General features: G+C 53.6%; 8 protein-coding genes and 1 long non-coding RNA gene across 19 annotated transcripts; 4 read left to right on the top strand and 5 right to left on the bottom strand.

Moving 5' to 3' along the window:
• Nucleotides 1-7,722: 7,722 nt before the first annotated feature.
• LOC119249524 (netrin-5) lies at nucleotides 7,723-53,534 on the bottom strand. 6 transcript variants are annotated; one of them, XM_037516919.2, is made up of 15 exons: nucleotides 53,461-53,534; nucleotides 52,818-52,901; nucleotides 51,622-51,660; nucleotides 51,006-51,181; nucleotides 50,644-50,828; nucleotides 50,201-50,303; nucleotides 49,813-50,007; nucleotides 49,341-49,526; nucleotides 49,189-49,237; nucleotides 12,789-13,442; nucleotides 10,755-10,943; nucleotides 10,389-10,538; nucleotides 9,901-9,954; nucleotides 9,612-9,692; nucleotides 7,723-8,346 (listed from the first exon to the last, which is right to left on the bottom strand). In XM_037516919.2, exons 2-15 carry the CDS (start codon nucleotides 52,873-52,875, stop codon nucleotides 7,934-7,936), a joined length of 2,532 nt encoding a protein of 843 aa, XP_037372816.1. In that variant the 5' UTR covers nucleotides 52,876-52,901; nucleotides 53,461-53,534; the 3' UTR covers nucleotides 7,723-7,933. The 6 variants fall into 6 exon arrangements, with proteins under 6 accessions (XP_037372816.1, XP_037372815.1, XP_054553256.1 ...); XM_037516918.2 differs by lacking the exon at nucleotides 53,461-53,534 and having other exon boundaries at nucleotides 51,622-52,860; XM_037516921.2 differs by lacking the exons at nucleotides 7,723-8,346; nucleotides 9,612-9,692; nucleotides 9,901-9,954; ... (2 more) ...; nucleotides 12,789-13,442; nucleotides 53,461-53,534 and adding an exon at nucleotides 45,343-49,011 and having other exon boundaries at nucleotides 52,818-53,454.
• Nucleotides 7,858-24,128, top strand: LOC119249527 (galactoside 2-alpha-L-fucosyltransferase SEC1-like). The gene is made up of 5 exons (XM_037516923.2): nucleotides 7,858-7,918; nucleotides 9,372-9,447; nucleotides 12,189-12,283; nucleotides 15,663-15,774; nucleotides 21,132-24,128. Exons 2-5 carry the CDS (start codon nucleotides 9,423-9,425, stop codon nucleotides 22,199-22,201), a joined length of 1,302 nt encoding a protein of 433 aa, XP_037372820.1. The 5' UTR covers nucleotides 7,858-7,918; nucleotides 9,372-9,422; the 3' UTR covers nucleotides 22,202-24,128.
• Nucleotides 35,479-41,495, top strand: LOC119249528 (galactoside alpha-(1,2)-fucosyltransferase 2-like). Its single transcript, XM_037516924.2, has 2 exons — nucleotides 35,479-35,613; nucleotides 40,100-41,495. Exon 2 carries the CDS (start codon nucleotides 40,102-40,104, stop codon nucleotides 41,149-41,151), a length of 1,050 nt encoding a protein of 349 aa, XP_037372821.1. The 5' UTR covers nucleotides 35,479-35,613; nucleotides 40,100-40,101; the 3' UTR covers nucleotides 41,152-41,495.
• A 259-nt stretch (nucleotides 53,535-53,793) lies between the features above and the next one.
• LOC119249531 (uncharacterized) lies at nucleotides 53,794-65,036 on the top strand. 2 transcript variants are annotated; one of them, XR_008552560.1, is made up of 3 exons: nucleotides 53,794-55,086; nucleotides 61,489-61,584; nucleotides 63,413-65,036. It is a non-coding gene; the product is annotated as an uncharacterized LOC119249531 (long non-coding RNA). The 2 variants fall into 2 exon arrangements; XR_005126151.2 differs by having other exon boundaries at nucleotides 53,799-55,008.
• Nucleotides 54,375-66,973, bottom strand: RASIP1 (Ras interacting protein 1). The gene is made up of 12 exons (XM_037516929.2): nucleotides 66,727-66,973; nucleotides 66,345-66,485; nucleotides 65,152-65,816; nucleotides 63,312-63,667; nucleotides 59,771-60,424; nucleotides 59,103-59,140; nucleotides 58,729-58,880; nucleotides 58,515-58,630; nucleotides 57,090-57,333; nucleotides 56,765-56,937; nucleotides 55,320-55,467; nucleotides 54,375-54,827 (listed from the first exon to the last, which is right to left on the bottom strand). Exons 2-12 carry the CDS (start codon nucleotides 66,479-66,481, stop codon nucleotides 54,628-54,630), a joined length of 2,883 nt encoding a protein of 960 aa, XP_037372826.1. The 5' UTR covers nucleotides 66,482-66,485; nucleotides 66,727-66,973; the 3' UTR covers nucleotides 54,375-54,627.
• An 82-nt stretch (nucleotides 66,974-67,055) lies between these two features.
• On the bottom strand, nucleotides 67,056-71,054 carry IZUMO1 (izumo sperm-oocyte fusion 1). Of its 3 annotated transcripts, none has more exons than XM_037516927.2 (10): nucleotides 70,751-71,054; nucleotides 70,373-70,465; nucleotides 69,951-70,025; nucleotides 69,508-69,594; nucleotides 69,227-69,247; nucleotides 68,822-68,902; nucleotides 68,485-68,585; nucleotides 68,061-68,214; nucleotides 67,513-67,738; nucleotides 67,061-67,256 (listed from the first exon to the last, which is right to left on the bottom strand). In XM_037516927.2, the coding sequence occupies exons 2-10, from the start codon at nucleotides 70,446-70,448 to the stop codon at nucleotides 67,130-67,132; spliced, it is 948 nt and encodes a 315-aa protein (XP_037372824.1). In that variant the 5' UTR covers nucleotides 70,449-70,465; nucleotides 70,751-71,054; the 3' UTR covers nucleotides 67,061-67,129. The 3 variants fall into 3 exon arrangements, with proteins under 3 accessions (XP_037372822.1, XP_037372824.1, XP_037372825.1); XM_037516928.2 differs by having other exon boundaries at nucleotides 70,373-70,524; nucleotides 70,751-70,850; XM_037516925.2 differs by having other exon boundaries at nucleotides 67,056-67,256; nucleotides 70,373-71,054.
• A 1,474-nt stretch (nucleotides 71,055-72,528) lies between these two features.
• On the bottom strand, nucleotides 72,529-75,043 carry FUT1 (fucosyltransferase 1 (H blood group)). Its single transcript, XM_037516930.2, has 2 exons — nucleotides 75,014-75,043; nucleotides 72,529-74,175 (listed from the first exon to the last, which is right to left on the bottom strand). The coding sequence occupies exon 2, from the start codon at nucleotides 74,171-74,173 to the stop codon at nucleotides 73,085-73,087; it is 1,089 nt and encodes a 362-aa protein (XP_037372827.1). The 5' UTR covers nucleotides 74,174-74,175; nucleotides 75,014-75,043; the 3' UTR covers nucleotides 72,529-73,084.
• A 2,412-nt stretch (nucleotides 75,044-77,455) lies between these two features.
• On the top strand, nucleotides 77,456-78,953 carry FGF21 (fibroblast growth factor 21). Its single transcript, XM_037516932.2, has 3 exons — nucleotides 77,456-77,717; nucleotides 77,875-77,978; nucleotides 78,560-78,953. The coding sequence occupies exons 1-3, from the start codon at nucleotides 77,483-77,485 to the stop codon at nucleotides 78,848-78,850; spliced, it is 630 nt and encodes a 209-aa protein (XP_037372829.1). The 5' UTR covers nucleotides 77,456-77,482; the 3' UTR covers nucleotides 78,851-78,953.
• Nucleotides 78,954-102,577: 23,624 nt separating this feature from the next.
• On the bottom strand, nucleotides 102,578-115,063 carry BCAT2 (branched chain amino acid transaminase 2). Of its 3 annotated transcripts, none has more exons than XM_037516933.2 (11): nucleotides 115,013-115,063; nucleotides 111,683-111,757; nucleotides 111,110-111,313; nucleotides 107,815-107,925; nucleotides 107,611-107,730; nucleotides 107,312-107,475; nucleotides 105,800-105,942; nucleotides 105,563-105,648; nucleotides 105,276-105,416; nucleotides 105,117-105,191; nucleotides 102,578-104,479 (listed from the first exon to the last, which is right to left on the bottom strand). In XM_037516933.2, exons 1-11 carry the CDS (start codon nucleotides 115,034-115,036, stop codon nucleotides 104,441-104,443), a joined length of 1,182 nt encoding a protein of 393 aa, XP_037372830.1. In that variant the 5' UTR covers nucleotides 115,037-115,063; the 3' UTR covers nucleotides 102,578-104,440. The 3 variants fall into 3 exon arrangements, with proteins under 3 accessions (XP_037372830.1, XP_037372831.1, XP_037372832.1); XM_037516934.2 differs by lacking the exons at nucleotides 111,683-111,757; nucleotides 115,013-115,063 and adding exons at nucleotides 110,226-110,326; nucleotides 110,427-110,463 and having other exon boundaries at nucleotides 110,771-111,146; XM_037516935.2 differs by lacking the exons at nucleotides 111,110-111,313; nucleotides 111,683-111,757; nucleotides 115,013-115,063 and adding an exon at nucleotides 110,182-110,216.
• Between the last annotated feature and the right edge of the window lie 232 nt (nucleotides 115,064-115,295).

The following is a 115,295-nucleotide window of genomic DNA, read 5'->3' on the forward strand; positions in this document are numbered from 1 at the left end:
CTCTCTCCCCCCCCTTCTGCCTCTTCTCCGTGTTCCTCTGTCCCTCCTCCCTCCTCCCTCCTCTCTTTCCTCCTCTCTTGGTGTTATTTAATTTTTTTGGTCGTGGCTGTTGGGGAGGGGGCGGTGCTCTGGCAGCACTAAAACTCCTGAGCCTGGCGTGTGTGGCGGCGGCGGGGTGGCCCGGGGCGGGATGGAGGCTCCGGGGGGCTGGACCCCGCTCCCGGCGGCGCCGGGGCCGTGGGGGCGGGGTGGCCCGACACCTGGGGCCGGAGCCGGCGGGGCCCATCCTCCGCTGGAGAGGAAGGGGGGGCGCTTAAGGTGGCGCTGGGAGCGCGCTGGGAGGTCTCCGCGCGCAGGGATGCTGGCGCCGAAGGTCCGGGGAGCCCCGGCTCCGCGAGGCCGGGTGGGAACCCCACTAGCGCCTGCAGCCCCCATCCAGTGCTCTGCCGGGTCCCCGCAGGGAGCTGCCTTAACGCGGCTGAGGGATCCCCTGGGAGACCGGGGTGCGGTGAGAGCGGCTGGCCAGGAGAGGGAAGCAGAGGCCTGGAGAGAGAGACAGACAGCGAGGAGGAGGGAGGAGCGGCTGGGAAAGTCGGGGCGCGCGAGAGCCAGAGGTGAGGTCGGAGAACTGCAGCGGCGGAGGGGACCGGGAGCCCCAGAGGGCGGGAGTCTGGGCGGGCCCGCGGGCGGGTCAAGAGATGGGGGGCCGGAGGGGCCGACGCGAGCGCACTGAGAGCTGGAGGGGAGACGCCGAGAGCCCGGGACGCGGAGAGGCGTGCGCGCGAGCATCTATAAATAGAGACATTCATGCAGAGAAAGATCTCCATCGAGAGGGAGAGCAGTGGCAGAGAGACCCAGAGAGACGCCAGCTGACATCAAGGGAGAAACTACAGACGCATCCAGAGACAGACAGTTGCAAATGGACATTCAAGCTTCTAGACATGGGGGTGGCGGCGCCCAGGGGATGTCAAACAGAGATGGACACACAGAAAACACAAGAAAGTTGTGTGTTTAATTGTCCACTGCTGTGCAACAGATTACAAAAAGCATAATGGTGTAATGCAACAAGCCAAACCCTCAAGGTTTGTCAGGGTTAGGAATTTGGGAGTCATTTAGTTGGAGGGCTCTGGCTCAGGGGCTCCTGCCCGGTTAAGTCCTTGGCCAGGGCTTCAGTCATCTGGGGAAGTTTTCAATGCCCTGTGCCGCCTTCATTGGCCCATTGATCTTACTAGTAAGGCATTGTGTCCTTGTGTATCCTCCCGCGAGGACAGCCCATCTCTGAGCCACCAGCATTGCCCCATGCAGGCAGGCACTTAGCTGTCCTGAGGAGAGAAATCAGGCATGACTGAATGAGATGAAGCTCCTGCTGTCTTTCCCTAGAGATTCTGGTCCCCTGCCATATGCCTCCTGGGAATCACTTGGGTTTTCTATAATACTCTCTTATTACTCAAGGCCCTCTGGACTCTGGACCTTTGTACAAGGCCCGGAATTAGAAGGGCACAAGCCCCTCTAACTGAGGCTTTCTCTCCCCCATCCCCCGCCCCCTTTCCTGCTGGACAAATTCCTATTTGGACTCCTGTGTGCTTCAGGAGTCTGCTCTTCCAGGAAGCTGTCGGCAGTTCTGAGGTGGACAAGGTCCTCCCCTGGGCTCTGGAAGCCACCTGTGCTGCCTCCATTAAAGAGCACAGACTGGGCTTGGTGCCCAGAGGCAGAGGCCACAGCCAGGCCGGAGGTGGGTCCCAGATGTGAATTTCATGCCTATTTGTCTCGGGCACTAGAAACAAAGTTTGGGTCCTAAGGAACATATGGGGCTTGCCACGCTCTTCACTTTCATCTCCTACCTCCCTGGCCCCTGGGTGGGAGACAACAGGGCCTGGACTCTCCAGGCCTGGCTGGTTCCCATAGCCCTCTTGGCCTCCTTAACCTGCTGTCCCTGCTGCCAACTCCCACTCCTTCTGGGAGCCCAGCAAAATCTTCCTGGTCTCTGTTCTCCTTCAGTGCTCTGTCTCTTCCCATGGAGATTTGTCCAATAACAGCAAACTTAAATGACCCTAACTCTGTGCCAGACAGTGTTCTCAACCCCGTCCATATACACAATAACTCCTTTAATCCTCATAATAGGTCCTGTGGGTTACTTCCTATTGTTATCATCCACATCATCATCCCCAGTTTACAGATGAGAGAATTAAGGGACACAGAGGGATTTGAATCCAGGCAGGCAATCTGACTCCAGAATTCAGATTCTTCTTGAAAATGCCCTTGTGAACTACAGTTAACAATTAAAAGGATACCTCTCACCCTGGTTTCAGCTAAGAGGTACAAAGAAAAAAATGCCCAGACACAGCTGTGGACTGGTTTTGTGAAGAAGCTGCATCAACAGTAAGAAAAAAGCTTCCACTGGGCAAATCAGTACCCTCAAATAAAGACAGACTTTAAGGCTTATGGCATTGCTAAAACTCCCAGTCCCCAGGAGACAAGGCTCTAAAGAGGCAGGGTAAATATTAACAAACTTCCTTGTTTTCCTCAATATGTAGACAACATTGGATAGATACATTAACCCGATAATTGCCCAGACAAATCCTTGAAAATGTAAAAATGTATAGGGAAAATTTGTTCCCTATATCAATCCTTAAAAATGTAAAATGTTTTCCTTGCAGAGTGCGTAAAATTCTCCTGGTGAGGCTTAGAATTTGGACAGTTTCCCCAGAGCTCTCTGGAGACTGTTCCTTGACTTGATTCCTCATTCTTTTTTTTTTTTTTTAATTTTTTTTAAGATTTATTTATTTATGAACTGTAAGTTGCAAATGGATGTAAGATGTAAGTTGCATGTAAGAACTGGGGTATAGGCCAGAGGTGCAGCAGGGGGGAGGTGAGAGGATTCACCAGAGACAGAGTGGGGAACAGAACAGGCAGATCGACCAAAATTCACTGCTGAGGGGAGCAGCGGGCCAGTCAGGAGAGTCCTGCTGCGCCATGTGAGTGGCTCCCTGGCTGGGCATCGAACTCGTGCTGTAGCGGCTGCAGATAGTTTCATAGGTTTTGTCTTAACTCCTTGTACCACCATGGAGGCCCCTGATTCCTCATGTTTGAGCAGTACCATCCTATAGAACTTTCTACCGTGGTGGAAATGTCTATATCTGCTCTGTTCGATATACTTGAAATGTGTAACGCAAATGAGAAACTTTATATTTGTTTCCATATTAATCAATTTAAATTCAAATAGTTCTTGCAGCCAGTAGTTACAGTATTGGCAGCTCAGCACTAGAGAACAAGATCTGAATATCTTGTTGTGTCTGTTGCTAAGTCTCCCTGTCTCTCTGAGTGGCAGTTTCTTTACTGAAAAGGTGATTAAGTATTCTGGCCCAACCCAAACTAAGTTTCTTTTCTTTTTTTAAAGATTTGTTTTTATGTATGCATACATACCAAAACTGGGGTGTAGGCCAGAGGTGGGGGGGAGGGGCAAGAGGATTCACCAGCGGTAGAGTGGGGAGCAGAACAGGCAGATCTACTGAAATAAACTGCTGAGGGAAGCAGCAGATGAGATAGATCCTGGTCGGGGATCGAATTCATGTTGCAGTGGCTGCCAGTAGCTTGACAGCACAGTGTCTTTAGCCCCTGCACCACCAGGGAGGCCCCCCAAACTGAGTTTGAATCTCTGTCCCCACCTTGAAGTAGAGCCCCCATCTGTTTCTTCATCTGTGTAATGGACATAATAACAACTATTATTCAATAATGGTAGTCAAAATAATATTCAAAAATAATGAATAAATAATAACACCTATTTATTCAATAAATATTTATTGAGTACATATTATGTCCTAGTGCCTGGAGTAAAAGCATTGAACAAAACACACATAAATCCAAGGTCAGGGCTGCAGGAGGTGGAAGGGAATGCCATGGCCAAGACATTAACTATTTCCAGTCTCAGCCTCTCTATTCCTAGAAAGCCTATAAGGCTGCTCTGCTAAGCATCTCATGATGTCATAGTTTACTCTGGATTCTGATTGGCTGAGGGTCTGACATCAAGGCAGATCAGCTAATTTCCACCTTCATGGCTTTTTCTTCTTTTTCCTTGCTACCAAAACACCCTGTTTAACTGGATCCAAGACAGTCCAAAATTAAAGACAATATAGCCGCCCCCACTTGCAGCTAGGTCAGGTCATGTGACTAAATTCTGGCCAATAAAAACAGAGAGGTTGTGTAGCAGCATTTGGAATACATCCCTATAAGACAACTATTGGGGCTTTTTCGCCTTTTTATTTGGCCTTCTCCATCTTGCTGATTGGATACTCATATGATGCCTGGAGCATTCGCTGCTGTTTTGGACCACAAGAACAGATCATGGTGGAGAGGAAAACTAGAAGGTTCCTGATAGATTATCTCCGGACCTTTCTTTTTTTTTTTTTTAAGATTTATTTATTTATGCATACAAGAACTGGAGTGTAGGCCAGAGGAGTGGGAAGGTGAGAGGATTCACCAGAGACAGAGTCAGGAGCAGAACAGGAGGATCTACTGAAATACACTGCAGAGGGGAGCAGCGGGTGAGACAGGAGAGGTTCTGCTGAGCCATGTGGGTCAGTTCCCTGTCTGGGGATCAAACTCATGCCACAGTGGCTGGCAATAACTTGATAGCACTGAGACTTAACCCCTGTGCTACCAGGGAGGCCTGTGATTTTTTTAACTTGAGATGGAAAGATTATTCTGGATTATCTAAGTGGGACCCATTTGATACATGGATATTTAAAAGTTGAGAACTTCTTCCAGCTGCAGTCAGAAAAAGATGTAAGGACAGGAGAAGAGGCAGGAGAAATTTGAAGTGTGAAAGAGACTTGATATGCCACTGCTGGCTTTGAAGACTGTGGAAGGGATCATGAGCCAAGAAATGTGGGTGGCTTCTAGAAATTGAGAATGGGAAGGAGACATTCTCTCCTAGAGGCTGGGAGCAATTTAGCCTTGTTGACATTTTGATTTTTGCTCTGTAAAACTAGTATTGGGTGCTTGACCTTTAGAACTGTCAGATATGTGGTAATTGGTTATGGCAGCAATAGAAAACTAATATACAGATGTTTCTGAGCGCATATATATACAGATGTTTCTTCCCCTCCTTCATGCCATTGGGTGGAACCACTTGAATAATGAGCTGTGAGTAGAAGGGCCAGAGTCACTCCTGAGTCAAGCCATCAATTTCTTGTGTGCTCTCTCTTTCCCTGTCACAATGATCAAGAATACCAGTAGAGGGCCTCCCCGGTGGCGCAGCGGTTGAGCGCTGGGTTGCGAAGCTGCGCGCGGCCTCTGCGGCGCCGGTTCGATCCCCGGCTGCTCCCCGGCCACCAAAGGAGGGTCCCACATGGCGCGCAGACCTCTCCTGCCGCCCGCTGCTCCCCTCAGCAGTGTACTTCGGTCCTTCTGCCTGCTCTGCTCCCCGCTCTGGCTCTCGTGAATTCTCTCGCCCTCCCGCGCTTCTGACTGTACCCAGTGCATGTAGAAACAAAACAAACAAAGAAACCAGCAAACAAATAAATAAAGCATGCCTCTATATAAAAAAAAAAAAAAAAAAAAAAAAAAAAGAATACCAGTAGATGCAATTGGTGTAGTAGCAAGATGTTAGATGCCTCTTAGCCTGGGTCCTTGTACAACTTTGTGGAAAACCACTTCTTGCTGACTTGTTCGGGACATATACCTAAGCAAGGAATCAACTTTCATTGTGTTAAATCAACAGAGCTAGCCTCCCCTGACTAAGGGAGAGCTTCAATGAAGTATGGAACTAGCTTGCTATTATTTGAAGGAAGCTTGCAGGAGGTAAGGTCAGTTACATGATAGGAGTGGATCTCGTGGGACTTTGTAGAGCAAAGTAGAGACTTTGGATTTTATTCTGAGAGAGAAGGGAAGTCAACAGTTTTGAGCATACTACTTTCATGATCTGGGTTAGGTTTTTTTTTTTTTTTAGAGATTTATTTATTTATGCAAACAAGAACTGGGGTGTAAGCCAGAGGTGTGGGGGGTAGGAGGATACACCAGAGAGAGCAGGGAGCAGAACAGGCAGATCTACTGAAATACACTGTTGAGGGGAGCAGCGGGGAGACAGGAGAGGTCTGCTGCACCATGTGGGTTGCTCCCTGGACAGCTGGGGATTGAATTCATGCTGCAGTGACTGGCAATAGCTTGATAGCGCTGTCTTTAACCCCTGCACCACCAGGGAGGCCCTGGCTTAGGTTTTAAAGCCCTTATCCTGTCTCCAGTGAAGAAGACTGTAAGAGGGTAGCAGGGAGAGTGGTGTGCAGACTACTGCAATAAAAGAGGCAAATAGTGGTGATGGCTTGGACCAAGGTGGTGGTAATGGAAATGGTAAAAATGGTAGAATTATGAACATGTTTAATAGTACACAGTTTGCTGTTGGACTGGATGTGAGGGCAGAGTGATGGAGTCAATGCCTAATTGAACTAGCTTCCAGAAAGGATGGAAAGAGCAAAGGAATAGAGTTTTGATGGACTAGAGAACACTTCTCATAAAATCCCTTGAAGACTCCTAAGTCCTGCTTCAGAGTTGCCTCCACCCAACTGACACCAAAGGCAAGCTTCTCTAGATATAAGATGTTATTGGTAGCTTGAGGGTCAGCCACCGCCTAAAGGCTATTTACTGCCTTTTTCAGTCCTATCAGGAGTTTACCCAGAACACTTATTTCCTGCAGGGCACAGATCTCTCTTCCCAGTACCCAATGAGGCTCTGACTCCCCATTGAGGCCCATTTTTCTGTCCACCCAAATGGACCTTAACTCATATCCCTTCCTTTGAGACTCCCACAAAGTACTCTCTCAATGATTCTTCCAAGGTCACCCAAATTTAAAACTGTGTTGTTGATTATAAGTACAGGAAGCAGAGGTCAGGGAAACAAGAAAGGTGCAAGGCCTCCACAATCTTCCATTTCATAGCACTTATTACAGCTTCCTGCCTTTTTAGCCCCACACCTCTGGCCTGTTGCTAACCAACTATTGAGTGGGAATAGAGTTTTGCTCTGCATCAAATGCTGTCATTCCACTCTGTATCTCCAAATTGGCTATTCTCTCAGGAAAGTGTTAAGGCTATGCTTCAAAACCAGGTGAATGCCAGTTATAACTCTCAAATTTACTTCAAGAATCTTTATTCTTGGGCCTCCTTGGTGGCGCAGGGGTTAAGACACAACCTATGAAGCAAGCCACAGCCACTGCAGCACGAGTTCGATTCCCAGCTTGCCAGGGAGAAACCCACATGGCGGGACAGACCCCTCCTGTCTCGCAGGCTGCTCCCCTCAGCCGTGTACTTCGGTCTATCTGCCTGTTCTGTTGCCGGCTCTGTCTCTGGTGAATCCTCTCAAACCCCCCCCCCGCCCCCGCATCTCTGGCCTGTACCCCAATTCTTGTATAAAAATAAATAAATGTTTTTTTAAAAAAAGAATATTCTTTTCTCAGAGACCACCCTGAGCCTCAGTAGGAACCAAACGGTCCAAAATCTGGAACTTTCTGGAAGCCTGGTAGTGCTATCCTTCCTTTTGGTATATTCCCCGCTTTTTCTAGCCACCTGATGCCTCAGGCTTTTGACCGATCGTCGGGCAGCACGAATCTGCGCTTTCATTGGACTGGCCATTTGTCAGGGAGCACTGCCATACTTGGACTCTGCGGTTGACTCAAGGCCTCCGTTTGCCTCTCAGAGACTCAGTCAGCACAAACCAGGGCTCTGTGGACAAAATTCCTCAAGATTTAAGACTTTATTGAGGGGAAAAAGCTACATGGCTCAACGGGCCAGTTGTCCTAGTCAGGAACCAAAGGTCCTGCTTGAGGTGTGCAGCCTTTGGCTAACTATCCCTGGTGAGGCAGGATGTTGGCGCATGAGCGTGACGTCGGGGCTCTGCGCCCTCCAACTGGCTCTCCCGGACGCGCCATCGAGTGAGCAGGCTGCGCTCACGGTCCCGTCCAAGTGCTTTGACTGGCATTGGAGGCAGCCGAGCTGCGGCCTTGGTGCTTCGGCTCCAGCTCCGGGCTTGGTGTCACGCGGCAGCCTCCAGCGTGCGCCTCCCGCTGCCACCGCCGCAGCGGCTGGGCCCAGCTCGGCCTCCAGGGTAGCGCCAGGCCATGGCGGTCAAGGACTAGGCGCCTGGGGTCAGGACCGCCGGCCGAGCTGCCCAAGAGTAGGTAGTGGGCGCCGGGCCGCAGGCGCAAGCAGCCACAGGCCAAGTCGGCGCCTGGCACCCAGACGTCCTGGCTGCCACGGCGGACGGGCCACGCCCGCTGCTTGTACACGGCCATTACGCGCAAGGCCAGCCGCCACCACGCAGGGCCTGCCACCTCGGATGCCAGCACCTGGGCGCGGAGAACTGCAGGAGGGGAAATGTCAGGACTGGGCGGTGGGGATCCTGGTGGTGTCAGTCCTGTCGGGGAAGGGCCGGGGACCTGAGGGTGGCCTTCCGGGTTGGTGTCAGTAAAGAGACAGACCTTGCACCTTTGGGGGTGAGAGGCTGAGAGTCTGGCCTCTGAGGGTGTGCAGATGGACGGGCCTGCTGGAGGAGACATTGTCAAGGGAAGGACGGTGGGCTTGTGAGAGTGAAGTGGGGACTTGTGATTGGGACAGGGGAACAATGGGAGTCTCCTCCAGAGGAGGGGCCCAGGAGCCTAAGATCTGTCAGGTGGTACAAAAAGGAGCCATGGGGGGGGGTCATCATAAATAGAATTGATGGAAGCAGGACTTAATTAAAGTGGGAGTGACTAGGGGGACCCATGGGGAGCAGGTGTGTGGAAATCAGAACATGCTGACCCAGGGGTCTTTAATATGGCAGGGTCAGAACATGTTAGGAACAGAGCCCTTAGAAAAGAGGGGTGCTGTGGAGGTAGGATTTGGGGATAGATTGGGGGAGACCAGAAGGCATCCAGTCCCTAGAACCCAAGATTTGAGGTCCTACTAATAGTGATTCAGAAAAATGTACCACTGAGGGAAGTGAGGTAAGATGTGTTGGGGGCAGGACTCTGGCTAGCAAGCTGGGTTTATGGAGCAGACCTCAGTGGGAGGTGTGGGGAGAAGGCTCCACAATGCAAGGCCTAGGACACTAGTCGCCACATGATGCTCCACAGGGAGGAGCGGTCACGGGATCCTGTACCATCGAGGGGAGTAGCGGCTTGGTTTGACTTCATGGGTTGGGCTGACCTCCAGAGAGAGCTGAGATATCTGAGCTCACAGGTCTGGGGATCATGGCACTGGTGTGGGCTGAGGAATTAGGGAGGCTCTGTGGGAGTGGGGCTAAGTTTCAGATATCTGGGACCCTGAAGGTGGAATAAAAGTGTCCAAGAGGGGCAGGAGAGGGCAGGGCCCATTTCATTCTCCCGTTCCCCTTTCTCCCACCCCCAGGAGGTTACCTCCCTCCGTCACAGAAGCACAACAGAGTGAAACTGCAAGAACATGAGGAAACAGGAGATACAGGAAGGTAATGAACACCCCTCCCCAAACCCCCTGCTCCCCATTTGTCTTCTGTCCCATTAGATTCCAGATTGGGAAGGGCCCTTCAGAGTCCAAAATCTTTTCCCATGTAAAATGAGAAAACTGAAGGCCAGAGTCATCTAGAGTGCAGCCCTTTCTCCCCTCACTCACCATAGTCCTGCTGGCAGTACCTCCGGAGGCTCATGTGTATCCTGGTGTCCGAGATATTGCAGTAGTTGTGACACTGAGGGTCTGGAGAGGGTCAGGCTGTCTGTGGCGGGCTCCTGAGCCCTGGGCCGCAGAGCCCTGCCCCTGCCCATCCCCTAAATCAGCTGGGAGGCCCAAACTGCCATCACTGGGCTCAACGGGCCATTTTCATTGGTGTCCCCTACCTGGGACCCCAGTCACCCCACCTTCCCTCTCCTTTGCTAGCAGGGGTCTCCAGCTAGCCCTGACTTACCAGTGCTGTAAGCACCAGGGGTTGTGGCAAGGGTGGTGGTTGCCTCTGGAATTCCTGTGAGAGACCAAGGGAGAAACTGAACCTCACCCCCCACCCCACACACACACCCACCCCTCCCCCAGGGAATCCAGGCATCTGAACCCCAAGTGTCTAGTCTCTTAAGGCAAACACTGTCCCGCTCCTCTCCCAGATATGGAGTCCGGTCCCTGGCTGCTGCTTATCTCAGACCTAGAAGAGGCGTCCAGGCCAAGCTCCTCTCTCGGACCCAAGAGTCCAGGCCCCTAGCCTCTTTCTCCCCAAGACTGAGGAGTCCGGAATTTCAGTCCCACCTGGGAAGGGTGGGACTGAACCAACCAGAATTTGGCTCCAGCCTCATGCTGCCATGTCTCAGGGACCAAGCACTCAACCTACAGTCCCCCCACCCCCCACAGGCCTGGCATGCCTCCTTCCTGCCCCCTTAGGACTTGTGACCCCGCCTCAGGACTCACTCTGGCAGGGCATCCTGGGGGAGCGGCTCTGCTGGTAGCCAGGACCACAGCGATTGCAGGTTAGGCCGGTGACCCCCAACTTACAGGAGCATTGTCCGCTGGTCTGATTGCAGGTGCCTCCTATTGCCCCTATAGGGTGGCACTGGCAGGCTATGTGAGGAGAGGAGCTGGGAATGTGGGTGGCTGGACCTCAGGTACTCCCACCCAATTCCCCAGCCCCTTCTCCCTCAGGGTCCCCCACCCCAGTCTAGGCCCCCAGCCCCTCCTCCCTCAGGCCAGAAGTCCAAGCTCCACCCCTTCCTCCCCCAAACCCCAGTCTCTGGTCCTGCCTCCTGTTCCCTAAATCAGCCTTCAGGTTGCACTCACCCCTGCAAGCCTTGGGGCTGGTGATGGGCTGACTAGGATCCCTCCAGAAGCCTGGCTGGCAGTAGTGGCAGTGCCGCCCAGCTGTGTGGTGCCGGCACCTCTCACAAATGCCCCCACTCCGGCCCCCAGACAGCCTAAACAGCTCAGAGTTGAACCTGCAGCGGCGGGCATGCTGGTTGCAGGAGCAGGCTGGGAGCAAAATGGAGTGGGGTCACATCAGGCCTGGGCTTTCCCTTCCCAGGGTCCCAGCTTTCTCCCCACTCTCTCAGGAAAGGAAGTGAAGTGGGGTACAGTGTGAGAGGCTGTGGGGGCCCTGGGTCAGCCTGGGTCCCAAAACCTCTTCATCCTCAACTTTAACATGGGTGCACAGCCCTGAAGTGGGGTCAGCCCTGGGGAATGATGAGCCTCCTGAGTGAATGTGAGACGGAGGGGGGGCTTAAGCAGAGGTCTGGGGTGTGGTCGGAACCCTGAGTGCACGTCTTGTCTGTGTTCCTGGGGCAAGTACCTTCTTTCCTTAGCTCATTTCCTTTGTTGCAAGTGACATTTATAACCGTCTCTTCAGGAGGTTTAAATGAAACTGAATAGAAAGTGACCCAGGGCCTGACACACCATGTGCCTGCTGGCTTAGAGCTTCCACTGGCCAGGCCAGGGGCCTTGAAGTGGTTCGCCATCCCTGCACTGTGTGAAATGGGCTACCCACACCCCCATTTTACAGACACAAACAGTGAGACGCAGAGAGGTGAAGTCACCTGCCCAAGGTAATACAGCTAAGGGTGGGCAGGGGCCGGGTGGGAGGGAGGCCTCCTGACTGCAAGCTGCACTCAGCCATGTTTCTCATGGTTCTCGAATGAGGATTAGATAGTGAGCACATTTTCCTGGAGAACACTGATCAGGTTTTCTAAGCAGGCTGCTCTCAAGCCTTCCCACCTGCTAGAACCACCTAGAACATCTGAGAACATCACAGATTCTGGCTCACCCGCAGGCTTCTGCTAGGCCCAGGGATCTGTCTGTCTAGCCAGTGTCCAGAGAGAGATGTGCTTAGGGGGTTCATTCTTTGGAGAGATTTGAGGAGACTTTTGGCTCAAGAAGTTTGAGAGGCCCAGAATGGGAGGTCTTGAGAGCCCAGAGGAGTCGTGGGGAGGCCTGGGACCTGAGTCAGCAGAAAATAACCCCCTCTCTGAGCTGCAGTTTTCTCCTGCAGTGAGGACTGTTTCCCCCAGGGTGTTGATGGTGTCCGTCCAAGGTGGCAGTGCTACTCAGCTTGAGATTTGTGGGGAGAGTCACACTTGGGATTCTTTCTGACCAAGAAGAACCACTTCCCCTCTGGAAACCAGGTTGGGGGGAAGGCTTCAGACTGCCAGGTCTGCAAAGCCCACAGCTTCCCCCATCTGCCCAGACCCTTCCCCATCACAACTCTGCTGGCGTCTTACCCAGGTGCAGAGGGCGTGTGCTGGTCCCTGAGGGACGGCGATCCCCACCCCCACACCCTGTCCAGCTCCAGGATGAACCCCACCCAACCCGCAGGCCACGTGAGTCTCCCCTCCTCCCTACAGGGCATCCAATCTGGCTGTGGGAATGGGCCACCAAACCGAGAGGCCCCAGGGTGATGGGGCAGGGGCCCCAGGAGGATGGTGGCCTCCAGAGAAGACTCCATGGGAATGAGGACAGAGTGGGGAGGCAGTGGGCTGGGGTACAAGTTAGTGACTGTGACATTGCAGGAAGTAGAGGAGGAGGAGGGGTGTGGGAGGAGAGAGAAGAACAGAGTGTGTGTGTGTGTGTGTGAGAGAGAGAGGAACAGAGTGTGTGTGTGTGTGTGTGTGTGTGTGTGTACACACGCATGCGTGCACGCTTATCTGTCCATGCAGTAAAGTTGCCTCTAGGACCTGGTGACTCAGTAGACCCCTACACCAAGGGCTGCTGCTGGAGGTGGGAGCAGAGGCAGGACTGACCCGACAAGGGGCTGCTGGAAGATGGGAAAGCTCTGGTCTGGAGCACCATTGTGGGGAGAGGCATAGAGCGGGGCCCAGGACTCACGCAGACAAGGGTGAGGGTGCCGGGGCGTGGCGGGCCGCCAGGGCCAGTCGCGATGGGAAGGGCGGCAGCTCTCGCACCCGGGGCCTGTGGTGTGGTGACGGCAGCGGCAGCGGGGGGGCTGGGCACGGGCAGCACAGCGAGCTGCGTGACCATGGCACTGGCAGCGGCCTCTCACTCCAGCTGCCGCCAGCCCTGCTGGGCCCCCAAACTCCACACGGAGGTGACTGGCCACCACGCTGGCCTTAGGGCCTGGAGGGACTCGGAAGGTCACCCGCTCAGGGCCCCCCAAGGCCCCAGGCCAGGCGGGTCTGCGCCACAGTGATCTCCAGGGACCTCTGGTGGCCCAGGCAGCAGAGAGGATAAGGGCTGGGGGTCCTGGGGTACAGAAGCGCAGACTGACGGATGTCACGAGGAAGGGGTCACCCAGAGCCAGGGTCAGGCTGCCATTGCAGGTGGGCCGGAGACCAGGGTCTGTCCCCAGGGAGAGGGTGCAAGCCTGGGGACAGGAGGCCACCAGGCCTGCCAGCTGGGTCACTGGTGGGAGGCAGAAGCGGGGGCGGCCCCCTGGATGGTAACAGGGGTCAGCGGTGGCCTGGCTCAGGAGGAGCAAGAGAGCAAAGGTCACGGGCATGGTCCCAACAGAGGCCAGTATACCTGCAGAGGAGAGCAGTGGCTGGGGTCGGGCTGCATGCGGAGGCTCCACCCCTCTCCGAGGCTCCTTGAGGAACCCCGTTCCACCCCAGCCCTGCCAGGCCCCCTCCCAGGCTGCTTTTCTAAGCGAGGAAAATAGTTCCATCTGGGGAGAATTACTGTTTACATAACCCAGAGGGGAAAGAACGCAAGCAAAATTGAGAATTTTGCCTGAACTAATCCGTAGCTTAACACCCCAGAGCTCTCCTTCAGTGTCGAGGGGCAGGGGGCCCTGGGGAGACCTGGGGGACAGTTGGGGAAGCCTAGAGAGGACACAAGGGGGGGGGGGCGCGGAGAGCGGGCCTGGGCCCTGGAGGGGGAGGTAGAGACAGATGAAGACCAGCCGCAAAGAAATAGAAAAAGGGCCAAAGTCCAGACAGCAAAGACAGACAAAGGGAGAAGAAGCAGCACAAGCAGGGCCAGGGCCAGGCAAAGGAAGGAACCATGATGCCAGAGGGGTGGCCAGGGAGGCTGAGACAAATAGAGGCCGCACACCCAGCGTCCACAGGCTTTGGGGGGATGGGGTCCAGACTATCAGGCAGGTGGGCGCAGAGACGCCCTGGGGAGCAGAAAGAGAACAGACGCAGAAAGCAGGGCCTGGCAGGCTGGGAGTGGGGCGGGGGTGGGGGGGCAGAGGGGAAGGGCTAAGTGGGTTGCCCGGCGGCGGATCAGAAGCTGGAGGCCAGGCCCCGGCCCACCCGGATCAGAGCGAGGCCCTTTCCCACGTGGGGGCCTAACCTTGTTCTCCACACCCAGGGCACGGAGGGGATTATCGCCAAACAGCCAGCCTCCCTGCCACCCACCCCCAACCCCACCCGCCTTTAACCCTTTCCCACCCGGGTACAAAGCCCGGAGAGCCATGCTAAGGGACCAGATAGGGATGTGGGGGTGCTGGGAGCCTGGGGACGGCTGGGGAATGGGTACAGAGTCCCTGTGGGCCTGGGCAGCGGGTGCTGGAAGACTCAGGTGGGTGGGCTGTGTGCTTAGATTTCTCGTAATTCAGTCCCCTGCCTGCCACTCTAGGCTTCTCCCTAGGGATCAGAGCCCCCACTTTATGTACCCATTCACAGGTCCCCAGAGAAGACAGAAGAACAGATACTGGGGGTGGCAGCTGTTGAGAGAGGAGCGAAGCAGGCAGGACAGGGAGAGCCAGGAGCCCAGACGTACGGGGGCCAGAAGACCGGAACCCGGGGTGGCAGGAGCCAGGAAGGACTGCCACTGAAATGGCCCTCCCCTTGGGCCTCAGCCCTGAGAAGGAGCTCATTCAGGCCTGGGAGCCTCACGTCATTCTGGTCCCCGGTGTCCAGGCCCCTGGCTCTGAAGCTGGAACGCAGCCCCACCGGGGACTGGGAGTGCATGAGGCACCTGGGGGTGCAAGGTGGGGCCCCATACTCCCCTAGGCTGACCACTCAGACCCCGGTGTCCCCACTGCAGTTGCCCTGTGCAGAGACCGCCTCCTCCTGATCCAGAGGAAGGGCATAGCCCTCGCCCCTCCCCAGGAGCCCAGGGCGCCATTTTGCACTCCCGTGGCGGGCATTTCCAGGCGCCCTCAGCACCACCCTGATTAGTGAGCGGCCCCCTGGTTAGTGAGCGGCCCCCATCCCCACTCCTCCCTTCCAGCCTAAGTGACTCTTTGGGGCACCACTTTCTGGCCCTTAATGCCTTGGCTGACTCGACCGAGTCTCCCAGCCTTCCTGGGGAACCCAGAAGTCAGCCCTTGCCACTGGGGAACCCAGAGACGTGGCCCCAGCCACCGCCCTTCTGGTGACTGGAGCCCCTCTACCCCAAGCCCCCTTTAAGAAGCAGAACTGCCTGTGCTCCCACCAAACCCACAGTGAGGCCCGGTGCCTGGGTAGCATGGGGGTCCACATGGGAACCAGGCTCCTTTCCCCAGCTTTTGGGCATGCACCCCACCCACCATTCACCCCTAAACTGGGCCAAACCTGTGCCCAAGAAGAGAGCGTCCTCTGGAATCAGTTCCTCGAGTGGAAGCAAGTCCTGCCCTCCCGCAGGAGCCGGCGGCAGTGTGGGCTCTGGGCGTGCGTGGCGAGTGGCTGCTCTCAGGCCCCAGGCTCCTGGGGGGTTCTGGGCGGGAGCTCTGAGCAGAGCCTGATGAATCCAACACCACCAGGGCGCCCCCCCACCCCCAATCCCCTCACCAACAGCAGCCTGCTCTCTCTGCAGGGACCCCTGCCAGTCACACCACCCCCAACCGGGTGGGACTTGAGAGCCGGAGCCCCCGGGGGGCCCGCAGCCAGACAGCCCCAAGCAGCCTGGCCCAGGAGGATGAAGGCAGGTAGGACTGGACAAGGGCCGGATGGGCTTCTGGGTCTGGGATCCCACTCGGCTCATGCTCGCACTCACACCACTGCCCCACCCACTCCCAGCTCCGAGCTCCCCCACCAGCAGCTGCTGATCGGGCAGGGGCTGACCTGCCCAGGCAGTCGGGACTGCTCACACTGAGGTGGCACTTGGCCACTGGCTGTGGGACCCCAGTCTGCCCCTTCACCCTTCTGGAACCTTCTATTGACTGTGACTTAACCGAGCTTTAAGGTCAGTCCCTCCCCGTAACACTCTGCTCTTGGAAGGGTCCCACCTCCCCAGGAAGCTTATAGCTTGGGGGCACTTCCTAAGATGGTGAGGAAGGAGGTGGCAAGAATTCCTAGGACCTCCGTAGTTCCAGGGCTGCAGGGAGGAAGCTGGGATCCCCATTAGGGAGAAGCTCAAAGCTAGTCTTCTCATGGCCCATTTCCCATGGCCGTCAATACCTCAATCAAGAAATTTTCACAAGAATGTCACTGTCAGATCTGTCACGCACCCCAGTAGTTTTGACTCAAAAAAATCACGTTTTTCCATCTCTTCTCGCTGAGTAAAGCCAGGGCTGCGGGAGGAGGGGGCACAATGTTTGCTGCTGTGGCCTTGAGTGCTTGTATTTTCAGACAAGGACCGATCCTGGCAAGCACTTGGGGACCCACTGCCCGGAGCTTTGAGGGTGTGTGTGTGTGTTGGGGGCGGGTGTAGGGGAGCACAGCCAAGGCTTCTGCTTGCATATTGGGGTGGGGGGCCAGCCTGGTGAGAACCAGGACAGGGACATGGCTTTGAAAATAAGCCACGAGGAGTAATTAACAGCAAAAGAAAGGGATTGGGGGGCAGAGAGACACCCCCAAATCAGAGGGGTATATAGGATCCCCGCGCTGGTGGGGCAAAGCCAGGGGATATCGCCTCAAAAGAAGTCACAAGTGATTAAATAAGCTGATAGGGAAGTGCATGGGTGCAGGATGCTGCAGGAGTCGGGAGATAAGGATGAGCCTGGCGAGCGACCTAGGCAGAGGGGACAGCCAGAGCAGGGGTTAGTTTTATTGCCAGAGAAAATTCAGAAAGGAAGTTTCTGTCTGGCGGTATTCCCCACCATCCCCCCCGCCCCTTCCTGGGACTAGAAGATTCTTAAGCTAATGATACCCAGCGGGGAGTGATGTTCTTCACTTCCTTTTTTTTTTTTTTTTTTTTTTAAATATTTATTTATTTATTTATTTATACAAGCACTGGGTACAGTCAGAAGCATGGGAGGGTGAGAGAATTCACCAGAGCCATAGTGGGGAACAGAACAGGCAGACAGACGAAGTACACTGCTGAGGGGAGCAGAGGGAACAGCAGGAGAGGTCTGTGCACCATGTGGGACCCTGTGGCCGGGGATCAAACTGGTGCTGCAAAGGCTGGGGGCAGCTTCACAGCCCAGTGCTCAACTGCTGAGCCACCAGGGGAGGCCCTATTCTTCACTTATGTTCTTAATAGCCTGAGCTCCCTGGGGCAATTAAACCCAAAGATACCTGGGGAGCAGGGAGCAGGGAGTGGAGGGGTAGGAGCTATTGCAGCTGAGGGGGGAAAAAATCCTATTTTTTTTCTTGTAAGGAGACTTTCCTTTTTGCCAGAAAGATAGTGGGGGTGGGGGGTGGCACAGTGTTCCTCAAAATATTGGCCACCTTCACCCTCACAATGCTCTAGAAAAGAGCCAGGACCTCTGAGGGGTGGTACCACTCTGAGGTGAGCTCAGCAGAGTAGGACTCACAGCTCCAGGCTTCCAGAGATTCTTTATCCCCACCCCCACAACCCAGCAATTACAGAGGCCCCATGGAGCAGGGCAGGCCCAACCCCATGTGGAACTGGATGGAGAGTGCGCTCCCTCAGGACAGTCTTGAAAAGTCCAGGACAGTAATTGAGAGCTCAGATTTCAGAACCACACTGCCTGGGTGCAGACCCAGCCTCCACCTCTCTCCTTGCTGTGTGACCTAAAGCTAGTGTCTTAACATCTCTGTGCCTTAGGTTCCTTGTCTGTTTTATGAACCTAAAAGACTGTTTTCCTCACATTCTCTTGAGAACTCAATGAGCAAAGACAGACCTACAGTCTCATGTCTGAAAGGAACTCTTTTGGCTAGAGGTGTTTTAGAACCTTCTGTCTATATTTTGGCATTGTGGGTAACGAGTCCACATATTAGGAAACGGCTTCCCCACCCGCTGGTGGAGTCTGGGCAGCATCCTTGTCTCTGCAGCAAAACACCCAGGCGCTCACACAAACAGAAACCAAGCCTACCAATTCAGCTTGGGTTAGACTCCTGTCTTTAGCAAGACGGCCCACAAAGAATTGTGGAGCGGAAGGGGAAGCCTGGCCTGAGGCGGGAGGAAAGGGAGGAAGGTCAGCCTGGATCTAGCTCTTGGCATTTCACTTGGTTAGGCCATGGAGGGCCAGCAGAGGGAGCAGCGAGGCAGGGTCAGAGCTTGATTCACAGAGCAGCTGAGTGCAAAATGGCCTGGTGGGTGCCCTGTTCAGACGGATTGAGACTTTCTAGAACAGAGCATTAAACCTAGCGCTGGGCCCTTTTGAGCGTGCCTCATGGGACTGCACGGAGGTGGCGCTGCAGGGCGGTCCTGTCAAAAAAGACAAAATTCAACTGAGCAAATGCTCAAGATCTTACTCTTTTCCTCAGTCGATCATGCATCAGGCAGCCTCTCCTCCCTCTAGCAGGTAGAAAGGAGCCACAAACGCTGCAGGAAATGAAAGGTGTTTCTAGGGCTGAAGGAAGCAGGAACAAGGAAGCTAAAGTAACAACTGGCAGGTTGGTGGGGACAAGGGGCGGACAGGGGTCTGGCAGGCAGGTTACCTCAAAGATCACAACTTCGTCATAGACCGGTTTTAAAATTCCTTCTCTGGGAGAGGCCAAACTGTCACTCTAACCTTGGTGACATAGAACTTAGCACTGTAGCCCAGGCCCTGCCCCAGCTCTGGGACCTGCCTGGGGCTCCTCTGGGTGGAGTGAACTGGCCAGACACTGAAGCCCAAGTCCTTCATGCAGCAGCCCAGACAGGACCTGGGCTGGGCAGGCGACATGAAAACTGTGGGCACAGGACTGTTCCCAGCCCAGTGAGAAGCGGCACTCAGAGGCAGACTGCATTTGCTCTTCAGAAACTAAAGCATTAGGACCTTTCTTGTGCGCCTTGGACAGGAAATGAGATGTTGTGCTAAGTCCTCAGGTGGCAAGAGCCAGCGGGCCTCCCTGGGGACCTGTGTTAAACATGTCGCATTCAAGGGGCGCCCAAAGAGGGCAGAGGAATAAAGTGAGGAACTCTGGGATGGAGGAGGAGGAGAGCTGAGGCAAGGCCCACAGAACCCGGATGTTGAAAGGGAAGGGGAAAGTGGGGACCTGGAGGGGAGGCCTGACGAGGGAGAGTAGGGTCCACGCAGCTCTTCTGCATGAGCCTTGGGACTCCTGAGCTGCCGCCACTGGACTGGCCTCAGGAAACCCACAGATGGATGGTGGAGACTGGGGCAGAGGAGAGGAGAAGCTTGGACAGGAGGCATCAGAGACCAGCGTAGACTGAAAAGGCCACTTCTGGGAACACTCAGAGGGAAGCAGTCCTCGAAGGGGCCGACCCCACCTGACCAGGACGGGGAGACTGATGAGAGCCCGGAGGAGCTGGCCGGACGCGGAGATGACCTGGGTGGGCCTCCGGTGTGTAGGCTCCAGGCTGAGGTGCCACTGGCACCCACTGTGACCACAAAGGCAGACCTAGGCACGGTTGTCAGGAGACAGACGAGCCAGGCTCTGCCTGTGCTGTAGGTGGGCAGGGAAGGAGGTGGCTGCTATGGACAGGGGCCTGCAGTTCCTGGGGCTGCAGAGCCTAGACGTGCCCAAGATCCTCAGTTCCACTCACGGGCCCACAGGTCCACAAGGATATCTGTGCACACTGCTCACAGCAGCCACGCTCGCCGCAGCCCGAAAGCAGAGCCGGCCCAAATGTCTTCCATCCGACAAACTGATGGGCAGAAGGAGGCATCCACACAAGGAATGTCAGTGGGACAGGCAGAGCGGTCAGTGGCGGACTGAGCTGAGCTGCGGGGCGGTGAGCCCGGAAACTGAGCTGTGTGGAAGCAGCCAGCCAGTCCCAAGAGCACCAGGCCAGAATCCGTTTCTGTGAAGCAGACACAGAGACCAACCCACGGAGACAGAAATGGGCCTGTTGGAGGGAGGCGGTGGGGAGGATGGGAAGGTTGGGGGAAGGACAGCTGAGGGGTGGGGTGCAGGGTTTCTTTGGGGTGGGGGTGATAAGCATCTCCCAGGATTCATTGAGGGTGGCACAGCGCTAAGTAGACTAAAAACCACTCACTTGTAGATGTTACATGAGTGAATTGTATGACGTTTAAATTCATCTCTAAATGTTGTGGGTGCCCCTTCCAAAAAGAAGGGTACACGGAAGGCCTAAAGATAAACTAGGGCCTCCCTGGTGGCGCAGGGTTTAAGTCACAGCACTATGAAGCTATCACCAGCCACTGCAGCATGAGTTCCATCCCCAGCCAGGGAGGTGACCCACATGGTGCAGCAGACCTCTCCTGCCTCTCCCGCTGCTCCCCTCAGCAGTGTATTTCAGTCAGTCTCCCTGTTCTGTTCCCCGCTCTGTCTCTGGTGAATCCTCTTACCTCCTGCACCTCTGGCCTGCACCCCAGTTCTTGTATGCATAAATTTTTAAAAATTCTTTAAAATAAAAAACTATAGTTGCACATATGGCAGCGCAGAGAGGATGTCTCAGAGGCACACTGGAATGGCCTGTCCTTGGTCCAGAGAGGACACAGGTCATTTCTGCCCAATGGATGGCAGCCACAGGCCTGCCCCGATTCCAGAGAAAAAGCACCAAAGACTGTGTGGGGTCCACCACTGCCACTATCACCTAGCCCTTTCCATGGCTGGTGCTAAGGTCAACCCTATTTTACGGAAGAGGACGCTGAGGCCCAGGGATTGCCCAGCCAGCAGGAGGCAGAGCCTGGGCTGTCCCGCCTCAGACCTGGAGCTCTCATCCTCCGCTCACACTGTGCCACCCTCATAGACTGCACTCCCTGGGCAAGGCTGAAGGAATAGATACCCTAGAAGGATTTATTCTACTCAACTTACAGACACTTGACCCTGCTATCCCAAGAATGTTACAGAAGTTACCTCTGTAATCCTGTGAGGTAATTCTGAAGGGCTGGACCACACACATGACTGTTCCTGCTGGTAAAATGCAATCCAGGGTTGGCACTTCTATAAGGTTCCACCTGATCATCCCTACCTCAAACTTGAGGGAATTGGGTTTCTCCTGTCTTATTTGCCTTTTTCCTCTCCACAGCAGGCCTGAGATTCTGGGCCACCTGCCGGTCCTCTGTCTGCTTCCTCATCTTCATCTTCCTGATGTCCACTCTCTTCCACTGCCACCAGCGTCTGGCTCAGGTGCCCAGCCCCTGGGCCTCCCCGGCCCGTGTGGCCCTGGTCCCCAGATACCTGGCCCAGGAGGGCATGTTCACCATCAATTCCAGAGGGCGCCTGGGGAACCAGATGGGCCAGTATGCCACGCTGTACGCCCTGGCCAAGACGAACGGGCGGCCCGCCTTCATCCCGGCCCAGATGCACCGCACGCTGGCGCCCATCTTCAGGATCAGCCTGCCGGTCCTGCACGACGCCACGGCCAGCAGCATCCCCTGGCGGAACTACCACCTGAACGACTGGATGGAGGAGCAGTACCGCCACATCCAGGGCGACTACGTGCGCCTCACTGGCTACCCCTGCTCCTGGACCTTCTACCACCACCTCCGCGACGAGATCCTCCGCGAGTTCACCCTGCACGACCACGTGCGGGAGGAGGCGCAGCGGTTCCTGCGCGGCCTGCGGGTGAACGGCAGCCGGCCCAGCACCTTCGTGGGGGTCCACGTGCGCCGCGGGGACTACGTGCAGGTCATGCCCAGGGTGTGGAAGGGCGTGGTGGCGGATCCGGGCTACCTGCGGCGGGCCCTGGCCTGGTTCCGGGCCCGCTACCGCGCCGCGGTCTTCGTGGTCTCCAGCGACGACATGCCCTGGTGCCGCCGGAACATCGACCGCTCCCTCCGGGACGTGGTGCTCGCGGGCAGCGGCCGCCAGGGCTCGCCCGCCAGGGACTTCGCCCTGCTCACGCAGTGCAACCACAGCGTCATCACCGTGGGCACCTTCGGCATCTGGGCGGCCTACCTGACGGGTGGGCACACCGTCTACCTGGCCAATTACACTTTGCCCGACTCCCCCTTCCGCTGGATCTTCAGGCCGGAAGCGGCCTTCCTGCCAGAGTGGGTGGGCATCGCGGCTGACCTAGGCCTGGCGGGAGATAGACTCCTCTGGCCCCCCAAGCCCCTCCTCACCCCCGCCCACCCAGGCAGAGAGTTGGGGTGAGGGGCATGCAGCGCCTGGGCCCGGGATCAAGATTCTTGAATTTAAAGCCAGATTCTTCTGCTGCCCGCCTGGTGACCTCTGACAACTGGCTTAACCTCTTTGTGCTTACTGTGCCCCCTGAAAAGTGAACCTCACAGAGAACTTGCTTACTCAGCTCTTGGGAGCACCAGAGGAATTGGCTTAGTGGCACTCGTCGTGTGTACGGGGGTACTGGCCCACGTGGGGCTGGTGCACCCTGAACCTTTTCACTGCTTTAAGGTGCTTTTGTCCTCTCCTTTGTAGGTCCCGAGGCAGGTTCCCTGTCCTCAGGTGAAGGGGAACTCAGTGTGTGTGTTTAGTAGCTAAGAATTCAGGCTTTGGGGTACATGAGACCTTATCCTGAATGAATATAGGGGATGAACCTGGGGGGGGAGGGGCACATCCCCTAAAACTGAGGAGACAGGTATTGAGCCCAGGCAGCCTGCGGGAGCAGAGAGGCCTCACCGTGACACTGACTCTCTGTCTACTCACCCACAGGCCATCAGTGAGGGAGCAGCCAGCTATCCCCAAGGGGTAACAGAGACCAGGAAGTTTGGACAGACTGACCTCCTGCACCCTGGGTTCTAATGGTGACATGAGAAAGCCCAGTATGGGCCAAAATTGGATTAAGGCATGACAAAGTGGTTGTCTTGTGTTAAGTGTATTTTCAAGTGCAGAGATATGTGGCGTGGGCAACACCACACTGATAACCAGGAGGCGTGGAGCAGGCTGCAAGGTGCAGAATGCTGCTGCACACACAAGATCCTGGCCTTCTCATTGATAGAATAATCACATGGCATCAGATACGTGGGGCAGGAGGACAAGGAGAAAAAGATGAGTGACACCAAAGAATGTGTTTTTGTCATGTAGGGCTTGGGGGGACATGAGCCTGCTGACCAGATAATTCTTAGCTGCTTGACAACCATCAAAACCATACCCCAGAGGGGCCTCCCTGGTGGCGCAAGGGGTCAAGGGGTTAAGTCTTAGCACTATGAAGCTATCCGCAGTCACTGCAGCACAAGTTCGATCCCTGACCAGGGAGGTGACCCACATGGTGATGCAGACCTCTCCTGTCTCGCCCGCTGCTCCCCTCAGCAATGTATTTCAGTCAGTCTGCCTGTTCTGTTCCCCACTCTGTCTCTGGTGAATCCTCTTACACACATCCCACCTCTGGCCTGTACCCCAGTTCTTGTATGCATAAATAAATGTTAAAAAAAAACAAACCCCAGACCCGTGGCCATGGTTCCAATCTTATCAACAAGGCATTCCACTGATCACCTTCTGGGGTTCCATGTCATACATTGGTCCTCGGCCCCCAGGGCGTTCCCAGTCACATCTCGTGATGCACACCCTTCCCGGGGTGATCAAGCTTTCTGCTCTGATTGATTGGAAAGGCACCTTGTAAGGTTAGGATCCTATGGCTGATTGGCCAGACAGTTCTGGCCTTGTCCAGGAATGCAGAACTGCAGGTAACAGAGAATGGTGGCTGAACAGGCTGCTTAAGTCTAGCAGACCCACAGAGATGCCCGTGCTCTGTTTCAGTGTAAACCTCCTTCGGGATCTGTATATTAGCAAAAACTCTTTAGAATGTGGTCATTTATGTGTATTCAAAATGTCCACTCAACATAGGTGTGCTGGTTTAGAAGACATTTCAATGGCAGCTTGTCATTTGTTTTCGGTCCTTTCCAAGTGTCTTGCTTATTTGAAGCCCCATTTCCTGGGCGGCTACTGAGCTTGCACACCTTTTCTATCGCGTGTTAACAATACTGCATATTGGGCCTCCCCGGTGGCGCAGCGGTTGAGCGCTGGGTTGCGAAGCTGCCCGCAGCCTCTGCAGCGCCGGTTCGATCCTCGGCTGCTCCCCGGCCACGGGAGGAGGGTCCCACATGGCGCGCAGACCTCTCCTGCCGCCCGCTGCTCCCCTCAGCAGTGTCCTTCGGTCCTTCTGCCTGCTGTGCTCCCCGCCCTCGCTTGGTGAATTCTCTCACCCTCCCGCGCTTCTGACTGTACCCAGTGCTTGTATAAATAAATAAAAATAAATCTTAAAAAAAAAAATAGTCTTTAAAAAAAAAAAAAACGAACAATACTGCATATTCCCAGAGTTGTCTCCGCATAGTCTACTTCCGTACGTCCTCAATGCAGTCATCATGGGTGTGGAGATGAGGGAGGGGGTGTTCAAGAAAACAGAGGGGGGGAGGGAAGCAAAAGCAAGAGGGGGGTGGGAGGGGCCTCTGGGTTAGGGCACTACTGCTATGTAATGAATTATCCCCAGACAATAGCTTAAAACAACAAGCATTTATTCTGTCTTCCACTTTCTGTGGATCAGGAGTTGGAGAGCGGCTTTACAGGGGCTTCACTTTGGGGTGTCCAAGTAGAAGGTCGCTGTCAGGTGTCATGAAGGTGGAGCCCTCTCGAATGAAAAGAAGAAGAGATGCAAGAATGATTCTTTCTCCCTCCTCCTCGAGAGGTCACACCAGGTGTCAGTGTGCGCACCGGGAAAGCAGTCTCTCACCACAGACCAAAGGAGCAGGTGCCTTGCTCACGGATTCCCAGGCTTCTGAACTGGGAGGAAGAAGTTTTCTGTTGTTTAAGCCACCCCATCTCTCATATTTTTATGGTAACAGCCCAAACAGACTGAGGATCGGTGAGCTCCCTCGCCCTGAGACTTCCTGTCGGCTGGGTCACTGGAAGCACAGTCTAGGAATCCCAGAGAGGAAGGACGTGGATACCAACCCAGGCTAAGAGCAGAAAATTGAGGATGGAGGCATCACAACACCAGGCACTGGAGCTGGAGGTAGAAGTCATGACCATAGTTGTTAAACCAGCTTTAGAAATGAAAACTCTTTAGGCGCCAACCTCTCTAGCAAGTGTCAGGCTGCAACAGAAAGTATCCAGAGGGGGCAGACCAGAAGTGGGATATGGAGATTGAGGGCTTTTATACAGAATCCTTGGCCCTTACGGATCAACCTAATCACACCCTAGAAGGAATTTAACAATAGGTAACAATCACACAAAGGCATGAACTCTCCAAAAGAAGAACCCTCTATCAGTACAATTTCTGCACTGGCAACACACCTCTCCTGCCGGCCTGTGACTGCTGGTGCCTCTCCTATTTCTCTTTGCCTAATAAACCTGTCATTTTAAAATGTGAAGAACAAAAAAGAGTGAGAAATTCCACCTAGAACAATATGAAAGTCCACCCCAGTCCTTTTAAAAACAGCGCTTTGCCCGTGTGTGTCTATGCAAATGTCCTTTTCTCTTTATAAACCTGGCTTTCCAAATGCAATGGTCCAACTTGTGTCTATACAAAGTTCTCTTTTTCATAATAAACACGCTGTTTGCTCTGGTTAGAGGCACTTTGTTGAATTCATTTTCAAGTGAATTGTCCCACATCAGCCCCACCCCTGGGCTTCCCTCTCCCCGCAAAACATCCTGGGAGTGATGCAGGTCCTGGAAAGGGGTGGGAGATTCAGAAGACCCATCCTCATAGCCACCCTCCTACACTGTCTCCCAATAGGTCCCCACCCAGGGGAAGACCCCTGGTGGACCGCGCTGGGCTGGCTCCAGGGAGCTGGCCGGGTAGAACAGGTATATTACAATTAATTCTGTTTAAATGCTAAGACTACCTAGTGCTGTCTCCTGTCTTCAAAGTGCCTTGCTTACTGTGTTTAGAAAAGGAAGTTGACAGCTCTAAAGTAGGAGTTAGCCAGCTATCAAGCACAAATGGCACTAATTCATTCAACAAATATTTGCTGAGCTCTTTGATGAGGTTGCAAGTTCAGAGCAGAAAATGTAGCCCTTCAAAGACCTTCCCCTGCTTCTCCCCAGAGGCAACACAAGGAAGTCCGGTATCTTGGAATCCGGTACCTCACCCAGTCGACCAAGTCCGCACTAATAACCTTGGTTCTTGGAAACTGCAACTTAAGCAAACCTATGTCTAACGAACCCACCTTGACATAGGCTATTGATACAAGTAAGAGTCAAATTCTTTTTTTTTGGGTAAATTTATTTATTTATGCATACAAGAATTGGGGTACAGGCCAGAGGTGCAGGGTGGGGGGGGGTGAGAGGATTCACCAGAGACAGAGTGGGGAACAGAACAGGCAGATTGACTGAAATCACTGCTGAGGGGAGCAGTGGATGAGTCAGGAGAGGTCTGCTGCGCCATGTGGGTAGCTCCCTGGCCAGCCAGGATTGAACTCGTGCTGCAGAAGCTTCGGATAGCTCCATAGGTTGAGTCTTAACCCCTTCCGCACTGTCTCTGGTGAATGCTCTCACCTGCCCGCACCTCTGGCCTGTACCCCAGTTCTTGTATGCATAAATAAACAAATCTTTTTTAAAAAAGAATAAAATGACCTTGAATAAAATGACATTGCTCAAGGGCTGGCCGCTCCTCAGACAGCATCCAAGTACATTGTATGTATATGTGGGTTGAATTGTGCCCCCAAAGATATGTTGAAATCCCAAGCCCTAGTACCTGAAATGTACTAGGACAGTGCTCTTCACAGATGCAATGAGGTAAAATGAGGGTGCCCTAGAGTGGGGTGCGTCCTAATCCATCCTGCCAGTGACTCAGTCTTGTAATGACAGAGGCAGAAGCTAACTTTGAGCCTCCAGAACTATGAGAAAATAACTTTGTATTGTTTTGAGCCACCCAGTCCCCAGCATGTTATCACAGCAGGGCCCAAGAAATGACAGTGTTTAACCTGTATTAATTGAATTAAGTAGGCACCCGGCCAGTGCTTCTGATTTAGCTCATAAGCAGATTAGAGAGGACAGGTTTCTGGCTGCTTGGTCAGAAGTCTTTGTTCCTGGTAGAGCCGGGAACCCAGGGGCCACTGAGAGGAGAATGTGGTAAATCAAGCAGGATGTGACCTGCTCACTCCTAGGAAGCTTCTAGAAGCTAGAAAGGTATAGGTCATGCGAAACCTGTAACAAGTAACACCCTGAGCCCATTATGGTTGCGCGAGCATTACCTTGCAGAAGAAACTAGACACTTGGACCCGCTCTGAACCCACGCAGCTGGGGGCTGAGCCCCCCTGATGCTGAGCCCAACTGGAAGTGACTCCTGATACCTCACCCTCCAACACCCTTGGGCTTGAAAGGAAGCAGCCAGGCAGGCAGTGTTGGCTGAATTAGTTTGACTTCACAGCTAACCCGATGCTCATGAGGAGATCGGCCTTGTTGCTCACAGCCCCTCGATAAAGTCCCTTCCTCCAGGCCTCTGGAAATTAAGGCCCTTCACCAAGCCCCTTAAGGAATGTGCTTCACCAGGTGACTCAGCAGGACAGGCTCTCTGTGGTTAAGTTCACACGCTCTGGTCCCAGACTGCTGACTTCTGGTTCAACTCATTAGCTGTGTTGAGCCACCCACTCCCCACCATGTTATCACAGCAGGGCCCAGGAAATGACAGTGTTTAACCTGTATTAATTGAATTAAGTAGGCACCCGGCCAGTGCTTCTGATTTAGCTCAAAAGCAGATTAGAGATGACAGGTTTCTGGCTGCTTGGTCAGAGGTCTTTGCTCCTGGTAGAGCCAGGAACCCACACCTGGGCCAGTGTCTTCACCTCTCTGAGGATTCAAACAGGGACTGGACGAAGAGCCACATGTTGTATGAAAGGGTCAGAAAAAGCCAACTCACAGAGACAGAAAGCAGATTAGTGGTTACCAGGTTGGGGGGAAGCATTGAAAGAAATTGGGAGTGACTCCTTAATTGGGTATGGTTATTTATGCATACAAGAGCTGGGGTACAGGCCAGAGATGCGGGACGTGAGAGGATTCACCAGAGACAGAGTGGGGAGCAGAACAGGCAGACTGACTAAAATACACTGCTGAGGGGAGCAGCAGGGAGACAGGAGAGGTCTGCTGTGCCATGTGGGTATCTCCCTGGCCGGGGATCGAAGTCGTGCTGCAGTGGTGGGGATAGCTTCATAGTGCTGTGACTTAACCCCTGGTGCCACCAGGGAGGCCCCGACAACTGTCCTTTAAATGGTGAATTTTATACTATCTGAATTATAGATCAATAAAGCTTGTTAAAGGCCAGGGAGCACTGCAGCTGCCAGATGGTCCACTTCCTGTTCTTCGATGTCACTGTTGACAGTGGGGCCTTAGGGTGCAATCTCCTTGGAACAGTTTCCAAAGTTCCAAAGACAGCAGAAAACTTTCCTGTTCTGAGCACTGGGGAGAAAGGATTTGATTATGGAGGTTCCTACTTTCACAGACTGACTCCAGGATTTGAGAGCCAGGTGGTCACTTCCCATTCCACAACGAGAGCAGTGGCAACTCCAACTGTGGGGGTATAGTTAATGATGAGAGCTTCATCCAAAAGCACACAGATCCTAGAATCTTGTCCATGGCAAATGCTGGACCCAACACAAGGGGTCCCCAGTTTTTCCTCTGCATTGCCAAGAGCAAGTGGCTCTTGCTCCATGTGGCAACCACATGGTCTTTGGCCAGGTGAGTGAAGCCGTGAGCACTGTGAACATCAGCGAGCACTGTGGGCCCAGGAATGGCAAGGCCAGCAAGATCGTCATTGCTGACCAAGGATAATTCTAATACATTTGACTTGTATTCTATCTTAACCTCGAGAACATTCTTTTTGTAGCTCAAGAGCATTCCCCTTTACTCTCATCTGCTCAAAATATCCAATCATCTTTGTGCTCGCCCTACAGAGGGAGTATGGGCTCCATGCTTTCCTATCCCCTTCCAAGTCTAGCTGGATTGCAAAGTTTATGATTATGAAGTAAAAAATCAACAACAGGGCCTCCCTAGTGGCGCAAGGGGTTAAGCGTCAGCACTATGAAGCTATCGGCACCACTGCGGCATGAGTTCGATCCCTGCCAGGGAGCTGACCCACGTGGTGCAGCAGACCTCTCCTGTCTCGCCCGCTGTTCCCCTCAGCAGTGTATTTGGGTGGATCTGCCTGTTCTGTTCCCCACTGTCTCTGGTGAATCATCTCACCTTCCCTGCACCTCTGGCCTACACCTCAGCTCTTGTATGCATGAATAAATAAAATCTTTAAAAAAAATCAATGACAGAGCTGTTATTAGAAGAAGGAAGAAAATAAGAACGCAGCACCCATATACAGAGAGTGAGTGGCAGTTACCACCCTATGCAAATCACAGGGTGGTGTGATGTGTGATTTCTTGAGCAGGGGCCAGTGGATTTCTACTTTTTCACGAGGGAGAATTGCTCATGGTTAAAAGGAAAAAGAGATAACTTTGAGGGCTACCGTGAAATTACAATTTAGGCTGCGTATGATGTGGTATTCAGAGGTTGCTATAGGGCTAGTAACAGCATGGTGCTGATCTTCAATTTTTTAATATTCCTGTCAGTGGGGGAAACATACAAAATGTCTACAGATTGAATGAGAAAGCCAGGCAAGTTGCAGACAAAGCCAGACTAGCACCATGTTGAAAGCTGAGCAAAGGGTTAATGAGGTTTTGTAGTACAATTCTGCTGTGGGGTAAAGGAAGATCAACTCAGCCTTTTGCCCCACAGGCCTCTGTGGCCATCACTTGAGGCCTTGACTGTAGGAGACGCTTGGGAGCATGGGCTTGGGGCACGCAAGCCTGATGATGGACACCTGGAGTGTGGTGAGAGCATGCGTAAATGGGCACACCTGAGCCAGATACTGAGCGCATCAGGGCAGCAGAGGATGGTGTGGCAGAGAGCGGAGGACAGCAGTGGAGAGACCATGAGAATGTCTGAGCGAGCCCAGAGAGAGTGAAGATTCGCCCACCCAGTAAGGCCCCCCCAGTCTGATGGCAGAGGCCCCAGGCAATCTTGATGGGGGGAGCGGCTCCTGTCCTCACAGGGAGGCTGGGAGAATATTGGAAATTGTCCTTGAAAACACAGTATCTCCTGACCTGGCAGAGCCCACGGTGGCCAGGTTGGAGGGAGTTTCTAATGTTTCATTCTTTTTTTTTTTTTTTAAGATTTTATTTATTTTTATACAAGAACTGGGATACAGGGCAGATGCAAGGGAGGGTGAGAGGATTCACCTGAGACAGAGTGGGGAGCAGAACAGGCAGACTGACGAAATACACTGCTGAGGGGAGCAGCGGGCGAGACAGGAGAGGTCTGCTGTGCCATGTGGGATTCTCTCCGGCTGGCCGGGATTGAACCCATGCTACCGAGATTGCGGACAGCTTCACAGTGTGGCCTCAACCGCCTGTACCACCAGGGAGGCCCATTTTTTTTTTTTTTTAAAGATTTATTTGTTTTTGCATGTAAGAGCTGGGGTGCAAGCCAGACATGTGGTGGGTGAGAGGATTCACCAGAGACAGAGTGGGGAACAGAACAGGCAGATCCACTGAAATACACTGCTGAGGGGAGCAGCGGGGAGAAAGGAGAGGTCTGCTGCCCTACTGGTTCTGCTCCCTGGTCGGGGGGATTGAATTTGTGCTGCAGTGGCTGTGGATAGCTTCTTAGTGCTGAGACTTAACCCCTTGCGCCACCAAGAAGGCCCTCACAATTTCTTTTAGCTAGGCTATCTCAAATTTCATGAGTGGCTTCTACCTACATACACACTACAGATATGTACATAGAGGTTGGTGGACAATTACTGGCTTTACCTACACTTCATGAAGATTATTTCAGGCCACGGAGTTCTGCAAATCCTTCCATTCCTTCGTTCAACAAATATGTGTAGAGCACCTACTGTTTACCAGGAAATATTCTAGGCAGTGGGGACATAGCAGGAAATAAAATAGACATTATTCATGTTGGTCTCAACTTATTGATAATAATGTTAATGAGATGCCTAAGGCCACTCACCTGGACACAGGTAAATTTCTGATGGATGTTTCCTCCTTTACACAGAAACTATTGTTACAGGTCAGGGAGAAGGGCACCCCAGAACTCCCAAACCTGCCCCCTCTAAATAGGTTCTGCCATCTGCCACATCAAGACAAAACATGTAAGACCTTTAATGGAAAGGAACTTTAATACAATTGCTGAACAAAGAATATAGTTTCCAAATCAAGCACCCAAGGTTACCCATTCCCTCGTGGGTAAATGTCCAGCTAACCAGGGTTGGCCCAAAGCAAGGCCCGAAAGCCTGCCACAAGTCTAAAGCACCTTCCAGTGGGGACCCACAGAAAAGAATCAGAAACAACCAGGCAAGTCTGGGAGGGAAAGAGCAAAATCAAAACCAAGATAAAAGCTGCGATTGTTAACCTCCCCATGGGTCTCTCACCCACATCTGTGTCACCCAGTCCAGGACCAGGAAGCAAGCTCAGCTTCTTCACATGTCTCTGCTCCACGTGCCTCCTCCAGGTCTCCTTCTGGCTCCATCCTGCTTCCTTCCTTCTCCAGTCTCCTCTCCAGCTTCTTCTCTGTCCTGCTCAGCTCCACCCTCCCTTGTGTGGGGCAGGGAACCTGGAACCTCCCCTTTTCCTGGGGACCACCCTTAGGATTCTTCTGATTCCAAGAGGCACTTTAGCAAAAATCATCATGAAACGGATAAAAAATGAGGCTTATTACCTATAAGATCTGGAAATGATTCAGTACCCCTCGGGCCACAGTGCAGTCAAGGGAATAGGGGGGAAAGTGCCCATGGGCCTGGGCTCCTGCTTTTATTGGGATTGAGATGGGGTGAGTTTAGGGTTTCCCAGTGATGGAGCATGGGGTGGTACCGAAGGACCCTGGAAGTTCTTCACTTTCTTGCAGGAAAGAATTCATGAGAGAGCCAGAATATCTTCAGTACATCTGCCTGTTCTGCTCCCCACTCTGCCTCTGGTGAATCCTTTCACACCCCCCCCCCCCACCTCTGTGCTGCATCCCAGCTCTTATATGCATAAATAAATAAATCTTTAAAAAAAAAAAGTAGGATTTGGGTCACCTTGCTGTGGAAGGTACATGGGCTTTTCCCACTTACTGAATGTGGTGGGATGGGCGTGGGGGGGGGGGCAGGGTGGGGGACAGCCTCAGCTGCAGCCTCTGTGCTGAATTCCTATTCTACCTCAAGAGGATCACACGTAATTGTTGAATTTAAATCATAAGAGCAGGAATTTAAATCTTGGGGAGAGATAAACGAAGGAAAAAGAATGGTGGTAAGTGCCCTATAGTGGTAATACCTGATGGGGGTATCCAAATAAGACCTCCATTAAAAATAAGTAAATAAAGTTAAAAAATAAAAAATCTGGGCCTCCCCAGTGGCGCAGCGGTTGAGCGCTGGGTTACGAAGCTGCCCGCAGCCTCTGTAGCGCCGGTTCGATCCCCAGCCACCAGGCGAGGGTCCCACATGGCACGCAGACCTCTCCTGCCACCCGCTGCTCCCCTCAACAGTGTATTTCGTCAGTCTGCCTGCTCTGCTCCCTGCTCTGGCTCTGGTGAATTCTCTCACCCTCCCACACTTCTGACTGTACCCAGTGCTTGTATAAATAAATAAATAAATCTTTAAAAAAAAATGAAAAATCAGAAAAATGGAAAAAGACACCAGTGCCAAATGATTAGATATCTAAATCAAACAGGATCTGTACAGCAGAGGCACCTCAGCAGGGGTGTGTGTAACCTGACTCTCAGCTAGGGGTGTGTCTGGCTTGTTAGTTTAAGATAGCCACCTTAGAGTTGGATGCTTAAATCATGCACTTGCATTCCAGAAGGAAAAATCAACTCTGGGAACTCACAATAGAGACCTGTTCCTGCCTTCAAGGAGTCCTCTCTGAAATGGGAGGTGTTTCGGTGAGCTAATGCCAGGTAACAAGCCAACTCAGCTGCGAGTTCACTTTCTCACGGGTAGATGGATGCCCTGGTGATTCTCTCTGTGTGGTGTTGTCTGAGGTCACTGTTATGCAGGGATGGGTTAGCTGCCTGACACCTCCGAGTCCCTGTCAGCGCAGGGCCTCAGCTACAAGCTTGTCCTATTCTAGATGGTGGCAGACGAGAAAGCAGTTCACGAAGCCCATGTGTGTGAAGCAGGAACAAGTCTTTATTATTATTTTTTTTTTAAAGATTTATTTATTTATACATATAAGAGCTGGGGTGCAGGCCAGAGGTGCAATGGGGAGGTGAGAGGATTCACCAGAGACAGAATGGGAAGGAGAACAGGCAGATTGACTGAAATACACTGCTGAGGGGAGCAGCAGGTAAGACAGGAGAGGACTGCTGCAACATGTGGGTAGCTCCCTGGCCGGCCAGGGATCAAACTTGTGCTGCATAGGCTGCAACTAGCTTCATAGTGTTGTGCTTAACCCCTTGCACCACCAGGGAGGCCCACATCTTTATTATTATTACAGCAATAGGAGACACACGGTGGCAACAGCATTATTTGTGTGGCTGGCCCAATGGGAGCAACCCCGCCCAGTGGTTCAGGCGGCAGCAGTCCTGTGCCCATGCCAGCCTGGTGGTCGCAGGCTCCTTGGGCCCCAGGCCCCCTGAGCTTCCTCCTCACCTTCCCCCTTCCCCCAGCAGCAGCAGCAAAGGCAGCAGTGCCAGCAGCAATGGCAACAGGGCAACAGTGAGAGTCCCTGCCCATCCCCAGGGCCCTGTTAGCTTTTAGCTTTATAGGATTTATAGATAAAGCCGGCACAGGGCCAAGTTTAGGCCTAGTTTACACAAGTATGTTTAGCTCATGGGAAACTGTACATCAAGGGTACATAGTATTTGCTGCTCTTGCCCAGGCTGACACATCTCAAGGCTACATGTTATCTGCTAGGCCACCTGTGCTGGAAGGTCACGGTGAAAAACAGTCTGAGAAACTCTAAGAAAATTATGTTTTCCCAGGGGCCCTACATCAAGGACACCAGTTGTGAGAAAAGAGGATTTTATTACAAGGAGTTAGGAGGAAAAATTCAAATCTGCCTCTCGGTTAAGAAAAGGAACAAGGGGCCTCCCTGGTGGCGCAAGGGGTTAAGACGCAGCACTTTGAAGCTACCCACAGCCACTGCAGCACGAGTTCGATCCCCAGCCAGGGAGCTACCCACATGGCGCAGCAGACCTCTCCTGTCTCCCCGCTGCTCCCCTCAGCAGTGTGTTTCAGTCAATCTGCCTGTTCTGCTCCCCACTATGTTTTTGGTGAATCTTCTCAAACACATACCCCTGAACCTCTGACCTGTACCCCAGCTCTTATTTTTGTATGCATAAATAAATAAATCTTTTTTAAAAATGAAGTATGGGAAAAGGACAAAGAAACGTGCACTTGGCTGAAGCTCATGGGCTAGTTATAGGGCGATTCACACATTAATTAAGAATTCATGTATGAATTGAGCATTGAGAAGCATGAAGAGGCTTTTCTTCAGAGACCTGGCTCCAGGGCACCCCAACAATGGAATGTGTTCTCCCACACAGGCATGTTTAGAATCCTGGGCAGGGGAGATTTTCTGTTGCCACATGCCTGTCGGTCACTAGCACCACATTCAGTGACTGGGGGTCAGGGATGCTAAAAGCTACACAGTGAGGAAATACGTGAATCCCCAGGCTTTTGAACCTCAGGTCAAGCATTCAGCTGGGCGATAAATCAGTTTATCCAGTTCTGAGGCCAGAACCTGCTCTGCCTATGTTAGGAGGTCCCCTTGCTGCTATCACGCCGTCTGGGGACTCTGTCTGGGGACTCATGGGGCGGACAGGCCGCCTGTGCTGTGCACCACCCTATATTCCTCACTCAGCCGCCTGGATCCATGGGGTATCGACTCCCCACAACATTATCCTCCTGTTTTCTGAAAACTGGTGAAAATCTTGCTGGGATTCACGTTATTTTGGAGGAGAGGAGAGGGTGGTGCAGATTTGTAGATGGTGCATGAACTCCTGTGGCTCACTCAGGGGTCCAGAGAGGTCCCAGTGTTAGGATGGTTGGCACTCTGGAGGCGCCCCCCTCTGCGCAGCCCCAGGGAGAAGTCCTCACCAATCTCACCCCTGATTTTGGCAGCAGTAATGCTTGCCTCCAAGAGAATGTTTTTTTAATAAGGGAAAATCTGGTGTTTTCTGGCTGTCAATCCAGCTTCTGTGACTTTCAAGCTGTGTAACCTTGGGCAAGTTCCTTCACTTGTCTATACAATAGGACTACTGTTGTATAAAGTGGGGGACTTCAGAGGGGTGGCCTCACTACTTCTGTTATGGAAATGGAATGGGGTCAGTAGGCCTGGGAAGTACCTAAATAAAAAAAGGCTCAGAGTCAGTAAGAACCTGGTCTATTTGAACTCTTGCCCCTTCCTCCAGGCTTCCCACCTGACTTGCATCCAGGTAGTTACCTGGGGAGAAAGGAGGAGCTTCAAGCAGCCCAGCTACTCCACCCCTCAGGGCTCTGGAAGGCCAGGTCGATCCTGGGCGGGGTTTTCTTGTTGCAGGTGTAGGACAGTTCAGGAGATTTCTTTGTGAAGAGTGTGACCCCAGGGGAGGGAGCCAACTGAGCTGCCCACCGAGCCACCTCCCAGATTTCCTGCAGCCAGAACCAGGTGAGGGGGTGCCTCACACCCACAGCACGCGCGGACAGATACACACGCACCCCACAGGGCCCACAGCTGGGGAAAAACAGAAACCTGGGATCAGGGAAGTGGAGAGTCAGCCAGTCTTGTCTAGGGTTAGATTTCTAGGAAACCTAGACATGACTGGCTGACTCTCCACTTCTCTGATCCCAGGCCTTTGTGGGGGGTTCTGAAGTCAAGAGTCCATCCCTGGCAGATCAGGTGGGCACCGACCTCCTCTGCTTCCTAGCACAGCGCCCACTGGGTGCCACCTCACCCTCTAGCCAGCCGGCCCCTCACCCCTTCCCTGCAGATCTGTAACTAGAACCCCCACACCCTTGCTTACCTGCGCACTCCTGCACACCTGGCCACCAGCTCCCCTCCCTCCCTCCAGCCCTCCCCACACAGTGCCACCCAACCTGAAAATGAACTTGCTAAAAGAAAGGACTTGGGCCCAGCCGGTGGTAACCAGAATTTTCTGTTCCCGTCTTGAGGCCTGTTCCCCTACCTTGGGAACAGAAGGCTGCACCTAACCCCTGGCCCCCACCAGGGGCCTTGGGGGAGGCCACTTGGCCCCTAGATCTCTAATGTCAACCGTGTCACTGCTTGGGCGCTATCCTGAGAATAAAGTGGGGGATTTCAAAGGGGTGGCCTCACTTTTTGGCTTAAGCTCTTCCCCAGAGCTGTGGTGTTGGCGCAGATTGGGGGAGACCCGGGAAGGGAAGGGAAGGGAAGGGAAGGAAGCTGAGATCTGAACTGAGACCTTGATCTTAGGAGGTGATGGCCTTGACGGGGCTGGGGCAGACACCTGCAAATCGTAGGGTGTGACCAAACTGGGCTTGGGAAAGGGGGCGGAGGGGATTCATTCTGCGCTGACTTTGCCTGATGGCGCAGTGTAGGGGGGCAGCGTGGGGTGGGGAATGGGAAGCCCCGGGAGCAGAGATGGGGCCAGCAGATCTGGAGACAGATGGGGGGGGTGTGGCTAGGAAGTTGGGACAAGGGTTCGGGCCGGGAATAGGCCGGCCAGGGATGCAGAGAAGTGGACGAGAGGGACAACATTTAAAAGAAATGCTCTGCGGATACGGGTCGCCCCGCTTTTCTGAGGTACCTGGAGGCTGGATTCTTCTTCCAAGTGGGGGCTCCTTCCTGCTCCAGTTGCCTGCTGCGACCCCGCAGTGGTGAGCCGCAGGACACCCGGATGGAGGAAGGCCCCTTGGCCTGGACTCTTGCCCTTCCCTGATAGGCCCCCTAGGCCGCGGCACGGGAGGCGGCTACAAAGGCTGAAGGCTGATAAGAGATGCACTCCCGGACCTCCGAGCCGCGGGTGGTGGCTGCAGCAGCTGGGACAGGACGGGGTGGGGCGGGGCGGTGCAGGCGCCTCCCAGTTCCCTGACTATGGGTGGGGTGGGGGGGGCCCCGGATTCTGCCCTGGCCGCGGGCCTTCTGTCAAGGGACAGCCCCTCCCAGCCCCAACTCGCTTCCCCAGCGCCCATCCCCAGGCCCAGGCCCCACCTTTGCAAAGCTTGCCGCGCACCCTCTCCCTGACCAGACTCCGGAGAGCTCTGTTTGCTCTAGTTTGCGTAGCTCTGGTTAAAATTCAGTAAGACAACGCTGGGGCGTCGGGCGGAGGGACCGAGACGGCTCATAGTTCAAACTCGATGTTGGCGAGCCATGTTTCAGGGTAACTGATCTTGGGGTCGGTGGGCTCTGGAGGCAAAGGCTGTTATTAGCCCATTTTGGGGATGACCACACTGAAGGGTCAAGGCCCATGGTCAAGGCCACAGAGTTCATCAGAGGCTGGTGACTGTACCCTACGCAGCTTCTCTCCAAACCTAAATCTTTCAGAACCTTCTAGCAAGGCTCCCCGACTCCCATACTCAGGGCTTCCCCCTGTGAGGCCCACTGCCCTCTCCTCTCTCTGCTGCCTCCCTCAGAGCCCGGGTCCCACAAAAACCCACACAACAAAACCACGATAGTCCTGATCTCTTGTGGCTGCCAGTGGGCACACAAAGACACCCTTAGGGCTGTCCGCAGAAAGGGATTTGTTGGCTCGCTCAAGTCTGGAGCAAGGTGATCTTTGGGTCCCAAGCCTTTGGGTCTTTGGCTGGTAGGGTATGTTGTGTTCTGATGGGGAGGTTCTGTGTATTCCTAGTCATTTGTGGAGAGCTGATACATATGCACCGAGTCAGGGAAGCTTTGGGTATTTCCAGGAGGGGCAGGTGGTTGTACTCAGCCAGGCGTCCTACATGTTAACAGCTTTCCATTGGGGGTGGCCACATCAGCAGGATAATTAAGGGGGGGTATGTGGACATTTAAGGCCCCAGACCCGAGTCTAGTCTGTGCAGAGCCTGGGGCCTGGATGGGGCTTTCTGTGGCTTGTCAGGAAATGGGCATCATCACTATAGCTCCTAGCAATTAACTGTTACAGGGCAACCCGGGTATGATATGGGTTGCCTGACTGTGGGTCCTCACCCACATGCTTAAAAGGGACTTATAATAAGACTCAACTGCAGGCACACACAAAAAGGTTATGTGCGGCTCACTTTCCAAGGCTGTGGGCAATACACAGGGAACAGGGGGCTGTGTCCCTCCCTTCACTGAGCTGTGTGTGTAGCCACGACAGAGACTGAGAGAGCCCCAAAGGGACTGGCTGGGGGAAAGAGAACTGAGACACAGATGGGGACTGAGCAGGGGCTAGATATGGGACAGAGAACAGAGCCTTCCTGCCTGCCTTATTTCTCACCCTCATCTCTTTCTCTCTCTCCTCTTGCCTTTCTATTCTTATCACTGCCCCATCACCCATACAGAACAACACCTTTATGTGACTATCAATAAATTTATTGATAGTATCACACAATTGTGTTTGAATCCTCAGAGAGGTGAAGACACTGGCCCAGGGTCACACAGCTAATGAATTGAGCCAGAAGTCAGCAGTCCAGGACCAGAGTGTGTGGACTTAACCACAGAGAGCTCGTCCTGGCAGAGTCACCTGGTGAAGCACATTCCTTGCGGGGCTTAGTGAAGGGACCTTGATTTCCAGAGGCCTGGAGGAAGGGACCTTATTGAGGGACTGTGAGCAATAAGGCTGATCTCATGAGCATCAGGTTAGCTGGGATGTCAAACTAATTCAGTCAACACTGCCTGCCTGGCTGCTTCCTTTCAAGCCCAAGGGGGGCTACCCTTTGGTACCACCCATGAGTCACTTCCAGTTGGGCTCAGCCTCACTGGGCCCAGTCCCCCAGCTGAGTAGGTTCAGTGCAGGTCCCGGTGTCTAGTTACCCTGAGTTGCTTCTGCAAAGGCAGTGCTCACATAATCGTAATGGGCCATAAATAATTCTAAAAGCTTCTAGCTGCATAGCTTCTGGAAACTTCCCAGGTGAATCAGATCACACCCTGCTAGATCGAGCCTCAAAGTTCCCTTCTTAATGGCCGGGTTCAATACCTGGACCCGGAAGACAAGTCTTGAACCAGGTCAACTGAAACCTTTGTATCTGATCTACCTTCTTGTAGTTTCCAGGATATGCTGTGGTTAAAGTCACCTGATGAGGAAGCATTTTCAGAAGAGTGGGTGCGAGCCTCTCAGTCACAGGAAGGACAGGGACAGTCTTTGGAAGAGTTGAAAGTAGGTTCACCTTCCCTTGGGTCCTTCCAGACGACCTCATTCCCACCACTCAGAGCTCAGTTCTGATAGTCAGCAGCCACACCTGGAGTTTGGCTGGGGCTGCATGTCACGGTCGTTGGGACACAACATTCTGTCAGTGCAGACTGCAGGATGACACATCGGTCATTTCTACAGATAATTGGACTGATTTTCTGCTTCCAGTCACCTCACGGGGGTCAGGACCAGTTCATTTCCTGCTTTCATGAACTTACAATTTCTCTGCTTATGTTCAGCACCCAGATCTTCAAAGTTACATCCTTCTTGGTGCTTTGATTTTTCCTAAGAAAGCTCAGGTTACAGCTGAATTAACTTCATCGCTCTACAAACCACAGGCTCAGGTTTTATGCCCCAGGATGGCGAATTCTCAATGTCCCTCACCTCCTCTGGCAGCACAGTGAGTCCCGCCTGTTCTCTGAAGGTCTGTCCTGGCCCATACCACTCACTCCTGGGATCGATTTCTTTTGTGTCCGGAGTTGACAAGAACAGGTTGTATATTTGCTCAAACGTAAGGGGAGTTCCTGTCATTTCTTGGCCAGGAGTAAAGTTCTCTTATAGAATTTGCACGTCTGTTCAGGAATCTTTTGGTCACTGGCTCCCTCTGCTCCAGCCTGCATGTGACCTGCCCCAGCCACTTGTGTAGTGAACGACCTGTACACCTGATGGCGACTTTTCACACTCCCTCACATGTACACACAGATAAACGGTCATGCACATACCCCCCGCCCCCCAGTGTCTGCACCTATAGCTGCTTCACCGCAGCTGCACACCTTTGGCCCTTCCCTGACCTAACCTTCCCTGCTCTCCCTCCCCTCGCAGCCATGCTCAGCTTTCAGATGCCATTCTCCTTCCCCATGGTCCACTTCATCCTCTTTGTCTTCACCGTCTCCACCATCTTTCACCTTCAGCAGCGGATAGCAACGCTCCAGTCCACACGGGAGTTACACAGGCCGGCCTCAGCAACCACCAGGAGCCCCACTAGCCACCCCCCCACAAAAAGCTCCACTAGTCCCCCAGCCAGGGGTATGTGGACGATCAATGCCATAGGGCGCCTGGGGAACCAGATGGGCGAATATGCCACGCTGTACGCCCTGGCCAAGATGAACGGGCGGCCCGCCTTCATCCCCTCCCAGATGCACCGCACGCTGGCGCCCATCTTCAGGATCAGCCTGCCGGTCCTGCACGACTCCACGGCCAGCAGCATCCCCTGGCGGAACTACCACCTGAATGACTGGATGGAGGAGCAGTACCGCCACATCCAGGGCGACTACGTGCGCCTCACCGGCTACCCCTGCTCCTGGACCTTCTACCACCACCTCCACGACGAGATCCTCCGCGAGTTCACCCTGCACGACCACGTGCGGGAGGAGGCGCAGCGGTTCCTGCGCGGCCTGCGGGTGAACGGCAGCCGGCCCAGCACCTTCGTGGGGGTCCACGTGCGCCGTGGGGACTACGTGCATGTCATGCCCAATGTGTGGAAGGGCGTGGTGGCGGATCGGCATTACCTAGAGCAGGCCCTGGACTGGTTCCGGACTCGCTACAGCTCCCCCATCTTTGTGGTGTCCAGCAACGGCATGGCCTGGTGTCAGCAGAACATCGATGCCTCTCGGGGGGATGTGGTGTTTGCTGGCAATGGCAATGAGGGCTCGCCTGCCAAGGACTTTGCGTTGCTCACGCAGTGTAACCACACCATCATGACCATTGGGACGTTTGGGATCTGGGCCGCCTACCTGGCAGGTGGAGAGACCATCTATCTGGCCAATTATACCCTGCCAGACTCTCCCTTCCTCAAACTCTTTAAGCCAGAGGCAGCCTTCCTGCCGGAGTGGACTGGGATCGCAGCAGACCTGTCCCCACTGCTCAAGCACTGACCGGAACCATCCTCAGCAACCCCTCCTTTTCTGGCTCCACCAAAACACAAGGAATACCTTGTCACATCACCAGAACCCTTCCCTCTTGCAAGCAGAAGGCTTCGGGCTGCAAGTCACACAAGCCCCTCTAATTTATCTAAATAACATTGACGTGTTTTGCACAATACGACCAGAAGGGCGCATCTCCAAAGCTAGTTAATTTAGCAACTCAACAGTATTGAGTGACCCCAGTCTCCCCCATCTTGATCGCCGTCTTCTCTTATGGTCTCCAGAGGGCTCCCTCCTGGTCCCCAGAGGGCTGGCAGAGCCCCGGGTGGCACATGTGGACACTCTCTTTCCAAGGCAGTGGAGATTATTCTTATCTTGGGTCCCTTTAAAGACTAAGGGGAACCTTCCAAAGCCCTGCAGAAACTTCCCCTCTATGTCCTTGACAGAGGTGTGTTGCATGCCCTTGTCGTGCTTCATGAAGCAACGCAGATGAGACTGAGATTGGCTTCGTTTCAGATCCACAAATCTTTGGCCCCCACAACTGGGGAGCTGACCAGCCTCTGGCAGGATATGGTAATTCACATTTAAAAACATACCAGCAAACAAACCTGGATGCTGTTACCAAGTAACACAAGCCCCACTTATTTATTTAAATAACATTCATGTGTTTTGCCCAGTAAGGCCAGAAGGGCACATCTCCAAAGCTAGTTAATTTAGCAACTCAACAACATTGTTAGTGACCCCAGTCTCCCCGATCTTGATTGCTGTCTTCTCTCAGATTAGCTCCCTCATGGTCCTGAGAGGACTGGCAGAGCCCCGGGTGATTATGCCATTGCCCAGAAATGGCAGCGGAGTACAAAACCTGGAAGCTCTGATTTGTACAGGTCGGTCACTACACAAGGGCAGCAGACCACGGAGGAAAATTGAGGCTGACGTAGAGCCCACAGTCCACCCTCCAAGTCATGTATCCTTGGGACTACTCCACCCAGAGGGCTCACTATTTGCTAGCCAGGAGATCTTTATTTCCTGTTTTCTTAAAAGCACCGTGTCGGTTAGTGCCTGGTGTACGTCCAAGACCATAACCCTTACCTCTGCAGCTCTGGCTTCCTAGGAACTGGGGTGTGTATTGTTGAGATCGCAGGTGTTGAGATCACCACCCTGGCTCAGTGACCTTGAGAAGCCATTCATTCTCTCAGGAAATGTGTGCAGCACTGAACCTCACATATAGGATCCCTGCTCCTAAGGGCTCTATTAACAAGCCACCCAGAACATAGCAGCTTATAATTGTAATGATGTATTTCCTGCAATTCTGCGGGTAAGTAGGTGCTTCTCTGCTACATGCAATGTTGACTGAATTGGTGGAGCTCAGTTGGCGCATCTGCAACTACGTGGCCTGCCCAGCAGGCCTTGGGCTTGGCTTCCTCAACAACATGGCTTTCAACTTATTTGCTAGAATACTCTGTCATCACTGAGATGTGAGAAGTCCAACTCTCTGGTGTAAGGAAGTTCTCCTGTGAGAAAGCGCAAGCCCGCTGAGGTCATGTGTAGGTGCTCAGATGAATGGACTGAGCTGAGGTCAACTTCCAGCCCAGCCAAGAGATATATGAGGGAAGAATGCTGCAGATGTTTCTGCAGGTGTTCAATTAAAGTGATGTTCCAGCTGAGGCTCCTCAGTGAGCAGCAGCATCTGAGCTGATTCAGAGATTTTTGGGAGCATAATAATATGATTATTTAATGCCATTGAGTTTGGGGGTAGTCAGCTATGCAACCATGAATAACTACAACAAAGAAAATAAATTATTCTCTGCATTTACAGAAACTTTCATGGCTTTGACGTGAATGAGGCCAACATGAACTTCCCCATGTGACTTGAGATCCATCATGCAAAGGCCCTGTGGCATGAGTTATGTAGTTACATATGGGAGTTACACATGAGATATGTAGTTACACATGGGAGCGTATCCATGGCTGGAGCACATGGACCCAGAGGAAGGTGGAGAAGTTAACAGGGTCAGATGGTGAAAGGCCCTGTGGATCATGACAAGGACTTTGCATTATCTTCCAGGACTAATGTGAGGCCTTTAGAGGTTCTTAATCAGGAAGTGACATGACCTGGTTTTCTGTGTCTGTTATGTGTTGAAAGGGCTGTAGGGGTAAGGATGCAGGTGAAGAGGACAGCGAGAAGATACTCTGTTATTCCCAGGAAGCAATGATGGTAGATCAAGGAGCTAAGTGGGGGCCTGCTTGTGGATGCAAGGGGTTAAGTCTCAGCACCGTGAAGCTATTCACAGCCACTGCAGCATGAGTTCTATCCCCGGCCTGCCAGGGAGCTACCCACACAGCACAGCAGACCTCTCCTGTCTCCCCGCTACTCCCCGCAGCAGTGTATTTCAGTAGATTTGCCTGTTCTGCTCCCCATTCTGTCTCCGGTGAACCCTCTCACCTCTTACACCTCTGGCCTATAGTCCAGTTCTTGTATGCATAAAAAAATCTTTATTTAAAAAATTCTGTTGGCGCGCAGACCTCTCCTGCCGCCCGCTGCTCCCCTCAGCAGTGTCCTTCGGTCCTTCTGCCTGCTCTGCTCCCCGCTCTGGCTCTGGTGAATTCTCTCACCCTCCGCGCTTCTGACTGTACCCAGTGCTTGTGTAAATAAATAAATAAATCTTTAAAAAAAATTCTGTTACTCAATCACTCTTGCCATATTTCACAAGCCCAGTAGACACATGTAGTGAGTGGCTACCATTCTGGACAGTCTGGATAAGACACCATTTCCATCAATGAGAGTGGGTTAAAAGGGGCTCAACCAGGAAGAAACTGATCAGGATAAGGAGACTGTAAAGTTACAGGAATTTACTGTACGAGCAGCAGGCTGCAGGGACTTCCTCCCTGAACACGTGTAGTTTCGTTTTTATTTATTTTATTTATGCATACAAGAGCTGGGTTGTAGGAGAGAGGTATGGGGGGTGACAGGATTCACCAAGGACAGAGTAGGGAGCAGAACAGGCAGACCTTACAAAATACACTGCTGAGGTGAGCAGCAGGGAGACTGGAGAGGTCTGCTGCTGGCTGGGGGTAGAACTTGTGCTGCAGTGGCTAGCAATAGCTTGATAGTGCTGAGACTTAACCCCTGTGCCACCAGGAAGGCCCTGTCATTTCGCTTTTATGAACAAGGTGTCGTGGAGGAGGCTTGGTCTGGCAGGTGGCCCTGCTGGGAGGCTCCTTTTTGTGCAGGGGCAGTGGCACAGTAAGACTTCTCCTGCTCTGTGTTCATTAGTATTTGAAATCTCTGCCCTAGAGGGTGTCATTTCCATGCCAATGAAGACCTGGTACTCTGCATCATCTCCCCCTCCTCCACTCTGCCCCTTTTGGACTTCTTTATCTACAACCACAAGATTACCTTGTAGTTGAAGAACAGCTTGTGAAAGGAGATATTATTTTTAAAGATTTATTTTTATTTATGCATACAAGAATTGGGTTGTAGGCCAGAGGTGCTGGAGGTGAGAGGATTCACCAGAGACAGAGTGGGGAGCAGAACAGGCAGATCCACTGAAATCCACTGCTGAGGGGAGCAGCGAGGAGACAGGAGAGGTCTGCTGCGACATGTGGGTAGCTCCCTGGCCAGGGATCGAACTCAGGCTGTGATAGCTACTAGACTTAATCGCTGCGCCACCAGGGAGGTACGGGATTTCTACCAGTGAAGTCCTGTAACTTGACAGTCTCCTTACCCTGATCTGTTTCTTCCTGATCGGGCCACTTTTAACACACTCTCATTGTGGGAAATGGTGCCCATCCAGACTGTCCAAACTGGTAGCCACTCACCACATGTAGCTGCTGGGCATGTGAAATATGGCAAGAATGATTGAGAAACTGAATTTTTTTATTGACTGACATTTGCTCTCCTTTAAATGCCATTGACCCACATGGCTGGTAGCTGCCATCTTGGATAGTACTGGACCAGAGGTTTGTATTTTTTTAAAGATTTATTTATACATACAAGAACGGGGGTACAGGCCAGAGGTGTGTGTGGTGGGGGGTGGGTGAGAGGATTCACCAGAGACAGAGTGGGGAACAGAACAGGCAGACTGACTGAAATACACTGCTGAGAGGAGCAGCAGACGAGTCAGGAGAGGTCTGCTGCTCCCTGTTGGTAGCTCCCTGGCCGGCCGGGGCTCGAACTCATGCTGCAGAGGCTGTACAGCTTCATAGGTTGCGTCTTAACTCCTTGCACCACCAGGGAGGCCCTGGACTAGAGGTTTTAAGAACAGATAAATGAGACTTATTGGTGGCACAGGGGTTAAAGTCTCAGTACTACAAACTATTACCAGCCACTGCAGCATGAGTTAGATCCCTGAGTTCAATCCCCCAGCCAGGGAGCTGACCCAGATGGCACAGCAGACCTCTCCTGTCTCGCCCGCTGCTCCCCTCAGCAGTGTATTTCAGTGGATCTACCTGTTCTGCTCACTACTCTGTCTCTGGTAAATCCCTAGCACCTCTAGCCTATATCCCAGTTCTTGTATGCATAAACTAATAAAAATAAATTTTAAAACCAGTTCTATATTAGATTATCTATCAGGTGTCTTGTGCGCCTGCATGAAAGAGCCAAGGATCAGGGTGGGCTCCCTGGCTGGGGATCAAACTCAGGCTGCAGTGGCTAACAGTAGTTTGATAGAGCTGAAACTTTAACCCCTGCCCCACCCAGGAGGCCCTAGTGTAGAATTTGATGTCCAGCAAACACAGTAGTTGCATCTGCTATTATTCTGAATCTTGGACCTTCTATAACTTTAGTTACCATTTCCATACTTCAGATTTTTTTTTAATTAATTGCAGACAGAGTAAAGAAAGCTAGTTGGGTCCATGTGCTCTGGATACTTTTGATCTTCGACGTATCCAATACAACTGTCCTAAGGGCGTAGAAGGGTTGGAAGGTAAATGGAGACAGAGGAAGTCCCACCACAAGCTTTCCTGCTGTTTCCTGTGCCCCTCTCCCACCAGTTTTCAGCCTGACATTGAAGTTTCTGCAGCCCAGTTCTGAGGTCACCTCACCAGCCCCACCACTCACTTTTGCTCCAGTACCCCAAACTCACACCTGCAGGCCCTTGCAGGTAGGTTCTCTGTCTCTCCGACCACTCTGTCCCATTCCTCCAGCTTCTGGGACTTTCTAGAAGTCATGGCCTCCCAATCTCTTTTACCACTTGAAAATACACATCACTCTGCCCTGGGACGCTCTCACTGCAAATGCATGACCTTCGCCAGAGCAGAGGTTGAGTTTCTTTGTTTTTTCAACTCTGAAGACACAGACTGTAGACTCTGATGCATTGGGTTCAGCCCTTATTCCAACATCTCCTTTCTGCAGAAGACCGAACCTATCACTCCCTGTCTCTCGCCTCCCATGATCTCATCTGGGAAGAGAGGATGACAAATCCTTGCATAGGCTTGTCTTGGCTTCCGGTCTGGCCCACTTGTCCCCTACTTTCCCTTCTCATCCTGGCTCTTGCGTGTCCACCAGAGTTTGCACACACAGAGGCACCAGAATTGTTAACCAGCAGCTATAATGGTGATTCATGGACCAGGACACCTCATAGGCGCCGCTGCGGGCCATCTTAACACACTCTCATTCACAATGAGCTGTGGGTACAGAAGAGGACCGTGACAACAAGTTAAGGGGCGATCACTGGCTCTAAGTCCTGCTTTATATTCCTGAACTGCTATTCTTTTCTTCCTCGACATTCTTGGGGGCCTACCCAGATCCACTCAGATTCCTTTCATCAGTCCTCTGCACCCAGGCCCCAACTTCAGAGTTCTCTGTGTATGCGTCATGCCTTTTTATTTTCTCTATTCCTGGTGCTTTGATGGCTGGAGTCTAGCTGACTTTGGAGGAATAGTCCCTCCCAATTCCTACAGATGCTAAAGGGCTCGCTTGTGAGCATGCCTTTCACATGAAAACCGTCCAATCCAGAGACCCCCACCACTTCCTCTGTGGAGCTTATACTCCAGGCCACTATCCCTCTGCCTAATCACCCAGCGGCCAGGGCTCAGACAACTAGGAGCAGCCCCCATGTCTCAGAACCTGCTGAAATTATTCAAACTAGACAGTACCAAGCCAGCTGAGCCCACCTCCTCCATTCCTTCCTGTGGAAACCACAACGAAAACTCTAATGCCCAGTTCCCCTCTCTCCTTGGCCTCGTGACTGACCCTGATGCTTCCCCGTATGGCCCGCCTGGGTGGTGTGCTTACGCCCTCTTGGGATCTGTGAGTATAACAAGCTGTCTTTTTAATGGCAGTTGACTCCTAATCTGTTGGTCTCACCATACCTGAGTTATAAAGAAACCTACATTTTAAAAAACCCTTTGCTTTATTTTGTGACCTTCTTCCTTGGGCCCAAAGTGTCCCATCCCCACTGTGACTCCTGGCCCATGACAGACTGGAGGGGTGTAGTGGCAAGTCTCCAAATATGGCCCCAGTGACCATGCCCCTGATATTCACACCTCTGTGTACCTCCATATTTAACGTGGGCTGGCCTGACTTGATTCACCAAGAGAATGAGGTAGAAATGAGACTGTGCCAGTTCCAAGCTTAGTCTTTAAGAGACTGGCCATTTCTGCTTTCTGCCCTGGGAATGCTCACTTTGGGAGCCCTGAGCTACCAGCTGCCCTGTGGGAGAGACCACACGGAGAGAGAGCACTGAGAAAGAGAAAACTAGACTGGCCCATTTGGGCCCAGGCTACTGTGGGCCCCAACTCAGGGACCAGACACATTGGGCCGCGTTGTTCTAGCTCAGCAGGGTCCCCAGATGACCTCAGTCCTAACTGATATCACAGGAGCTGGAGAACTGCTTGCTGAGCACAGACAACCCAAGGAATTGTGAGTGGTAGTGGTTATTGTTTGAAGATTCCAAATTTTAGGACAGCTTGTCATTCAGCAATAATAAGCCCAAACAGGGATCCTCCTTTACCTCCTGGTGCAACTTGATCCTCCAGAGCACCCATCAGGATGCTGGGACTTCACCCAACATTACACTCTTATCCATCCTCCTCTTCACTGTCCTGTTCCCTCCACTGCCTTATCGGTCTCTCCTAGGAGCATTTCTTTTCTGTACTAAATCGTGGGCACATGAATTTTGCCTCAGCCTTTGCTTCCAAGAGAAACTGACCTTGGACCGGAAGCCAGTTGTCTGGCTCCCTATTCTCCCTCCCACTCTTCCAAGCCCCTCTTCTGAATCCAAAACAGATAGACCACTTTCCAGATTCCCAAGCAATAGGCAACGGTCAGTGGGGTGGGGGGATGAAGGTGGGAACAAAAACATCTGCAAGGACTCTGAAGGAAGCAGCAAGCAGCTTGTTTGCTCAGGTCAGCAGCAAATGAGACCTCCCTGCCCCCACCCACACAAAATGGAGGGAGTCCCATGGAGATCAGGCAGGCAAAGCAAGTGGCCTGTCAGCAGCAGTTCAGGGGCCAAGTGGGGATGAGGGTACTCGCTGACTCTGGTGGGAGGGGATCTGCTGGTCATTCCACCCCACCCCTCAGGGAGCCTCTTTATGTGGCCTCCACCCCCACCAGTTCTCAGTCCCTGGAAACCCCAGAAATCCATCACCACGGATCCTCCAGCAGGTCCCACAGCCTAGTGCTACTAGAGTCAGATAAGTCAGCAGAGAAGATACTGGGACCTGGGGGGCCACAGTCCAGCGGGGGACCTCCACTCAGAGCCTCCAGCCAGTCCAAGGAGTCAGTGGGGGCCCTGGGAGAGGGGCACGGAGAGTTCGAGGGGGAGGGGAGCGAGGACGAGAAGACAGATGAGAGGCCTTCAGAATCCTGCGAGGGAGACAGCACGTCGAAGGGGCCAGGGAAGTCCAGAGGGATGGGGGGCAGTGGGTCTGCAGGGGAAGGAACGGAGTGTGAGCTAAGAAGGCAGGGATGCGGACCCCAGGCCCCTATTCTTCATTTCCGGGAGTTCAGGACCCAAGCCCACGCCTCCTTCGGAGCCTGGAGTCAAAACTCTGCCCCCCAACCCCTTCGACCCCAGGGACCCAAAATCTAGGCGTTCGACTCACCGTCTGGCTCCACCTCCAGGATGTCGTCGATGCTTCGGTTCGGAAGCAACTACGGACGGACGGGCAGAAGCGGGGTGAACCTGGGGCGCCGGCCCCGATTCTAATCGGAGCTCTAATCGGATTCTAACCTCAGCCCGCTCGCTCCCTCTCACCTGCGCCCTGCGGATCGCCTCCTGCAGCTCCTCCTCCAGAGTCAGGCCCACAGCGGCTGGTGCTGAGGAAGGGGCCAGCGATGGCGCTGGAGTCGCAGCCTCGGCCGGAACCCGGCCTGGAGCTGACGCTAGGGCTTCCGCGGCACGTGGACGAGGCGGCGAGCGAGATGCTGGACTCGGCTTGCGCTGGAACCGCGAAGGCAAGTCCCTATAAACCACGCCCACTGGGCGCAGCCCCTCCCACTCGCGATCCGTGGCCCCACCCCCTGCCTTCCGGTTCAGGCCTTTCGCTCACCAACCCCGCCTCCTTCGGCCCCGCCCCCTATTCTTTCATTGGCTCCTCTTCCCTTAAGACCCCGCCCCTCGCCCTAGACCGCGCCCCTCTGTACTTTGGCTGCCTTCCATCGCCTTCCCACCCCGTTCCGCGGCGTCTTCTCCGCTTTAGGCCACACGCGAGGGGCCCCGCCCTCACCGAACCCTGCCGTCGGGCGGCTCCCAGGGCCTTGGGCCTGAGTCGCGGCCAAGGACCACCCGCAGGACTGCCCTCACGCCGCGACTTCGGCCGCTCGCGGGGCGGGACGCCGCCGCGCATGCGCTCCAGGAGCATCGACTTGGTCCCCGACACCGGGAGGCCCCGCAGGCGCAGCTGCTGCCGGAGCTCTGAGACCTGGGGTAGGGGGCGGGGAGAGGCCGTGCTGGGCTGGCTCCGGGGCCAGACGGGGACTGGACATTTGGAAACCGAGAGAGAAGGGGCGGGGAACCCCACCACTGATCTCCGATGGGACAGAGGCTGCAGGGTTCGACGACTGGACCCCACCGAGAAAGAGGGGCTAGGCTGGGAGGCTGATCCCCAAACTCACCGTCAGCTCCTCCAGTTTAAGGGTCTGAAGTTCCAGCTTGTGTGGAGGGGGCGAGGGGCTGGGGACGCCTGGTGGGGAGGGCGTGAGGGGAGTGGGCTTCATCCTGCCGATAGGCAGAGGGAGACAGGTTAGTAGGGACAGGGAAAAGGCACTCTGCCCTCAAAGGTAGGAACGCCAAGATTCAGGAAAGTGAGAGCCCAGAGTTCTGGTCGCCACAGGAGCAAACCAGAAGGCTAGTTCCTGGGCTTCGGAGAGGAGGAGCTAGGGGCTCACTGTTGAGTCTGAGCCCAGGGTTCCTGGGAACTGTAGAGAGAGGGACTGGGGCCCTGGACTTTTGAGTCCCAGGGCAGGAGGACCACCTTCCCAGGTCATAGACTCTAGGTTTGAGGGAAGAGGATGCTGGGAATGTGAACTTCCCATAGAACAGAAAATGGGGATCATACCTAGGACGCGGGTGCTGTGACTTTGCCCCTTCCCACAGAGGTTGCCCGGGGGGGCCCAGGGCTGATCCTTGGGCCTGGGACTCTGCTCTGGGCCCTTGTCTTGTCTCTGGGGGCATGTACTGGTGGTATGTCAAGTTTCCCTCAAGCGTGGGCTCCCTCCAATGTCGGGAGTTCTTGGGAGACTCCTGGAAAAGCAGGCGTGATGTCTTAGCTTCCAGCTCTGCTCCCCTTTGCTGCCCCAAAGCCTCATGCAACCTACGGAATCAGCTTGGCACTTCCAGAGAGAAGCAAAAAGGGCGGCAGCAAGGAAGACCCAAGCTAGACTCTCAGGAGGCCTTCCCCTCACTCCAGTGGAGACTCACCTTCTTCAGGGACTTCCAAGGGCAGTATTCTGGCTCAGGGAGCAGGACCCCAGGGCTGAAGAGGAAAGGGGCAGGGCCCGAGGACGAGGCCGGAGCTGGGGCCAGAGCCGGGCCTGAGGCTGAGATCCATGGATCTGGATTTGAGGCTGGAGAGGAGCTGAAGGACCCTGAGAGGCCTGCAAGCAGCAAACCAGGCAGGGGATGTGGGTTACCAGGTTTCTGGGGAAGAAGACCCTGAGGCCCCAGCCCCCACGATGTGGGAGGCCCAGGCTGCAAAACCCCAGTCATGGGACCCAATGCCAAGACTCCTAGATGAAGGACAGATGTGTAGAGACTGGGACGTCTGACTCCAGAGATCTAGCTTCATACATTTCACATCTTACATTTCAGTGGGAGAAGCTGAGGGGGAAAAGTAGAGCTCCTAGGAGAGGCGGGGGGTGGGGTGGGGGAGAACTATACTCCTGGGGCCTCTGGAAAGGACAGATGGGATAGGATTTCAATGTAAAGCAGGGCCTAGGGACTGAGACTGGGAACCAACACAGGCTATCTGTTGGCTCTCCAGGGGGCCTCAGGGGAGTGGGGCCGCCCTCCCCTCCCTGGCAGGGCCCACACTTACTAGGGTCCTGATACCTTCTGTGGATCCGAAGCTGGAGGACTGTGGAGGGATGAGAGAAGTGGGAGGAGAAGGCGGGAAGGGAGTGTCCAGGAGCCTGGCCTGGCAGGCGTAGTGAGCTGCAGTTGTTGGCGGGACACATGTGCCCAGCCCCCTTACACACCCAGAGCAGGCAGTGGGCAGGCAGCCCACTCCCTTTCCCGGGCCTCCCAGCTGCTCCTGCCAGCACTACGCCAGGGCCAGAGATGTTCTGGGGCTAGAAGCCAGCCAGTCTTCAGGCAGGAGGCAGCCCTGCCCCCAGCACCACCTGCCCCCTGCACCAGCCTGTGCCCACCCCACTCTGCACAATCGCCATCTTGGCAGCCTGGCCCATTTAAACCTTGTCTCTCTTTATCTGGGCACCCCGCTTAGCACCCACTTACTCCCTTTTGTGCTACCTCTGGGCCTCCCCGTAGTAATTGCCTCCTGCACTCCCACCTTTTACATATTCAAGTCTCTAGCTCTAGTTTTGCCTGTGTGCTACTTTCGTGCACTTGTGCCCTCAATAGGGTTCACCCTTGGCTCACTCTCTTTCCACCCACCCTGCCACATTAACACACTCATTTGCACACTCAGGATTTGGCCCCTAGCTGTGAAGCAAGGCTCTCTCTGTATGTACTTCCGCTCTTTGAATGCATGCACACTCTTTGCTCCAGGGTGACTGGTGTCTGTGCACCCCCAACCATGTAAGCACGCTCATTTACGCAGTCAAGGACCCTTTGCTTCTTCGGGAATTGACCTCCATTTCTATCTACTGACACACTTTTTCTACCTGCATTGAGACCTAAAATAAAACCTTGGATGCTTGAAAGGCTTTGTGGTCCCCTCATGCACACCCCCACACTGGTCAATGCCAAGTCCCTGCTCTGGGTGCTTCTCCACTTTGCACATCTGTCCACTTAAACCCCTGTTCTTCTGCAGTGTCTGACCCTCTGCACACCTGCCCCTCGCCATCCACTCCTCACACACAACTCGCCCCCTTCGCTGGGGCCACCTTTATGCACCAGTGACCTTTTGTCTAGAAACACATGCCTCCCACAGCGACCATACCCCTCCACACATGCCTCCCCCTGCCACCGTATCCCTCCATGCATGCTCTGCAAATTAGAGTATCCCAGGACCCCAAGTATCCCTTCCCTACAAGCAGAGAAGTCTCTCACCAGATCGGAATTTGGAGCGAATGATTTGGGAGCGCTGGGAGGAAGCCACCAGGGTCATTGCCAAGGCTGGAATGGGGACCTGGACTGGGAGAGGGGAGGGTCCCCATAGGAGGCAGCGTCAGAGTGGAGGTCAGGAGGTTGTCCCCTCATGCAAATGAAGCAGGGAAAGGGCCTGAGGACATTAGCGGTAGGAGAGGCCTTGGGAACTAATGCTGCATTCTGGGGAAGGAGGGGCCTGGAGGCCCAGACTCCTGGGTTAGAGAGAGAATGGGGTTAGGGAGCCAGCTACTGGTTCTGAGGGAGGAGGGGCTGAAGGCCCCAACTCCTGGACCTTGGGAGAGGAGGGATCTGGGGCCTCTGGGTTATGAGGAGGCCGGGAGCCAGGAAAGGAGCAGAAGAAGATGGTGGTGAAAGGCCAGAACGCAATCATTCCAGAGTACTAGATTCCTACATCCTTGATCTAGGGGAGTAAGGGGAGTTGACAGATCCCTGGAAAATAAGGGTCTCTGCCTCCTGCATTGGAGAAGGGAGTGGGTGAGGTGTCAGCAACGAAGGTTTCAAGGGGAAGGAAACGGGACCAGAGGTGATGGAAGAGTTAGGGCAGGGCGGGTCTCCCCTACCCCTCTATCCCTGGGGCTCTCACCTGGTGGGTCTGCGCAGCGGGGCTCTGGGCGGACCGAGTCCAGAGGTCTGGGCTGGAGGTCGTTGGCTCCGCCCTACCCGCCTTGGACCGCCTCAGACCCCCCTTTCTGGGGCGTGCTGGGAGCCCGTGGAGCAGGGCGGGCGGGCCGGGAGCCCCGCCTGGGACCCTGAGAAGGGGCGGGAGCAGCATCTGGGCGGGACAGGGGCGGGGCGGGCGTTGGGGTTCCCTGGCTCGCTCCTCCTCCGCGCCCGCCCCGGGCTGCGGGAACCGGCCGTAGCTGCACGCGGAATGACAGCAGCAGGTGCGGGGAGAGGGGCGCGGGGTGAGCAGCAGCGGCAGGTGATCGCGTCCCGGCCCCGCACGCAGGTGCCACCTGTCGCTTACTTTTTCCCTGACGCAGCAACAGGAGTCAGATTCGGGGAAGTGAAAAGTTCTTACTGGAGCCCCGATTTCTGGATCTGGGGGAGGAGAGAACTGGGAACCTGGATTCCTGGTTTTGAAGCAAAAGGGGCAGAAGCCCGCGAGGAGGGGGTTGATGCCGGACTTCCAGTGTGCGGGAGGAGGGATGCTAGGAACAAGGATGAAAGGTGGTGGGGTGCTATATTGTGCCGGACAGGCAAAAAGGTCCAGAAGGGTCTGAAATCCAGACTCCTGAGTCTGAGGGAGGAGGGGGCTGGAGAATGGACTTTTGGGGTCAAAGGGAGAGTTGGCTGGTTCCCACCGGCAGAACTGAGGGCCCGATCACCAGCAGAGCATGCTTAGAGCTCTGACCTGGAGGCGCGAGGTGGCCCAGTGCTCCTGGGTTGGGTTACAGGCAAGAGGACACGATGAGGCCATGGCTATAAATACCTCCTTGGAGTCGGCAAGAGCCCAATGCTCTAGGCAGGGGCCCTGCTGATTTATTACCCAGAAAATCGTATCACTAGCTCTCCGGAGTCTTGAAAAAATGAGGTGCTGTCAATACCACAGAGACCTTTATTGCTCCTGTCGCTCAAATCCCAAGCCCCTCTACCCACCATCCCATCCTCCGCCACCCGAAAACTCAAACTCCCAGCATTCCGCGCGGGGAGAGAACTACAACTCCCGGAAAACTCTGCGCTCTGGCGGGCTCCAGTGAGCCGAAGCCCAAGAATTTTCAAGGTTCGCGCGCTCGCTTGTAATTGGCTTTCAGGGAGGCGTGGCCACGGGAGGTCCGTGACGGTGATTGGCCGGCAGTTCCTGCTGCTCAAGATCCCAGAGGAGGCGTCGGAGCCTGCGCAGTTCACGGTGCAGAGCGTCGTCGGTCACGGGACCCGTGAGGCGCAGGCGGGAGCTGCCCAGGGGCAGGATGAGGGGAGGGTGAGAAGAGAAGTTTTCGAAGATATCCCCTGTGAGACCGAAGGAGACAGAATGAAATCCTGAAAATGAGCGCGAGGCGGGAGGAGTGTCGGGGAGAAGCCGAGGCTGCATCCTTCCCAAGGAGAAGAAAAACGTCAACCCCAAACACCTCCTGGCGAGAGCGCGTCGTGGAAATCTGATCTGTGAAGGCCACGGTTGCCTGGGAAACAGGTATGTAGCTGGGTTCTCGCTTGTGTTAGGGAGAAAATGGAAGGCAGCGGGAGGAACCTGGTCTCCTAGGTGAGAGAGGTGAGTTTACCACTGGAGGAGACTGGGCGCTTGCACCCTGGCGGGAAAAGCGAGTTGGCAGCATCGACCCCTGTACCCTGGGGTCGATGGGGACTGGCGCACGGAGGGCCTGGGGGAGGACGGGGTTAGGGGTCCGCCTCAGGAGAAGCGAGGGGCCGGAGGGCCTGGATTCCTAGGTTGTGAGGACAGGAGAAAGCTGACAGCCCAACGCCGGCGTCCCCATGTCTCCTCACCTGTGTCCACAGCATCTCGCTCTGCAGGGGGAGGATCCCAGGCAGGTGGTGGCCCGCGCCCAGGACCCAGCTGGTAGTGGCTGAGTAGATGGTGGAGCTGTGCAGGGGTCAGTGTGGGGTGATCAGTTCGTAAGCTGCTCCATGAAGCCTGGTGGGGAAAAAGGGGGCAAGGCCACGGTCGCTATGGGGCAGCCGAGCAATCCTAAGTGGAAGGTCCTCCATAAAGGGAGTGGCTTTAGTGCTGGACAGTGGAGTCTGCGATGCCTTTTGGACATTGGGAGGCCTGGTTGTCACCAAAGTGATGGTGAGGAAGGACTTGCTCTCAGCTTTAAAAAATGTATATTTGTGGGCCTCCCTGGTGGCGCAAGAGGTTGAGCACTGCACTGTGGAGCAGTCCACAGCCACTGCAGCACGAATTTGATCCCCCGGTGGGCCAGGGAGAAACCCACATGGCGAGGCAGACCTCTCCTGTCTCGCCTCAGCAGTGCATTTCAGTAGATCTGCCTGTTCTGCTCCCCACTCTGTCTCTGGTGGATCCTCTCACCCCCCACATCTCTGGCCTGTACCCCAGCTCTTGTATGCATAGACAAATAAATCTCTAAAAAAAATGTGTATTTGCTTCAGAACAAATGAAAACAGAAGAGTAGGCGGGGCAGAGAACCAAACAGGCCATTCATTTATATTGTTGAAGCTGGTGTGACGTTGTCACTGCTTTTTATATTTGAAATTTTCTATGCTGAATCTGGCTGACCTCAGAACCATTGGTGAGGTTTAAAATCAGACTCTGGACCCAGATTACCTACATTCAAAAACCCCAACTTGGTACTTACTATCTTCTGGTCACTGTGCCTCAAGTTCTTCACCTGCTAAGTGGGGGAGAACAGGAGCTATCCCCTAGAGTTGTTATGTGGGTTCTATTGGGCTGTTGGCAAAGTCATAATTCATTTTTGCTTGAAAAACATAGAGAAAAGACATCATAACTTTTCTGACAACCCAATATATGACAAGATTGTTTAGCACTGAGAACACTGCCTGGTACTTATTAATGCACTGTAAAAATTTGGTAAGTGAAAATAGATGAAGCTGTGACCTATCTTAACTGATTCTTGGCTTCCTCGTCTGAACAAAAAAAAATCCTCCGTCACCTACCCCATGGGGCTTTGTCAACATTCACTGCATCTGGCATATAGTTTGTGTTCAGTGACCATGAACCTATCACTTTCCTGGATCTCATACCAAACATCCTAAATCAACATAGTCACATCAAGATTCAGATGCAGCCAGTGGTAGACACTATCATTGCTGACTTTCTTGTAGCCTCCAACGCATAGTGTGTGCCTGGGACTGGGGATAACATGGAGTCCAAGGGGAGGTTGGACAGGCAAACTGAATACAGATGATGGCTGAGTGCATTGGGGAGCCAGAGGTCAGGGGTCAGGAATCACCTTGAGCAGGGAGGTACGGGGCACACAGAGCAGGTTCACAGCCATAGAGAGTTTCCTGAAGAACTCTGTGGCAATGTCACCCAGCCCAGCCCCCTGCAGCCAGTCCAAGACAAGGTCCAGGTTGGTTCGGATTTGGACAGCTCGGGACCATTGATAGAAAGGTCGGCCTTGACCTGTGGGGGAATAACATGAGGGGTAATAGGTATGTGGATCCTGCCTTCCGGACCCCTTCTATCCTTCAGCCTGGGCTCCGGAGCTTATTTGATTTGATGTGGGTCTCAGTGGCACCTGCCTCCTTTCCCTTCCTTCCCCCTCCAACCCTCACCTCGTTCCATCAGAGAGTTGAGAAGAGATGCATTGGAGAAGAAGAACAAGTAGCCGAAAGTCTGAGACACGAGGTCTGGATGCAGCTCACACTGACTGGTCAGTTCGAGGGCTGCCTGGAACACGCCCAGTGTAGGTCTCAATCCTGGAGGCATGGCCCCCAGATCTGCCCCCGGCCCTGGCAGCTCTGCCCCAGCTGTGAAAGGGTTACTATCCAGGAGAGCAGGCAGTGTTGAATACAGAGTCTGAGAAGACAGAGCAAACAAGTGATCAGACTATGACTTCCAGAAAGCTTCAGGGTGATAGGACATGACGATAATGGGGAGCTACACCAAAGCCTTTTGGGAGTTGTTGTCCATTTCACTTTCAAAGCCCTAATGGTCTCCATTTGCAAATGTCCACTTTCCAGATGGATTTCTAGTATGCATCAGGCTCAGCAGGGACACTTCAAGTCTTAAAGCCTTTCTAGAAATTTCTCAGGCATGTCAAGACCCTCTCTGGTGCCTTACGGGACTTGTAATTCTCCATAGAGGTAGCTTAAGGAGGACAGAATACAGAACAATGAGAAACCCTTCATCAAAAATTATTTATCCAGAATTCCAGAAGGGAAGAGAAGAATGGAAAGTCAGGAAGTGGGAGTGGTGTGGCACTTAGCCAGGGAAAGTGAGATCAGAGCAAGGACAGGAAATGAGGTCAGAGCCGGAAAAGAAGTAAAACCACAGTTGGCAGGGATGTACAGGAAGTGAAGCCTTGGCGGCGAGGGCTTCACGGATAAGTGTTACTCCAGGAACACAGAGACTGTCCATCTCAAAAGATCCCACTTGGTTTTACAGACAGGGAATTGGGCCTACCACAAGCCAGAAACCCTGAGAATTCCAAGAAGCAATATTAAAGTCAAGGGTGGTGTTGGGGGCAGAAAGCAGGTCCTATGTGACAGGCAATCTAGGGAGAAAAAGATCTGTGGCTTAGAAAAGGAAGTGAACTCAGAGCTCTGGGAAATGAGATCAGGAAACAGGAAGTGAAGCATTGATTAAAGAGGACCTTTAATTTAAATAACAGCCACTAGCACTGCTTGCTCTAGGTGTATATATATATCTATAAATACACATATATGTATGTGTAAAACTTATCAGTAACAGAAGAGTGAACTTAACAAAAGTGGAGCTTGATAGTGGTGGTGAAATCAGCTGGTCAAGAGGGGAGAGTTTCAGAGATAGGAAAAGATGCCAGAAAGGGAGGGAGGAAGTGATACAAGCTAAAACAGGAAGTGGTGTCAGGATAGCAAAATATTGGGGTGAAATGGGAAATGACATCAGAGAAGCAGGAAATCTTGTGAGGTCAAATTGGACGTGACTTCAGAGCAAGGTGATGTAGTTAAAATAGGAAGTGATGTTATATCAAAGAGGAAACAAGGAGCAAGGCTGACCTTGGTGAGGTAGTAGACAGACTGCTGGAAGGTACACATGATGACCTCATCCAGGAGGGCCATGGCCTCATCACATAATTCCAAGTCATTGCAGAGCTGTAGGTCTGAGGACAGGCCTGGGGGTGAGAGAGAGAATCAAACGCTGGCAGGCAGGTCCCCAGGTGGAGGGAATGGCAAGGGGCTTGGACAGTCTTGGACCTGGGTCAGAGCTCACCCTCCTGGTCAGCCTCCTTTTCCATCTCTAGCACCTTCTCTTGCACAAAACTCAGCAGCTCTGTGGTATTGGCCATCCACAGCATGAGAGGCCGAAGCTCCACAGACACAGCCTCAGGGGTCAAGGGCACCTCAGGGACCCCCTCAGGGTGGCTGGGAAAGAAAAAGGGACTTGTAATTCCTGCCCAGAGCCCACCTAGTATCCACATCTGAGATCTGGCTCTAACTGGAGGCCCAGTTCAACCCCCATTTTACAGTTGAGTCCAAAGGAAGAGCAGAAGCTTAGGCCAAGACACACATGGAGTGAAGGCAGGACTGACTACAAATTCCAGCCCCCGCCTTCCTGTAGACCTTTCTCCCCCGGATTTCTCTTACTTCTCTGGCTGACGGTCTCCAATCTCCTTAATCTTTTCCTGTGGAACAATAAGATGAAAATCAACATAAGGGGAGCGAAGCCTATGGTTTAACTCCCTGTATTTTTCTCGAAGCAACTTTTTGACAGAAAACACTCTCCCTGCTTTTCAAATGAAATCTAATCCTCAAGCTCCCGATTGGTCTCTTCTTACTTTTAAACACATACACCCCTAAGATTAGGAGCGTCAGGTCCGCTTCTGCTCAAATATTTTCTTCTTGCCCCTAAGAAAATCCCTAAACCTCTCCAACTAGGTCTTCCATAGCATGAAACCTTTTCCCTCCACCCTGAATGGGTTCTTCCTGGCATTTCCAGGAAGGTTTGTTCTCGCCGCCCTGCAGGAATGGGCTCAGCCACTGTACTTGATCTTCAAGCCCAGTGAGCTGCCTGCCTCGCCTGTCCAATCGTCTCTTCCAATTTCTTATGCAGTAGGATCGCCCCCGCCCAGCTCCTCCAGTGGTTTCTAAAACATAAACCCACAGCTGCAAAGCCCACTCCCAGCATGCCTTGAGGCCCCTCCAGAGGCGTCCTGGGAGACATAGTTTCCTCGCCCGCAACTACCAAACCGGGGTCGACGGTGGCAAAGGGAAGGACTGGAGCGCAGGTGGGGCTGCGGGGTTTGGGTTCTCACCCAGACTGCTTCTTTGATGAGACGGGCCAGGCGGCCCAGCAGGCGCGGCAGGTGGCCCAGTTCCAGTTCCCGGGCTGAGTGCTGCACGCACAGCGCTAGCAGCGTGGCGGGCCCGAGCGGTGGCAGGTCCCCGGCGCCAGCAGCCGCGGCGCGCACGATCTCACCCAGCAACGCCTCTTCTTCGCGCGGCCGGAAACGCAGCACAGGCTCACGGCCGTCCAGGTAGGCAGCCAGCGCCTCGCCGCGCTCCTGCAGGCCACGGCCACACAGGCGGCAAGAGAAGGCCCAGCCCGGACCTGGGGGCGTGGCCCCAGGGCGCGCGGGCAACCATGGTGGCCGAGCCGGCCCGGAGCCCCCATTGCGGGGGTCCTTGTACATGAACAGGAAGTGCTCACCCAGCCCCAGGAGGTCGCCCGGGTGCAGCTCGGCCTCCCGCAGCAAGAGACACCCGTTGTGCGTGACCGGGGCTCCCCGGGATGGACGCACCATGGCTGGGGGCTCAGGGCCCGCGCGCACTGTGCAGTGACGTGGCAGGATGTCCGGGGCATTGAGAAAGGTGTCCACGTATGGGGCCGGGGATCCACCACGGGCGGAGGCGTTCCCTCCGCGGCCAAACACGTGCTGCTCTCGCGTCATCACATACACCACAAAGTCCTGGACAGAAAAGTGAAGATGCACAAAATGCGCCAGACGCTTCCAAAGACAGCTCATTCCACAATCGACTCTCCCATCCACACCTCCCTTGAAGGAACACGTCCAACAAAAACTCCTGTGATCCCAAAGGCTTCTCCAACTACATGCGCCCCTCTGTGGGTGGCCTCTGCAGTGACCCTCCCTATGGTGCACTGTCCCATGGCACCACCCTGAAGACTGGGTACTTACAAGAAAACCTCTTCCTTGACAGGGCGTCCCTCCCTCAAAGGACAGATGCTTCCCAGGAGCTCTCGCCTCTGAATGAACCCTTTCAAAGTAATCTCTTCCTACAGTGAGTTTCCATAGTCCAGCTCAAAGAATTGGTATTCCCAAGGACACCTCACTTCTGTTACCAAATGGACTGCTCCAAGGAACGGACCACACCCTCAAAGAATGGACCTCCAAGCAAACCCTTCTTTAAGGGACTCTCCCATTCCCCTTCCCCTGTCCCCACTAGTCCCTTCCTCACCCCCACCCCCATGGAGGCCTCCAAAGGCATTTGCCCTTTCCAAAATAATTTCTCTTAATAGTCCCAAAGCAAGGAATCAGTCCCTTTGAAGAAAATCCCCTTTGAACAAAGATTACTTCCACTATTTCCACCCCATGCTGGACTTACTGACACGGAGACAGTCCTACAGTGGACTGAGCTATTACTTCTGTTCCCATGATGGAGGATTCTAAAGACACTCTCCCTTCCTTTAATGACCCCCTTTATTCCTGTCCCCCAAGAGAACACCTCCAAGGAGATGTCAGTATGGTGAGTTCTAGTAACCCCATGTAACTAGATGTTCTCAAGGAGACCTTTTCTTATATTGGAGTGTCCTGTTTCATAGGCCAAATGAAGAGACGCATCCCAGAAAATCCCCTCCTAAAGTGGACTCTCCCATCTCTATTCTATAAAATGGAGGACCTCCTTCTGACCCCATTTCTAAAGCAGACTCTTCTGTTCTCCATTTCTGTGTGAGGAAATAGTTGTCCGAATGTACATAAATTCCCTTCTTACACTGAATTCTCCCTGTGTCTAGAAATGGACATGTCCAAAGAGATCCTTTCCTGCAGTGGAAGAGATTCTCACCTGCCTCTGGAAAAAGGGACCTTTCTGGTCTGACAATCTTCAAAAGGTAGATCCCCCATTTCCCCTATTTTTTTTTCTTTTTCTTTTTTTTTTTTTAAACAGAGGCATGTTTTTATTTATTTATTTGTTTGTTTGTTTTGTTTACACATGCACTGGGTACAGTCAGAAGAGCGGGAGGGTGAGAGAATTCACCAGAGCCAGAGCGGGGAGCAGAGCAGGCAGAAGGACCGAAGGACACTGCTGAGGGGAGCAGCGGGCGGCAGGAGAGGTCTGCGCGCCATGTGGGACCCTCCTCAGGTGGCCGGGGAGCAGCCGGGGATCAAACCGGCGCCGCAGAGGCTGCGGGCAGCTTCGCAACCCAGCGCTCAACCGCTGCGCCACCGGGGAGGCCCCATTTCCCCTATTTGGAAGAATGGAATGATCCAAAATACATGAAGCCTCTTTCTAAAATGAGCTCTCCTGCTCCTTAACCCAGGAAGGAATACATTCACAGTACCTATAATGAACAGTCGGGTAACCGCCATCCATGAACAGATGAGGGCAAATTCCTTTCTACAGTAGATTCACCTTGTACTTCTATTCCAAGGAGTGGACATGTCTAATGGAACCTGTTTCTTTTTAATATTATTTATTTATGCATACAAGAATAGGGGTGTAGGCCAGAGGTGCAGGGGGTAAGAAGATTCAACAGTCAAAGTGGGGAGCAGAACAGGCAGACTGACTAAAATACACTGCTGAGGGGAGCAGCGGGGAGACAGGAGAGGTCTGGGTTAGCTCCCTGGTTGGGGATCGAACTCAAACTGCACTGGCTGGTGATAGCTTGATAGCACTGAGACTTTAACCTCTGTGCCATCAGGGAGGCCCATGAAGCCTGTTTCTAAGAAAGGAATTTCTGGGCCTCCCTGGTGGTGCAAGGGGTTAAGCACCACACTATGGGGCAATCCACAGCCTCTGCAGCATGAGTTTGATCCCCGGCTGGCCGGGGAGAAACCCATGTGGCAAGGCGGACCGTTCTTGTCTCATCCGATGCTCCCATCAGCAGTGTATTTCAGTCCGTCTGCCTGATCTGTTCCCCGCTCTGTCTCTGGTGAATCCTCTCATCCCACACATGGCCTGTTCCCCAGCTCTTGTATGCATAATTAAATAAATCTTAAAAAAAAAAAAAAAGAAAGGAATTTCTTGTGAACCCCACCTGAAGAATGGGTGTTTCCAATGTTTCCCCGTCTTCCCACACAGCTACACTTCCAGAATAGATCCTTCCAATTTGACTACCTTCTCCAAATAGACCTTTTCACTCTCCAACATTGCAGACCCCTTTTCACAGCGAATGTACCCTGTCCCCATACCTCATGAAAACAGGATTACCCAGAACAAGGTCCTAGGTTTCAATCCAATCATCCCCCAGAAGGTAGACTTTTCCATTACTCCCTGTCAAGAAGCGGACCCTGCCAAAGAGCTCACCACAACAGACTCTTCCATTCTCCTTGAGGAACACTGCGCTTTCTTCCTCCCAACTTTGAATGAAATACACCGTTCCTTACTTGACCCTCCACTAATATCTTTTTCTGCCATCTGTCCTCCGCTTCCCCTCATCTCTGACAATGGTATCTCCTACTCTGGAGCCTTGCTGAGGCCAGCAAGGCTGGTCTTCCAGCGTACCTGAGACTACTGTGACACAGAGACTTCTGGAAGTTATCTTTTTTGGCACGCTTCAACCCACAGGGAGGCATAGGACTTGGCGTAGGGGTCTCTTGTAGAAGAGGCTGTACTTACCTGGGCATCTTGATAGCCCTGGAGCAGCAGGAAGTAGGGGTGATTGTTAGGAGCCTGGATAAGGCACTGGGTCAACTGATCGAAGTCTCCTGGGTCTACAGGTCCGATTTGGTTGTCAGCTGCCCCTGGGGCCATGCTCAGTGCCTGCTGCCTGCGCTCCTGCTGCCGCCGCCTCCGACCCTGCAAGCTGAGCTCTGAGACGCTGCGCCGTAAGGACAAGTTTTCTGAGCGTTCCTTGCCCCCAGACCCACTTGGGGGCCCGGATCCGGACCCTGGGCCAGGACTGGCTAGCGCAGCCCCGCCAGACGCAGCCCGGGAGCGGTTCTTTTGTGGCCGCCAAGAGGGGGCGCCCGTGCCTGCAGAGAGGGAAGGAGTTCCATGAGTTTGCGACTGGAAAAGACCGGAGACAGACTTAGAATTACAGAGTCAAAGACTTGGCTACAGAGAGATGAGTGCTCCCCAAACACGGGCTCTGGCATATGCTGATCCCACGCGTGGAACACACTTCCTGCCTGACTCCTACCCATCTTGCCAACTTCGACTCAGAAATATATTCTTTCAACCAGTATTTTTTTTTTTTTGAGCACCTCCCACGTGCCAGGTAATATTTTAGGCACTGGACACTTCACAGAGAGCAGAGAAGACCTGTTCTTAGAGAAGCAGAAACCACGTCCTTCTGAATACCCTTCCCTGACATTCCAAGTTGAATGACACCATTGGGCACTCTGGACCCAGAACAGCCCTGGCACATAGTAGGTGCCTTGTGGAAATGAGATGGATGAATGATGTTTCTTGCTAGACTGTAAAATCTAGGAGAAAAGGAGCCTCACCTGTTAATGTCCCCACTGTATTCCCCAAGGATCCTAAATAATGTGTGGCCCTGGGTCGGTGCCCACTGAATGCACTTGGGGGAGGAAGGGCAATGATGGCTAGAATGGCCATTCTTCATTAAGCACCTACTTTCTGCCACGCCTTGTGCTATAATCTTTTATATCCATGGGAGTGCCTATGCCAGCAGAGAGAAGGGGACACCCAGTCATGCACAATGGGCTCCTCCTGCTTGGGGAGGCTGAGCTGCACTTAGCTTCCCCTAGGATTTTGCTGCGTTTAACTGGCTCAGAATGGATCAGAATCCAAGCCTGAGTTCAAAACCCACGAGTTTAACTGTTACATCACTCTGTCTCCCCAAGGATGACTCAGAATCAGGAAAGCAGCTGGAGGCGCCCCCTACCAGGCTTGCTCTGCACTTGCCCTTTCATCAGGGAAACCACCTTCCGTTCCAGGCCAGATCTCAAAAACCAGGCCTCCTGCAGCTTCTACAGATACCTCTTCCTTTCCCATGCGCTACCCTCAAGCTCCCACAAACATTTCATGGCCAACCCAGCCTAAGGCCAGCTGTTCTTTTTTTTTTTTTTTTAAGATTTATTTATTTATTTATGCAAGCACTGGGTACAGTCAGAAGTGCGGGAGGGTGAGAGAATTCACCCGAGCCAGAGCAGGGAGCAGAACCACCTGTTCATTCTTCGGTTCTGGTCTAGCTTTGTTCCCGAGGTCTCTCACTTCTAAGCGCCATTCACACTAGGCTCTGCCACTCATGAGCCGCTTCTCCTTGCTGCCCCGCGACCCCCTGTCACCATCCAACACCCCTGGCTCCGGGCTTCTCCATTCCTCAGGCGAGGCCCCAGCCTCCCAGGCCCCACCCGGCGGGTCCCTCGGGCCCGGCCTCCCGCCCATTTGGGGTTTGTCAAATCAGCAGGCCGGGGCCCGCGCCGGCCCCGCCCCCGAGCCCGCAGCCCCGCCCCCGAGCCCGCAGGCCCCGCCCCGGCCCCGCCCCGCTCACCGTCGCCGTCCGCCGCGCCGAAGGCCTCCTGCTCCAGGCGGCGCGCCTCCTCGCGGCCGCGCAGCTCGAAGCGCCGCGCCCAGCCGGGCCGCGCGCGCCACAGCTCCTGCACCAGCAGCGGGCGCTCGGCGTCGCCCAGCACGCGCAGGTGCTCCGCGCGCCACTCGCCGCCGCCCAGGCCGCCCGCCGCGGGCCGGCCCAGCGCGTCGCACAGCGCGAAGGCGTCCGCGCCGCCGCCGCCGCCGGGGCCGCCCGCCAGCCCGTAGCGCTCCAGCGCCTCGGCCACCAGCTCGCGCGCCGTGGAGCGCGCCGTGGCCAGCACGCTCTTGTAGTTGGCGCCCGACGCCAGCCCCGCGCCGAAGATCTTGAGGACCCCCGGGGGCGCCGCGGCGCGCGAGGCCAGCGCGGGCTCGGGCGCCACGCCCGCCGCCAGCTCCGGCAGCTTCTTCTCGCTGGCCCAGCGCTGCGCGGCCCCGGGGGTGCCCGGGCCGCCGGACCCCGCGGCGCCGGTCCCGGAGCCCCGGAAGAGCTGCGAGATGCGCTTGGCGCGGCTCCCCGAGGCGCCCCCGGCCGCCTTGACCGCGCCCACTCGCCGCAGCTCCACGTGCGGCGGCGGCGGGGGCAGCGGCTCGCTGCTGCGGCTCCCCGTGTCGGAGGACGAGGACCTGGGAGGGCGCGGCGGGCGGACGCGGCAGGCACGCCGGAGCCGCGCGCCGAGCGAGAGGGGGAGGTGGGAGAAGAAAGGGGGGCACGGAGGCCCAGAGAAAGAGGGGGTGCGGAGAGCCGGAGGAGGGAGGCAGGTCCCCCCAGAAGGTTCCGAGGCGCGGGATGACAGAGATGGGGGGAGGGGCAGAGGCAGAGAGAGAAAGAGAGGGGAAAAAATAAGTAAAGGCGGGTCCCCCTGAAGGAAATTCCAGGAGGTGAGCGGGGAGGACAGGAAGGAAGGTGGATTCAGCCCCTGGTCCCTCGGTGTCTCCATCCCGGACACCGTCCGGCCTAAGCCCATGTCCAGGCCCAGCTCTCCCCCCTCCAGTCCCGTGTTGCTGTGGTTCACTGTCTCCTCCCGTTCACCAGCTCCCTTGCCCCATTCACGCGGGAGCCAGAGGCAACCACCTGGGGGCTCCTAGCCTTGTCCAGTTCATCAACTGGGTCATCAGCAGGGACAGGTGGGGCCAGGGCAGGAGGGCACTCACTTGACAGAGGCAGCGCTGGGCCAGCGCCGCCCCAGCTTGGCCAGTTGCTTCCTGGGAGAATTGATCCACAGACCCACCGGGAGATGGAGCTTCCCGAAGCGCGGGCTTCCGCCCTCTTTCCGTTCACCAGATAGCATGGCCCTAAGGGAAGATAGGTGAAGCCCCCCACTCCTGAAGTCTGGAGTGGTGGGGGTGGGTGGATCGGGGCCTGAGCACCGCAGAGCCCCCCCCAGATCAGCAGCCTTACTAGGTGACCCGGGCTTCTGAGTAAGAGGGAGGAAGGGGCAGGGGCCCAGACTCCCAGGCCGGGGTGGAGGAGAGGATGGGGAGCTGGACTCCCCGGTCTGAGGGAGGAGTGGGCTTTGGGGCCCCCTGCTCTTACCCTGCTTCAGGTCCCAGCAGCACCCAGGGGGCTGGCGCCGTTGGCCTGGGCTGGTTTCCCGACCCCACTGCTCCTGTTCAGCCTTTGCCTCTGCCCCAGCTGCCAGCACTGGGTGGGGGACAGGAAAAGGCAAGAGGAAACCCGGCAGGAAGAGCGGGGAGGGGGCGTCCTGTGAGGGGACTGGGCCTGGGGGAGGAGATCTGGGTAGGGCTGGCCCTGCTTACTCCTTGATTCTGGAATTACATCACAGCCAGTTGGTCCCTTCCAGGACCTGGGGAGGGAGACCTGGTTCCTGTCACCTCCTCCTTCAGAAAGGAGACCATCCCCAGAGCTCTCCTCTCGGGGACACAAAAGTGAGAATCAGTCTAGAAAAATGAGTCAGTTACTTAACTAGATACATTTTTTATTTTTCCCCTAAATCTTCTGACTCTTTCTTTGAAAGCTCAGGTTCATCATCCTCTTCACTGCCACCACCAAACTGGCAAGTCTTTATGAAATCGATGAACTTCCCAGAGTGAAAGTAAAGTATCCTGGGGGTACAAATAGGGGAGCCAGATTAGGTGTCAGCCGAGGGAGAGACACAACTTCCCAGCTCCCCTATATTTGACCTTCAACAATTCTCCAAGCTTCGCCCTTGGAAGTAAGCCCCACCTTGTTTCCTAAGTCTGGTTCGGATGGAAGTCCAGCTCTCAGTGTTCCAGAGCTCCCAGACCCCCTCCACCTTACGTGGTTAGGGGAAAGCCCGCCCCTCTCTGCTAGCCCTGCCTTCTTCAGAGGACAGCTCACGCGGTCGCAATGCCGGCGATCAGCACGACAGTGGCGCAGATCAGCAGCCCTACCAAGCGGCCTTTCAGCATATTCTTCGAAGATGGTGTCGGTGGGATCTGGGTGGTGGTGGTGGTGGCGGCGGTGGTGGTGTTGGGCTGCTGGGGGTTACCCACACCATCCGGGAACCCGTCCTTTGGCAAGTCGATGTCTACCGGAACCTCCGGGGTGACTCTTCTAGGCAACACTGATGAAGAGGAAAGGGAGCAGTCCCAGGAGGGGCGAAGGTGCCTCTCTGTCCAAGGCAAGTCCTCTGCCGCCCACCCCACCCCAGGACCCAGGACCTCCAGGTCCTCGTCATGCCTCCAATTGCATGAAGATGGGACACCCAGAAAAGGCAGTCTGTCACCTGGCCTGAGGCCACGCCCAGAGTGGGAAGCCACACCCCCGACCTGAAACCACCTCGAACCCGTAAATTGCGCCCCAAGAGGCCACGACCCCGAGCGAACCCCAGCCTCCAACCCCCAGAACCCTAGATCCCAAACTTCTCTCAACTCCCCAGCACTGACCTGTGACGCGAAAACCCATGAACGTGGCCTGGCCATATCCCTTGAGGCCCAGATCGCAGACGTAATAACCTGCATCACTCTTTGTCGCCATGGGCTTGGTCAGAATGGGGTTTTTCCCCTCGGACAAGAAGTTCTCAGTGTAGACGTGCGTAACCTAGACCCAAGCTCAAGGGGTCACAGATGCCTGGGGAATTCAGGGGGGGTGGTGTACAGGGAGGGGAAAATCACGGGGCCTCAGTAGGGAGAGGTGGGAGTCCAGAGAGCAAGGGTCAGGGCACAGGATGGGGGGGGGGCAGTAAAAGCCAACCTAGGTGATGGGGTCATGGGGGGGTCTGCGGTGCAGGCAGGTGGATACAGGGGCCAGGGGCTGGCAGGGACCTGCCGGACTTGCAGTTCTGGGGTTACAGGAGTCGGAGGGCCCCACCCTGAAAAATCTGTAATTCGTCAAGCCTTTAGAAAGTTTATGCCAGTTCAGCTCACAGTCCAGGATCAAGTCTTCCATCTCATGGATAGTGATTTTGCGCTCTGGGAAGGGGGAGGGGGGACAACCATTCTTGATCCTCCCCCAGCTTGTGAATTCTCCAGGCCTCTGTGACCTCTGGAGCTCGAGGTCTAGCTTTGGGGGAACAGTTCCACTTGGTCTCGACCCCACTTTTTCTTGCTGCGGTCTCCAGTCTCCCCCTTCTCTAGACTCCGTCCCTCTGGCATCCCTCCAGCCCTCCCCTGACTCCATTCCTCTGGCGCCAAGACCCCTCTCTCACCCCCGCAAAAGTCCTTCTTTTTGCAAAGTTGAAGTTTCTTCGTGCAGGTGTCACACAAGAGCAGAGACTGCAACATGAGACCTGAAGGGGCAGGGCCAAGGCTGTGCCTCATCCACTAAAAGGCGGGGCTCAAAGGAGGGCAGGGCCAAGTGCTGGTTGGAGCGGCCAGGGGCTGAATCCCGAGGAAGTCAGTCCCAGGGGCAGCTCTAGGCGAAGCGGGGTGCAAAGCAGGATGGAACCCAGCTCGGTGAAGCGTGCAAAGAGACTACGACCCGCTCCCCAAGAAGTGCGAAGTGCAGAAGAAATACTAGAATGAAGAGACTCGGAGACGCGAAAGGAGGAAGACACGGGCTGGGTACTCAGCGGGGTCAGGATGAGGGACAGAGAACCAAAATGCAAACTCACCACACTCGTTGGGACAAAAATCTGCCTCGGAAAAAAGAAAGAAACGAGAATCAGATTTCTGAGTTAAAGGGGGTGAGAGAGGAGCTGAAGGGAAAGGCTAGAGCTGGGTCCTCGTACAAGTCTCAGGGAAGAAGGCCCTGGACGCCTGGACCCCGGGGTCTGAGGGAGGAAGGGGTTGTGACACACGAAGGACCAAACTCAGAAAGGCAAAGGGCTGGGGACGGGGACTCGTGGGTGGTAGAAAAAGGGGACCGAGGCCCCAGACTCCCATCTTCCCTCACCTTCATTTTGGAACTGAATAGCAAGGCGGGCAAAGTTTTCCTTTCCCAGCTCCAACATCCAGGTGACTTCATTTGTTAAAAGCTCGCCTGGGAAGAGGCAGGATATTGCAGGCGCCCCCCACCCCTACCGCAGGTACAGTGAGTTTGGCCCTGTCTGCAGAGCCTTCTCACAAAAGGACAGTGCCATTGAATGACCACAGGGTGCTGGCCACTGGGTAGAAGCAACAAGTGGGATGAAGACAGTTCACTATGATCGTCATTTTCGAGATGAGGGAGTCGTGAAATCCCTCTCTCCAGGTCGGAAGAGGTAGAGCTGAACTTTGTAGCTAGGCAGTCTGCCTTCACCATCACCAGACCATCCAGGCATCACCAGCAATCACTTTCCTGGGAGACTCTGGGACACCACCATCACCCCCCCGCCCCCGCGCTTTCCACGAATTTACCACTTGCGCCACTGTCTGTGATGGTTTTCAGATCCTTCAGGAAAATCAAAACTGCCCTTTCCTGTGTGGCATCATCTGTGGAGGGAGATAGAACTCCAGATTCCACCATTACTGTCTTCTAGGCACCTAATCTTAGAAACCACAATTCCCATGGAGTCACTAGCAAGGACAGGCCTCGTTAAGGAATTACCCAGCAGTTCCGTTCTGGGAGTTGCTGTTTTATTACACAAAATTGCAAATAAGGGGAGAGAGAACACAGAATTTGCTAGCCTTGGGGAAATCTGGAATTTGCATCCCAGCTCTCTATTCCAGAACTCTGGAGCCTCGGCCTCCAGCTTTCCTCCCTGCACCCAGTCATCCTAGTCCCAGATTCTTCCTTTGACAGGACCTGGGAGTCCGAGTTTGCAACTGCTCTCACTCACCAATGGCCCTCATAGAGACATTTTTGTTGATTGGCCAGTCCTTGTAATCCCTCAGCATTTCCTTTACGTCGTCCATAAATGGTTTGTGTTTATCTGGAGGCAGGTGACGAGGCAGGTACTCCCTCTCCAGAGACTGTATCGCCTGCTGCACCCTTTGATCACAAATGACACAGCCCGGGGCCGGAAGCACGCAGCTGGCCAGCGCCGCCACCAGAAGGGGAAGCCTCAGCCCCATGACGGCCAGAGCGTGGCCTCCGTGCAGACCCCCCAAGGAGGGTCGTCAGACTCCAAATCGAGAGGTGAATGCTAAACGGAGAGAAGCTCTTCTCCGTGACCACAGGCCCCTACTCCCCAGCAAACCCAGGAGTCCTGGTGCACCTGCAACAGCCGCTGAGCCACCTTGATCCTGACTGTTGTTCTTTCCAACACCAGGGTTCGCTCGCGAGCCGAATCCAGGTCCCGAGGGCTTTTGGAGAGGACGTGGGCTAACTTCTGCTTTCTCCCCCGACCAAAATTAAAGATTTTGTTGGGGGCGAGGGTGAGGTTGGCTGCGCGGTATAAAGAGCTTTTGCACTGGGGTCAGGTCATAGTTCGCCTGGGTACCAGAACCTCCCACGATCGCCACCGTCTATGCCGAGGGGAGCCCGAATTCCCGAGAGATAAAACCCCTGGGTTTCCTTGGCCCCGCCCAGAATCCCGACTCTCAATCTGATTGGACCAAAACAAAGGGAGGACCCGCCTATCGCTCCTTGATGTCACAGAGTGGGGTCGCCTTTTCAGGCTGGCACAATACTAGCATCTACCCCAGGGAAGTACCCTGTCTGCTCCGGGTTTCCAGAGCCGAGGGACGGGCTTCGGACCCTCGGTTTCCTCCCCAGCCAGAGCGCGAGGACCCAGGCTTCCGGCTAGACGCCCACGGCCCTTTGGAAACCCTGGCGTGCAGCCACAAAGGTGTGGGGAGTAGTCCTTTCTAGCCCTAGGACTCCCAGAAGACCCCGTGGTCTCTCCTTGGGGTGTTCCCACCAGATTAGAGCAGCAACCCTATAACTTTGCGGGAAATGTAGTTCAAGAATTATACTCTTTGCTCACTCCCTATTGCATCTTCTTTCCCCAGCTTATGGAGCTGGGTGCCAAGATCCCATGGGAAAGGGGCCTGATACGGTGGGTCCCAGCGAAAGGAACTGGGTTCCAGAGCTTTGAGTCGTAAATGTTCTCTCTTTTTATCTTTCTGCACCCTGAAACAGGTGACTAGAAAAATTACTCACACACAAGAGGATGCCAGGTCCGAGCTGGGCCAGTACCTGCAGACATGAGTAACAAGTCCCTGGACATTGAACATCTTTCCTCTTACTCACACAAGCACACAAGACTCAAAAAACCTGCAGAGACAGGGTTGGTCTGTGGCCGTTTTAATGCATACCTCCTCCCCTGATCTGTGGGAGCCCAGTGGGGAGTGGTTCCCCAAAACGCCCTGCAAAGACTAGATGAAGGGGTTCATATTCTTTAGATGGGCATATAGGGAAGACGAGGACAGTTGATGTAACAAAAGTGTCTTCCTGGGCCTCCCTGGTGGCCTAGGAGTTGAGTCTCAGCACTGTCACCTATGCAGCCTGGGTTCAATCCCCAGCCGGGGAGCTGGTCCATGTATGCTGTGGCGGACCTCTCCTATCTCACCCACTGTTCCCCTTGGTGAGCTTCAGTGGATCCACCTGTTCTGTTCACCACTCTGTCTCCGGTGAATCCTCTCATCCCTCCCTTCCCCGCACCTCTGGCCTACACCCCAGTTCTTCTATGAAAAAAAAAAAAAAAAAACCCTCTCTTCCTTCACTTTTTTTTTTTTAATATTTTATTTCATATCTTCCTTCACTCTTAAGAAATGTCAAAGGACTCCTGAAATGACTCAAGAATCCAATTCTTGGTCAGACCCTGTGCTCCTGCCTGGGTTTGAGGCTAGCTCTGGGGTCTCTATACCTTTGGGTCCTCTCATTCCTGACTTGTCAGAAGCCACATGAAGGGTTTCTATGAATTCAGAGTCAGACAATGGTTGGCAAGGAGCACCTGTGACTTTCTGCAAGCCCAGAGGACACATTTGTGGAACTAGCTTCTAGAAAATGACCCCCCCTACTACCCACCCCCCCACCCTCCTAGCAGTCCAAATGTCCAGGAGGAAATTTCCTTCATGAGAAAAGAGAACCCAAACTCAGAGCCAACATATGCAGCATCCAACTGTCTCTGGTGATTTTTGACACACGCAACCGTCTTGAGTTTTTGATGTTAAAAGCCAAAGTGTCCCAGGATTTCTAGAAAGTCTTGCTTCAGAGATGGCAGCCTTTCTGCAGCCATCCTTCTCCCTGCAAAAAGTCTTTATGATTTTCCCCCCATGGGTTAAACGGTTGTACAGTCTTGCTCACACCCAGCTCCTTTGCTACAGAGTCTGCCTTTCATGTCTCTCTCTTTCTGGCGATGGAGAAACACTGAGCTTATTATGGCTGTGCCTTCATACGTTTCTTTTCTGAAGCTATCTGGTAAGCTAGACCCCATCTGGTCTGCAAGGGCCCTGCAGAGGTCTTCACAGGCATTTGAACCAGTCTCTGTGGAGCAAATCCCCCTTCTAGAATCACTCCAGAAATACAGACGGGGCATCGGTAGAAGGCACCTTGCTCTACAACATCTATGAGTTCCGTGGGAACCAGGGTAGAAGAAATATCTCCTCTAGGAAAGGTTAAAGCGGAGTGGAGACAAGTCTGCATTAATGCCCACCCACTCAGGGAGGAAGGCAGCCTCCGGCTTAAAGATCTTCAGGAACTCGGAGGTGGGCAGGGTGAAGTTGGCCAGGTACACGGTATCTCCACCTGCCAGGTAGGCAGCCCAGAAGCCAAAGGTGCCAATGGTCATGATGGTGTGGTTACACTGTGTGAGCAGGGCAAAGTCCTTCCCCGGGGATCCTTCATGGCCATTGCCAGCAAAGACCACATCCCCCCGGGAGGTATCGATGTTTTCTTGGCACCACTGCATGCCGTTGCTGGTGACCACAAAGATGGGGGCTTCGTGCCGTGCCCGGAACCAGTCCATGGCCTGCTGGAGGTAGGCACGGTCACCCACCACACCCTTCCAGCGCTGGGGCATGACTTGCAGATAGTCTCCCCGGCGCACGTGGACTCCCACGAAGGTGCGTGGCCGGTCTCCTGTGCGGCCCAGGCGCAGCTGCCTCAGGAAACCCTGGGCCTCCTCCCGCACGTGGTTGTGCAGGGTGAACTCGCTGCGGATCTGCTCCCGGAGGTGGTGGAAGAAGGTCCAGGAGCAGGGGAAGCCAGTGAGCTTCAGCACGGGATGCGTCAGGTGGGCGTAGTCCTCCGACATCCAGTCGTGGAGCTCCAGCTCCTGCCAGGGCGTGGACTTGTCCACCTCGGGCGCCAGCACTGGCAGGGAGATGCGGAACATGGGGGCCAGGGTGGCGTGCATGGCAGGCAGGATGAAGGCCCGGCGACCGTTGAGCCGGGCCAGGGCCAGCAGGGTGGCGTACTGTCCCATCTGATTACCGAACCGACCCTCTGGGTGGATAGTCCAGGTGCCTGAGAGGGACGCAGGGTGTTCGGGACAGGAGAGAGAGGTGTTGGCTGCCTTCGGTGTGCCTGACAGGCAGAAGATGGCCACCCGGGTTGTCGCACTACAAGCACACAGGGTGAACAGGTTCAGGCTACTGTAAAGGAGAGCTTCGTGGACGTGGAGGAAGAAGAAAACTGAGAGAACACAGACTAGCAGGAAGGCCAGACACAGGCGCCGGTGACTGGGGGCCCACATGGCTGCAGAGGGGGAAAGGTAAATTAGCAGATTCTCCAGAGCCTAGGGAGGACCCTTAAGACGAAGGGCAGGGAGCAGGAGCCTGGGGGCCAGGATGCTCCCTCCCGGGGAACGAGGAAGCCAAGGGTTTGGACGCAGGGTCTCAGGGAACAGGAGGTCAGTATTCAGGACTCCTGGATCTGAGGGAGGAGAGGCAGGAGGCCTGTTGTTCCAGAGGATGCAACCTGTGTTTTGTTTTGTTTTTAAATATTTTATTTATTTATACAAGCGCTGGGGTGTAGGCCAGAGGTCGGGGAGGGGTGAGAGGAATCACCAGAGACAGTGGGGAGCAGACAGGCGGATCTTCTGAAATCCACTGCTGAGGGGAGCAGCCGGGAGCCAGGAGAGGTCTGCTGCGCCCTGTGGGTCAGCTGGCAGGGGATGGAACTCTTGCTGCAGCAGTGGCTGCCCATAGCTTCATAGTGCTGAGACTTAACCCCTTGCACCCCCCGAAATCTGGTGTTTGCCATAGTGCAACATCCCAGGAGCCACACAGCTCCCCACATCCTGGAATCTCTTCCCACCTGTGAGGCTCGCTGGAATAAGCCGCGGTTCCACCAGCTCCTTTCCCAGGCGGCCCTGTGGGAGGGGCAGAGTCCTCCACAGGTCACTGGAAGCTACAGGCCGAGCAGACCGTGAGCGGCTGGGAGCCCCCGCCTTGACGGAGGGACCCCAAGTGACTCAGGAGCAGGGGCTGGGGGCGGAGGGGCCTCGCGAGCGCCTTAGGTGAGAGGCTGGAGGAGGCCTCCAGGAACCGACGGCCGAGATTCCTGAGCCCAGGCACGGGCAGTCCCCACTCACCTGAGCAGACGGGGAGCAGCTCCACGTGCGGCTCGGCGCGCCCCAGCGCGCAGCCCAAAGGGCAGCCCGCCCCGGCCGCCGCCGGAACCCCAGGCCCGGGGATCCCTGGCTCGACCGCGGCCGCCCCGCGCCACCGGCCGCACGGGCTCCCGGAGGCGGGGAAGGAAAGGGGCGCGGTCTGCATCCGCGGCCTCCGCCCTGCCCGGGCCAGCCAGGTAACTCCGCGGCTGGGCCCGCCCCTTCCCTGGCGCCGAGCCCGGGGCGCCCCGGGACAGGGTGGTAGCTTCCTCCCCCTCCCCCCGCCGCGGCTCCCCCGGAGAGCTGCCGCTCCGCGGCCGGCCCCCGCCTCCGCGCGCCCGCCCCGCGCCCCGGCCGGGGAGGCTCCGCCGGCGCCGCCCGCCTGGGGTCCTCGCGCCGCATCCCGCCGCCAACTTGCGGACCGAAGCGCAGCGACCGGCCGGGCCCCGGGAGCCGGGTCCGCGGGCTCCCCGCTCCGGACCTGCGCCCCGGTACCTGGACGCGCCGGGCCCCGCCGCGCCCCAGCCGCTGGGCGACTCGCGGGCCGGGCGGGGGCGGGCGATCCTCGCGCCCGCCGCGGCGAACGGGCGGCACAACCTGTTTGCCTGGCAGCTCCCGGAGGAGGCGCCTCCCCCTGCGCGCAGGGTCGGGGCCTGAGCGCCTCCATCCCGAAGGCGGCCCCGAGCCCCCCAGGGGCGACAGATCCCCCGTCTCGCGGGTCCACCCGCGAAATCCAGAGCCCCGACCCCAACCTCTCTTTTGGGGGGCTCTCGGGGCGAGTGCCTGGCGGCTACGTTCTGGCCGGCACTTCCTGGAGGCCGCCTGGCCCGAGGAGGGGAGGGGGCGCTCAGGGAGCCCGAGTGGAGGAGACTTGATCCTCCCGGCCTGGCCCGAGGCTGCCTACCCGGCCCGGGCCCTCCGCTCTGCTCTCGGCGGCCCCGAGGTTCTTTCCATTGCGGACGCTTCCCAGTCCCACCCCAGACCCGGCCCCGAAGTCTGGTCATTGTCTTTCCACACGCCAAGGTCAAAGACGCAGGCATTTGACTGGGCCAGAAATTGTAGAGACTCGGGACTTTGAAGGCCCCAGGCCCTCCTCCCTCAGACCCGGGAGTTCAGGCCCCGGCCGCCTCTGTCAGCCCGGGGAGTCCAGGCCCCCTCCTCACCGAAGCCCGCGGCCTAGTGTGTACTCTAAGGGATTCCAGGAAAGCGCCCAGCCTCTTGTTCCCGGGACACCTGGGTCTAACCTCCTGCTCCATGACTGGCTAGTTGCCAACCCTGAGTCAGAATTTCCCATTCCCCCCTCCCCGGCTATCTTGGGAGATTCTATCTGGGCCTGAAGTAGCTTCTCTGGTGAGAGGAACAGGACTGTATCAGAGAGAAGGAAGAGGCTGGGACATTCTGTCTCTGGGCCCTGGGGCAGGGATGGGTGAGGTGGAGACTGATTCTTGGTCAGGTGAGAAGCTGACAGGCCAGGACACCAGTGTTCCTTTGAGGGCTCTTCTGTCACGTGGAGTTGCTGCTTTCCTGCTCATCAGGGACCTCAGTGTCTGACTCGAATGGGATTCAGAGCCGCCCTGGTGGCACAAGGGGTTAAGCACCGCACTATGAAGCAATCCTCGGCCTCTGCAGCAGCAGTTCAATCCCAGCCTCTGCAGCAGGAGTTCAATCCCCGGCCGGCCAGGGAGCAACCCACATGGCACAGCAGACCTCTCCTGACTCACCCTCCCCTCCCCTCAGCAGTGTATGTCAGTCAGTCTGCCTGTTCTGCTCCCCACTCTGTCTCTGGTGGATCCTCTCACTCCCTGCATCTCTGTCTTGTATCCCAGCTCTTGCATGTGTAAATAAATAAATCTTTTTAAAAAAAAAAAATGGGATTCAGACATTCTAGTAGTGAGGCACAATCTACATCACTCCTCAGAGGTAGAGGCTTTTCTCAGACCTGGGAGTCCAGGCCCCAGCTCCTCCCGGCTCAGGCCCAGGAGTCCAGGCCCCCACCCCCCTCTTTTCTCAGATCCCAGCCTCCTCCTCCCTCACACCAGGACTCTGGGCCCCCAGTCACTTTCTCTCTGGTTCCGGTTAATCAGATCCTCCTTCCCTGATCCCTCAGAGCCAAGAGTCCAGGTCCCCAGATGAAAGGACCCCCTGATTGCATCATCCGTTCAGGTTGACCTGGCCACGGTGGAATCCCAGCTCCTGCCAAGTGGGTCAAATATCATGGGTCAGGCGTGGAGAAGGTGATTGGGCGGGTCTGTCTAGATATAAATTCTGGAACTTCTGCATCCATCCCAAGAGACTTGGGTGTACTGTCTGCTGGGAATCCACATACAGGAGGACCCAGGCATCCAGGTGACCGGATTGGCCACTGTGAATCTGCTCTCCCAGCCAAACAGGAGCTGATAGAACCTATATCCCTGAGCACTTCAAAGCTCAGACCCCTGATCTTGCCTGCGGATGGGCTGGGCCGAGGCCAGGTCTGAGCACCAGGGACTGTGGGTCCCTGTGCTGGTCGCCCTTCTGCTGGGAGCCTCCCAGGCACACCCCATCCCTGACTCCAGTCCCCTCCTCCAATTCGGAGGCCAAGTCCGGCATCGGTACCTCTACACAGATGACGCCCAGAAGGTAGAGGCCCACTTGGAGATCAGGGCCGACGGTACAGTGGTGGGAGCTGCCCGCAGGAGTGCCGAAAGTGAGTTAAGGGCCAGGACCTGGCCCTGAGGGAGGAGGGGCTGGGACCTGGACTCCTGGGTCTGAGGGAGGAGGAGCTGGAGGCCTGGACTGCAGGATGATAGGGAGAGGGTGCTGGGAAAAGAGCCTCTGAGTCCACGGCCACTTTCTCCCCTCAGGTCTCCTGGAGCTGAAAGCCCTGAAGCCAGGGGTCATTCAGATATTCGGTGTGAGGACATCCAGGTTCCTGTGCCAGGGGCCTGACGGGACACTGTACGGCTCGGTGAGCTCCTGGGATGCCCCTCCTTGCCCTCCACCCTTCCTTCTGTTATTTACCCTCTCTGAGACCCTTTCTCCCTGGGTCAGGCTTAGGCATTCGGTCTTTTGCCTGCCCTGCCCACCCCTTACAGACCCTCTGGACATAAAATCTGTTGTTCCCTATGTTTTCAGGAAGAGGGAGGCTCTGCTTGGGACACCACTGTCCCCAAGCCCCAAGTCACTGGGCCTATAAATAGCTGGTGACCTGACAGGTCGACTTTGTTGACTTACAAGCCCTGCTGACCCCACATGAGCTCCCATATGCCTGGCTCATGTTGGGCACAGATCACTGAAGGAAGTCAAGGCCTGTAAAGTGACCATGACCTTGGGTGGTAGTCAGACACCCCTGCCTGGCCTTGGAGAGTTTTGACTAGTCCCAGGGCTTGAATGTTTCTCTCTGTGAAGTGGAGACAGGGAGGTGTTGTGGGGAAAATTCGGAGCCTGCTTTTCTGGTTTTGTATGCTGGGAAAGGGGCTGGAATCCTGGGGTCTCCGGGAAGACTTTGCAGAGCTATCCTGTGTCTCATCTCTGTTCTTGTGCCCTCAGCTCCGTTTTGATCCTGAAGCCTGCAGTTTCAGGGAGCTGCTTCTCGAGGATGGATACAACATTTACCAGTCAGAGGCCCTGGGCATCCCGCTCCGCCTGCCGCCACACAGCTCTGCATCCCGGGAACCAGCCTCTCGGGGACCTGCCAGATTCCTGCCACTGCCAGGCCTGCCCCAGGCCCCTACAGACCCTTCGGGCATCCTGGCCCCCGAGCCTCCCGACGTGGGCTCCTCAGACCCTCTGAGTATGGTGGGGCCTTCGCAGGGCCGAAGTCCTAGCTACACTTCTTGAAGCCAAGCCACAGTCTCTTTGCTAGTGACTCTCTTCTTTATTTATTGGGTTATTTATATTATTTATTTTTTATTTTTCTTACTTGAAATAATAAAGGGTCTGAGAGGAGGATTGCATGAGTGTATGTGAATGTTTATGGGAGGGGATGGGACCTGTTTTCACCTCTTCATTGACCCCCAAAGTCCCTACCCAAAGTCCCCTCGATATTAGGTTATTAGAGGTCCTATCTTCTTCCTAGAGCCCAGCTTTCTGCCCCACTCAGGCATCCCCAGGGACACTGGACTATCTCTGCTCTTTAACAGCATCAGCCTTGTTATTCCCCCTCTGTCCCCCACCTCCTGTTAGCACTACGGAACTGTAGCTCAGAGCTACTTCAATAGCAGGGAACTTTTAAATATGTGACATGCAGGCCCACAGCCTCGTGAGAGATGTAGTTTTCGGGGTTCATTTAGCACTAGGGGTGGTTCTCAGCGATGGGGCAACGACTCCTGGATCCTGGGCTACAATTGGTGCTAAGAGGGCACTCCTGGATCCCAGTGGGTCAGAGACCTGGGCGCCTGGACACCTGGATCCCAAGAGAACAGGGGAATAGGAATCTGGACTCCTGGGTCTGAGGGAGGAGGGACTGGAGAATGGGAGCTCTGAGTCTCGGGAAGTAGACTGGGAAGCTGGATGCTTCCATCGAGGTGCCATCCCGGACTTTGGAGTATAAGCACCATCATCGAATCAGCCCCAAGAAGCTGCCTCTTTTCCCACAAGGGAGAGCTCCCTACTGCTCTTCCAGTTATTTCGTGGTTGGGAGAGACCTGAAGGCAAAGACTTGTGAGACACACTGCACCTCCTGCGAAGCCCTGGGTCAGCCCTGGCTGAGCACTCCCTGGGCCCCGTCTGGGGCCTGGCCACGGTAGCCCCATGGGATGGTGCTCCCGACCCTTCTGTTAATTCCCAGGCATGAGCAAGTGGGCCATGGTAGTGAAACAGGATGGAAGTGTGTGACCCAGGGAAGGGGTTCCCCTGCAGAGGAAATGACCCGAAGAGAAGGAGGCAGAGGCACAGAGAGGGGAGGGACACGGGCACAGTAATGGGGATATAGAAACCCAGAGACAGTACAGAGATCCGAAGAGGGGGAACACAGCCCGAGAGAGGAGGGAGCTAGGACCCCAGAGAGAGATGGACAGAGACCCAAGAGAGAGGGTACAGAGACCAGGGACAGAGGGAGGCAGAGACCCCGAGAAAGAGGGGAGACCAGAGAGATAAGGAAAGGGACTGAGACACAGGACGAGACAGATTCAGAGAGAAGAAGAGAAACCCAGATATGGGAGGACAGAGACCGAGAGAGAGAGAGAGAGAGAGAGAGAGAGAGAGAGAGAGAGAGAGAGAGAGAGAGAGAGAGAGAGAGAGAGGAGGGAGGGAGAGAGAGGAGGGAGGGAGGGACAAAGATGAGGTAGAGACAGGGAGACAGAGATCCAGAGAGCAGAACAAGGATCCAGAGAAGGGAAGTTCGGAAAAAGAACCTGCAAAATACACTCTAAGGTCCACTGTCCCCCCTCTCTGAGGACTTTGAACTCTCAATCCATTGAGCTTGCTTTCTGGGAGAAGCCCCTCTCCCCCATCTGGGGAGGACAGTTAGTGTCCCCTGTGAGGAGAGCCTCCCCTGAGGTTCTGCCTGGCCCAGGCTGGTGGTGTTTCCCCAGATCCAGGTCACCTCTCAGTGCTTCTAGACTAAACCCAGATCTCAACTCCCTGCAGGTTCCACGGGACATGGGTTGGGGGCGGCAGGGGGTGCAGTGTGCAAAGTGTAACTGGGGAGCTGCTACAACAGGGACCAAAAGATCTGCAAGATATGACCCTTGAATTTGACAGTGATCTGGGGGGGCATCCTGATTGATGAGGTTGCTGGGAGAGATTCCAGACTCTAGCAGGTTGGTTACCCCACTTTGTTCTTTGCTGGACCAAGACCTGAACCCCAAGGGGCTACACTTGGTTATGCCCTAGAGTGGTATTCTCTCTTTAAAAAAAAAAATTATTATTATTTATTTATTTATGCATATAAGAGCTGGGGTGTAGGCCAGAGATGTGGGGGGTGAGAGGATTCACCAGAGACAGAGTGGGGAGCGGGACAGGCAGATCCACTAAAATACACTGCTGAGGGGAGCAGCAGGCAAGTCAGGAGAGGTCTGCGCGCCATGTGGGACCCTCCTCTGGTGGCCGGGGAGCAGCCGGGGATCAAACCAGCGCTGCAGAGGCTGCGGGCAGCTTCGCAACCCAGCGCTCAACCGCTGCGCCACCAGGGGAGGCCCAGCTTGTGTTCTTTTGTCAAATCATTTGCTATGTAAATGTCCAGCCTTTGTCTGGGCACTCTGACCTGCTTTACACTGCACCTCATTCCCTGGAAGCCCCACCATTTTGCTCGAAATGGCTACTTTTCGTCTTTCCAGAGTATGACTAGACCCCATATCCTCCATCCAACCATCTGTGACGGGCCTCTAGGCTGTTTCGGCGTCCCAGCTATTACAAACACTGTAGCGCTTACAGATTTTGCCTTGATGGTTTCATATTTTCACCGCCCTCCTCTTAAAAGCACACTGGTCACAGAATTTAGGACCAAGCTAATCCAGAATGATCTCATTTTTTTATGGAGGTGACGTTAGCTTATAACACTGTTCTGGTTCCAAGGTTACCGGATACACACCCGCTACCAAAGGTCCAGGCACCATCCACCACCCACCAATCTTAGCTTGATTACAGCTGTAAAGACACGTGTTGCAAATAGGGTCAAGGTTGGCAAGTTCAAGCAGATACGTGGTCTGGGGGGACACTGTTGCTCTCACGGCCATCACCACCACACAGGTCTTCAACCTTACATTGCAGCTCATTTAGGAATTTCCTCAGTCAGGGTAGATGTCCCAGTTCTTTTTTTTTTTTTTTTTTGTGGGACCCTTGCTGGCGGCCGGGGATCGAACCGGCGCTGCAGAGGCCGAGGGCAACCTCAGCCCAGCGCTCAACCGCTGCGCCACCAGGGGAAGCCCAGATTTCCCAGCTCTTAAAGTTCACTCTTTGTTGTTTTCCTATGGTATTAAAAACCCAATCTCTCAGCAGGCCACCCCGCCAATAGTTCAGAGAGATCTGCCTCTTCTATTTCCTCCCCCACCAGCAGTTGATCCTTCTTACCCTCTACCCCACAGTTCCCGCCAAGATCAATCTGGGTTTGGCTTCTATTCATTTTCATTGAAGGCAGCTTTGTCCTACCCCACTGAAAAGAAAGGATGCTTATGGGACAGACAAGACGGAGGTATTTTTTTTTTTTTTACGATTTATTTATTTATTTATACAAGAAACAAGGTACAGGCCAGATTCACGGGATGATGAGAGAGGACTCACCAGAGACAGAGTGGGGAACATAACAGGCAGACTGACGAAATACACTGCTGAGGGGAGCAGCGGGCGAGACAGGAGAGGTCAGCTGTGCCATGCGGGACCCTCACTGGCCGGCCGGGATCGAACCGGCGCTGCAGAGGCGGCGGACAGCTTCACAGCGCTGGGCTCAACCGCCTGCAGCACCAGGGGAGGCCCAAGACGGAGGTATTAATTCTCACTCCTATGGCTACAATGACAAGCACATCACAAAGGATAAATGTACCAAATGCACTTGTACTTTCCACTTACTCAATGTCAAACCCAGATGTACAGTTGGTTCTTGGACAATATGCATTTGAGCTGGGAGGGCCACGGGTCCACGTAGACACAGTTACAATCATTGAGTCAACCAATGGCCAATGCAGTCTGGTTGGCTTCGATGATGTGAAACTGTTACAGGGCATGGTGAGGGGCACCCCAGAACCCCCTAACCTACCTGCTCTAAATAGGTTCTGCCATTGCCACATCAAGTCAAAACGTATTCTAGGGCCTCCCCGGTGGCGCAGCGGTTGAGCACTGGGTTGCAAGGCTGCCCGCGGCCTCTGCAGTGCCGGTTTGATCCCCAGCTGCTCCCCGGCCACCTAAGGAGGGTCCCACATGATGCGCAGACCTCTCCTGATGCCCGCTGCTCCCCTCAGCAGTGTACTTCGGTCCTTCTGTCTGCTCTGCTCCCCGCTCTGGCTCTGGTGAATTCTCTCACCCTCCCGCGCTTCTAACTGTACCCAGTGCATGTATAAACAAAACAAACAAATAAATAAAAAAAAACATGCCTCTATTAAAAAAAAAAAAAAAAATTAAAAAAAAAAAAAAAAAAAAAAACGTATTCTAGTGCATAAGACCTTCAATGAAAAAGAACTTTAATCTTTTTAAAGATTTATTCTATTTATACACCCAAGAGCTGGGGTGTAGGCCTTAGGTGCGGGGGCGGGGTGAGAGGAGTCACCAGAGAGAGTGGGCAGTAGAACAGGTGGGTCTACTGAAATACACTGCTGAGGGGAGCAGCGGGGAGACAGGAGAGGTCTGCTGCACCCTGTGGGTAGCTCCCTGGCCAGGAATCGAACTCGTGCTGCAGTGGCTGTGGATAGCTTCATAGTGCTGAGACTTAACCCCTTGTGCTGCCAGAGAGGTCCTGCTTGGGGTATTTTTGTGGGCAGTGTGGGAGTGGCATTTGGGAAGATAAGCAACTGCGCTGGGTGGCAGCAGGGGCAAGCTCACAATGAAGCCTCGCCAGTGAGGAGATGTTGCAGACCCCTAAGGCATGAGGCACTGAGGCAAGGAGAATGTCAAGGTCATGACTGGAACACTGGCCCGTGTTAAGACCATGACGTCCTTTCTTGGGTCAGCAAAGCTAAGCCTGAGAAGCAGGCCAGCGTAGAAAGGGAGTAGAATATACCTGATAACGCAGAAACTTAGAAGTGAACGTGCTCAGGGACAAGGCTAAATGCTAAGGGAGTGATTTCTCATCTAGTAACTAACAAGGAGGGGGCGGTTTGTATCAATAAAAATGAGTTGCACCGGGCGCTCGGGACGCTCGAGCACGAAATGAGAGGCCTGGCGACCCCTGGGCCCCGCTTCTCTGAAACTCTACTTTGTGTCTGTCACTTCTTTATTCCTCGGTTCTTTCGGATTCCCCTCTCAACCCTGTTCACCAGCAAGTGGTGCCGGAACAGGGACTTGAGGGAGGATAAGATCTGCCCACCCGAGTCGGGGAAAAGAAAAGAAAAACGAAACGCAGCTGATTGAGCTGCGGAAGGTGAGCCTTCCCGGGCCGAGGGGAAGTCTTCGGAACTCTCAGGGCAACGAGGGGACAACATGAAAACGTTTTAACAGCCGGGGAAGAGGCCTGCAGACCCGGAGTCTGTGGCATTTTCAGTTGAGTCTGTCTAATTTCTCTTAAAAACATGGATAATAAATCTCCCTCCCCCTCCTGAGCTGCCACTCCAGGGTGGGTGTGGCCCAGACCCAAAAGCGAGACTTCGGTCTCCAGTAGATGTTGAGCCACTCCTAGAAAAATGTTTCATGAAAAACAATTGAAGGGAGAAATGCTTCAAGTTTTCCAGTTCATTATGTGAGGCGGAGGTCATGGTCCCCGACACTACAGTTGGTTGTTTTTTTTTTTAAAGATTTATTTATTTATTTATTTATACAAGCACTGGATACAGTCAGAAGCACGGGAGGGTGAGAGAATTCACCAGAGCCAGAGCGGGGAGCAGAGCAGGCAGAAGGACCGAAGTACACTGCTGAGGGGAGCAGCGGGCGGCAGGAGAGGTCTGCGCGCCATGCGGGACCCTCGCTGGCAGCCGGGGACCGAACTGGCGCTATAGAGGCTGCAGGAAGCTTCGCAGCCCAGAGCTCAACTGCTGAGCCACCAGGGGAGGCCCTGCCATTTGCTCTTATTAAAAAAAATATAAAAGGTTTTTCTGAAAATGGCCTTCAGGGCCTCCCTGGTGGTGCAGCGGGTTGAGCACAGCGCTGTGAAGCTGTCCACAGCCTCTGCAGTGCGGGTTCGATCCCCGGCCGGCCAGGGAGATTCCCACATGGCGCGGCAGACCTCTCCTGTCTCGCTCGCTGCTCCCCTCAGCAGAGCTTTCGGTTGGTCTGCCTGTTCTGCTTCCCATTCTGTCTCTGGTGAATCCTCTCACCCTCCCGCGCCTCTGGCCTGTACCCCAGCTCTTGTATAAATTAAAAAAATAATAAATCTTAAAAAAAATAAAAATGGTATTCAAAGTTCATTCACAATTGCTAAGGTTATAGAAAATGGGTATAATATGACTGTATAAGACTAAAAGGTTCTTATCAAAATAGTATCAACCCACTGCGGCTGGCAGGTGGGGGCTGCCCTTGGTCTCAGTGAGCAGCTGCCTGGACTTTTTCTCCAGTGTTGAGCTCATGGGCATCTCTGCTGCCTTCCTGCTGTGGGGAACTGGACTCTCCTTTTGTCCACCTTGAAACTATTCTGGTCTGTTCTATAGGTGGAAAAATTGTATCTCCCTTTGTCTCCTACAAAATGCTTATTGATTGAGTAAAAACTTTTAAATTTGCTTATTGGGCATGTAAAAGGTTGAGTTTCTTGTTAAAATTAATTGACCTGGTAAAAATATATAGTGAAAATACAACTTTTTAAAAAAAGACTTATTTATGGGCCTCCCCTGGTGGCACAGCGGTTGAGCGCTGGGCTGCAAAGCTGACTGCAGCCTCTGCAGTACCAGTTCGATCCCAGCAACCAGCGAGGGCACCACATGGCACGCAGACCTCTCTTGCCACACCCACTGCTCCCCTCAGCAGTGTATTTCGTCAGTCTACCTGTTCTGTTCCCTGCTCTGGCTCTGGTGAATTCTTTCACCCTCCCGCACTTCTGACTGAACCCAGTGCTTGCATAAATCAACCAATCTAAAAAAAAAAAAAAAAAGACTTATTTATTTATGCATACGAGAACTGGGGTACAGGCCAGAGATGCGGGGGGGGCTGAGAGGATTCACCAGAGACAGAGTGGGGAACAGGACAGGCAGACTGACTGAAATACACTGCTGAGGGGAGCAGCGGGCGAGTCAGGAGAGGTCTGCTGTGCCATGTGGGTAGCTCCCTGGCTGGGGGTTAAAACCATGCCGCAGAGGCTTTGGATAGCTTCATAGGCTGCGTCTTAACCTCTTACACCACCAGGGAGGCCCTCAGGTAACTTTTTGCTTCTTACTGTAAAAAACCTAACTTTTAATCTCTTTTAATGTCTTTTCATCTAACTCATCTAAAGAGATGATAGTATAACAACTATTAAAATATCTTACTAAAAACAAAAAATGTGATAACCCTAAATATATGTAAAGTGAGATGTGTGTTTGCAAAGAAAAACATGTATTAAAAATAGCTATTTTAAAGGTCCTAAAAGTAAAGTAAAAAGTGTTAAAGCAAGTGTTAAAGGGCCGAGAGAGGGAGAAAAAGAAATATTAAGAAAACAAAAGAAAGTGTTAACAACAATAAAAACAAAGAAAAGGAAAGGGAAGAGGGAAGGAGACTAGAAGGAGGACGTGAACAGGACTGGAATTGTGGTTTCCTGGAATCTGTTGACACTGACAGGGACCTGTGTTTCTAGGTAAAGGCCTTGGGTCCTTGCGGAATGCAAAGGCCACAACGTCAGTGAAAGTCCAGTGTTGAAAATTCCACCACCTGATTCACAGCTTTCAAATGGAAGAAGGTTCTGCTGCATGTTCATGGATGAACTTAAAAGTGCCACCTGGCTGGACCTGGAACACGTTCTGCTAAGCACAGACAAACCAGACGTGCAAGGTGAAATGCTGTGTGATTTGACCTTGATTTGATTTTGACCTTGTCCATGATTCACATCAGGTATGTCAAGCAGGAAAATTCATGGAATTTTACATACATTTCATGAAGTGGAAATGGTGGGGGCAGGTGTTGGGAGGCAAAGCGAACATGGAGGTGTTTCATGAGGACAGGGCTTCAGTATGGGGAGATGAACAGGTTCGGGAGATATTTATTGGTGAGGCTGGCACAGCAACATGAATGCACTTCATGCCACCGCACTGCATGTCGAGAAACAGTTAAAAGGCATCATGGCATTCTTCACCGCAGCCAGGAGTTGCCAGTGAACCGTGTGCACCCACAAGGAGTGAGTCAACATGTGGTGTGTGCACATGGGCTACTACTCACCTATGGAAAATGAAATCTTGCCAGTTGCAGCAATCAGAATTATGTTTGATGCCCAGTGAAATGAGTCAGATGGAGAAAGACAGATAATGACATGAAACACACTGCTGAGGGTGGCAGCATGTGGGTCAGCGCCCAGGCCAGGGATTGAACACGTGTTGCAGTAGCTGCTAATAGCTGACCCACATGGGGCAGCAGACTTCTGTCTCCCCCGCTGCTCCCCTCAGCAGTGTATTTCAGTCAATCTGCCTGTTCTGTTCCCCACACTGTCTCTGGTGAATCCTCTCACCCCTGCCCCTCTGGCCTGCACCCTGTTGGGGGGGGTGGTGGTGAGAGGATTCACCAGAGTAAGAGTGGGGAACAGAACCGGCAGACTGACTGAAATACACTGCTGGGAGCAGCGGGGAGACAGGAGAGGTCTGTTGCACCATGTGGGTAGCTCTGTGGCCAGGGATCGAACTCGTGCTGCAGCGGCTGCAGACAGCTTCCTAGGTTGTGTCTTAACCTCTTGCGCCACCAGGGAGGCCTCCAGCCCTTGCCTTTTAAGCCTGCCCGCCTGTGTCTCTTTCCTTGTTGTCCTTTCCTTAACAAACTGGCCCTGTGCACTGATGAACAGGCATGTCTGCCACATCATTTCTCAGTGGGGCCCAACAACCCCATGCACCGAACCTCCTCACCTGAACCCCATCACGAACATAATGCAGTCTACACAGTTGTTGCTACCTAAGTCTACATCCCCAAAACCTACATCATGTTATAAACCAGTGTCTGTCCAGTTAAAAGGTTGAGTGAATTTTCTTCAAAGGACAAGTTTATTGTTTCATGTGTTTTACCACAAAACCCACAAGCCTGCACCAAGGAAACTTCAAGGAGAAAGCAAAGTTTCTCTAGACAGACTCCATTCAACCCAGAGCTCACAGAGGAAGTCGTGGGTGAGCCCCTAATCCAGCCACAGATACACAAGGGGAGCCGGTTTGTGGTGAGTGCCAGCAGCCTCTGGACTGGACAGCCCAGCCCATCCTGCCCCTGCCAGGGTAGCTGGCTCTTCTCCAGCTCTGGGACTCAAACTAGGGGTTCCCCAGTTCTTGGGTTTCTTGCCTCCGAATGAATTATACCACCAGCAGGCAGCAGATTGTGGGGCTTACTGTGTGATCCAATCCCTGTAGGAAATTTCTCTCTACCTCTCTCATCTCTCTGTCATCTATCAGTCTCTATCATTTATCATCTATCTATTGATCTAGTAAGTATCTATCTATTGATTGATTAGTCGATCCATCCATCTATCCCTCCATCTGTCTATCTCCTATTGCAGATTCTCAGGAGAACACTGAGCAAAATTCCATACCACTGCTCCTCACCAGCACACTCTTTTTCACTCACCCAAGAGCTGCCATCTCCCCACATCCCCGCCAACACTTCTTATTTTAGGTTTTTCTTTTGTCTTGTTTTGTCGACAGCGGTCATTATCCGCTGGGTGTGAGGGACCTTCTCGTTATAGGTTTGATTTGCATTTCCCTAATGATCTGTGATGCTGGGCATCTTTTTACATGCTTCTTGGCCATTTCTGTCTTCTTTGGAGAAATGTCTTTGCAAGTCTTTGGTGCATTTTTTTTTTAAGATTTATTTTTATTTATTTATTTATACAAGCACTGGGTACAGTCAGAAGCGCGGGAGGGTGAGAGAATTCAGCAGAGCCAGAGCGGGGAGCAGAGCAGGCAGAAGGACTGAAGCACACTGCTGAGGGGAGCAGCGGGCGGCAGGAGAGGTCTGCGCGCCATGTGGGACCCTTCTCCGGTGACCGGGGAGCAGCCGGGGATCGAACCGGCGCTGCAGAGGCTGCGGGCAGCTTCACAACCCGGCACTCAACCGCTGATTTTTATTTATTTGTACAAGAACTGGGGTACAGGCCAGATGCGCAGGAAGGTGAGAGGATTTACCAGAAACAGAGCAGGGAACAGAACAGGCAGACTGACGAAATACACTGCTGAGGGGAGCAGCGGGCGAGACAGGAGAGGTCTGCCGCGCCATGTGGGAATCTCGCTGGCCGGCTGGGATTGCAACTGCACTGCAGAGGCTGTGGACAGCTTCACAGTGAGGCCTCAAACGCCTGCGCCACCAGGCAGGCCCGAGTTCTTTGTTTTGTTGATGAGCTGTAAAAGTTCTTTCTCGTTTCGGATAGAAGTGCTCATCAGATACAGGATTTGCAAATATTCTCCCAGGCTGACTTTGCACACCTTTGATTGTATCCTTCGATGCACAAGAATTCTGATTTTTTTATGGCATCCAAGTATCTGTTTTTACTTTTGCTGGCATCCCCAAAATGGGGTATGGCCAAATCTGATGTCACAGAGCTTCACCCCTTTGTTGTCCTCTAAGAACTTGCTTCTAAAATTTCAGTCCTTGGGCCTCCTGGTGGCGCAAGGGGTTAAGTCTCAGCTCTATGAAGCTATCACCAGCCACTGCAGCACGAGTTTGATCCCTGGCCAGGGAGCCGACCCACATGGCACAGCAGACCTCTCCTGTCTCCCCGCTGCTCCCCTCGGCAGTGTATTTCAGTAGATCTGCCTGTTCTGCTCCCCACTCTTTCTCTGGTGAATTCTCTCACCACCCCCTCTCGCAACTTGGGCCTACACCCCAGCGCTTGTATGCATAAATAAATAAATCTTAAAAATACAAAACTAAAATCTTTAATTTAATTTGAGTTAATTCTCATATCACACATAAGGCAAAGATCCAACTAAAGGTCCAACCACGTGTTGAGAAGGTTGTGGTGAGATATTTTCATTTCAAAAGAGGTTGTGTGTACGGACAGAAATATTGACAACTGTTTGGTTTCTGGTAATGATTAATTCATTTTTAAACAGTCCTGTCTCTTCTAAACACTCACAGAGGACTTCCAAGGATAAAAATAGCAAGCCGTGGTGAATTTCACAATTTTAGATTTCCCCCAAACATTTGAACATGGATTGCAGTTTAATCAGTGAACTTTTCACAAGTCTGGTAACTCAGAATCCTTGAAATGAGTTAGTGCCTAGAAATAGAAGAAAAACAGAAATAGAAGAAAAACAGATTCTCAGAAGTACTTTCACTGTCTTCAAGGGCTGACAAATAAGGATCCCAGTGACAATTACACAGACCATTTCCTTACTTTGTTGTGTTTATTTTAAAGATTTATTTATTTATGCATATAAAAACTGGGGTGTAGGCCAGAGATGTAGAGGGTGAGAGGGGAGCAGAACAGGTGGACTGACAGATACACTGCTGAGAGGAGCAGGGGGAAACAGGAGAGGTCTGCTGCACCATGTGGGTAGCTCCCTGGCCAGGGATGAAATCAAGCCGCAGTGGCTGGCGACAGCTTGATAGCACTGAGACGTTAACCCCTGAGCCACCAGGGAGACTCTCCAGGTTGCCTGCAACCACAGCAGAGATGGTTCCAGTTTTCAGGTGTGAGCTCTACCCCACTGGGTTGCTCCTCCAAGAGTGAGTGGATTCTGGTAACCACTACTCTACCCTCAGGGGTCACATGTTGCTGTCTCCTAGTAACTAGGCAACCAATTCCCTTTCATTCAGAATACCTGGGTCCTTTGACTTTTCTCACTGGACCTGGTCACCTGGTCTGTTCCAGTTCATTGAAAACCTATGTGCGATTTGGATATCACAACTTACCTCTCTAAGGAATGGAACTTAAGAGCTACAGTGTGGACTAGCATCCAATGAACCTTTCAAATGTCCAGAGACAACTTTTTTAAAGATTAGAAATGAGAAAAACTGAGGTGTTGTTTGGGGAACAGTATGTCCTGAATGAATTCCACCCCCAACTCCCATCATGCCAGAGACCGGCCATGACACTTGACTTCTAGGAGTGGGGGTTGCTGGGAAATCAGGGCGGACTTAAGCGATCATACTTGGTTAAAGCCCAACACAGTGGGCCTGCAGGGCCTGGGTCCTGCCTGCCCTCAGCGAGCACCCGGGTAGCTGCTCAGACGTGTTACCAGTAAGAGGTATTCACCAGTTACTCCCGTTCCCTCTCTGTGCTCCCCTCTTCCCATTTCCCTTGTTTTTTGTTTTTTTTTTAAAAGATTTATTTATGTATGCATGCAAGAACTGGGGTGTCGGCCAGAGGTGCAGGGAGTGAGAGGATTCCCCAGAGACAGAGTGAGGAGCAGAACAGGCAGATCTACTGAAATCCACTGCTGAGGGGAGCAGCGGGGAGACAGGAGAGGTCTGCGGCGCCATGTGGGTAGCTTCCTGGCCAGGGATTGAACTCGGTGCTGCAGAGGCTGCGGATTGCTTCATAGTGCCGTTCTTAACCCCTTGTGCCACCAGGGAGGCCCCTGTCCTGAGTCTTAAAGCCCTCAGGGAAGGACTCACACCCAGGCCTCAAATTTCCCTTTGGGGTTGCCCTGTAACAAGGTGATTAAAAAAACCAGGCAGGTCTGCAAGAGAACAAAACAGAAGTTGTAGCAGAAATGAAGCACACAGCTTCTGGTCCTTGATTTTTCCTTCCATTCCGAATGCTTTGTCTTGGATCTCTTTTTATCTGAATAACTTGTTGGCAGGCTGCATGTAATTTCACAAATATGGCTCCTTTTGTAGGACACATGAGCTGTTTCCAAACTCTTGCCATACCTAAGAATGCTACAGTGAATAGCCTTGTAAATTTGGGAGACACACACACACACACACACACACACACACAGCTGGCCTCCTGGACAGATGTTGACACTTGACCTTCAACATCCTCACACTATTTGTTGCTTGCCCAGACTCAAATGGCTCCAAGTTCATTTCCCCTTATTTATATTTACATTTATATTTCTATAATACACCCTATGTACACACACATTTTAGAAATTTTTAAAATATATTTTTACATCATTTTTCATTTTTTTTAAAGATTTATTTATTTATTTATACAAGCACTGGGTACAGTCAGAAGCGCGGGAGGGTGAGAGAATTCACCAGAGCCAGAGCAGGGAGCAGAGCAGGCAGAAGGACCGAAGTACACTGCTGAGGGGAGCAGCGGGCGGCAGGAGAGGTCTGCGCGCCACACGGGACCCTCCTCCGGTGGCCGGGGAGCAGCCGGGGATCGAACCGGTGCTGCAGAGGCTGCGGGCAGCTTCGCAACCCAGTGCTCAACCGCTGCACCACCGGGGAGGCCCCATCATTTTTCATTTTTAAACAGTGTTTGCCTCCCCACCCCCCCATTCCCTCAGGTGTAGTCCACATAGAATTTCCTTCCCCAATGCACCCGTGCACCATCACCACAGTCCCCTGTGCTCCTCCCTCCCTCCCTCTGATCCCTCTCCCTCCTCTTCCCCTGCAGGATGTCTCTGATTTATAATTGTCTCTTTTCGTTTTGTTGTGTTTCGTATTAGTATATGTTCCCCCTGATGTCTTATTTGCTTCCACAATATTCCTCCTATAAGTGAAAACATCTGATATTTTTCTTTTTCCTTCTGATTTATTTCACTAAGCATACATTTTATGCCATATATAAAACACATCTATATCAGAGATATTTATTATAGGGTTGTGTGTGTGTGTATGTGTGTGTGTGTGTGTGTGTGTGTAAACTTGTTGGGTCAAAGGCTACATTTGCAACATTGTTGATACTGCAAAGTGCCTTCCATGAAAGCAGCACCAGTTTGGGTTCTTGCCTGCAAGTCACACATTCCTTCCTTAGCACAGCTGTGTTATGAGACTTCAGGATTTTTGCCAATCTGATACCGGGACACAGAATTGAAGTGTGACCTTCATCTACCTTTCTCTTTTTGTCAGTGCAAGCCACCATCTTTTTCTATAGCTTTACAAGTCATGTGAATGTCCTTCTCTGTGTGTTTAGACTTTGCCTATATTTGTATTAGTTTGTTGGTCTTTCGCCGAACGACTCCTCTAGTTCCTTCTAGTTCCTTTTATATGTTACAAATGAGCCCTCTGCACATAAATTGCAAATATCTCCTCCATTTATCACTGTGGGGATTGCTTGAAGAGTTTCATTCGTCACGTAGTCTGTTCTTTAAACAATAATCCCTAAGTCTGGAGTGATCACAATCTTATTTTTAAAATCTTTGAAAGTACAATACAAGCCACTTTTATTTTCCAGAACCGTTGAAAGTAAGGCTGTCTCTGGAAGTTCCATCACTGCCTGGATGACATTTTTATTAAAGATTTATTTTTACTTATTTATGCATACAAGAACTGGGGTGTAGGCCAGAGGTCCGGGGAATGGGGGTGTGTGTGAGAGGAATCACCAGAGACAGAGTGGGGAGCAGAACAGGTGGATCTAGTGAAATCCACTGCTGAGGGGAGCAGCGGGGAGACAGGAGAGGTCTGCTGCGCCATGTGGGTCACCTCACTGGCCAGGGATCAAACTCATGCTGCAATAGCTGGTAATAGCTTGATAACTTTGAGGCCTTCACAGCCCTGTGCCACCAGGGAGGCCCGAAGGTTTTCATTTCTCTCTGTGTGGACTCACTGCTTCCTTTTTTATGCCAGGAGTTGGCATCGGGACTACAGTTACTGAGTTCTTTCTTTGGGTGCTCAAAATTATTTATTTGGACAGCTTGTTTATTTTTAGCAGTGAAATGCTCTACCACTGAGTTCTACCCCCTCGCTTGTTTATTTTTGAAGTTTTATCAATGTACCGTTGATTTGCAATATTACATGGATTGTGCATATATATATGTAAAAGTTTCACCTCACTCACCATCGAGTCCTACTGCCCCTCCCACTGTGAGATGAACCCCCCATTCCTCCAGCCCCCTCCCCCTTCAGCCACCACCATATTTTTCATTGAGTCTTAGAGCAATGTCTGTTGTGACTGGAAGGCCATTTGCTTGCCTGTTAGATGGTGAACTACTTCCTTAAGCCCTTATTTTCTCAAGGGGAGCCCCTTGACTCGTGCAATCAGTGCATCCAGGGATCAGCCTGTACCAGTCACAGAGCCTGCCCTCACTTCCTGGGGCAGCAAAATGTTGCAGGTGCACTTGGTCCCTTCTGTGACAGAGCTCCATCCCCAGATGTTGCTGGAAGGAACCCTGGTTATTTTTGTAGAGAACAGGAAAACAGGAGCTGAATCCTAGGGCAACTCATGGCTTTTTTGTTTTTGTTTTTGTTTTTTTAAGATTTATTTATTTATGCATACAAGAACTGGGGCACAGGCCAGAGATCTGGGGGGGGGTAAGAGGATTCACCAGAGACAGAGTGGGGAGCGGAACAGGCAGATCTACTGAAATACACTGCTGAGGGGAGCAGCAGGTGAGGCAGGGGAGGTCTGCTGCACCATGTGGGTAGCTCCCTCACTGGGGATCAAACTCATGCTGCAGTGGCTGCCAATGGCTTCATAGTACTGTGCTTAACCCCTTGCACCACCAGGGAAGCCCTCTTTGGGGGTCTTACTGTTCCCAGGGCCTCTCAAGGAACAGGCCTTATAAATAGTGATATGAAGATAGAGCCTAGGTCTAGATCCGTATAAATCTCACATTGTTTATCATGCATCACTTAGTGATGCCTTGAGGGCAACAGACCACATATAAGACAGTCATCCCAAAAGACTGGACCCCATAACCAAGGTGTACAGTTCACACACAGACTGAAAGTAATGACACTCAGGCCTCCCCAGTGGCACGGGCGGTGGAGCCAGCGCTGTGAAGCTGTCCACAGCCTCTGCAGTGCCGGTTCAATCCCTGCCAGCCGGAGTGAATCCCTCATGGTGTGGCAGACCTCTCCTTTCTCGCCCGCTGCTCCCCTCAGCAGTGCATTTCGTCAGTCTGCCTGTTCTGTTCCCCTCTCTGTCTCTGGTGAATCCTCTCACCCTCCCGCGCATCTGGCCTGTACCCTGATTCTTGTATAAATAAATAAATCTTTAAAAAAAAAAAAAGTAACAACACTCTAACCATTTGCACCAAGCCAGCATCGCCTAACATTTCTCTTGACATTTGATCCTGTATTAGTAAAAGTAAGGTTAGCCACGGACATGTCAGCAGTTTGTTTCTCATTCAGAGAAAGTTCCATCAGCAGAGAGGCAGGGCGGGAACCCTGCATCATGTGATGCCTGACTGGTTACGTGTGCAGATAATGTGGGTTTCCTACATTTGTGTGTGTGTAGGTATCACACTTGTTATATCAGGTGCACACACACTCATGTACCTCACATATCAGGTGCATTTATATACTTCCCGCCCCGCTGTCTGTGTGTATTGAAAACCATGAATTCACCACAGTGGACCTAATTCAATGCCAATACCTCAAGTTCTCTCCCTTCCCATATTTCTACCACCCCTTCTGTGGCAGTGAGAAGCCAGCTTCCACTTTTTTTTAAAGATATTTATTTATTTATGCGCACAAGAGCTGGGGTACAGGCCAGAGATGCGGGGGGTGAGAGAATTCAGAGACAGAGTGGGGAGCAGAACAGGCAGACTGACTGAAATCCACTGCTGAGGGGAGCAGCGGGGAGACAGGAGAGGTCTGCTGTGCCATGTGGCTAGCTCCCTGGCCATGATCAAACTCAGACAGCAGTGGCTGGTGACAGCTGGATCGTGCTGAGACTTTAACCCCTGCGCCACGAGGGAGGCCCCTAACTTCCGCTTTTCTTCCCCTATGTCGTAAGTCAGTTCCCCCACATGGCCCCCCTCCCCTCCTCTGCCCCCACTGACCTGTCTTCTCGCAAGTGCCACCCTGTGTACCCACCCCTCCCAAGTGCGCTTAGTTGTGCATAAGTAGGTGCCTGCTTCACCCCACTTAGGTCCTGGTACCCCATTCAGGGTCCCTGCCCCCAACCCCACCCCAAACTGATATTGCTACCCATGAGACTTAGGACCATATTGTTCAGGCAGGAAAGGGAAAGCAAGAGGGAGAATGTTGGATCCTATTTCATGCACTTGAACACATCAGTGTTTCCTCTTATGGCCTCTGAGTTTTGACCCACAGTTCAAAGTCTTTCTCCACACCCAGGTTATAAAGAAATTTTCCAGTGTTTACTTATTCTTTTTTATGGTTTTGTATTTTACATTGAAATCGTTGATCCATTTAGCATTCATTTGGCATATTCTTTTTTTTTCCATTACTTCCTTCTAATGGGTTAATAGGCTTGCTTTATCTCCCTATTTTAATATTTATTTTTTTAAATCAAACTTATATTTGCACACGGGAGAGTCACAAAGTGTGACTGTTCAGTTTAAACTTCCACATCCCACTCCATTGACATATAATCCCCGCAGTTGTTAAACTAAGGTTAACCACTTGGCCAGAGAAATTCTGATACATCAGTGGTTTAAACCACTGGTTCTTACTTCTCCTTCAGAGAAAGTTCCTCAGCAGAGAGGCAGAGGGGCGGGCCCCAGGCTGGCAGCCACGTTGTGTTACATGTGCCCCCCCACCCCGCAGGTCTCTCTGGGTATGCTGGCCAAGAGAGATGCACCTCAATAATCCCACCTCTTGTGCTGTCCTCTCCCGTCCTGCACTGGGGTTGATTTGTGTGACCAGAAAGCAGAAGCCATGCAATGGGGTTATCCCTTCTGAGTTAGTTCCTTTGTTGTTCAAAGCAATTAAAAATGAGGGCCTCCCTGGTGGTGCAAGGGCTTAAGTCTCAGCACTGTGAAGCTATGCACAGTCTCTGCAGCATGAGGTCGATCCCCGGGCAGGGAGCTGACCCACATGGCGCAGCAGACCTCTCCTGTCGCCCCGCTGCTCCCCTCAGCAGTGTATCTCAGTAGATCCTGTTCTGCTCCCCACTCTGTCTCTGGTGGATCTTCTCAGCAACCCCCCCCCCACACACACACACCTCTGGCCTACATCCCATTCTTGTATGCATAAATAAGAAATTGAAAATCAAAAACAGCAGGTGCAAGCATTCCTGTTCAATTTTTTTAAGATCCACTGAAATACACTGCGCCACCAGAGACGCCCTCCCATTCGATCTTGTAAGCGCCGGTGCCACCTCGAGCCTGGATTATCATGGGATTTTCTTAGAATTGGTAAAGAGTTGCTGTTCAGCCTTTTATCTGCTCTGTGCTTTTGTTTTACCTGGAAGTGCTCCTGGGATGTGCCAGAGCAGCTAGGATCAGGGAAACTAGGTCTCTCCAAAAAGCAAACTACACCTTCACAACAGCAGGAGACAATCTCACAAAAGAACCTGGAGTGGAAAAGGGTCTATATATTTTATTTTACTGTGTTCCCTCACCCAGGGCTGGTAAGGGTGGGAATTCACATAGTCAATCCATCAGCAAACCCTGTTGGTCTGATACAGGGCAGGAGCACTCAAGAGCTTAGCTGCAGGGGTGCTGCAGGGGTGCATTTTCATTAGTCTGTTTCCAAGCTTATGCTGGTCTGGTGGCACTGGTCTGGTGGCGCTGGTCTGGTGGCACTGGCCCTGACGTGGAAGGCAGCCTGGGACTGGGTGGGGCCTTAAGATAGAATTGTCTCCAGTTATTTCTCCCGCTTGCATCTCACATCAGGAACCCTTCGGCCGCTGTCCCTTCTCATATTTCGTGGAGCCACGCCACGGATGGACAGCCTGCCTTCCGCCCTCGGTGTCAATGAGGTTTTTTTTTTTTAAGCACCCAGAATCATAATGAATGAACCTCAGGACTTTGCACCCGGGTGGCACCGCCCTCACCTCTGCCAGGCGGTTCCTCACACGGCCGCCAGCGGGCGCTGTTCCCGCTCTCGGAAGGTCCTGGGCCTCACATGCCCCAGCTCTTAGTGTGGCTCTGGGTTTATGGGATATACACACTTTCTAACATACAAGTGCATGTTACATGTGTAACAAATAAATACAGTATTAAAATATATTCGTGTAAATTTACTATCGAAGGAATGTAAGTGTAATATATTGATTTTACCAACCTGTTCCATTCACGCCATACCCCCACCTTCACCTCCACCACGCCCACTACACCCCCCATGGGTCCCACTGGAGTGCAAGCGCCAGGAGGGTTTAGCTTGATGAGCCCTCCTGCCGGATTCCCAGTCCCAGCCGGGGCTGAATACACAGGAATTGCTTGAGCAAGGTTTGTGGCTTGAATGAATTCCTCTCCCCAGCTGGAAGCAGGCTCAAAGGCTGAGCTGCTCCGCCCCACACCAGAGTGCCCTGGGGCAGGGCTGTTCTCCGGCCTGTGTCTGGGCCCCGCCCGTTTTCAGTGCCTGGAATCTCAGTACTGCTGACTCCAGAGCCTCCCCTGCCTGGTCCTGGCAAATGTGCCAGGCACAAGGGTGCATCTCAGTCCTCCCAACCAGCCTGTGCGTGAGGGTTTGTTATTATCCCCATTTCACAGATGAGGAAACTGAGGCCCAGAGAGGGTGACATTTTGCCCCCAGTTCCACAGCTAAAGAATGGGGGAGTATTCACCCACAAGGTCTAGCCTTCAAGTCCACATTCTTAACCACTAAAAATCTTACTACCCTGGAAAGCGCAGGGAGGGGTGTAGTTGCCAAGAGCAACTTTCAGCATGCTGCACATTTTACACCTTTTTCTTGGTGTGGACGCTGAAACCACACAAATGTGAAATCCCCCATCTGAGCCATTGTAATGATTCAGTGGCATTTAGTACATTCACAATATTGTGCAACTGTCATGACTCTCTAGTTCCAGAACATTCTTATTCCAAAAGGAAACTCCATACCCATTATGCACCCTCATCTCTCCCCACCTCTCCTTCCTTCCTGTCAATCACTAATCTGCTTTCCATTTCTAGAAAGTAACAACCTATTCTAGAGATTTCATATTGATGCAATGTTCTTTTGCGCCTGGCTGCTTTCACTCGGCTTGTGTTTTCAGGTTTTATTCACACTGTAACCTGGATCAGCACTTCATTCCTTTTATGGCTGAGTAACATCTGGTTGTTATTCAGCAGAGAGACCACACTTCATTGATCCATTCATCCCATGTGGACATTTAGGTTGTTTCTGTGTTCTAGTATAAGTAATTTTGTCATCTAATGCTATATATAAGTCCTCGTTTGCCCGTCTCTTTTTAATCCTCTTGGGTACATATCTAGGTGTGGAATTGCTGAATCATAGGACTATTCTATGTTGAAATTTTCGAAACATCATTATACTCTTCTCCACAACAGCTCCATTCTTTGACATGCCCACCAGCAATTCACAGGGCTCCAATTTCTCCACATTCTTACACTTGTTATTTTATTTTTGGTGTGATTACTGCCATCCTAGTGGATATGAAGTAATATTTCATTGTGGTTTTAATTTGCACTTCCCTGATGACTAATATGTTCAGCATCTTTTCACGTGTGTATGTCTTCCTTTGGAGAAATGTTGATTCAAATCCTTTGTCCATTTTTTTTTTTTTCAAGATTTATTTATTTATTTATACAAGCACTGGGTACAGTCAGAAACGCGGGAGGGTGAGAGAATTCACCAGAGCCAGAGGGGAGAGCAGAGCAGACAGACTGATGAAGCGCACTGCTAAGGGGAGCAGCCGGCGGCAGGAGAGATCTGCGGGCCATGTGGGACCCTCGCCCGGCGGCTGGGGATCGAACCAGCGCTGCAGAGGCTGCAGGCAGCTTTGCAACCCAGCGCTCAACCACTGCGCCACTGGGGAGGCCCTCCTTTGTCCATTTTTAACTTGAGTTTCTGTTATGAAGTTGTAGGAGTCTTTTTACGATTTGCAAATATTTTTCCCACTGTCATTTTGGTTTCTCTTTTCATTCTCTTGATAATGCCTTTTTTTTAAAAAAGATTTATTTTACTTATTTATGCATACAAGAGCTAGGGTGTAGACCAGAGGTGTGGGGGTGAGAGGACTCACCAGAGACAGAGTGGGGAGCAGAACAGGCAGATCCACTGAAATACACTGCTGAGGGGAGCAGCCGTTGAGACACAAGAGGTCTGCTGTGCCCTGTGGGTGAGCTCCCTGGCCCGGGATCGAACTCATATTGCAGAGGCTGTGGACAGCTTCATAGTGCTGTGCTCAACCCCTTGCTCCAGCAGGGAAGCCCCATCATTCTTTTGGATGATGCATGTGGCTTTCCAGTTGTCCTAACACCATTTGTTGAAGCGACAATTCTTTCCCCATTGAATCATCTTGGTTCCCTTGTCAAAAAATCAGTTGGCAATTGAGGTATAGGTTTATTTCTGAATTCTCTATTGTATTCATGTGTAGGTCTACCTTTGTTTTGATGACTGTAGCTTTATAGTAAGTTTGAATCTGGAAGTGTGAGTTTTCCAACTTTGTTCTTCATTTCAAAATTGGTTTGACTATTGGAATTTTTTTGCCATTCCATATGAGTTGTAAGATCATCTGTTCCTTTTCTGCATCCCACCCCCCAGAATGCTGGGGTTTTTAGTTTTGAAGAGATTGCTTTGAATCTTTAGATTGCTTTGGGGGAATATTATCAAGATCATCATATTAAGTGTGGCAATCCATGAATACAAGATGTCTTCCCATTTATTGTGTAATCTTTCATCTCTTTCAGTCATGTTTGATAGTTTTCAGTGAACAAGTCTTATCACTCCTCAATCAAGTTAATTCATAAGTACTTTATTTTTTTTTATACTATCATAAAGGGAATTGTTTTCTTAATTTCATTTTTGGAAAAAAAAAGTACTTCCTTATTTATTTCATTTTTGGACTGCTCGATTCTGTGTAAAGAAAGACAACTGATTTTTGTGTGTCACTTTGTGTCCTGCAACTTTGCTGAATTTATAACTTCAAAATGTGTGAATTTTTTAGTATTTTCTAGCTATGAGATCGTGTGATCTGTGAATAAAGATCATTTTACTTAGGTCTTTACAACTTGGATACCTTTTATTTGTTTTTCTAGCTTAATTGCTTTGGATAGAACTTCCAGTGCATTGTTGAATATAAAACAGCACAGGCAACCATCCTTTTCTTGCTCCTGACCTTAGGAGGAAAGTTTTCAGTCTTTGACAATTTAGTATGACGCTTACTGTGGTGCTACCCACATGGCACAGCAGACCTCTCCTGTCTTGCCCGCTGCTCCCCTCAGCAGGGTATTTCAGTAGATCCACCTGTTCTGCTCCCCACTCTGTCTCTGGTGACTCCTCTCACTCCCCGCACCTCTGGCCTGTACCCTAGTTCTTGTATGCATAAATAAATAAATCTTAAAAAAAAGTTTTTGGTCAATCACACAGTAGAAACTGCTGAAATTTTGTTTGGATACACCCCCTATACACAACTTTTCATTCATTTTCTTCTCTTCCATTTTTCTAACTTTATGCCGACATTGTCCGCCAGATGGCAGTGTAGGCATTTCACAGCTGCTGCCTGCGACCGTACCTGTGGTGGTTTTTCTTTTTTTATTATTTATTTATTTGTTTGTTTGTTTGTTTGTTTATGCAAGCACTGGGTACAGTCAGAAGCGCAGGAGGGTGAGAGAATTCACCAGAGCCAGAGCGGGGAGCAGAGCAGGCAGAAGGACCGAAGGACACTGCTGAGGAGAGCAGCGGGCGGCAGGAGAGGTCTGCGCGCCATGTGGGACCCTCCTCTGGTGGCCGGGGAGCAGCCGAGGATCGAACCGGCGCTACAGAGGCTTCAGGCAGCTTCGCAACCCAGCGCTCAACCGCTGCACCACCGGGGAGGCCCTGTGGTGGTTTTTCTATTCATGAATTTCATCTTGTTCTTCCTTTTTCTTAGAACAAGGAATATATGTGTATATATGCATAAATAATGTATGGATGCAGGGATACATATACATGTTTACATATAAATATGTACATGTATGTGATCTTTAAAAGATCATTGTTTTTGTATGATACTGGGTGTGCCTGCATAGGCTGTATCTGATTTTGTTAATTTTTTGGAAATGGCTTTCAGGGGCCTCCCTGGTGGCGCAAGGGGTTAAGGGTCAGCACTATGAAGCTGTCCGCAGCTACTGCAGCAGGAGCTCCATCCCCTGCCAGGGGGGTGACCCCCATGGCACAGCAGACCTCTCCAGTCTCCCCATTGCTCCCCTCGGCAGTGTATTTCAGTACATCTGCCTGTTCTGCTCCCCACTCTCTCTGGTGAATCCTCTCACCACCCCAACACCACTGGCCTACACCCCAGCTCTTGTATGCAAAAATAAATAAATCTTTCAAAAAATGTAAAAATTAAAAATTAATAATACTGGTGACCTTTGCATGAAGAGGACCACCCACGAAGTCCAAAAAACTCTGTTTGGCTTAAGTTGGCCTTCCAATCCGCATGTTCTGCTTTGGGGATTCAACCAACGGACATCATCGTCGGTTGAATCTGAAGGCTTAACCCAAACAAGCATACTTTCCACCATCTTTATAGCCACAGTAAAGGTGCAGTTGAGCGTCCTGGCAGAGGTGCGCGAGAGCACCACTCATGCCCAAAAGTTCGGCAGATGCCAGGTCCTTTTTAGGCCGTACTCCAAAGTCATCCTCCAGTTTCTGTGATGATGAAGCCTGAATTTGAAATCCCTGATGACCACAGAGCTGGGGCATTGTTGTGACGCTCACAGGCAGATTACACAAGTGTAGCCTGATCAGTTCCAGAGTGAGCTACAATTCTAAGGTTTAGAAAAAAAAGGCTAAATGACCTGTTTCTGTGCCATCAGCTTGGTTTCATTGCACTGACAACCTCAGCTGGCATCACGGAGTACAAAGATACAAGAGGAAAACACACAGGAGGGGAAATCCTGGGGTTCTTTTTCTCGGGATGTAATAGCTACATGCAAATAAAATGCCTCAATGGACCAAAAGTGCACATGTGTAAATGCATGGTTCAAACCCGTCTCATTCAAGGTCAACTGTACTCGTCAGCCGTGTGTGACCACATTTATTTGCATACTCTTAGGTGCTGCTGCTTCAATGAACTTTCAAAAAGTGAGTCTATCTCTCTGAGTCTATTTCCTTAGGAGGGCCTCTGGTCTTCTTTATCTCATGACAATGGCTCCTTAGTCTTTCTTGATTATTCCCTTAGGATTCAAATTTAAGATTAAAATCTGGTCTCAATCTCTATTTGGGGTCTAGTGACTGGCCAGCAACTGAGTTGGCCACTAGAGTCAGGAATTCTTCCTGTATGCAATCAACTCTGGCCACAGGGAGAAGATAGAAGCTTTTGACAGCACATCACACACACACACAGACACACACACACACACACCCCTACAGACAAATCATGGCTAAAACAGTTTTTTTTTTTGGATGAAAATAATCCAGAAATCAGAAATTTCATGGTTGGAGGACCCAAGATCTTCTCTTTGTGCTCTGCTCTTTCAGTGCATGGGCATTGGCTCGCTTCTTAGGCACAAAATGGATGCAACGGCTCCGACCATCACACTTTCAGATCCTCACAGCCAAAGCCGGGGGAAAGAAGAGGTAGTTCTTCTGGATTCTTTTTACCAAGGGAAGAAAACTTTCCTAGAGGTCTCCAGGCAAATGTCCCCTTGCGATCTCTAGGTACAAGTCCTTCCCTTGAGCAATCGTTGACAAGAGAGAGGAATGAGGATGTGGCAATAGTTAGCTGTGACCTCAACAAATCAGAATTCTGGTTCCAAAGTCAGTGGCTGTTGGATAGGCCACAGGCCTCACCTGCTTAGTAGAATCACAGAATCTCCCTCCAGCAAGCTGGACTGGAGATAAACTGCATGTCACACACCCAGCAGATAACAGACTAGCAACAAGATATGCCTGATCCTCATGACTGACTCTACACCTGCACATTGCAACTAAGCGCCAAAACAAGGGTACCCCTTATGTCTTATAGACACTTGATATTTGCCCTCTCCAAGGGCTGGGTACCCTGCCTCCCTCCATATCCACCACCTGGAGTATTGGCTGTGGGTGCTAGGAACCCTGGGAGAGGGAGCAGGGCAAGGGCAAAGACAGAGGCAGCGACCTCTTTGGGGGCTATCCTGGAGGTGAGAGAGGATGGGACAAGGTATCAGTGCAAAGACAAGATCTGGGCTGAAGCCAAGATGAGGGGACAGACAGGACAGCTGGGCAGCAGTACAGGACCTGAGGACAGATGGGATCTGACGGGAGGACTTCATGGGGGGAGATGTGAAGTTCAGCTTGTGACAAAGGGCAAAACTCTCCCATGTCACAAACCACGAGGACCCGGATCGCTGAGTCCCTGCACAGGAGCAGCGTGACTGCGCTTCTGGTCAAGAGCCAGGGTCCCCGGTTGCATCACTGGAGATGACTGCTCAGGTCTTGTTCTTTGGCATTTTATTTCAAAATTGCAGCAAGAAGAGAATATATATACACATATATCTCAACGGCACCACCGGGAGATCCGAAAACGGAGCGGAGTCGAGGCCAAGATGCAGTCTTAACCCCACAAAACGGAGATGCAGGGGTCGAGGTCCCCGAGGCCTGAGAGGCGGGGCGAGGGGCCGAGACACCTGTGTCGGGCCCTTATGGCTTTGGGAGTGTAGCGACCGTGGGAGCCCCGGGGACCGGGCGCCGGGCCCCAGGCCTTTAGTTATATTGCACTTCAGGTGAGTCATTGGTAGGAGGCGGCGAGCGTCCGGGGCGAGGCGAGGAGGATCCGAGGGGTGCTGGGCCCCCGCCGCGGCGTCACACCTGCAGCATCCACTCGTGCGCCTTCGCTCCGTACTGCGAGACAGGGGGGCGGCTGAGAGGGAGGGGGCGCCTCTCCCAGCAGGCCCGGTGCGTTCCCGCGGACGTGGGGGGCGCACAGGAAACGCGCTCCACTTCCGGGAAGCGCGCCGGCCGCGCAGAGGCTGCCGGGAGCCGGAGCCGGAGCCTCTGGGAGCAGGTCCTCCCGGAGGGGCCCGCGAGTCGGGGCTCCAGGTCCCGAGCACCGGGGTGGGCGGGGAGCGCCAGGCCCAGGGGCGGGAAAGGGCGCAGAGGGTCTGGGAACGCTGCTGGGCCCGAGGCCGGACACCTGGAGAAGACGCACCTCCCAGGCCGCGGGTAAGGCCCAGGCCGAGCACCTGTGGCCTCCAGGGCGGGGGTGGGGTGGGGAATTCTCTCAACGGGGTTCCCAGAAGCCACAGAGGCCCCGAGGGGGGTTCTCAAGACAAATGGTGCGCCCAGAAATCCGGAGGCTCATGAGCAAGAGGTCTTTGGCCCTAGGGGGTGTTGTAAGACACCCAGATGAGGGGTCCGGCCCTCGGGATGGGCCCGAGTGCACTGAGAGGGCCTTTTTAGGGGTAGGCCGCGGGGCTGCCTGTCCTGGGGCTCCTGGGAGGAGACTCTGCAGACCAGCCTGCCGCCCGGGGCACCTCACCTGGATTGCCTTCAGCTCGTTATAGAAACGCTCGATAAGCTCAGGGCCGTTGTCCATGGTGGGAATGTGGAGGTTCTGGAGCAGAAAGTGCCGTGAGGGCCGGCCCACTTCCCCCTTTCCCTCCCGGTGCCTCCCGAGCCCATGCGGGTGCCCCCTCACCTTGCCCTGGTACATGATTTGGTGCACAGGGCAGACCTGGCAAGCCGTGCCTGAACCGAAGACCTCCCGAACCCGACCCTCCTCCAGGGCCCGCACCAGCATCTTCATGGTGATCTTCCGCTCCACCACCCGGAATTCGCCCTGCGGGAGAACAGCCGGCTCGGCCTGGGCTACCGCCTGCTGCAGGGCCTCGCCCTGTTTCCCTCAGGTGGCAAGCAGACAGCCGGCCAAGGGAGGGGACAGGCAGGCGTGCCCCCCCACCCCGCACCCATCACTCCTGCCCTCACCCAGGTCTTGGCCAGGTCCAGCAGGCTCTGTCTGACCACTCCAGGCAGGATGACCCCATCCAGCGGGGGCGTCACCAGCTCCAGCACTGGTGGGAGGAGGGGCAGGGGTTACGTTGCATCCCCAGGCCCTCCATTCTCTCAGGAGCCACCAGCCCAATCCTAAAGGCCCGCCAGCGGCTGGGGATACAGGACCACCCACTCCTGCCAGGGCTGGGAATGGGTCATGGGCAGGCTCACCCCCATCCTCGTGGGTCCAGTAGATGAAGATGTTCATGGTGCCCACCTCGGTGAGCTCGTGGTCAGGCCCGTACAGCCACAACACCTGCTCGCAGCCCTTCTTTTTCGCCTCCTGCTGCACGAACACCGTGGGCCCGTAGTTCCTGGCGGAGGGCGGCCTGGTCAAGCAGGGCAAGGGCCTGTCTCCGCCCACACACCCAAGAGCAGACCCTGCTTCTCCCCAGCGCCCAGCCCTGCTGCGGCCCAGGCTCGGGCCGTCCGTTCCCCCTCGTCTGCCCCTCCCACCCTCAGCCCCAGGACAGTAGTTTCCTCCACAGGGTCGCTCTCCTCACCCCAGGACAGATCCCTGCCTGTCCTTCAGGATCCCCTGTGACGTCACCCCCTCTGGCAGATCTTTCAGAACCTCCAGACTAGGTTCCAGGCCTTCTCTGTACCCCACGACCCCCACCAACTTGGGCACCTCGGCGACTTCCTGTACTGCCTATTTCGATGTGGTTTCTCGCCCCGAGCTGATCTTGCTCCTCACCTGCTCACAAGCCTGCCGTGGCTCCCCATCGCCTCTGGGACAAGATGCCAGCCCCCATCTGGTGTTCAGGGCCTGCCTGGTCTGAGTACTAAGCCTTTTGCACAAACCAGACTTTTTTTTCTTCCCTGACACCACGCCTGTGACCCTCCCCGTCCCTCTCGCTCCCCCACACACACACACACACGGGCCCCAGGATTGAAAACTGCTCCTCATTTGTACCTGCAAGCCAGGAAACCATCTTACCCAGCCGACTCAGTGAGGTGTTGCCACCTCTTCTGTGAAGCCTTCAAGCCGCCCCTTGTTACCTCCAGCAGAGCACATGCTGCTCTGGCCATGAGGTTCCCCGCCAGGCTGGGGCCCCAGCAGCTCAGGGCCCAGATCTGACTCATTTGTGTCCCCACTTTACCAGCACAGGACCTGACCCTCAGGCGACTTCACGAGATGCACAAGGAAAGGACCTGAAGGAAGCCCCCACTGGACTGCTCTGCTGTCCCGACAGGCCTGTACCCCAAGCCCCCTTTGATCACCACCTAGGGCCCCCTCCCTTCCAAAGCCCTTGGGGAGAAAGATTTACACAGAATGTTCACCCAGGGATGGTGGGCGTTGCAGGCCCAGGGGACCTGGGAGGCAGGCATGTGGGAAGCGGTAGCCCCAGCCCAGCCTGGTGTTCAGAGGAAGCTTCCAGGGGGCAGAGACCAGTAAGCTTTGTGTCAGCTTTTTTTCCTGAAAGCTTTCCAGGGTGCCAGCTCTGGTTTCTCCACTGGCCTCCAGCCAACCCCTTCCCCTCTCTGAGTTACCCTGGCACTGAGGAGGGAGCCCCCTGCCTGCCAGTGACATCACAGTCCCCCCGTGAGCTCCCCCCACCAAGTGAAAGCACAGGGAGGACAATGACACCCAAAGACCCACCCCAGACCAGGGGCACTGCCCCTGGCTGATGGCCGGGGCACCCGATGTGGGGGCGGGTGGGGAGGCGGGGAACTACTTACCCCCCCAACTTGCAGTCGCCGACCCCACCCACCCAGGCCCGGATGAATGTGGGGTCAGCCAGGAGGGAGACAGGGCGCACGGAGTCTCCAGGGAAGTAGGAGCCCACCGGGCAGAGAATGACGAATAGGAGGGCTCGTGTGGAATGGCCGACACCTAGCGAGGGCTGCCAGGGGCAGAGCGGCCGTCAGGGCCCCGGCAGTCAGGCCCCCGGCCCACCCCAGAGCCAGACCCAGGAGCTGGGGGTCCCCAGCCCTCCCCTTCAGGGCCCCTGGCCCCCCGCCCAGGGAGTCAGACAGACCTCATTCCCAATGAGCACGGGCCGGACGTAGAGGCTGGTGCCCGGGCTGTCAGGCACCCAGTCCTTGTCCACTTCCACCAGCCGGCGGATGCACTCGAGTAGCTCCACCTTGTTGAAACTCTGGGCGGAATTCTGGAGTCAGGGGCCTGGCAGGCCTCACCCCACACCTCAAGCCCCCCACCTCCTGTGGCCAGGGTCCCTCACCGGCAGGCAGAGCCGCAGGGCCGAGCGCAGCATGCGGTCCATGTTGAGCCAGGGTCGGAAGAGGCGCACCTGCTTGTCCTGGCCTTTGAACGCCTTCATGCCCTCGAAGAGCTGCGGGAACAGAGGGGGGGCGGGCGGCTTAGGGCTCTAGACCGCCTCAGACAGCCATAGAGGCTGTGAAGCGACACCCACACAAGGGCACAGACACAGAAAGATGCAGAGACAGAGCTGGGCGAGGAAGAGAGGAGAGAAGAGACAAGTCTGGAGAGGTAGCGGCTACCGAGAGCAGAATCTTCTCAGAAGAAACCCAGCAACGGCAGTGCAGAAGAGTGCTTAACCCCTTTTCCACGTTACTGGCGTGATGCTGGGGTGGAAGTTGTATTTTTAAAGTCCTTGTGTGTTAGACTGACACTGAAGTTGCTACGGATGAAATAATGCAATGTCCAGGATTTGCCGCAGAATCCACTGGAAGGGCAGGGAGGGTGAAAGGGGAGATGAAACCAGATGGCGACCAGCAGGTGCCGACTGAGGAAGCAGAGCGATGTTTGAGGAGTGGGTGGTGGTCTACTGCTGCTTTATGTTGGAGACTTTCCATAATAAAGACTTTATTATATAATTTTTTTAAAAAGTTGGATCCCCACCCCTACCCTGTTGTTCTTGGGAGAAAGTCCAAAGCCTCCCCCTGGCCTTCCAGGCCCCACAAGATCTGGCCGCTCTCGCCTCCAATATGATTTCAGCTCATAACACAAATGGTTTATCTAATGCACCAAGTAGTCCTACACAAATGTTTTTGACTCTACCCTGATCGAAAAATCAGCCTAGAAACTGAAGAGTTCATGGAAAAGGAAATTCAAGTAACTCTCATGCTGATGAAAGATGGGCGGCTTCCTTCACAAGTGAGGGAAAACGCTAATTAAATTTACATCTGGACACCCGTAAAACTACTGAGGAGACTGGAAGAGATTAAAAATTTGACAAGAGTTGTCCAGGATTATGGAGAAATATGCTCTGCTGGTGGGTGTGGAAACTGGTAGAACTACAGAGGGCGATTATAGTCATTCATTGCTTAATGACGGTATGTTCCGAGAAATGTGTTATTAGGTATTGTGTGGATATCAAGTGTAATTACACAAACCTACATGGTACACCCTCCGACACACTTAGGCGAAATATAGGGACCCCTGTCCTACATGCCATCCAGAGTTAGAATATCGTTACGCAGTGCATGGCTCTACAAGCATGCATTCCCTTTGACCCAACGGTTCTAGAAGTTGAATGGAGACACTTAACATGCTATTTATTAGATTGTCTATTTCAATATTGTTTATAATAGCACAAGACTGGAAATGACCTAACTGTCCAACATAGGGGATTGCCTAAACGAGGCACTGTGGGAATGGAGTACTACGCAACAACAACAAAGAAAAGGCTCGTTGAGGGCAGCATTAAAGCAAGCAAGACGCCAGGCAGTGAGTATACCATCTGCTGCGGCCTTTTGTGTGGAAAGAATGGAATAAAGCCATTGCTTAACGACATTTGGGTCCATGAGCGACTGCATATACGATGGTGGCCCCAACAGGCTGTGCCATCCAGCCTAGGTGCAGAGGAGGCTGCACCATTTAGGTTTGTGAAATTACACACATCGATGAAATTGCCAGAGGACAAATTTCTCACATCATATTGCCGTCAAGTAGCATGACAGTATACATGTGGGAACTGGAAAAGGCGCTGCTAAGTGGCTGAGGATCTGGGGAGCTGGCCTCTCTGTTTTACATCTAGAATGGTGAACCATGGGTGAGTATGTGGCCCATTTTTAATTGTAATTTTAAAACGCTCAAAATAGACATTTAAAAAAAACACGAGGGGTAAGGACAGAAAGCAGATTAGTGGTGTCGGGCTGGGGCGAGGGCCATGGGAAGTGACTCCTTAAGGGGGCCACAGTTTCTGCTGGGGAGATGAATCAAGTTCTGGACCCAGATGGGCGGGGGCCGGGGGAGGGGGGTGTCTCATGTGGTGAATGTACTAATGCCCTTGAGTGGTAGACTTTAAAAAGGGTGCACACGCTCCATTTTATTATTACGTGGAGTCTTATGTGTGTGTGTGATCACCACGATAACACACAGTGAAGAGGCGGTCGGCCTGTTACTCCGCGTGTGCCCGAGCGAGGACGGCTTGGAGAGGTGACCTACCTATGTCCTCCGCTGGCTGCAGTTCCCAGGCCCCTGGCGCGAGAAGGAGCGCGAAAGTGCACATGAGGTCTGCCAAGGCCTCTTAACCCCTTCCCTCTGAACTCGCTCAGTGGAACAAGTTCTGGGTCCCAGCCGGCGGACGGCCTGCCGTGTTGGGCTGCAAGGAGGGGTAAATCACCTTCCAGGGGACTCTGCACAGAGAAGCCCAGCGAGGCCGCTCACCAGGCGTCTGAATGCTACCGCTGGGCGCCGCCCCTGCGCTGCACTGATGGGTCCTAGTTGAACGGCGAGAGCAGGTATGGAAAAAAGACCCCTCCAAGTCGCTAAAGAACAAAAGGAAAATGGACCTAAAGTCACAGAACTGTGGCCCCGAGCTCCTCAGACTGCCAGCCGATGACTAGGGGGTTAGCAGGCCCATCTGACCTTATGACAAGTGAAGCTTCCACGTGAAGACACGCCTCTGCCACGCGGAAGTCTCAGTCAGTGCCTCGGGAGCACGCGCCTCACTGAGTCCCACGGAGCCTTCTTCCCCCGGGTCCCCTGGGGCAGTCCTCTGGGCTACCGGGTCACCTGGCCTCCACCCGCCCTTCCGTTCTCTCACCCAGCCAGCCACGTCCTCCAGGCCCCTCCCGTCCACCCATCCCCTGCTCTCGCCCCACGTCTGTCTGTCCTCTCAGCTCTGGACCGCCAACGCACCAGTGCCCCCTGCCACCCCCATGATATCCCCAGTCTCCTCCCAACCCAACTCCCCACACACCCCGGACTACCCTTTATGCTGTGTCACCGTGCTGGCTGGTCCCTTCCCCTCTTTGCTGGGAGGGAACCCCTTTATTGCAGGACAGAGGTAGGGCAAGTAGTCTCCCTAGCACCCCACAGGCCTCAGCTGCCTCCACCACAGCACAGATCCCATTGGGCTGTAATTACAGCATGGGGTGTGCAAGTGAAGGAAGTGTGTACACTCGTGTCAGGGGGCCCGGCGTCATCCAGGGCTGGATGATGGGGCAGGGAAAGGCAGAAGAAGCAAAGCCAGGGCAGTGGAGCCAGCAGTGGCACAGCAGGAGGGAAGGTGAGCCGAGAGCAGTGGGGACCAGAGATCAGCGTGCCACCTGCAGGGAGTAGTGGAGGGCAGAGCAGGCCGGGTGCAGCGAGAGGTTCTGGAAGGGCTGGATCCGGGGCCTGCTCCAGCCCTTCTCCCCATTCCACTCCACCATCAGCATGTGGTCAGTGAACGTCTTCCCAAACACCAGGGGCTCGCTGGGATGAGGCTTCTTCTGAGGGGCCCGCGTCATTTCCAGCTGCAGGTCTGCAGCCTAAGAAAAGAACAGGGGACCCAGATAGCCTGGAATCTGGCTACAACCTCCATACTGGAAAAACTACAACTCCCATAAATCCTTGGGACTAAGGCCCAGAGAGACGAGGGATCTGTTGCCCCAGAGGCTTCTGGGACATGGAATTGCATCTCTTTCCCCACCACCTGATGGCCGGCTGTTAAGCTACTCCACTGCCACCCACTTCATCTTTGAAAGTGGACCTTTGGGAGATACTCAGATCTAGCTGCCAGCCACCCCCTCCCTCAGCCGAGGAGTCCTGGCCCCCAGCTGCCTCCTTCCTAAGTCCTGGGAGTCCAGGCCCCCAAAAACCCCTCTTTGATGTTTAGAAGTCCAGTCCCCTCCTTTCACCTTGAAGTCAGATGAGGCATATCTTCTGGGACCACACAGAAGCCAGCGGCCAGGGAGAAGTTTCCGGACCCAAATCTGGCAGTGGGGGGAAGGTAAGAAACATGGCGAGTTCAGTAGAGTGCAAGCAGGGTCTCTGACAGCCTTTTGCCACTCCTGCACTTGGGAGGGCCCTCTGGCCTGCTCTGTGCAGGCCCAGTGTACTGAAGCTTGGCCACGTGTGGCCCTGGCCAAGTCCCTTCCTTATCCCCATGAGGCCATCCCTAGAAAGAACTCAATCAGTGCCCATCCCCTCCTCCAAGCTGGGCAAAGTCAAATACAAGCACCTCCCACCCCAGGGAACTTTGGCCCCAGCCTTGAGAATAGCTCAGACGAGAGGGCGACAACGACAAGGAAAGGTGCAGAGGTAAGTGAAAGCCTCCTGACAAGAGTTAGAAAAGTGAGAGACCTACGAGTCTACCCCAGGAGCAAGAGCCAGGCCCCCAGCCCCTCTTTCTGCAGATCCAGGAGTCCAGGTGCCCAGTCTCCCCTCCCGCAGACCTGGGGGTCCAGGCCTCAATCTCATTTACCTCAAAACCGGGTGTCCAGGCCCCCAGCTACCTCCTCCCTCATACCCTGGAGTCCAGGTCCCCAGCCCCCTCCTCCCAAATACCCTGGAATCTAGGCCCCCAGCCCCCTCCTCCCAAATACCCTGGAGTCCAGGCCTCCAGCCCCCTCCTCCCAAATATCCTGGAGTCCAGGCCTCCAGCCCCCTCCTCCCTCAGAACTCAGGAGTCCAGATACTTAAAACTCTCCTCCCTCAGACCCAGGATTTCAAATTCTTATTTGGGGATTGCCAACACCTAGAAACTGTCCAGACCCAGGATTCCAAATTCTTATTTTCAGGGTATTAGATTAACTGGGCTCAAATTATCCAACCCTATACCTTAGACACCTTCAGATCCCCTGGCAGAAGGGGAGCCACATGAACCTGGGGACACTGCTCAGGCCTTGTGGCCCTGCCTGAGGCAAGCAGGGGCGAGCAGGTCCAGCTGTATCCACCAGGACTTCCTCTCTATGTTCTTTGATCTCTCACACGCTTCTTCCCCCAGCCTGCCTGCGTCCTGCATTTGGGAGAGGCACAACAGCCTGACCTCATCCTGCCCTGTGAGCTGGGTGAGCTGACACCAGCCAATGAGAAAGGACGTGAATGGCTGCGGTCACCATTCAGTGGGTGAGTCACGGGAGATGGGGGGCTGTGGGGCTACAATACCCTAGTGATCCATCTGCGCCCTCTCAGGAGTGGTCATGGATAGTGGGCCCAAGGGCTTCTGGGATGATCCAGGTGTGGTTCCAGGGCAGGCCTCTAGGTGGCAGTGTATGGCCTGCACTAGCCTGGCCAAGCTTCAGTCCAGGAAGGGATGGGACACGGAAGGCAGGGACAGAGAATGACCCAAGAGGGAGGGAACAGTCAGCATCTGGACAGGACTGTGGCCCGAGAGCAAGCCACAGTGGAAAAATAATAAAAGCGCGTGAAAGAGTGAAGAGCAAGAATGAAAACAAAGAGACTCGGGAATAGAAAACTAACTGGGGGAAAAAAAAAAAAAACACAAATGAAGGCCAAGAAATGCCAAAGTAGATATGATCATAAAGAGCGAGGCAGGAAACACCAGGAGGCCAACTCAGCCGAAGTAACGCCTGGAGAAAAATACCGCAGGCAAGAGAGAGAGGGGAGGAGGGAAGGAGGAGAAAGAACAAGGAAATAGAGACTCCACACAGCAGGAGGTGAAAGGGAGATGCAGAGAAAGGAGGACTTGGACAGACAGCAACGCCAACACCTAGAAACCATCTCAGCGATGCTTAAAAGGTGACATCCAGGAGAGAGAGAAAGAACAAGCAGAGAAGCGTATCCATAAGGCAGAGAGAAGGTGCTGGCACGGTGTCTGGGGGATTATAACTCTCCACTGGCCACAGAGACCTTGTCACACTGGAAGAAGCTGTCTTTCCTCTTGGGATATTTCTCTAAGGGCAGGGGTCTCAGCCCTGGGACGGTGTCCCCCATGTGACACCCCGAATGAGAGGGACTGAGTGCAAAGAAAACACTCGGATTGTACATGGGTTTTTGCAACCAAGAGTGTAAAAGGATTTGGGCTGAATGAAGAAACAAAGAGTGTGGGTGAGGGGTATACACAGGGCAGGGCTCTGTGTAACATGAGCCTCCGCGGTGACATTACAGCCCAGAACTGACTTCCCAACGCGGCCCAGGTGTGTCCCCATCAACGCTCAGAATTGTCTCTGTCGTTGCCTACACCGTCCTCCCCACTTCAAGACTGCCCCATCACAGGCCAGCAAGAGTCCTCCTCACAGTGCAGTGCTGTCCTTGTCTCAGCCGGAGACCGTGCCTAGCACAGCTCCAGGCTGTCTCTGTCATGACCCAGAACTCTCCCTCACAGATCAGGATTGTCCTATCATAACATCCTGCTCGAGAAGCTCCACATCACAACCCCAGACCGTCCTGTCACTGCCCAGGAGTGTCACCATCAAAACCCGGACTGCCCCAGTCACAGTCCATCGCCATCTGTCACCAAGATTCCAAGAAAGTACAAGGTTGGCCCTGCCAGTCAGCCAGCTGGGATAAGAGATCCGGACCAAGTCAAGCGGAAAATGGCAGGAAACGCTTCTCCCAAGGTTTCGCCGCAGCTGTCAGGGTTGGTACGCCCCGCGTTCCTGGAGCTTTTTTTCTCCCCAAGTATTTTTTGTCTTTAGAGTAAATTCCCCGCCTCCTTTCTTCGCGTAGTTACTGTTTCCTTCCTCACTGAGAAACCTTGTTCTCGAAACTCACTGATTCCGACACACTCTGCAGCTTCACATCCTATCGCTGAGAATGGACTCTCGCTCTCGCCCGCAGGACCTGCCACTAGGGGAAGCGGCCGCTATGTCCCACCCAGGTGCCGAGCTTCAGATAAGGGTTATCCCGCGGCGCCAGCGGCCACGCCACCGTCGCCTTCAGTTCCAAGAAAGCAGGGTCCTGGGGCCGATCAGGTCTGGGGCTGAACCTGGGTACCTTCATCTCGCCCCCCACCCCCTCCGGCCCATCCCCGTCCGGTGCCCGTCCTATTGCCGCGCCCTCCTCCCGCCGCCTCCTGCCATCCAGGGCCCCTCACCGCCCACGGCCGGGGCGCCGGCCCCAGGAACGCCCTCCGCTGCCTTCCGAGGGCCCCCCTGCTCCTCGCGCCCCGCAGCGGAACGCAGGAGCCGGAGGAGCAGCGTCAGGCCGGACCGCCGGCCGCGAGTGGTCCGCCCGGCAGCGCGCCGCCCCGCGGGATCCCCAGCCCCGGCGGCCAGCGCACCCACCTGCCCCAGCGCGGCTGCGGCCATGGTCGGTGCGGCGGGGAACTGCGCCCGCCCGCGGCGCGGCCCCTAAGAAAGACGTTCCGGCCCCGCCCCGCCCCGCCCACGCCCCCTCCCGCGAGGGCCGCCCGCCCGGCACCCCTGGCCGCCCCAATTGCAGGGCGCCCGCGGAGAACGCATGCGCTGGAGCCCGCCGGCCCCGGGGTGCACACTGAAACACACCCTCCCCCCAGCCCCCACCCCGGCCTGTTCCAGACGCGGAGGCCGGCGCGTGCCTGCAGCGATG

This window comes from Talpa occidentalis, unplaced genomic scaffold, assembly GCF_014898055.3.
Source record: "Talpa occidentalis isolate TD23 unplaced genomic scaffold, MPIMG_talOcc4v2.1 talOcc4.17, whole genome shotgun sequence".
NCBI classification, from domain to species: domain Eukaryota; kingdom Metazoa; phylum Chordata; class Mammalia; order Eulipotyphla; family Talpidae; genus Talpa; species Talpa occidentalis.

Coding starts and splice junctions, on each gene's coding strand:
- FGF21 (XM_037516932.2), top strand. CDS start 77,483: ATGGGCTGGGCCGAGGCCAGGTCTGAGCACCAGGGACTGTGGGTCCCT. Junction 77,718..77,874: donor TGCCCGCAGGAGTGCCGAAA/GTGAGTTAAGGG, acceptor TTCTCCCCTCAG/GTCTCCTGGAGCTGAAAGCC. Junction 77,979..78,559: donor ACGGGACACTGTACGGCTCG/GTGAGCTCCTGG, acceptor TTGTGCCCTCAG/CTCCGTTTTGATCCTGAAGC.
- IZUMO1 (XM_037516925.2), bottom strand. CDS start 70,607: ATGGGGCTGAGGCTTCCCCTTCTGGTGGCGGCGCTGGCCAGCTGCGTG. Junction 70,026..70,372: donor TGTCTCTATGAGGGCCATTG/GTGAGTGAGAGC, acceptor CTCCCTCCACAG/ATGATGCCACACAGGAAAGG. Junction 69,595..69,950: donor CACAGACAGTGGCGCAAGTG/GTAAATTCGTGG, acceptor GCCTCTTCCCAG/GCGAGCTTTTAACAAATGAA.
- LOC119249524 (XM_037516918.2), bottom strand. CDS start 51,760: ATGTGTCCCGCCAACAACTGCAGCTCACTACGCCTGCCAGGCCAGGCT. Junction 50,829..51,005: donor CTTGGAAGTCCCTGAAGAAG/GTGAGTCTCCAC, acceptor CTGCTTTTCCAG/GAGTCTCCCAAGAACTCCCG. Junction 49,238..49,340: donor AGGCGATCCGCAGGGCGCAG/GTGAGAGGGAGC, acceptor GTCCGTCCGTAG/TTGCTTCCGAACCGAAGCAT.
- LOC119249527 (XM_037516923.2), top strand. CDS start 9,423: ATGAGGAAACAGGAGATACAGGAAG. Junction 9,448..12,188: donor GAAACAGGAGATACAGGAAG/GTAATGAACACC, acceptor CGTCTTACCCAG/GTGCAGAGGGCGTGTGCTGG. Junction 12,284..15,662: donor CCACCCAACCCGCAGGCCAC/GTGAGTCTCCCC, acceptor CTCTCTCTGCAG/GGACCCCTGCCAGTCACACC.
- LOC119249528 (XM_037516924.2), top strand. CDS start 40,102: ATGCTCAGCTTTCAGATGCCATTCTCCTTCCCCATGGTCCACTTCATC.
- BCAT2 (XM_037516933.2), bottom strand. CDS start 115,036: ATGGCCGCAGCCGCGCTGGGGCAG. Junction 107,731..107,814: donor CCCTGCGGCTCTGCCTGCCG/GTGAGGGACCCT, acceptor AATTCCGCCCAG/AGTTTCAACAAGGTGGAGCT. Junction 104,480..105,116: donor ACGAGCTGAAGGCAATCCAG/GTGAGGTGCCCC, acceptor CCTGTCTCGCAG/TACGGAGCGAAGGCGCACGA.
- FUT1 (XM_037516930.2), bottom strand. CDS start 74,173: ATGTGGGCCCCCAGTCACCGGCGCCTGTGTCTGGCCTTCCTGCTAGTC.
- RASIP1 (XM_037516929.2), bottom strand. CDS start 66,481: ATGCTATCTGGTGAACGGAAAGAGGGCGGAAGCCCGCGCTTCGGGAAG. Junction 59,141..59,770: donor TCATCAAAGAAGCAGTCTGG/GTGAGAACCCAA, acceptor ATTGTTCCACAG/GAAAAGATTAAGGAGATTGG. Junction 55,468..56,764: donor CCCGTACCTCCCTGCTCAAG/GTGATTCCTGAC, acceptor TTTCCCCACCAG/GCTTCATGGAGCAGCTTACG.